Source organism: Netta rufina, assembly GCF_964035555.1.
Source record: "Netta rufina genome assembly, chromosome: 20".
NCBI classification, from domain to species: domain Eukaryota; kingdom Metazoa; phylum Chordata; class Aves; order Anseriformes; family Anatidae; genus Netta; species Netta rufina.
Genome location: NC_140144.1, coordinates 7,683,615 through 7,788,120, shown reverse-complemented (window position 1 = coordinate 7,788,120; position 104,506 = coordinate 7,683,615). Strand labels below are relative to the sequence as shown.

At 43.3% G+C, this 104,506-nt stretch overlaps 3 protein-coding genes across 4 annotated transcripts; 1 reads left to right on the top strand and 2 right to left on the bottom strand.

The window, feature by feature from the left end:
• Window positions 1-4,073: 4,073 nt before the first annotated feature.
• On the bottom strand, window positions 4,074-31,295 carry SETX (senataxin). The gene is made up of 26 exons (XM_084299140.1): window positions 31,251-31,295; window positions 30,625-30,769; window positions 29,613-29,793; window positions 28,066-28,276; window positions 27,767-27,876; window positions 27,017-27,236; window positions 26,608-26,727; window positions 25,029-25,200; window positions 24,490-24,580; window positions 19,555-24,084; window positions 18,645-18,744; window positions 17,818-17,994; window positions 16,949-17,178; window positions 16,250-16,417; window positions 15,527-15,683; window positions 14,584-14,685; window positions 13,992-14,104; window positions 13,364-13,435; window positions 12,346-12,495; window positions 11,723-11,830; window positions 10,621-10,808; window positions 10,175-10,267; window positions 9,357-9,521; window positions 8,772-8,870; window positions 6,268-6,355; window positions 4,074-5,705 (listed from the first exon to the last, which is right to left on the bottom strand). The coding sequence occupies exons 3-26, from the start codon at window positions 29,790-29,792 to the stop codon at window positions 4,911-4,913; spliced, it is 8,439 nt and encodes a 2,812-aa protein (XP_084155266.1). The 5' UTR covers window position 29,793; window positions 30,625-30,769; window positions 31,251-31,295; the 3' UTR covers window positions 4,074-4,910.
• A 1,388-nt stretch (window positions 31,296-32,683) lies between these two features.
• On the bottom strand, window positions 32,684-42,095 carry TTF1 (transcription termination factor 1). 2 transcript variants are annotated; one of them, XM_084299073.1, is made up of 12 exons: window positions 42,048-42,095; window positions 41,369-41,469; window positions 40,326-41,224; window positions 39,069-39,313; window positions 38,436-38,621; window positions 36,951-37,029; window positions 36,537-36,667; window positions 35,768-35,996; window positions 35,368-35,457; window positions 35,102-35,167; window positions 34,330-34,415; window positions 32,684-33,846 (listed from the first exon to the last, which is right to left on the bottom strand). In XM_084299073.1, the coding sequence occupies exons 3-12, from the start codon at window positions 41,210-41,212 to the stop codon at window positions 33,668-33,670; spliced, it is 2,178 nt and encodes a 725-aa protein (XP_084155199.1). In that variant the 5' UTR covers window positions 41,213-41,224; window positions 41,369-41,469; window positions 42,048-42,095; the 3' UTR covers window positions 32,684-33,667. The 2 variants fall into 2 exon arrangements, with proteins under 2 accessions (XP_084155199.1, XP_084155200.1); XM_084299074.1 differs by lacking the exons at window positions 41,369-41,469; window positions 42,048-42,095 and having other exon boundaries at window positions 39,069-39,185; window positions 40,326-40,486.
• Window positions 42,096-42,418: 323 nt separating this feature from the next.
• CFAP77 (cilia and flagella associated protein 77) lies at window positions 42,419-102,897 on the top strand (the record flags this gene model as incomplete). Its single annotated transcript, XM_084298813.1, has 6 exons — window positions 42,419-42,565; window positions 78,264-78,363; window positions 78,912-79,140; window positions 91,154-91,256; window positions 92,819-92,914; window positions 102,775-102,897. The coding sequence occupies 6 exons, from the start codon at window positions 42,419-42,421 to the stop codon at window positions 102,895-102,897; spliced, it is 798 nt and encodes a 265-aa protein (XP_084154939.1).
• Window positions 102,898-104,506: the final 1,609 nt, after the last annotated feature.

Below are 104,506 nucleotides of genomic sequence, written 5' to 3'. Positions count from 1 at the left end.
TGTGAGGAACGCGTAAGAATATCCATTTTTTCCCCAGTGCTATGTTTTCTCCCGGCCAGCAGCACTACAAAGCTCCAAAAGCTCCGTCCCCACCCTGCTCTGTGCTATTTCAGGGATTACAGAGAAGGGAAACCTCCTTTGTAGCAAAGGAAGGAGATCTGGCTTGATAAAACAGCGCAGGCAAGACAAAATGGGACAGTCACATCAGTGAAACCTGTCAGGATGATAAAACAAGTTTTCTACTTTTTCACAGTATCGAATGTACTCGAGCTACCTTTGTTTTCATTCCTATCACTGTTTGCCTGGGAGTTCGTGGCAAATTAGTCGAGGCCTTAGCAGACAGGTACGTATGGCTGGAAGGTCTCGTGTCAGCAATATTCAATGCACAAGACTGCTTAGCTTACATTTATTTGTATTAAAGAATAACGCATTGGGCTCCTTTCCAAGCATTTTAAAGACAAGAAAGGAGACCTAATACACGAGTTGGGAACGAACCCGTTGTGGCAAGAGACTGTATTATATTGTTAACATTATAAATTCCATTTACAATACAGCAGCCATTTCATCCATCATTTATTCATGTAGACTAGAGGGAACATCTCGCATTTCTAGGACCACAGTTCTGCTTATCCTCGGTATTGCCACAGTCCATAGGCCACGAATAAAGAGCCCATCTCCAGTCGTTGGCTGTTTCAGTCTCTCCTGTCTATATGGAAAAGTAAACCACGACATCTCACCACACTTCAGTAACTACAAAAAAAAAAAGTCAACTGAAATCCTGGGGTTTCCATGTTATATTTGGGTCTCACCTGGGACTGAGAACATTGTTTGCCCTCATCGGTATGTTTGGCCACTGCAATTCCTTCTTGCTCTAGGAGCACACACTGATGGGTGCTGCCATGGCAGGGAGTTATTTCGTTACACAGGAACAGACTGAGCTCCTTGCAGGGCACAACTCAGTCTCCCAGCCCCTGTGCCTTCACCCCCTGGAGCCAGCTGCCGATTAGTTTCTGCACACAGCTCATCTACAAACCAGTGCTGTAACACCTCATCGCCTCACCAGTGCTACCAGCACTGGAAGGGTGAATTTAGACAAGAGACTGGGAAGAGCTGCTGGTGTTCTTGGCGCTGCATAGGCCTCCCCCTCAGCAGCATCGCTCAGCTCCCGTGACTCCCACCCCCAGCGTGAGTGATCACCAGCTCCCAGCGTTACTCAGGCGCGGGTCCCGCTGCCACCAGCGCATCGTGAAGCAAAACCCTCCCAGCTGTTTTTCCCCAGAGCAGGTTAACGCCTCTGCAAGCGCTCAGCTCCTCTGGCAGGCTGGCAGACTTCTGCGGGTGTAACTGGCAGAGCCACCCTGCCCCGAGCCAGCACCCAGAGCACACTGCACGTACAGTGAAACAGGTAAGGAGAACTTCTTAAAGTACCTGTTTGGATGTTCTCATTAGAGATATGGCTCTGGTTTGGAGTAGTGGTACAGAAAACAATTGGAGTAAAGTTTAAAAGAGGAAGGAATAGACAGAATTACAGTACACCTTCACAGGTAAGCCTACTTCACATACAACCAAAGAATTAAAAAAAAATAATAATCACAAAATAGCCTAATACTTAGAAGAGATTTTCCCTTCCTAATGGTACCAGTAACCAACAGCACCACACAGGGAACTGGTTTTGCACTGAGAATTAAGATGCCAAGCTTGGAAGAAGAATGAAAGCCTCTGTGTAAGAATTTGAACATTTATTCCAAAGGTTTTTTTGGCACCGATTCCAATTAAACTATTTCCCATTAACTCGTGTTGAATATATTCTTTACTGATTTTTCCAACTTCTGCGCTCGGTGAAGGAGAATCACTGCACAACCTCCTCTGTCATCACTTCTGATATAACATTTAATGAATAAAGCAACCTACACTCACAGCTTACAGTCTGCCCGTAATACTAAGTATTTTAAACACACAATGGAAATAGCGGAGAAGTTATCAAAATTGTATCTGATCTGTTTGTCCCCCAGTGCAGATTTTATTTGTATCCCTAAGAAATGTGCTTTCAAATAGAGTTTGCCTGTTTGTAACACATTATGGATATTAAAGATGGTTTAAAAAAAGTTAATTCCAACTACAAACCTAATCTGAGTGATATGGGAAAAGTGTTCTGAGTGCAAAGCACTCCCACATTTTATTCCATAATACACCCGTAATGATACAGACTGATACAGTAGGATTAAGCTATTGCTGGAAGATCAACAACTTACATCAGACAAATAAATCTAGGATTACATGAAAAAAAAAGTTTGAGCCCCTGGCCATGCCTCACAGATGATTTATGGAAAAAGACAGGAATTATCAAGTTAGATGATTTACATGCTGTGTACATAATACAAGAAAAATGAAATGTTAAAATAAAATTCCTTCCAGCATGTACTAAGGACTGTTCTCAGAAGAACACATTCTGAAACACACCGTTTAAGCAGGAAGAAAACAAGAAGAAAGGTCTCAGAGAAAATTCCCTTGACCAAGTTCTGTTTAATGGCCAGAAAAGCATCTCCTCATTCACGCTGTTGGCAGCTTTACTTACACGAAGGCTGTCCACATGGCTTCCACAGCTATGGGATCTTACAGCAGCTTGCAGAACAGCAGCCTTTTAACATGCTAAGAAACAGCAGGCAGGACAACACGTCTCTGACAAGGTTTCAAAGACAGCAGTGTTTTAAAGTATTCCTATTAACATAAAGGGAGGTAACACCTAGGGATGGATTCTGTGAAGTGGGAGCAACGAAGTGCCCAATTCCTGGCACTCAGATTTGTTCAGGCAGCCTTCCTTCTCACACAAGGTGCCCAATATCAAGGAAGAGTCACGGCAGTTTCAGAGGCACGTATACTGCTGACAGAAGGTCAGGGTTCACTGAAGCAATTAAGATTGCAACACGGTGAATGACTCAAGCTGAACACTGCACACACATCCCCATTTCACTTCACAGGCATCTCAAAGGCCAGAATTCTCCCCTATTATCTTAAATGCTCAGCACAATGACCTGGACACACACAGACAGCAACTAAAGCCTCCCAACACACCTACAGCACAGTTGGTGCTGGTAAAGCACATTTCTTCTGAGCTCGGGTACGTCAAGCATGCAGGTTACACTGGCAGCAATCACCATCCACCTGCTATGTGGTTTTTTGTTCAGCAAGCCACCCGCCTATCACTGAACTGGACCACACAGACTGCTTTGGAGGGGGTTAAATAAAAGAACAAAGGTAACACTCATCATTGCAATGAATGTGTCAGGACAGAAGCATAAATAAGATTATGCTTAAACTCCAGCCTAAAAAATCTGGCAGCTCATTCCCTTAGGGAAAGCCACTTCTGTTACAGAACCAAAACCATCCTCACATATCGCTTAAACATTTTTCACCGTACCAGAACCTGCTCCCGTTACATGACAGGTCTTTATTTTCAGGCGCAAGATTCACTTACCAGAGCTCGTGCGCAAAGGTAAGATTGATGGTTTCTTTCTAGGTCTCATAGCATCAGGCCTCAGCACAAAAGTCAGGCACGGTACAACCATCCCTTCTCAAGCCACAGCTAGAAAGGGACAGCAGGATACTGCCGGCATGTAACATGCAGGATTTTGACCCAAATGCCAGGTAGCAGCCTTGCTTTGCATACAATGCACCCAACTTGTGTTAACGCAGCCTGGTGCCGCATCCTGAGGCAGAAGCACACGAGACCCTCTCCATGCACAGCTCTGCACACAGGAAATGTTGCTGTTCGCTCGCTCAGGACAGACGCACTGTATTCCAGAAAAGAAAAAACACTTAACTCTTACGAGAAATAATTCCACTTTTATTTGAAATGTTAATGATGAGAGGAAGACTTTCTTAAAAATAGTTTTTTTTCCCCCCACGCCCCATTTTACTGGTTTTATTTTTTGTTAAATCAATACTGTGGAAAGAATACAGCAATACCTAGAATAAACCGCTTGCCCTTTTTACCTGTGTAGATCTTCGAGAGCTCTATCCAAAGAAACTCAAGTGTCATCATCAATACGTGTTAACTAGATCTTGACTAAGATTCCACAGTCCTGTTGATTATTCATCACAAGGACTCACTGGGCCCAAACAAACCTCATAGGCTTTAATCTGCAGTTCGTGCTGCCGCCACAACAAGAAAAGGATTCCAGCTGATAGAGCAGCAGCAAGAGCAAAACTCAAGGCACATTTGTATAAATGAAAGCTCTTCTGTTCCTATAAAAACAGGCAATAAAATATACAAAATAAGTAGAATTATCTCCATTCAACCAATGTAAATCTGCCTTCAGTCTTCCCTGAGGCACTAGTGGAACATGAGGAAGACTCATTGTTACCACATTTTCAACATTCACTCTTCACTATTAAATAAATTAGACTTACTAGTGCAAAAGGGAAAAAAGAATTCTGGCTGTTTTCCTTTTTTTGTGTGGGGACTTTTTTCACTCGTTTTATCTTTATTTCTTATTTTTTGCTTTGCTTCAGTTCTTCATAAAAAAGAAGTTACGTCACTAAGAAATATGCATTTGCACAAGGAAACAAGAGGCTATATATTTGCCAAGTTAAATCTTAAAATATTTTTGTATGCTGTACAAATATACATCATTAAACATTTACAACCTTAACTTCCTAGCTGACAAAATCCACTGCCATTCCAAGCAATGCAGCTGCCCAACCTTCCTCTTCAACAGCTCAAAGCTATCAACTGACAGGTACAAAGTCCCCTTCACAATTAGGGACTGGATGTGAAAAAAGATGGATCTACTGACAGCAGTAGTATCACTGTAACAGAGCTGTACCAAATATTTTAAGATACGTTCTTTGCTAGATAGAAACTTGGGAATAGACTTTCAGTAATGAGCCATTATTGAAGGTACTAGAAGTCAGTGAAAGGTCTTTCTTCGCTTGGCAATGTTCGAGTGTATGTTCTCTGGTGGCAGCTCTGATGTTCTCCTCATTAAAGCACGAGGGTCTTTGTTCCCCTTACTGCTATTACATTGACCTCCTTCATTGATGGCTTTTGAATTGTCTTTTGGTAAAGGAGCTCTCCTGTCACCCTCTTGCTGAGCTGCATAAGGCAACCCGGAAGGCATGTCACATTGTCCCATTGTTTGCTGGGGCTTCTTAGAAGTTTCTGTTCTGGAAATCCGATCCCTGGAAGCTGAGGTCACATCCAGACACTGCTGTGACGTTGATCCCGGATGGCTCTGGGCTAACCGACTGCTGTCTTTTGGGACCTGTTCCTTCCCTTTTGCTTCAGTCCTACTGGCCAGACTTGCCAGCCTTGGGTCCCGTGGTTTCTCTTGATCGGCAGTGAGCGCTGCAGCCCCCATCGGTGAGGAGACGCTGGCTCGCCGGGAGTCTGCAGCCTGAGCCCCCTGCGGCTGCTGAGGCCCATGCAGCGCTGCATGGCTGGGACCAGCAGTGAGTTCCCGTGGGCTGCTGACCTCACTCGGGTTTGCAACCTCACCCCTCATACTGCTGGAAGAACAAGCCTGTGTTGGAGGAGCCTTCTTTGCAGCTACTTTGGTGGGTGGCTGTCCAGCAACCCTCTTCTGTGCTGTTGGTTTGAGCTTCAGAATCTTAACAGCATCTTTCTTGTAGGTTTGGTCTGACGTCTTGATAATAGCACCTCTTCTCTGAGCATCCTGAATCAACTCATTCCAGTCTTTGTTTTCCTTTAACATAAAGGAGAGAAAAAGACAACCCCACCCACACCAAAAGAAAATAATTATCAGAAGGAAATCAACACATATGGACAGAGATGTCAGAAGATGCACAACTCCTTTAATCAAGGTACCCAACAAATGTAATGGAAGTCACTTATGTCCCTTCTGGAATGGAAGGATCTAAAGTTTCTTGCCCAAAACAGCAATAGGTACTCTGGCTGCTGTAACACAAGGAAAGTACTTTCAGCAATCAGTGAACTAATGTTTAAGTGACAGTTTCTGTATTTATGCAGGCCAAGAGTTCCCTCAGAGCATGAAACATGGTTTTAATGCCCTCTAGTGGTGTAGCTAACACCCCTTGACTCAGAAAAAGAATAAAAATCAAGTACTGTAAGACATTAAGACATCAAGAGCACTCCTTGCACGTTTCATTTGGCTTTTATAGTCCCCCAAATATGTAGTTCTTTTTCAGAAACGTCTGTTTCAAAAAGTACAACTGAAGACACCTCAAAAACTGACTTGACCTAAATGGGTAGATCACAGAAGATTATTTGATTAACATTATGCCTACCATGAGTGTTTTCAGTCTTCCAAGGATGAAGAGGCTGAATCTAGCTCGGGTAATTGTGACATTCAGACGCTGAAGACTTGCCAGAAACCTAAAAGACAAAACAAAATCAAACTCCTAAAATAATTCTTGAAAGAGATTTGTAAGTTATAAGAAAGAGACAATATTCAGCTTAAGTGAAATGACTGTAACAGAAGCAGTTACAGAGAAAATAGTTCATAGCCAACTTCCAGATCCCATTGCAGCATCCCTGCTTCACATGAAGGGCTTTGCATGAATTGCATTTTCATTCTTTAACCACTCGGATTCCTTGCAGGGAATTCCAGTTCTTTTCAACTCTTCCTATCAATGTTTCCTTTCTCAGTGCAAATCCACTCAGTGCCAACTGCTGATTCCTTAAATGTTCCTCAAAGTACAAAAGACATCAACCTCATTTCACCTATCAAGATTTAAAGTTTCTTTTTGACTTGAACTGAAATAGATTAATAATATTTGGCATGATTAACGGCAAATTTTTTACTGAAATACCGAACACTGGACTTGAATATTTTATTTCAAAGGTGACCTGCACTGGAAAAACATGAAGGAAGACTTGCTTTGTCATGCTCCAAGATCTGAAAAGTACATTGCTTGCAGAAGAAAATTTTCATATTGTGAGTATCAGAGTACCTAGCCTGTTTCTGTGGGATCACCAACCAAGGTACTGAAACCTAAACAGCTAAATGTTTCACGTATTCTTAAACATTGATTCCTGTTATAGCTTATTTACCTAAAATCCCAACAAACCTTCAGAGGGAAAAAAAAAACACCAACAGTTTCACAAACATTTCTTCTCTAATGAAAAGGCTCTCAAAATACACAGCTTATTCTATCCTAACAAAGTTTACAATTGAAACTCAAGTTTTTGTACAGCTTGATTTAAATAGGTACAACATCAATACCTGATACTGTGGTCAAGGCACTAAGACCTGCCACTCAGGAAGTTCACAACCCCTACAATAAAGACTGCAAAAGTCCCAGAACCATCCCAGAGGATTTAGCCAGGGCATGAAAAAGGACAGAGGCAGGAAGAGGAGCAGATGAGTGAGTCCAGCAGTATGTATGATATAGTTCTATAGGTCTTCTGGTGGAGAAATAGTCTTAAAAGAACACTTAATATTCTTATAAGCTTTTAAAACTGAAAGATGACGAGATGATTGTCACAGGAAAGAAAAAAAAGAAAAAACTGTCATTTATTGAGTTTTCTACTCTCTTGCAAGTTACCTTCAGAGTAAATTTAAAGCTGGACTAGCAACCTTGGAGACCAAAATACTTTGCTCAGCTATGAGACGATCAGTAATGGTGATGCAAACTTTCCCATCGCACCTTTCCAATGACACCTGACCTTGTAACAGAGCTGTCCAAGTCATCAGCACGTACAGCTTCTAAGGCATTGTATTGCCAAAACTTTATTACATAAACCTTCAGGGCAGTAAGTTGTAAAGTTTTCTTCTGAAAGAACAGATAGAGGTTAAGTCCCAGGCCAGCCAAAAGCATTGGCAGATTTTAGCTGCCTTCAGTTTCCAAACTCAATCAACTAGATTAAGACATCTCCAAAAAGCATCATTGCTTACTATACAGTTTGGGTCCTTCTCCTTCGCAAAGCAGCGTGGGTCAGCACAATTACAAGCCCTTTATCTAGCAATTAGGAAATTACTACCAGGAAAGCTTAAGTGGCTTAGCAAAACCTGGTGTGGAAATAAACAAATTCTTTATGGGAACAGCTGTTGCATAGATTAACTTAAAAGCTAATGAACTATAGGGAGGTACATTTCTATTGCCTTTTTTAAACTAAAACAATCAGTGAGTTACAGAAATTATTATTAAAACAAAATAATAACTGCTGTAGCATTTTGGGGGATAAACAGCTTACTTGGTACCTAGATCCTTCTACTTCAGATTGGAAAATCCTATGTAAATGATCAAATCTGCAAGCTTGAATCGAGACTTTCTACAAATCTCAACTCAAGTCCATTAATCTGTGAATTAAAGATGTAGCTGCTCTGATCACATTCCTAACAGCCTATGTAACTAGTCAGCAGTACTTTTACAGACAGAATGCTACGTTATCAGTAAAGTAACAGCCACAAAAAAAAGGATTTAATTTTAAGAGAGCAGCATTCTGACAGTTACAATATAGAGCAAAAGATACAAAAAAACCTGCAGCAGTACTACACATAGAAGTTTCCAAGACCAATCCTGCCATAAAAAAACAGTCACAGGCTAAGACAGACAGGCAAATTCATCAGCACATAATGCAAAATAATGCTTAGCATTTTCCATGTCCCTTTTGTTTGGAGATCCCAATGCAGTAACATCAATTCACGCATTACAATAGCTTTTAATCTGCTGGCTGGAGCGACTTGTTCCCTACTAACTTTTCTACTAATCATATTTAAAAACAATGGCAATATAGATGTAGACTGTCATTAGATATGGGAGTTGCAAAGCACTGAAGAAAGACATACCCAATTGATCCTCTAGTGCTGTTTGCCCGGACACACGTCACTATGATGCAGTCTTTCTCTCGTCCCTGGAACGCATCCACTGTATCTACTTCTCCTGGGCTGTTGAAGAAAAAAATATCGAACAGTTAAATTGTTAGTTGGATTTTTAAGCAACACGCTGACGCAAATGCCATAAACTACTCTGAATGATCAACTGTCAAAATTATCCAGACCAAAGTTTCTGATTCTAAACTTAAAAAAAAGATTTAGTGTATGAACATAAAAGAAAGTTTGTTTTTCTGAGGCCAGGATCATTGCTGAAAAGCTTTTTGGTTCCACAGAGGTTGGAACTTTATATTTTCTTTCAAGTCTGCTTTACACAAAAAAGCAATATAATGAAAGCACAAACACAACCAATGACTAAGAAATGGTATGAAAAGGCCACGTCAATTTTAAGAGGAAATGCTTGGAACATCCCCATCTGAAGGCCTAACCATGTTCTGATTTTGGCAGAAGTTTGAGAGTTTTTGCCGTGGTATTAAGAGGGTGAGGAAAGGACTAACAGGCAAGAGCTAAGACTCATTTGAAACCTCATGGTTTCTTTACCTGTTATTCTTAAACACTCTGTCCAGTTCTTCTTGAATTTTCTTCTTCTGTGCGCTGTAAGGGGTAATTATTCCAATGCGACGAAGACCCAGATCCTTCCGCTTTTCTTTAATTGTTTTAATTAATTCTATCACCAGCTTCACTTCCTGGGGATTGCTAAAAGACCTAGACAAGAAAGAATGGAAACATTAAAGAATTACATTTGACAGCTTTCGAATTCAACTCTTCAGACCAACTGGAAGGCAAATTGTGAGACAAAAACACGATTGTGAACTTTAGGAACCCCCTTCATATACATACTCAAAAGACCTTTCCAACAGGCCCTGACAAGGGACTAACAATGAGAAATGCTAGCAGCAAAAGGCTACATTTCATGTTCCCTTAAAATTATACAGCTTTGCTTGCCTTACAGAATATACAAAGGGGAGGACTGAGCCTGCCATCTTCTGGCCTTACCAAGGCACGCAGCTGTAAAAAACAAATGACTGATAAAATAATCAGAAAGTCAAACTGTTACTAGAGTTAGCAGAGACTGTCTACTAGATGCAAGTGAATCCCAAGAGTCAAAGCAGGATTAAAACTAGTTTCATATTAAAAAATTAACACCTACTTTTAGTAAAAAAAAAAAAAAAAAAAAAAAAAAAAAAAAAAATTATATATATATATACACACACACACACATAAATGAAATTAAGTTGAAAATGCAGTTCTGGCTACTTGATGCATATTGGGAACAAGAGAGGAAAGACGACAACGCTTCTGCAGGCAACTGTTTCTCAGCAAGTCTACAATTTGGCAGAGTGGATTACAAGACTTACTCATTGTCTCGCTCCTCGCGACCATCTCCTACATCAAAAACAAGGTAGGGCTGGAACGGCCAGTCTGAAGAACATCTGTTCTCTTCTGTTGCTCTGTAAACAACAATCTTAATACTAAGTAACCACAAAAATACTAAAAACTGATACATCATTTATTTCTCATCAGCATTCTAAATTACCAGCAACCTTCAGCTTTCAGTGCTCTTAATTTTCACTGTTACCTGCACATACTGAGACCTAAAAATGAACTCTGTGTAGTAAGGAATATGCTCTATTTTAAGTGATTTAGTTAACTTAAGTATCTATCATTGAGACAAAATGCAGGTCATCTTCCTTTAAGCAACTTCCCCCACAACTCCAAGAGATTTTAGACTAAAAAAAAAATCCCGATTTGAAACTCTTCTCTGAAGTCCCCCCTGCTCAGAAATCAGAACAGAGCTACTCACTTGTCAGTCTTTAGAGCCTTGCCATAAACATAATTGGATGGGAAAAGGCAGATGTCAGGGTGCATCCTGTACTGCACAGTCAGCTGCACAACTGGCAGACTTCGTAAAACATTCTTCTGCACTTGCTCTTCCAGGTGTCTGTGCAGGCGTGCCATCAAGGACTGATCATAGCCATAATCTTGAGCTTTCTGCCAGAGGGAAAACATACGTGATTTCTGTGGAATTAGGTCCCAAATTAACAATAGGAATTTTCTTTCTGGACTTGAAACCATTCAATATTTTCTTTTGAAGTTCTAAATCGCTGATTAAATTACAACTATTTGCACTTCAGTTTTTTGGGTTTTTTGTTTTTTGTTTTTTTTTTTTTTTTGGTCTTACTTACTCACTAGATAGCACCAGCATAAATCTGAATTTTGTCAGTGTAGTCCTCAGTAAGACAACTTTCCTTTCTGAGTCACAACATACTAAAATTTTAAGCACAACAACAGTGAAAAGGAAGATCTTCCAGGTGGGATCTCTCTAAACAAGCACTCAGCATTCAGAAAATTTGTGCTTCTAGAAAAGGCAGACTGCTTTAACTCTTTTCTTTACCAGATGTTCAAAACACCTCCTTACTGTTGGATACAAGAAAGTGTTCCTGTGTTTTCATCCTTAGAAGGCATCTGTAGGGTGAGGAAGTCCCCACACAAACAGGTAGTCTTCATCCTCCACTGCTTAAGGAACGTGATGCTGGCTGAAGCTCACATAATGATATAACAGAGCCTGCAGCAACAAAATCCACCACAAAGCACTAAGCTGCACTGAAGTTTGTGTTGTCATAGCTGTTCTTACTGGTGTATGAAATTAGTTTGAAGCTATGCCAGGTAAGTTACAGAAGCTGCACCCACACTTATACATTAGCTTTACTCAAACATCTGAAGACAGCATTGATATGGTCTCCACATACCAGACTACACAAGAATTGCTTGGCAGGGTAAAATGCTGTAATCTGATATGTACTGGGACGTGCCACTGAAGTTGTCTTTTACCCTTTTACACATTTTTCATACTGTTCTTGTACTACACCCAATAGATAGCAAGAAAAAATAGTCTGAACACTTACTACTGATTTTACAGTAGGAGGGAGCTGTCTGGGATCTCCAACAAGGACGAGTTTACTACAGCGATGAATCAGTGGAATCAGCGTTTCAACCTCACAGGACTGCCCTGCCTTTTGTACACGTAAACAGGACAAGAAAGTAGAAGTTGTAACCAAAAGAGTGGAGGCAAGTATGATAAGTTTCCTGTAATACAGTCAGAATTAACTCTGGCATGCTTTTTAAAGTTTTGTAAAAAAAGAGAAAAATAAATAGAAGGATTTTTCCCTAATGAAAACTCCAAACAGATTTTTCTTTTATTATTAAATAGGCAGAGCTTTCCAAACATAAAAATATAACCCAACCACGTAGAAATCTCTATAGCAAGAACCACACTTCAGCCACAATTTTTAAAGTAAAAGATGTCTGCCATTAAAGCACCGAAGAAGTCAGCAAAAGAAGCAATAATAGTTACTTTTTCTTCTCATTGCTCTACATGGCAGGACAGGCTGGTTACCAGTTAAAATGTAGGAATGAAGCAGTCGACCCACAACATATTATAACAGCAGCCGGTCTCAAGTAACCTAAGCAAAGAACAAGGCAGACTTTAAACGTGGAACAAGCTGTAAGTCTAAAGAACTTTACTGACCTCATCCACGATGACACAGCTGAAAGGATCAAGTCCTTGTCGCCAAAACGCATGCTCCATGAGATTTCCTCCACTTGTGCTCAGCGTGCAGCAGATTATGTCGGACTCCAAGATGATATCTGCCTGTACTTTCTGAGAGTGTCCCCGAACCTTCAAGTACAACAGGACACCATGTCTCCTCTTTTCTTTTAGTGTTTTTGAATCAACTTACAGCAATCTCTAACTGCCTGGACAATTCTAACTGCCAAACAAATCATTTGTATATATCAACCCAGTGGAACTCATCTCCATGACTACAAACAAAAGTCACAAAAGTCAGCTTGACTGTGTACTCTCACTTCAAAATCACAGATTAGTGCTGTTGGGGTGGCAAACTAGGAAGAATTCCTTTACCTCTACCCTCTAGAGGCAACATCTGTGAGCAAAGTTTAGTTTGCCATCCCAGTCGTTGCTCTGAGCCTCCACAACCCTGAGGATCAGCATACTGCCAACCTTTGAACAACTTTTTCAGTTTTTGCTACTCAGCCTTAATGTCTGTTTTCTATCAGCACTGATTTCCACTTTCAAACCTATCTCTTTCCACACCCAGAAGTCTTCTTCAGCCACCACTTTTCTTAGAAAGGTTTAAACATCTCAGCTCCAGTAGGACCATAACGGACTTGAAAGCAGTGACGAAGATAGATCCTAGTACGTGAGGATAGTGGGTACATTTTTATCATCTCCTTCATGCAACATGCTGTGTTTCCTTTAAATTTACCCTCATCTGTTAAGAGTGAATTAACACATCCACATTTTTTCCCCTCCCCAAAACAGAGCCAGAGCGCACCTGTATCTCATACCAGACTAAACATAACTTACTCAGTTTATCTTCTTTATCTCTTTACTTACTACTTGATTTACAAAACGCTCCCAGCTACATCAAATCCAACTCTACGCCACACTACAATTAAAGGATACAGAGTATACAAATACATTAGCTGAGGTTTAATCAAGAGCTGCCCTGAAAATAAATTCCTACCTCCTTTAGTTGAGAAGCGAGCTGTTGTCTCTCCTTTGAAAGTCTGCCAATTTCTTCATCTATCATTTGATTCTGTGTAGGCAAAAAAAAAAAAAAAAAAACACATAAATATCAGGAATAATTAACACACATTTGCCATATACCTTTTTTCCTCCCATACTCAATACTACATTCTCACATTTCTGTGCAAACAGAAAAATGGTTTACCATTAAAAAAAAAAATCTACAATTTCAACATAAATGCCTATTTTTAAAGCAACTAAATTGAAAATTTCAAGTGCAAAACATATTCCAAAGTCTCAGATATTAGGTTGCCTTATTACTTACTTCCATGTGAACAAAAACAAAGCTTTGAAGTAAACAATGATTTTAAATCATTAAGCCTTATAAATATGGTTACACTGAAATCAAGCGGTGATAAAACCGTAAGATGACTACTCAGCCCTAGAGCCATAGGTTCCATGACTGAGCAGCTGAGAATACTAGGATAAACAGACAAAATTTGTGACATATAAGTTCCTCATTCCATTTCAGAGATGGCTTAAAGGAAGAGTTCTTTACTCTTTGGATACAATTTTAAATACAAAAACACAAACAGGATTAAAAATACCATCATCTTATATATTACCTCTCTCTTTTCACATCTGTGCATGGCACGCTGACGAGACAGCTCGTCCAGCTTTTGATCCAGAGCTGCTTTTTTCTTCTGAATATCCTGGTCACGGTCACCTGGCTTTCGTTCTATAAAAGATGAAGGAAAACACGTAGAGGAAATAGAACAACTGTTACAGTAACTGCGTTAAGTCATTAAGAATGAATGGACAAACTCATTTTCTGTTGCAGTTTCCCTATTATAACCTTATTTTGGGCAGTAAAATGTAGACAATACACTTTTCTTGATTCCAACTGTAGTTCTAAAAGGCTGCATAACTGGATTGTTTAAATGTGATGGCTTTAACTTTAAAAAAACATACAAGACTTAGCGTTGCTTAACTTCTATGCTTTTGCTTAAATTTTAGGCCGTATGTAAGCTGACACTTTTCCAATAAGACTGAGAAAAATAATGCTTATGAAGCACTGTGGTATGATGTGCCACGCTGCAGAAAAAAAAAAAATCTTTTACCCGGTCTACCTTCTTAAAGAGCACATGGTCCCAAGTACACCAGGTGCATAACATTATCCAGAAAACTGAAGGAAAGTCTGATTTGTATGTTACTTACTCATTCTGTGCTCAACTTGCTTATCCAGGCTAAAACCCCGGACTTCACTGTTGATCGATTTTTCGGCACCCAGTCGCACTAATTTGATATCACCACAGTTTCCTGTTTACAAAATCAGAGTCAAAAAGTGCTTAGATTTCTCTAAGTACCTTTTCACTTTGGTTTGAGAAGAAAAAATAAAATGTAATCATATCATGGATACCACATAAGGCTTTTCCTTTTCTGCTTTTCAGGGGACTGCAACAATTTGTACTAATTTAAACGCAGGAACAGAAAAATTCAGTAATTCCATACTGAGAAAAAGAGATGTTGCCTATGCTTTAGTTGTGCTTAACAGTTACTAATGTTATCTTGAATCAACAAAACTACCTCTTAATTCTCAGGCTTCTTTATCTGAAATGTACAGAATTCCTAAGCTAGAAAATATTAGAAAAGTACCATTTAGTAATGCAGTTGGTATGGAATTAACTTCTGGTTAGAAAGAAAGTTCCCACCACCACCATCACAGACGAGATGCCTTGCTCAGAACTCATCTGCTTTGTATTAGCCACAAACTAGAAGGAGAAAAAAGTGAAAGGTTCTGGCACATCAAAATTTTCAGATTGTTTAGGGTGATCAGTGAAGTCCAATTTTATTCAATACAATAGTAGTACTGTGTTCAAATCCTTAAGGGGTACTTAAAAGTGGTGACTTCATATTAACACTAAGAGGAAAGGGTCAATATCTATATAAAGACATAGTACAATTCATTCATTTTTAAACATATACCTATTTGAAAAACAAATTAAAATCAACAACAGTATGTGTGCCAGTCATGTTCTGCAAGAGAAAACAGCTGCCTAGAGCAACACAGAAGTATTATACCTAATCAATTGTTCCAGTTTCTCCTTCTGGTTTTGTCTGTCTAACAGAGAAACAGATATTTTTTTTAAATGAACCATACCCAAGGGCTCTTGTCTGTTTTGGCATTTTTCCTTAAATGCAACGATGATCTTTTTCATGAGTTCATCAACTGCAGCATTGGATGGTGCACAAACTAGAAAACGGTTTGGCTTGATCTTGGAACTTGTTTTTTGAGTTGTTTTCTCATTCCTAGTGTTCTGTAGATTAATTAACAATAAACCAGAATAGTCTCTTTAGATTGTATTCACTCCTATTTTAAAAGCCAGACTCTACACTCATCTTAATCAGCATGCAGGGAATAAGTACTATTGTAACTGAATGGCTCTTAAAGCATACCTGTTGTTATTCAGTGTAAGGCAAGTCAAACACATAAATACTATATGCACAAATTCCTTTCAACAATTATCTACTTGATGAATCCATTGAATGCTAATGTGACAACAACTAAATTGGACAGGTCAAATAACACTCTTAAAAACACCTTAGTATTTTGATATAATAATGAGTAAATGTTTACTACCAATTTACATGTTCTGCAAGTATGTTTTCTTCTAATTTTACCTTCTAAGTTCCATAAAACAAGCATTTTCCAAAATGTCCAAAAGGTGTTATTTCCACCATTACAGCTTATTCAGTGCTGGTTTTCATTCAGCTTAATGAATTACACCACTAGCAATTACCAGTGTTACACTTCCATTCAGCTATCACTGACTTCTGTTGGGAAACCAGACACCAGCACGACAACTGCATCATATTCACCTACCCCTCTCAAGACACGAGACAGAAGTCCAACTATGGTTTTTGATTTCCCGGTTCCAGGTGGTCCATGAATGAGGCAGATCTTGGGAAGCCCTGGATGTTGTTTTACCATGGCATACGCTGTCTCAATGGCTCTCTTTTGATCTTCATTGTATTCATTCATATAAAATGCCTGAAGGAACAGACAAGAAAGAAAAATAATGAATTACTTAATCATGACTAAACCCTCCACACTCATTTTATCTATCTTCAGAATGTTCCCCACCCCCTAGCTAAGACTCAAAAACGCAAAGGACAAAGCTTTTGATTCCACATTTCCTCTAGATGTATATCCGATTCTGACTCAAAAGCGGCAATGAAGATTTTGTCTCCTCTACAAGACTTTAATTTGCATTACCTTCCCCATACGAAGCCTTATTTCCTGAACAGACACCACTACCTCTAGCAAGGGAGGGGAAAAAAAAAAGAGAAAGCTGCTTACAGTGCAACAGAAACACCAGAATAAGTTCAGCCTCCTTCTGTATCCAACCAATCAACCAACTCTGAAAACCAGACTGACTCAGTGCTTTTTTAAACTGGACTATTTGTACTTGGTTGTCTCCAAAAATAGCATGCAAAACCAGTTTTGCCGAACTCTCAGAAGCCAAGTGCCCACTTGCCGTTTTTAACTACCGCTTCTCCTAGGTCCAGAACTAGAACTTACAGAACTTTCTGAAGCTACAGGCAAGTCTCTTGGACAGAAATCTTTGACTTCTGGCTCTATGATGGGTTTAGCCAAGGGACTCCTGCTCAATAGTAGTAGAGCTTTGAACATCCGTTGTGCAGTCACTAGGGAGCCAACCACTATGCACTTCACTTGTGTATTTATGAAGAAAGACAAATTGCCTCGAGTTTGCACAGAAAGATGACAGACAGTATGCTGCTCCTTTTGTCCTATTAAAAGTGGGGAAAAATGACAACACGTTAATTCAACAAATATTCAGAATGTTAACTGGAAGATATTCAAACAGGTTATACAGAGACCCAGGTGCTGCTTTCTATTAGATAGAAACAACTAATTGTTGGGGGGAAAATACTACTCTCTAAAACGGCTCTGATCATATCAGTCATTCCATTAAGCCAGACCATCACTGTTTTCATCAGGCAGCACTGATCATAATACTTAGGAAACTTGGTAGTTCATAATGCCAGTTAGAGAAGATTGTGAAGGTTTTACACAATTATGTCACAGCAATTCATGGCACTTTGTATCGTACAGTACTGCATTCCTGAAGATGCATACACAGCACTTACTCATTAGTTTCTGCTGTAAAATAAAGAATGAACATGTGCATTGAAGTCCACACAAAATGCATGAAGACCTGGTCTGCAGCCTCAGTTGCCTTTTTTTTTTTTCTTTTTAAAAAGCTTCTAGTACAAAATAGGCATGCTGCAGTGAAAAAAGAAAAAAAAAAACAAACAAACAAACAAAAAAAACAATCCATTTCCCCCAAGTATGTGCTATACAAGCCTCTTCAGCCAGATGTAACAAAAAAAAGAATTGTACCATGAAACACTAGCCTTTTTACTTACTAGTTAAACAGCCAGATGCACGGGAAAATCGCGTCACAAGACCAACGTGATTCACTAGATGGTCCTCCATCTCACCGTCTTCCCCAAAGGCGTCTTTGGTCTTTCGGACCACCAAAAAGATTACGTCATCCTCCTTTGGATGAAGCTGCTTTGCCAAATCACTTTCTCGAAAATGAGCTACCCAAAACACATTTAAAAGTTAGAACAGTGCCCGTTTTCCTTTTACAACTACTCCTTGACTAGTAAAAAGCTACAATTAACATGATATTATGTAATAATTATGTAATTATTATGTAATACCTACACCTGATAACTTCTAAAAGCTATAGGAAAATCCTTATTAACTTCATCCTGCACTCTTAAAGCTTGAACTGTGTAAAGACAGAGCAAGTCAAGGACTATTTTATTTACTAAAAGAAGTTACATGGTGAGGTGGGTATAAAACCAGGAGACAGTATCACCCAGATTCCTACTACAATGCTGCTCCAATTCTATGACTCAAGACACCACTTTCAGAGCTGAAGAACTGTGGCAGCAAACAAAATGTATCAGGTTAGCCAGGTAATGCACCTTAAATTCATCCAGTGAATCTATACCTGTATTTTAAAAAGAAAAATTAAATAGCAGGGCAAAAAAGCTGTCACCCAATCCTCCTAAAATTCTTCCAAATTCACATAAGAAAATTGCAAAAGGCACTCATGCTTATGTCATGTACTTATTTCTACCTATGTGTTCTGGCTCATTAATAGGCACTGTCTACTTGAAAACAAAAACAAGGTCTTAATTAAAATAATAATTAAAAAATAAAGAAAAAGTAAGACACTCACCTATAAAATCCGCTGTATTCATGTCCGCAGAGAAGTTCTGTAAGTGGAAGTAGTAACTCCTCTCCCTTGTCTTCTGGTTTTCTACCCACTCTTGTGCCAGCTGCATATTAGAAAGTAAAAGGCCATAAAATATTTAGAAAGGTTTAGCAATTCAGAAGCATAGCTTATCATGACTCCAAGTAAAAATACTAGGAAGAAATAAATTAAAGCTAACATACTGTTAAAGACATAGAAAAGTCTTACAGTTTCTTTTTAGCATATGCACACACATTACATATGAACACATACACAGCAAGAAAAATGATTTTATTTTTCCTGTCATTTTGAATATACCTTTCTTACAAATCCCTTCAAAACAAACATGGGTTTTCCCTGCCTTGCATTTTCACCTTAAATACCAGCATCATCCTGATACTGACTTCATTTTTTAACATATTTCTACTGGAAAAGTAATACGATGACTGAGCTTAAGAGCATACAGCTTTTAATTGAAGAAACGGTGCTTTCTATTAAACTATAAAATTAAATTGTTTCGAAAAACAATATTACTTAGATTAACCTACCCTCCCACTTAAGTTCTCAACATGAATCCAAACGTTAAATTCTTACTCTTTTACAGAAGCTGTAATTGAAAAACCTCTGTTTCTAAAACAAAAATTGCTGTTTCAAGCTTTAAATGCTATGAAGAGGAACAACTTTCTTTTCTCCTCCTTTCACACGTTACTGTGGATGAGTACAAAAAAAGCCCTTATTATTTGCCCTAAATCATTGCTCTATTCAGATCCGTATCTGAACCGACCAGGTGACATCATTTTCAGAACATAAAGAAATGTTTTACATTCTCTGTTTATCTCTTTCCAAATTTTACTAGGTTTAATAAAAAGAAATTAAGAACTAGATAACTACTTACTGTTTCAAAGGCATTTAGCATCATCAAGGGGAAAAATGTATTAAAGTAGTCATTGTATCCCTGAAATCTGACAGGAACAGAGGCCACTATGGATTGCACGAGATTACTTGGAGGTCCAAACTGGCTGGAGTTCACAAACATTTCGTAGGTCCACTTCAAGACTTCCGTAACAAAAATACTGTGATCACGCTGCTGAGCGCCAAGAAAGGAAGCACGTTCTTCTCGGACAGACCTTCTAGGTATGTTTGAAGCATTGTTGATAAGCACATTTCGTGACTGGAGAACGTTTCTAGAAACACAGGGTTGAGGAGTATTACTAGAACTTGGAGTTTTGTACGTTTGATTTCCTGTTGGTAGAGCCTTTCCATTTGGTGGTCTTACCACAGGTTTTGCTGTGTTCACTTTGTTTTTTGGTGTTGGTGGCTGTTTTTTAACATCTTCAAGATCCTTACTGAAGGCCGCATTCCGCGAAGAACTTACTGAACTGAAAATTTTGGTAGTGGAAGGCTTTCTTGTTTTAGAAGGTGGCAGGGCAGAAGGCTTGGCAAACAAGTGATCTGATTCCGAATTGGTGGATGAATGTTTACTACAGTACTCTCCTGTTTTTTCCACTTTTTCCATACAGTCTTTGTATTTACATTTCACAATAGTCAAGGGTTCATTTTGATGAAGCTGTTCAGCAGTTTCTACTTCCATTTCCTCTGTATTTTTACTAGCAATAGAAGTATCTTTGAAATCTTCCTCCTGGGAACACAACTCCATATCCACAGGATCTAACTGAGTTAAAAATAAATCATCCTCCTCCTCCTCACTGTTTTCACTTGGTTTACATCCATTTTCATTTGATGTTACCATCTCCAACTCAGGCTGGACAATGCAACCTCTTTCTGAAGAGCTATCTTTATCTCCAACAGCTGCAGCAGAACACAGACTTGAAGCCACAGGTACCAGAGGAACCATCACATTGCTATCCTTTGTTTTTCTGTTTGAGTCTGAAGAACCAGGCATTTTAGAGCCATGCGTGGTTTGCACAGCCTCCTTCTTCCCAGAGACACTTTTGATTTGTTCTTTCTCACTGACAGAGGCACAACAGGTCTGCTCCATTTTTTTCTCTCTTTGCTTGTCAACAGCTCCTTCGATAGATGCCCCATCAAAAAAATTAGCCTTTTGCTTCACAGACTTTGTATCCATTGAGCTAACTTTTTTGCTTTTACTCTCAGAACTTCTGGCAAAATTTTTCACTCTAACATTTTTGTTTGGCCTCGTCTGCCTTAAAAACTGAAGATCTTGGCAGGCCAGCATTTTTTTGTTATTCTTTATAGACAAACTCTGAGGTGCAATTAGTTTAGCCTTCTGTTTCATTGTAATTCCAACTTTCCCCGCAGCTTTACCATAGCTACGCAATTGAGCTAGACTCTCTAAGGAGCGCTGGGATAACTCAAACGCTTTGCGTGGTGCCTTTTTCAGCCCAAGTTTTTCTACAGTTGATGTTGGTGCAGGACACTGACGAACTTTCTTTGGAGGAACCACAGCTGGTGACGTCCTGCCAGGCTGAGCACTTTTTGATGCAATTTGAAGCAGTTTTTTAGTTTGTGCTGCTTTAAGAAACGTTGTTTTAGGACTTCTTTGAATGGTTCTTGCCACCTTAGATTTTGCTGTATTCTTACGTGGGCTCAGAGTATTTTTCTTAAGTGCCAATTTCGAAGCTAAAGTGATGTTAGAAGTAGATGCTCTGGGGTCAGTCAATTCTGCATTCAGACCAAAGCCTTTATCAACAGTGCTTTTGTCTGTAGAATTCTCCAGTTGATCTTTTGCATCTTCTTTACTAGAAGATTCTTGCAATGTTGAATTAGCTACTTCTTCTGTATTATCAGCTTCTTTCTGACAAGAAATATTTATCTGCTTTTCTGTTGAGTCTGCTTGTTCCATATCATCATCACTTACGTAATCTGTATCATAACCCCATTCATTTGTGTGATCCTTCGGTGAGCTATCTGAATGATTATTATCAACCGATGTTGAAGCACAGTCCTGTTTATACTCTTGAGTTTCTTCCATGCTATACGCTTGAGTATCCTGCCAAACTGAAAAGACATCAGCTTCTGTTTCAAACTCGAAGTACTGAGAGTCACAGTCTTCAAGGGGCAAGGGAGAGCTTTGCATCTTTGATTCTAACGTAGTATCTTTAACATCACACTGCACTTCTGATAAAGGCTGTTTTTCAGGACACACATTTTCATTCTTTGTTTCCTCTTGGGCAGTGACACCTTTTTCTTCATCAGAAGAGTCTGAAATTATAATGACTTCATTGTCGAGGCACTCTGCATAGCAGGGAGACTTGTTACTCTGGGCATTGTTGAAAGATCTTACAGCACCTTTCACTTTCCTTTTAATTTCACATACATTGTGATGTATTGAGCTTTCCTGACTTGAATCTAAGGGAAAATTGATACTTTTTGCATATGCAGCTAAAGATAATTTACTAAGATCTGTATCAAGCTGTGAGTCTGTTAAAGTATCCTCAGAAACCATCCTCGCAAAATCCTTCTCTTTCTTCCCCGCTGAATCGCTGTCTCTCTTGAAATATTTTGAAAATACTAACTTGTCACTTGATTCACTCTTTATCGCTAGTGGACTGATTAGAGCAGCGTTGGATACATCCCCCTTATTTTCAGAGCTAGATGGAACATGACCACTTGCTGAATTTTTACCTATACAGCATGTCTTTGAAATTTGACCATTGCAGTCATAGTTAACTAAGTCACCTAAGTTAGCCTGTCCCTGGTCTGAAGCTTGCATGGTAGGGTCTTTCTTAAACACAGATGTCAAAAATGAACTTGATTTTTCTTGAGTGGATACTTTTTGCATTAATTTGTCCCTAATCCCTGAAAGCAAAGCACTGACACTTTTGTTTTCTTGCAAGCCAGGCTCATTTTTAGAGGAGCTGAGGCAGTCTAATGGCATCTCTTTTGGTTCCTGTTTAACGGGAACCATTCTGTATTGAAAAGCACTTTTCTCCTGCATACTTCCAAAACTCCTTGAATTATCTGCTGATTTTCCATCTCCATACATGGTATTCACTCCCTGATGTTCAAAACAGTCTTTTCCTGTGCAACATACACGTTGGTCTGCTTCTGCTGCACTTGTCGCTGAACTGCAGCTTTTCAAATCATGTGATGGCTCTGGTGGCGCCTGTCCTGAAGGCCATTCAATTTTCTCTACCTTTATTTTCAAACTCTTGAGTTTATGTGCATCTACTTTAAACTTTGATGAGGAACCAGGAGACACATTTTTCTCCTTTACATCTGAACTGTAAACACATTCCGGAGAACCAAAACTAGTTTGAGCAGACAGATGCATTGGTGTTACAGGTTCTGCTTCACATTTGTTTTCCAATTCTCCACGTCTTCTGAAATCCGAACACTGGGCATTTGGATTAAAACACTGAATATCCATACCACAGTTCCCTGACACAAGATCATTGTTCCTATTTTCCTTATTTTTCCCATACATTTCTGCTGTGAAAGAGTTCTGTTTGCATTCCTGAGGCACCATGTCACTAGGTTCCTTTTTAATATTCACCGAGAGGCAGTTCACAGATGTCCAAGATCTTGAATTTTTAGGTGCATCTTTACATTCCTCTTCCCATGCACTAGTTCTTCTAGAGAAAGAGTTCTCTTGACAATCTGCATCCCCACCTTCCTTTGCCGTGAAGGCAAATGGTGAACAAAGGCCATCTCTGCCGTGTACACCCATCTTATATCCGTCACCGGGTACAGACTTCTCTTGCTTCACAGAAACAGTAGGCGAAGTTGTAGAGTTTATGTTGTTTTCCACAGGTACAGAGGCATTTAATGCTCTGCCCTTCATGCTTCTTATAACCTGCTTTAAACACATTTGCAATTCCTGAGTTTCTTGGATGTTCAGCTGCCAACCTAAAGATAGATTTCCTCGCAGAAGGAGATTGAGTTTGTCTAGGTATTTCTTGCAGAGAGCATGCTGACCGATTTGATAGCCTTCTCTAAGAAGGCTGCGTATCAACTGGACGCAAGCGTGCTGCACAGAGTTAGAAGCCTGTAAAGATGGACTTCTCGTGTGGTTTCCAGATGTTTTTTCAGAGCACCGCGTGAATGCTATTGCTGGAAGCTTAGCACATCTCACCACGGCTTCCACCCATTCTTGTGAGCTAATCCACAGCAAATGCAGGCACTTCTTATTTCTGTGCAGTTCAATAATTGACACCAGGATCAAGAGAAAAAATTCAGAGACTTTGTCGCACTGCCGGATTCTTTCATTGAGAATATCTTTGATTTCCGAGCAGAGGTAGTGAATGACCTCTACTATATATGCTACACCCAAGTCCTTGAGATCCATAAGTGACTGAACAAATGGGATGAACCACAGAAACGTGCTGTGATGAACACGCATATCTCTGCCAATATCAGACTGAAGCACGCTAGCCAGTGTTTGCATATCTTCATACATATTAGGGCAGTAGTCCGGACAAATGGCAGTTTTCCACCCAGTATCCTGAAAAAAAAATTTACCATGCATCATTATTCATATCTGCACAGTTTGATCTGCCTTTTTGTTTCCTAACCATGTTACTTTCTCTCAAACATGTTAACTGACAGCAGATCTCATATCATAAATCAAAATTAAATGAAAGACAAGAAAATAAGATGGAACACACTCAGATAACAGAAATCAGTTCTTACAGAGTAACCTATGAAGTAAGTGCAGTGTTGGATTTACTTTAAAAATAATTTAAAACCCTCCACAAAATCACACAATAATGATTCAATATTCTTGATTTGCAACATTATGAACATTACCAGTAGAAAGCGAACATTCTCCCTTCTATGTATTATAGATTAAATTGTCAGTGTCATTCAGTGATCAGAGTTAAAAGGAAGGCAATCAGATTTTTAATACCTTTTGAGGCTTTTCTGTGTTATAATTATATACGATCTGACTGCAAGTAACCATTTCATCATCGTAGTCCGGCTCCGGTTCAGTTTTTGTCCTAAGAAGAAATACCAAAAAAAAAATATAACTATATAATTTCACTGAAAATTCTGGAATTCTCATAATTCTGTCAAGAGTCTCATACATGGCCTCATACATGGCAGTCTTCTTTAAACGCAAGTGCAAGTTGGTTATAACATTAAGCACTAAACAGTTAGCAGCCCTCCTGATTCAGGAAAAAATCCTGAAAAGTATACCAGGCATCAAGCAGTCGAAAGGAAGTAAGCGTACTTGTTGAAGTAATCTCAAGAGTTTTATTGGCCCTACCTCAACTTTTCACAGCTTTTAGTTGGCATGACCTGATTTTCCTCCTTGCCACTTCCCTCCCCCCAGCATAAATTAAGGCAGCACCGACAAGGAAACCAAGACCAAGCTGCTATGCTACCCAATATTAAAATCATAAATCAAAATCATAAAATCTGTCCTAGTATCTTAATAAAACTGACCTCTTAAAGCTATTGCGTATATTTTTTATTTCGTTGTTGTAGCTCACACTGTTGATAATGGTTTGAAAGGCTTGGACAGGATCAATAAGCTGACCCCATACTTTAGATCCGAGCTGATCCAAAATAACCATGAAACAATGCAGCGCTGGCCAGAAGGGGTCAGTAGAATCATCTGAAACATACAAATATTGGTAAGAATTGAAATACAAGAGGCCTGCCCATTCTTGGACTAAGCTCAAGGTGAAATTAGTGGTTTTTCATTGGTTAGGTGTGTTTTTTTACTAAACACTAATATCTATATAAGTACGGAAGTTACAACTATGCTTTTTAACCCAGAGAAAGAAAAAGGAGGAAAAAAATCACTTATCCATACAGACACCGGTGCTTACGTCATATTTAATCAACAGGAACCTGGGTAGTTTATTAGGATTTCCCTACTCTATACAACAGATTGTAAAAGGGATTGTTCCTCACTATTTTTTTGCAGTGTTATTCTAAGAAGCGAGTACTACTTACATGCTGTGACAGTTTACGTTTCAAATTTAAGATAGAACCAATTCACTGTCCTTAATCTGTGTTATTCCTTCTTCACATAAGGTGAGATGATATCATACCCTCAGACATACTAAGCTTTTAAGACCTACTTATTTTCTCTGAGAGGCAGCGCCACTCTTGAGTTCATGTGCTGTTCTAAAGCTATGCTATGGCACACAGGCTACAAGGACAGCACAAGGGCTACCAGTCTGAATTCTGAAGTCTACATTCCCATCTGTAAAATTGGTTCCCTCAAACTCAGATGCCTATTCAACCTGGGCTTGCAGTAAAGCTCTGGAAGACTCATCCTCATCTGCCAACAAACAACTCTCAGAACTTTCCTGACACGTAAGGTACGTGGTAAATGTCTTGCAGTTCTTGTCACTATTAACATTTGCTAGGCAACTTATAGGATCATCCTCCTTTTGTTACCATCACTAATTATTTCTTAATTTAAAAGGCCTATGTTGCAAAAAAGATTATAAAAAATGCAAAAACAATCACAGCTTGAAATCAAGATATACATACAAAAATAAAATCTCCAAGTTTCTGAATAAGCTGTTAAAAACAAGTTTTCAGTTTTTCCATAATAAATTGCAAACATTTGGGGAGGGGGACACAACAAAATGGAAGGATGAACAAGATGGACAGAAAAGTCAGTTCTTTAAGCCAGTTCAAACAAGTCAAAAGAAGGTGTTTCTCTACTTTAGGGCTCAAAATTTAAACTTCGCACCACAGTGAAATGTTTGCTCCCACACAACCTGTATATTACATGAAAATGACGTGGTAGAAATGATTGATTTGTCCTCTCAAATTACTACCATCCTCTCTCCAACAAGGAGTTTGTTTTGAATGTAGCTTTACAGTATTTTTAAGGATTGTCCAAATATTCCAAAATATTAACCATCTCCCAGAAGAGAAATAAGCCTCATGGCTGAGATTTTTATCACATCAGCACTACACTACTAAAAATGTCCTCAATTAAATGATAAAGATGAAAAATAGACCAGGAACTGCCTTAATCTCAGCAGCCAGAATTAGTTACCATCTGCTTCTTTCTCCATGGTGTGAAGTATTGACTGCATGAAATCATTCTGTTTGTCTGGGCCCAGCAACAAGGAGTCCATAGCTTGTTCTTCCAGCACTGTGAGCAACATACAAATCCCTGAAAAACAAACAAACAACCTATTTCTGAAAATTTGTCCAACTTTCATCAAATCAAAGCACCGCTACTTTCCAAACATCACTACCAGCGTAACACTTGATCGAAGAGATCAGCAGCAGTGTGAAACTAAGTATCATCTCACTACTGAAGTTGTGCAATGTTCGGTTTTGCCATTTGACACTCCCCAAAATAAACAGCATCTACTTGAAATAGCAGAGCTCTGACTTGAAGTGCTTACCAGATAAGAGCGATTGCAGGTATGAGTTCGTTTCTGATCAGAAATACTCACCTAGCCAATAGTTCTTGTAGTTGGTAGTATCATATAAATGAGCAGGCAGAAGGATGAGTTTGCCCTTTTCAATCATTGAAGAGCTGTAAATATCTGGACTTTCAAAAAGCCCCAACTCAATGACCTTAAACAAGCAAGCCAACACTTCCTGTAAGTCATAGTAGTCATCCCTGTCAACCTTCCCTAAATTCCTTGCTGTTAGAATGGCCCATCGACGAATCTAAGAATTAAAACAAAAAATATAAATCAAGTACAAATTAAGATCACAATGCTGCACAATTAACAGTCACTGCTACTACAAACAGGACACCATATTTTTTAAACCAATATTTATTATCTGCATAACCATATACTACAACAACAGTCAAGTTGTGCAGTCAGAAGAGGATGCTTGCCACTTCTTGCCTATGTGGAATCATTCTCTGAGCTGAGAAACTCTAAGAAAATACTTGCTGAAACTGAAGTACAGTATTACTAAATCTTTTACCATTTCTAAGCGCAACCTGAAATTCTCTACTTCACATTGGTGTCCAGGATAATCTTATAAGCAGTACAAGAGTCTTCACTATTTCAGGAAGAGTAACTGCACTCCTACTGAAATCTCATTTTTGTTTATATTTTTTAAAAAAAAGGCAGATCGAGCACTTAACATTCTGAATGCAAACACTTTCTCATCTTTTTGTTAAAAATAAGAATTTGTTCTGATGTTATTTAAAACTAACTTTTAGTGGAACAGAAAATGTAACTTACCACTTCATTCGGGTGTACCAAGAAGAGATAAATTCCTGGATATTTTTCAAAGACCTGAAAGGAGTCATGACTATGTTCCATTCTACAGAGCACTTCTACACAAAGCTCACCTAAAAGGAGAAACACAGTTACAGTAAGAACTCATTTATAAGCTCACACAACAAAAAAGAAATTCAACTACTTGATTAAAAAAAAAAAAAAAAAAAAAGGTACTTTGATTTAGCCAATATTTGTTATTTTTTATCTCCTACAACACAAACAGCACCATGCCTTCCAACTATATGCTACAAGATACATACTGACTTTCTCATGCAGCAGCAGATACGGGTATTTCAGTATTTCTAGAAGGGGCACTCGCAGGTTATTCTCAAAATCTGGACCTATGTAACCAGACAGCTGTGTCTCTCCATTCTCATCCACTATAAATAACTCATCATCTTCTCCAGCTTCTTCTTCCATGGATTTTCCTATGTGGGCTATGAGACGGGAGGTTTCCAATTCCCACAAAACCTATTCAGAAGGAATTAAAAAAGAAGTATAACATTTTCTTTTTTAAGGAAAGTAATTAAGTACATTTATTATTATATGCAGAAACCCTGACTCAATTTTCAAAACGTACAATTTCATTTTGAAAAGTTTCTTTCCAAGCATGCTGTGAAAAAGTTTTGACACAGAATTCAGGTTGCATAAATCACAACATTCTCGCGTCAGAAATAAGATTATAAAGTGATTAAAGAAAAAGAGAGTGGCAGTCAAACTTCAAGCTTTTTTGTATCTCTTAAACAGCTTCAATAAATATTTCAGGCCATAGATTACACAAAAAAATTTTGTTCCATTGGCCAACATAAAGAAGCTCACAGTACAGAAAACAGTCATACTCCAAAACAGGGAAACGATGATTTTAAAATATTGTCCTCTCGTGTATTTTGCCATGTATCAGTGGAAAGGTGTAACCAATACAAGCAGACTGACTGACTTGCTGAATATTTGTACAGGATTCTTCTCGCACAGTATTAGCCATCTAAAGCAAGTGCTCCAATTGGAAATCAAGTTATTTCCTACAATCAATACAAACAAAAAGGCACCATCAGTGGTCCAGTTGCCCCATTTATTTCCAGTCTTTACTCAGGTGGGATTGCCCTTCAGAGATATGCATGATTGTGGACTTCAGAGAAATCTAGCTTAATCTGAAGAGCAGTTGTTTAGACACCTGCACTATGATTACTTAGCTATGAGCATTCATTTTACAGACATACATATACACACACCATACATATGAAAATAAGCTTTCCAAAATATGTAACTTAATGCTAATGAACAGCTTATAATAAAATAAGAATTTTTGAACGTTTTTGATTGTTTTTAAATTCAAGTCTCACATGCTTGCATGATCACAGCTCTGAAATTCATTGTCGTAACCATGAATGAGAAATGAAAACAAAACCAGAAAAGGAACAAATCTGAAACTGAACAGAAACTGAAAGCAGGAAGAAAGAGAACAACTCACAAGTAGAGCAGTTTGTTTGGCAGCTGGTCTCTTCTTTCAGACCTCAAATCACCACACCATGAAGTTCAAACTGTAATGTCTAGTCAGAAACTCGCCAATACTCTTTTAGTTATTGCTAATTTGAATATATGCAAAACAAGCAGGTCTTTTTTTTGGCCGGGTTACAAGAGAAGCACGGTTAAAATGCAAGATACCGTATTCCCCCAAACTAGTAAGACAACCCCTGCACAAACCTTCTCCGTACACTAATGCCAGGCCACAGAAGCCCCTCCTGAAATTCTCCTTCACTTCCAAGTTCCCCTTGCTCAGTCAAGTGCAGGAGTGAAAACACTTAATTACCTCATGCAAGCTTGGCAATTTCTCCCTTGCTTTGTGGTATTCAACCACACACTCCAAGCAGTAACAGAGGTCATCGTTGGATCCTTCAAGATCTTCCGGGGACAGCCGTCCAGAAGCATAGCTCCTCAGGTACTCAGTGGCGTCAGGACCACTCGGCGTACACCATCGACATGTGCTCATTCTTTAGATGAAAAGAAAAAGATCGATAGAAGACTTAAGACCGAGCAGCCAAGCATTTCCTTTCAGTCACAACAGAACCTCATTTCCAAACGTAATGAGTGATGGAGTGATTCATGCAACTCATTAGCTATGCACCTGCTTATGCTCTCAACTGCTTTTATATCACACAAGAAAATGCAATTAAACAAAGAAATAGAGACTAAAGCATTACACAAAAGTTGCCATCCTGCCGCATGGCAAACATTATCAACGCAGCACTGTGAAGAAGTTGCATTACATAACTTTCAAACTACTGAACAGCAACGCATGAAAATTTGCTTTACGTACCAGAAAGCCCTTGCTCAAACTTGTGCACTTTCAAGAAGCACAACGCTAAATTTCAATCTGTTGCTTTGCTGATACATATGAAACCTAGGTCTAATAAGTACCACATTTAATTGGCTTTTTTCTTAGTCTCCTGCTAAAAATTATAGGTCAACAAATCCCTATTGTCAAAAAGGAAAGGATATTTATGGAGGACTTTCCTATCTTTATTATTATGGTGAGAAAGCATCATAAAATCCTCACAACCTGCATTCTTCAAAAACGAAGTTTCTTCACCAGAAGCACTACGGAAATCCCAGGTCACACCAGTCTAAAAAACTCAATGGAATACTGTAAAAGTCTGACTGCTTGGAGTGACTGTAAAAACTGAACAGTGGCAACTCACTGGCATTTCACACAACAAGGAATGCAAAAGAGGAATCAAGATAAAGCTGAAAGACGCGTGTCCTCGTGTGGAACACACCCAAAGGAAAATAAAACAGCACAAAAAAGCCATGTGGTTGTTTACCTTTGGAAAATGATGGGACTTGCTGTGCAGGTGTTCCCCGGTCACATGATGGAAAAAAAACTACGCTGCCCTGCAGCTAGTGACGGGGGTTGACGCCTTCGGCCATCCGTGCCCCGGGTAACCGTAACAACTCTACTTCGGAGACCTCGAAGGGAACGGTAACCATCAGAAATCGGCTCAGCTCGTTGTGGTATAGATTTAATAGCTTTATCCTCGCGTTAAACCAACCTTTTGAGGCGCTGAGCGCCCTCCACGCCTCAGCCGCCCCCCCTCCCCCCCCCCCCCCGCTTTGTCCCAGCGGACCCGGGAAACAACAACCGCTGGGACACGGCCCGGAGGGGCAGCGGCGGCACCCGCGGGGCCAGGCGGAACCCCCGCCTCACGGACACGCCGTAACGGCCGCCCGCCGCAGCACCCGCCCGGCGCGGCCCTGACAGGAACCGGGGGCGGCCTCCCCCCGGCACGGCGCCGCCCGAAGCCCCTCACAGGCCTCAAGGGGGGTCCCCAGCGAGCGGTGCCTGAGGCCACGCCGGGCCCGGCTGCAGCTCCCCGGGAGCCGAGCGAGGCTCAGAGCCCGGCCCGCGGGGCCACCGAGGCCGGGCCCGGCCGCAGCTCCCCGCCCTCACCTCACCTCCGCTCCCCTCAGCCACCGCCGCCCCCCGCCATCTGCCGCCCGCCGCCGCCACCCCCCGGCACTTCCGGGCCGCGGCCGGAAGTGGGCGCTGGGAAACCAGGGCGCGCGGAGTAGGAGCGGGCTTCCCGCGAGGCCCCGCCCCCTTTTCCCATAGGCCACGCCCCCTTCTCCCTCAGCCCCCAGCACCAGGGAGGGCCAGGGAAGGAGCTGCAGGGCCCCCAGCAGCTGCTCAGGGGCTATAGGATTTTTTTCTTCAGCCTCCCCACGCCGCTTCTTTGGGTCTTGGCAGGTGGTTGGGTGAAGGCACGGCTCGCTTTGGTCTTCACCTGCGGCTGTGGTGATGCTTCTCAACTCCAAAGTGCAGCTGTGCTGCAGCCACAAGGCTGGTAGCCCAACTGTCTCTTATCACCCCCAGCATCAAGATGTTGTTTTTTTTTTTTACCCTACTCAGACCCTTATTACACAAGGGAAACACTGGCAGTGTTTTTAGAATCACCACTGTTTTTAGGGTGCTTTTTTGCAACCCATGGTGTTTTTTTGACTCAAAGGATGGGTCATGCTCCTGTAGCTCTGGGTCCCGGGCTGTTGCATAAGTGTCACTACTATTTTCCTTTTGCAGAGTTTTATTTTCTAAATCTCTCCCTGGAGTTACTCATTTTTTAGTAATATTCAGATATGCACGTGAAGCCACTCCCTTTCCCTCCTGTACACCCATGCTCCTTTGTAAGAGGAACACACACAGAAAAGATACTTCCCTTATGCTCTCACATGCCAGGACCCAGAGAATGTGAAATGATCCAGAAACCCTCTGCTTGCATTGTTTGTCCCTGCACCCAATGGTTACGACTAACAAATTACTGAAGACAACAGCGGTACAGAAGCGTTTCCTGTCTCTTTTCCCAATGCCCACAGGGAGGATGGACACAAGAGTCACCCCAGTGTGCTGTAAGGAGAGGTCTGGTCTTGTTTTTTCCCCCCAAGTTTACAGTTTTTGCCCTGGCTTACTCCCTTGTTAAGTGCAGTTGCTCTATGAAAGAATCGTTTAGAAGCTTCCCTTTAAAAACACAGGTGACAAAATCAAGTTTGTTATGGAGGTAGAAGTTTGTTTCTGTTAAAATCTACTCTGCAAAATCTGCAACTATACAGCATTTTGTGCTCTAACCTGCAGAAAAGTCAGAGGACCTCCAGCTTCCAGGATATTTTTAAAAATAAAGAAAAAAAAACAAACTGTTTATATTTAAAAACTCAAGTTCTTCAACTTTTAACCTTCAAACGCGTAAGGCAAGCTTAGCAGGAAAACTTAATTCTATAGAAGTGGCTGATCTCATGTGCTTCCTGCCTGTCCCACTCAATCACACCATTTTCTATCTTCAGAGAGACTACAGCCAACCCACGGTTAACACAGAACGTTCTCATACAACATCCTTCGCTACATCACAGTCAAGAAGAACCTCAAACACGGCCTTTATTTCAAAAGCCTTTTGAAATTCTGCGTTTTCAGTAACAGTTACTAATGAAGGAAATTCTTATCAAAATGAACAACAAAAAGTACCGTCAAAACCAACTCTTTTCTATTACTTTCTAATGCAGCATATGTGAAATATAAACAAGCCATACAAATACTTTACACAGTAAGATTATTTTACATTCGAGTCAATTTATAAATAGTAATTTTAGGCAAATTAATAAAACATCATACAAAGACAGAAGTACAACCTCCATCTTACCCCTCTATTTTCATATTAAAATGTAAAAAATTCTCCTTGGCACAATAAAAAAATATTTATGTGCATATATATACAGTCTTTTCTCTCTGTACTCCAAATATTAACAAAAACATTTTAAACACATTGTTCTGGTTTGCATGAAATGATAGTACAACTTATGAATATAATTGAGAAAACTCCCTTTTCTCTGAAAGAGTTAAAAAATCTACAACAAAAATAAAAATTAATTGCTTTTAAGAATACTGGTCAAAAAACCCTCAAGGTTGTACTGCTTCAATCAATGCAGATGTCTGAAGTTTTGTTTATGTTAGTGATTTAACAGTGCATTGAAAGTCTTCTTTTAAGGGATTTAATTTTTAAGTACTGAAAATCAAATTCTCACACAAAGAGTAAACAGCAGTTTCCAACTCCACAGAAACTTAAGCAATGGGAAAAAAAATAAATATTTTGAAGCTTTTAGAAAAACCTGGTTGCAATAAAAAAAGATTTATAAAATCAAAGCTAAGTTAAGGTAAGAAAAGGTGGCCCAAAAAAAAGTCTTTACCTCAGTCTTCAATATAAAACAGGGGAAGACAACATGCTTTTCTTTGCTTTTTCCATTATTTCATAGCTCATGTACCTGCAGTTGTTGATCTGTGCCCACTTTCAAACAGATCCCTTTCACAGTTAAATTTGCAGACTCTTAATTGTTTTTAAGGCTGTCATCACTCTCTTCACTGGAATCAAAAACATCACTGAATCGGAAAACCTTTTTCTGTTGATTGTCTGTTGAATCAGCAGAACTGAGCTGTCTTCCTTTTCTACTTTCTAACTTTTCTTCAAATTCAGGAAGCTTCTCTTCAAAAAGATAATCGATAATTTCTTTGAAAAAAAGAAAAAAAAGTTGTCTTAACTGGACCTGTAGGGGAACTGGATGCCATGAGGAAACAGGATCTCACAGGCAGAAATTATTCCATCAATTCTAACTACAAAGATCTTACTATTCCATGGTAATCATACTGATTGCAGAGTAGACCACACACATAAAAGTACATAAAAAGATACAATGAAAAAGCACAGGCAAAGCTTTTAAAGCCAAGGTACTAAAGAAAAGGGGTTGATAAATATTGTACGAAGATACAATTGAAAGTAAAGTGTTACAAAAAAAAGCACTTAGGAAAATAAGTATAAAAGTATAAGTATATACATATATATACTTATATATAAAGTATAAAGTATGTATTTTAGGCAATTTACTTAGGGAGAAAAATTAAGAAAGAAAAGAAAACTCCAAAGTAGAATATGTGTCCTCTTAGATTCTAACAAAAACATTAAGGAGTAGATAAAAACAGCTGGAATACTGACCAGAAAACGTCTTTTTTTGCCATAGAGGGACATAGGAGACTTTCAGCTTGTAAAATCTGGCTCGAACATAGTCTTTAGGAACACCTCTGAAAACAGAATTCAAAAGATTAGTGATGCAACAAACTAGTACAGCCTACTTGTAGCTGAGTTACTCATTCCTGAGAATGACGCCAGTCAAACAATACCTTGGTTTCAGGTAGAAAAGACAGATTGTGCAACCTAATTAAAACAGCTTTTTCAACATAGTAATTCCCCTTAAGGTGAGCACCAAAACCATATCATTACATGCATGTATTATACATTTAGTAAAAAAAAAGAAACAGAGCTGAGGAAATGTGGAAAAAGAAAAAAGCATTACACAGAAAGTCTAGAATTGGTAATTTCACATTCAGCACTAACTGCCTGGAAGAAGACTATAATACTGTATCACACATTGCAATAATTATCCCTTCCACTATTCGTTCATTAGCATTTGGAAAAATCCTTTTTTAAAGACTATAGCACAGATTATGTAACAGTTTTAATACATAGACAACTTTGGGAATACAAGGGTTGCCTGAAATAGTTAAAATAAAGTTTTAGTGCTGCTAGGCATGGTTTATCATGCCTAGCAGCACCAGGATATACAGTTGTATAATATCACACTAAATAGTGTTTTTTATGGTTGCAGAGACCTAAGAACGCTGATTCCTTTGGGGACTTTAAGACAGTCTGCTTCAACTTTTTTTTTTTTTTTTTTTTTTTTTAAATGAATAGAAAAGATAGTTTTTACCCAACAATGTCACTGAGTTCTTCCCAGTTTACTTCATCGGCATCCTCCACTTTCATTTCATACAACCTGTGAACGTAACACAGAGGCAGTTTGCAGGCAAAATTCAAGACATAATTTAATAACGTTCACAGCTTCCCTAGTCAAAAGTTACAGGATTTTTTCTCCAAAAAATGCGATTGCAAACCTATTCACAGCCAGCACGCTTTTATAAACACAGCTTGGAACAGTAAGAGACACAAAAACATTCCAGCAACTCTGAACTGTACCTTTTAATAAGATTGATCTTGGCCTGTAGTCCTCTGGTCCCCCTATATAACTGCTGCCCTTTGGTTATCTTGTTTGTTACAATCGAAGTCCTTTGAAAACAAACAAAAAAGACTGCTGTCATTTCACGAAATCCCAAGCACCAAAAGGAAGCAAATTCAAGGTGCCTTTGTTACAGCATTGATGCAGCAGCTATCAGGCTTCATGATTACAGCGTACAGAAAACTCACCACAGCTGGCAAAGAGTTATTTGTTTCAGACATATTTGCAATACCTCTTTTGTAGTCTACAACCTATTACCTATCCTGCCAAACAAACATCAAGTTTGAAACTGTTCTTCAGAAAGAAGTAAAATCTGTTGGGGAGAGTACTTAACTATCTCTATTTAGTATAAAACCTTACCATTTCTGTTTACATTGTCTCCAATACCTAGTTCCCACTTTAGCTTCAATTTCATTCCATGGCAATTTCTGGAGAAGTTTCTCACGTTCTATCAAGAAATTTCTACGTGACTTTTCAGATGATGAAACAGAATTTGCATCTTCCGACTCCATTCCTTTTAGAAACACCTCCTCCACTGCACGCATTAACTTCTGGGTCTCTTCCTTTGACCAGGGACCATAATTAATTGCTAAAATGGAAAAATATTCACAGTTAAGGTAAAATTCATCATAAATTACTAGGGAAAAAAAAAGCAAAACCGCAAATGCTTCACTTTGCCTTATTTTTATTTACAGGATCAGTTTCTTACATGCTCCCCGGAAACTCTTCTGCATACCAGATTTGAAAGGAAAATTCACTCTAATGATAGGAGTTCAGCCTAAATAATAGCACAAGCTCCTAGTTTCTTTCTTAAGACCTAGCTCTCAAATTCCTCTCACTCTCCCCACAAAAGCTTCTCTTTAGACAGCAGAAGTGTCGGTTCCATTTAAAAAAAGAATTGCATTAATCCCATGTCCTGTTCTCTAGACCCCACCCTGCTTTTTTTTTTTTTCCTAGTTGGAGACTGTTCTTATCCTTTGTCTGAAATCACAAACAACAGTTTACAAAAAAGGAACCACCACCACCACCAATCAGTTAAAGAATAAACAAACAAATAAACTCACTCCAGCGATTTTTCAAGAGTTTCTGTAATACACAGACTTAATTGCTTTTCTTAACAATTACGTACGGGACTTAATTTCAGAGTATTTCATAGCAACTGAGAGGTTGGAACGGGACATCATCTCAGAAATCTTCTTCCAATCATTGCCATGGAGAGCATGATACTTCTTTAGTTTTTCTTTTTCTTCTTTGGTATACCTAGTAGAAAAAATAGGCACTGCCTCAGACACAAATTCAAACCCCTGCAATGCCTTAAGAAAGCTGTACTCTTCACAGATGTTTCAATGTTACTCATGACTACAATTTCAATTTATATATCAGAGATTTACAAGAACTAGTCAGAAAAATAAATTGCCAATTAAGTCACAGGAACTAGCACAAACCCAAAAAATTATTTTCATTATTTGAACACTAAATATGGATACAAACACCAGAGAATTATATTAACCTTCTCTTAAACTCCTTAAAATTACTGGCTTACCTCCCTTTATAATTATTTGAGTCAAACATCTTCCTTGCTCGGTAATATATCAGCCGCCAGGCTCGTGGTATGCCCTCAGCTAGAAGGTAAATGATTCAATTTTAAGAGACATTTTTTACACTGGTGAGGCCACTTAAAAAAAAAAAAAAAAAAGAATTTTTCATAATCATGTTATAAATGATAAATTCTCTCCATTCAAGATAAAGCACTCTACAACTCAGGAACTGCACAGGAAAGTCTGGATAGGATCTCCTGAAGACTTGCAGAGAGATAATTCCTATGACCATGGTAAGATTGTGAACACTGACAGTTGGTAAATAATTCTGTGTACCTTTGTGCATGAATATCCAAAAGTGAACCTCTGAACTCTGAAGCACAAACCTACTACTCTATAGCTACAGTTTGCATGGACTGGGTGTAGGCTGTTTGTTTGGTGTTGTGTTTGTTTGTTTTTTTTTAATAACATTTGGATTAAGTGCAAGTAATGTACCGAATGCTCTCAGCAATAAAGAGACATAAGACAGCCAGCAATTAGGAGGCTGACGACATATTGTGCTCTTGCATGCAGAGTATTTCAGTTAGGAAAAGCACAGAATGGAGGCATCCAGTGAAAAGAAAGCAAAGATCTTGGCTGAAGAAAAGATCCTTGAAGTGGGGGAGTTTCCAGAACAGAAGTGACCTCACCGATGGGAAGGGAACCATGCAAACGTGACAATGCAAGTGGAATGCCTGAGCATGTAAAACTCAAAGAGGATCAAGTCTGCAGCCTCTCTGGACGTTAGTTAAATACGTATCCAAACCCATTACAGGTTGTCATTCACTGTCTTGACTGTAATAACAGTAAAGAACCAACACCAATTGGAGAGCCACTAAGCAGCTTCATCGCAGATGTTACAAGATGAACATAATTCTTGCATGAAGCAAGGAAGACTTCTAACCAAGAGAAGTCTAACAAGTAAAATGAGGAAGGAGGAAGACTGTACCTCCTGCAAACAGGATCTTAGTAGCTGCAATTTTATTTGCTTCCCTAGCATTTTGGAAAACTTAACTACTTCAGTTCATGATCTAATTCCTTCCAGTTTATGCCATCACTGGGTCTTGAATCTGCCCTCTATTTATGTGCTCGAGGAACAGTTAAATTAAAGACAATATTTAATCATGCCTGCCATTAATAAATCACTGAACTTAGTTACAGCCTAGCAAATAATGTACCTTAAGCCATAAAATTCAAATGCAAGTATAAGATTTCATCGTGACCAGCAGCACTTACAGGCTTTTTAATCTCTAACATTTTCATGACCTAGAACAAAAAATAACAGTATACTGTAGAGATTATCAACTACATAACCTCAGCAGCATGTTCCTTTTTTCTGCCAGCTTTACCAACATTTGTGCTCTTCAATTAAAAAAGATTTGTGAATATAGTGGTATCAGCAGTTTGTGGAATGTAAGATTCATCTATCCGAAACGGGACTTTATGCTTACCAAGTTTTTCACAGAAGAGATGCCGTGCTTTTAGGCGATTGATAGTGTGTTTCTCTTCTGGATACCTTGAAGTAAACAGGAGCTTTTCAGCACTGTCTATTCCAGTCATTGCCATGAACTCTTCAATGTTTTTCCTGATTTGATCGTTTTCCTTCTGGGAAAATCTGCCAAACTTGATAGGAATACCTAAAATATATGGAAAGTATTATTAAAAAATAATCTTTTATGTTTCACACATTATATTTCAGATTTACAGAGATGTTTTAGTAAATGTATAATGGAAGATCAACATATGCAAAAGGTAAAAAGGCAAATGAAGAGAAATTAAACAAGATCTGGGAGGAGGTAACCTACGCATGTACTTTGGACGATAATTTGACAATGAGGTTGTAGATGCTACAAAACAGAAACCACACTAACTGCAAATAAATATATTACAACAAAAGCCTACTAGAAAAATGCATGTTTTACGTATACAAGCCTGTCACTAAATAAATTCATGAACTGTTGCTGAATTGAAATTAATTGAGCTTGGATGTGACAAGACACAAAAGCAAGCTGTTTCCACGCTGTCAAAACATTAGCACAGCTCCACACTTCCTCCTCCCTGCAGCATTCTTTGGGGGGTCTCACCTTGTTTTTTAAACTCTTTAAATCTCATTAGATCTCTTCCAGCCATCTTCTTGATTGAATCTTCTGATATTTGCCTCACGTGAGGAATAAACTCCTCCAATTCTCGTTTTGCAGCATCTAAATCGAATAATGAAAATGATACAGAGTCCAGAGACTCATCGCCATCCAGGCTGACATCGCCAGAAGTTACGGTTTCAGTACACGTACTACTCCGGGCCTCCTTTGACACTTTGGGTTTTGGTGTCCTGATTAAAAAATAATTTTAAAAAGTAAACTAAAATACAAAAATAGAGCTTTAAAAACAGGGGTTTTCATCGCATCTCTACATGTTGAGCATCTACATGAACATGTTCGCTAATTAAATAACAAGGAATACTTCCCACATCCGTGCACCCCAGTCCAGCATAAGCCTTTAAACACATGTGAAATTTGGGATTTCAATATTCACAGTATTCAAAGTTTCTGAAGTCTAGAAAACCCCAGCTTTCCCAAGAACTCTCACACATGGATATGCGAAGAAACACTGTCCCTCACTACCCCAGTGGCAACACGGAACTTTTCCTTCTTTTTCTTATTAGCGAGAGCTAAAGGACACTTTTAACATAATTTTTTATTTTAACTGTCAGTTTCAGTCCATTAAGCTTGAAAATGGATTAACTTCACATTCTGGCTCTGATCCTACACCATATGATAGCATACCGACTAGTGGAGAGACTCATCTAGTTTTTACGTGGACAGAAACAATGCTTATAACTGAAATACTCAAGCATATTTAAAAAAAACAAACAAACAAAAAAACAAACTTCTATTACTCACAGTACTTAAAAACGTGGGTTCTAGACACTGTAAAAGTACCAACTGCTATTTACACAAGCATTTGCACAGACCTTTAAATTCTTTAGTTGATCTCTGTGAGGTTTTTTTTTTGGTAAAAACGCACAATATAAAGACCAAACTTAACAACTGGAATCTATTCCCCCTTCCCTCCCGCCCCCCCCCCCTTTTTTTTTTTGCACATAATTTATTTCCATACCTACATTTTTTAAACAGAAGGAATTTTATTTATTCTCACTCAATGCTAATAAACTTTCACTGTACATTCATAAAATAACTAAGCTCTAAAAGTCGGTCTGTAATATCTTAACATTTAAGATTTTTAAGCTGTTTTAAAAAGTACATATAAAACAAACTGAAAAAGGATCTGGGACTCAAATTATGTGATATGAACAGTGGGATAGAAAAAAAATCTAAACTTACATTGTGTCAGAGTCTGAAGAGCTTTCATCTGTGATATAAGCTTTGCTTTTAATCTTTACGGGCCTTGCTGGAGTTCTTGTGGAAGACTGATTAGTCTTTTCAGTAGGTTTTGAAAAATTAGCAGGTGCATTCACAGAAGCTTCACACGCAGCAGGAGAAGCATCACAGTCACCATCTTCATGGCATGGCTTGGACACTGCCACACCCCCCTCTCCTCTGGGCGATGGCAACACCGTGTCCTCTTGCCTATTTTGTTCTGGAGATGGCAAAAGTGACTGGTCAACAGATACAGCTGCATCCTCTTGTGTATCTTCGGTAATACTGGCTCTTCTTTTCTTCTTCTTTTTCTTCTTCTTTGCTGGCTTTTCATCATCACTCCAATCTTGTGTCTGTGAGGTAGGCTGCTCGCTTACTCCATCCTCTTCTGGATGTTTTTTTTTTCTTTTCTTCTTAGCAGACTTTTTTATATAAACGTAATCAGCTTCATCCTCCTGACAACTGCCAATGCAATGCTGATTTATTGAGATGCAAGTTACATCACTTTGGCCATCTGTGCTATCATCATGTTTATGCTTCTTTTTTTTCTTTTTCTTTTTGGGAACATCAATCACGGCTTCATCACTAACTTCAGGTTCCAGGACTACATGAGAATCATCTAATGAAAGCTGTTCCTCCTCCTCCTCTCTTTCTTTCTTTTTCTTTTTCTTCTTCTTTTTCTTTTTATAGACTTCACTGCCCTGTGCTGCTTCATCTTCAAAAAGCTCTGCATCTTGTATAGTTTCTTTTTCATCATCTTCCTGTCTCGTGTCGCGTTCTTTGCGTTTTTTCTTTTTCTTCTTGAGAGACTCCCGAACTTGAAAATCCTCTGCACTTGCTTCTTCTGTCATATTTTTTCTTACCTTAAAGAAAATATGAGTTTACTCAAGCACCGTAATATAAGTACCTTTATATACTATTGAACAGTAAAAAAAAAAAAAAGTTACTAGAAAACTACTGTAGAACAATTCAGTATTAACTTAGAAACATATAAAAAAGATACTTGCTTTTCAACACAGCAAATTGTGCGAAGTGACCGGACCGAAACGATGCCCTCTTCATCAAACAGATGTGCATCACAGCTGTATTCAGCTTTAAAAACGCCTTCCTGGAACGACAGAGACACACTTCAATAACTATTAACGTTAAGTTGAGCTACAATAACTACACAGTAACAGACTGCAGTATTCAATTCTTCTTCCAGCCTTGAAACAGCGACAAGTTAAATATAATAAAGCGTTAAACCCAGCAGTGCTGCAACCCAGCTCTGGTGGCAGAATCACAGCACCAGAAGCTTCTGACCGGGCTGTGACCCAGCGCCGGCTCTGCCTGTGCTCGAGCCGCTCCACACCGAGCCCGCACCGACCCCTTGACGGGAACCAACCCCGAAAACTCCAATTACTCAAAGCGGGCAGGCATGTTTTAGCACGTTTTAGCACCTTTTTCGCCACCAGCACGCGCAGACCCCCCCCACAAAGCTTCCTCCATCCCCAGCACGGCCCCGCCACCTCCCCACTTCCCCCCCTTCCCCCCCCCCCCCACAGCGGGGCCTCGCCCCACTCCACTACAGCCCCACCACCGCCCTCAGCCTCCCGGGAGGGGGCACCGGGAGGGGGAAGACCCCCCAAAAAACACCCCCGAGACCCCCTGAGGACCCCCTCAGAGCCCCCTCAACCCCTTAAATACCCCCGAAGGCCCCCGAGGCCCCTCAGCGCGTCCCGCCGGGCCTCAGCGCCCCACGCGGCCCCACCGCGTCCTCCCCTCAGCGGCTCCCCCCCGGCCCCCGCTCCCCGCCCGCTTCGTTCCCGTTGCCGGAAGCGTCCCCGGCCGGAGCCGCCCCGGCGCGGACCGCGGCGGTTGCTAGGAGACGGGGCCGCCGCCGCTCCGGTTCCCCCCCCCCCCCAAAATCCGCCCCTCCCCGGTACCCGCAGGGCGGGTGGCGGCCTCTTTTTTTATTATTTTTATGACTCTTTTCCCCTTTTTCGTTGCCTTTGGACGCGCCCTCGGTCCGCGAGAGTCTGGTTGACCGCGAACGGCGGCGGAATTCGTTCTCCGCTATGGCGGGAGGTGGAGGCGGAGGTGGAGGCGGAACGGGGGGGCCCCCGCGGAGGCCGCTGTGCTTGGCTGAGGTGGAGGCGGGCAGCGACAACGAGAGGCTGGGGGTGGCCCGGGACAGCATGCTGCGCAACCCCCGCATCCTCAAGGTGAGCCCCGGGACCCCCCCGGCACGGGCACGGGACCCCCAGGGGCTGATCCCGGGCCCGGGCCCTGCCCCGATCTCCTCCCTGCACCGGTACCCTCCCGGTCCCGGTCCTGATCCCGGCTCCCCCCTGCCCTGGTCCTGGTCCCGATCCCTACCCCGATCCGCCCCCCACCCTGCAACCCCCCCGGTCTCGGCTCCCCTCTGCTCTCCTCCCGGTCCCGGTCCCTGCCCTGATCCCCTCCCTGCACCAGAACCCCCCCCCTGCCCCGGTCCTGGTCCCAATCCCACCCCCGCCCTCATCCCGGTCCCGATTCCGCCTTCCCCCTACCCTGGTCCCGGTCCCGATCCCAGTCCCGGTCCCGATCCCATTCCCGGTCCCAATCCCTCCACCCCCCACACTCCCTGCTCCTGGTCCCGGTCCCGATTCCGGCTCCCCCCCGTCCCGGTCCCAGCCCCGGGGATCGCAGCCCCAAGCCCGGAGCCGCCTCCCCGGGTCAGAGCCGGCTGTAGCTCAGCTCCCGGCCCCTGGGTGGCAGCAGCCGAAAAGCTTCCACCGCTCCCGGCAGCTGCTGCCCCCCCTCGCCGGGCTGGGGCCGTGTTCTCAGGGCTGGGGGGCTCCGGGGTTGGGGAGGTCTAAGGGGGTCCCGGCCGCTGCCTCTTCTCCTTGGGAGGGCAGCCGCTTCTACTGAAAAACGCCTGGCTTGGGGGGTTTTGGGGGGGTTTCTTACCCCCTCGTGGGACAGTGGTGACATTTAAGCTGCTGCTGCCCAGCCTGCACTGTGGCTGTCTTGAGGTCTTGAGCTCCCATGGTTATCGCGCACACACACCCCTGGTACTGTCAGGCCTGGAAGTCAGCTGTAAAACTGTGGAATAGCACAGAAAATGGGAGTCCTGCAACACTTGCTCTCTGCTCTTTCTCATGAAACTTAAGAATTTAATTTGGAAATGATGGTAGGAAGGTAAAGAAAACAAGTGAGTTCTGTGCTATGACTCAAAAGGAAGCATCATGATTAATCCAAAGCTTCTACGTGGTTTATTCCCTCTGGATCCTGTAAATTTGACCGGGAGTGACTTTAACTTTGGTTAAAGTGAAATTAGGGCAGAATTTCCTCGCCTAGCTACCTGCCCCAGAAGGATGTGGCAGACCCAGGTGTGAGCAGGGCACCCAAACTCATTTTATGCTTGCGGTGATGTCCCTGGGGATGGAAGCAGCTCCTCTGGTGGCTGGGGAAGGAGAGGAGGCAGCGCAGCACCTTCCCAATCACTCCCAACCATCTCTGCCTTTCCTAGAAAAACAGGCTACTAAATACATTTTTAGATAATACATAAATATAAATCAGAAGTGGATATACTTATATGACAATTAAGGTAAGTTAAGGCATAATTGCAAGGGCTGATCCTGCTTGTCACAATGCATTCACATTCCTGAAGTTGAAATATGTATAACCACCAGTCAGCACCACAAAATTCTAGGTCTAAGAATTTATGACTGGGGTAATGCTGCTAGGAGTGGCTCTTCTTCTGTAGTGCATATAGGGCAGGTAAATTGTATGCAGTTGTGAAGATTAGGTCAGTTTGGGAGAGATTGGTCCACCTGGACTGGAGCACTCAGCCAAGCGCTGCCTGTCCGTAGGTTCACTGTTGCCTCCTCCCCTTGTTTGCAGCACTTTGCCCAACCCTAGCTCTAGGGCTTGAGTTCTTGTCCTGCACAACTGTTGCAGAGCACCTTGGCAATGAGACTGCTGAGCAGTTATAAACCGTGGGATGTTTTAAAAAGATTCAAACAGGATTTCAGCTATCTAGCCAGGTGAAATTAAAACTGGACCTAGTTTTGAAGAAAAGTTGTAATAAATTGTAGCATTCTGGACAACTTCTCTCAGAGCTTCCTTGCAAGGGAGTTTCCTTCACAGTAAGCCAGCTGGTAAGGATGTACAGAGATCTGCAGGCACCTGATGCAATCCTCCCTCATGCATGAAGTAACTGGGATGCTAACAGCAACACTTCTACACTTGGAATCTGCAGTAATTCCACATCACAGTAAATTACAAAAAGCGCAGGTAGCAAATTCTGCTGCGATGGGATGGCAGCTGTGGCAGATGCACTGGTGGTACATGCTCACAGCACCAGCCCTCTGCCACGTCTCCTCTTCGTGCTTCCAGCTGCAGGCCTGGATCCCTTCTTCCTCCAGGAGAGCCCTGCAGACTCGGCATTTTGGAAACAGCTGCCCAAAGGGTTGGCCAGCACGTCCCAACCCTCACGCTGTGTGCTGCCACCTGAAAACCAAAGACACAAAGATGGTGTAAAGGAAGGGACAAAAGCTTTTGAGACAACTGCTGCTTGGATGAGTGCTTCTAATAGCCAAGGGAGGGCCCTGAAGAATGCCCAGCCAGCATTGAGGTTCACCAAGCAGCAAATACAGAAGAACCTGAGGCCCAGGAGTCATGGATAGGATGCTTGCTCCCCAGCCTTCTTCCAAATTCAGTCCCTGACATCCTCGGTGCTCCGAGCAGTGAGCACAGGCAGTGGAAATGTGACAGTCCTCCTACTTTGCAGCAGCTAACTACAGGATCCCCATCCTTCTCTCCAATTCTCTCACATATCCTCCAAATGAGGCTCCACGTACCCAAACAGAGGCCGTGGCACATCTGACTGGCCGTGTTTCTGGCTGACCCTCCTGCCCCAGCGCTGCACAGCCCATCCTCCACCAGGACGTGTCCACACACGGCAGCTATCTCAGCACAAACACAGCATCTTTTCACATACAGCCTTCTAAGGAATGGAGACCGTATTATCCTCTCGTACAATATAGAGTAGCTTTTCGTTGGTCAAGGAATTAGTTTAGTTTAGCAACGCATGTTTTCTTGCAGCATAAAGCTGAGGGAAGTATTTCATCTAGTAGTGCCAGTAAAAATCTGAGCAAAGCACTTTTGGGTTCTTTGTTTTTACCGGTGAAAGCCTTAGCAAAGCACTTTTCTCAGTAAAAACTTACTGAAAACCCCTCTGTGGTACAAAAATAATTCAGCTCTGGGCAGGAAACAAGACTTCACCACGCTTAACACCCAGCAGACCATAATTAACCTCGACAGGGCTGCCAAAGTCATTGCATCGCCAGCCTGTAACAGGCCATACCCCCGGTACATGGAGGTAAATGTGAAATCACAGCTGCGGGACCAGCCATCAAAGCATGCTCTTACCTGCTCAGGTGTGTCCAGGGGGCATGCAGGGAGCAGGGGCTGGGAGCTGAAACAGCTTCAGAGCCAAGTAACACCCAACTTGCATTCAGAAGCCCAAACTGAGTCTCAGAAGAAGAAAAAGAAGAGCTGCTTCAGAACCAGCAGTTCCAAGGAGGAGGAAAGGGGCTTTGGATGCTAAGAAAGGCTGGCACCTGTGAGAAGGGCCAGGCTGTGGCCGGGAGGGCTCAGTCCCACTCATCAGCGCTGCAAGAGAACCCGATTTAACAAACAGAACAAAATATTTGTTTTAAAAGCTTGTTATTTACATAACAACTGCTGCCAGGCTCATTTTATTTTTCTAAATGCCAGACCATTTAGAGTTCGTTTTCCTAAGCTTTTCTCTTCAGTCCTAAGGGCTGGAAATTGGGTACCAAGTAAAGGCAGAAATCACTCCCCACATTTTACCTTTTCCTTTAATGCCCGTTCAACCTTATCATGAAATATTTGTCAGCCATCAGACTTCTTACAGAGCAAGGCACTGCTGAGAGTTGTTGCAAACTCATTTTGTTTTCTGGAGACATTCATAGAAAGGACAGCTAAGAAAAGGAACTGGTGGCATTTTATCAAACTAAAATTGTGTCACGTCATGAAAAAAAAAAAGCTCTACTGATGTGAGAGACAACCACGGACAGGTGCGGGGTATGAAAAAGGATATTTACTTCAAGTTGCAAACCGCCACTATCAAAAACATCTCTTGCAACAGTAATTATTGAAAGGGCAGGTTTTCCATCACTCCGGAGCTGAAGCTTTTATTAATAGACCTGCATTGTGGCAGTAACAGGGCTTTTATGTGCCTGAATGTTGTGCTCAATCTTTGAGCCTTTAACCTTCACCTTACTCTTTTTTTTTTTAAGCCTTCTCTCCCAGTCCATGCATCTTCTTAAGCTCTCCCCACACAGACGTACGATGAGGCAAGGTGAACCTGTGCTGCTGCTCCTAACTCATCAAACCCCGATGTGCCACTCACCTCTGTGATCCTCGTCCCCCTTTGCGCAAGGACGGCTAACCTGTGCAGGAAGAGGAGTTGATAAAATGAAGGCTTCCCTAAAAACACACCCACAGCTGGATGCTCAGAGCTGTACGAGCTGGCAGAAACCATGCAGGTGCACTGTCTGCAGGTGGGACTGACAGAAAGCAAAATCATTCCCTCTCCCCAGAAACACCGAGATGGTACAGGTCCCCACAACCTCCTCTGTCCCCACGGTGTGCCCCTGCTCTGCCCAGCTGATCCAGGGCTTCAGACAGCAGCAGAGACCCCAAAGCTGCAGCAGGGCTGGTCGAGAGCAGCCAGGGAGAGCCTCAGACGTGGCAAACACCGACAGCATCACCACCCAGCAAAACAGCTTCTGCAGGCATTCAGAGAACTTCTCTCAGGTGTTGGCTTTGTTGCTTTAAATAACCGTTCTCTTTCCTAACTCTCTCAGCTGTTTGGACTCGATGCATCTATTTAAAACTTGGTCAGGAACCAAATTTTAATTTGCCTGCCTCAGGTGAATAACCCCTGCAACACGGAGGAGAGTAGCCACAAGTGCTGGGAGCTGTGTTTGGAATAGGGCTGCCTTTTATTCGCTGTTAATTATACTATTTACCTCAAATCACTACATGTGCTGAGCGTTCTGCCTTCTGTGCTTGCTGCTCAGGGACGCTGAGGATTAATTAGTGTTTATGCAGCATTTTGTGTGCTTATTATTATTATTATACCACTAGTACTATGATATTTTTGCAATCTAAGGCCAGTATTGTGCTTTTAAAATGTATTCTGAAACGTCTACCCAGTACAGCTCAATAATTCATTAGAGAAATAAACTAATGAAGGGCTGGTTAGTCAAATAATCATTAGATTTGGTTCTGAGCTTTGTTTTGCCAATGCTCCGACTTCTAAGGGTTTTCTTCTCAGCATGAACTCATTTAAGATTTTAAATGAATTATTTGGTACACTAAAAATTAAACTCCTCGTGAGCTTTAGTACCCTCCCACATCCTGCACAGAAACCGCTGGAATAAATAAGGCATTTCCAAGAGGCAAGTAAACATTCTGCAGGAGTGAAAATAGTGGATTTTTTTTTTTGCATGGTTATTTGAAGACAGGATTTAGGCTCCAAAGTGACGGCGGTGATTCAGCGGGCAGAGGGGCGGCAGCAGCAGCACCAGGCGTTCAGAGCTGCTCGCCCCAAAGACAGGCATGCAGGATGCAAAGCAAGCAAAAGGGCATTTTGATCCTTTATGTGAACAAAACAATGCAAATTGGTGAGATTAATAGGCCCCAAAAACATTACAAGGTGAATGCCTTTTATGTTCGTGAAAATCTTCTATGTTTATTTGCCTAATACAATGGAAATAAAGCTTCAAAGGGCCTTTGATTTAAAAGTGCATTATTGAAGTCAGCCAGCACGATAATAACCATTAGACCGAATTGTTCCATTATGACCCTAAGAGCAGAGAATATCTGTACGGCCCCTCGTGTGAGTTGTTGGTGATATAAAATCAGAAATCAAGCTAAAGGAGGAAAGAATGTAGGCAGAAAAGGAAAAAAATAAAATGACAAAAAGGGTCACAAATGTGTCCACTCATAAAATGAGGCTGCCTTACTCGCAGAGCACCAAGAGCTGCGTCAGCTGTAATATTTTGTGATGAACTTAGAACTCAGACTTTACTGTCTGAGAGATTTAAGAAACTTTGGGGGAGAGCCAACGCCACTTTATGGTGCTGGCCCCAAACCATTAAGCCAAAAGATGATTTTCAGGCTAATTCAAATCCAAGACACCATGCAAAATGTCGGGGACATTTGAGTCCCTGTCAAACAGAGGGGAAACGTTTGTAATAATCCCCAAGGCTCAAACCACACATATCTCTCCGTTCTTTTCAGTGGTTATTCCATTCTGCCGTTTCAACCAAAAACCTGATAACGCGCCCTTCTTCACAAGCTGTTCCCCCGAGACACTGAACCCACCGGGCTGAGAACAGCACCGCAGACCCCACTGAAACTTTTAAGAGCACAGGAACATCTCTGCCTTATTTCCTTCCCACCCACAATAAATACCCCTCCTTTTCTGGAAGGGGCACAAGCAAATGTCCCGAGCATACAGGAGAAGCTGGAAGAGGCTCAGTAAGGACCCTGCTGGGCAGGGGGGCATTGGGCAGGCAACTGCCCAAAGGAAAGGCAAAAGCTTCTTCATTTTTAAACCTTTACTAAAATCATTTTCCCCTCTTTCTAAGTGCTGCATAGCAGAACGCAGAGCAAACAAAGCACATTCCCAGTGATCACAGGGACCAAGGTTTTCCGTTCCACATGTTTGCAAGTTTTTAGCCACACTTTCCCCAAGGGCAGATTGCTTTCCACACAAATTCTTAGCGATGCTCTTATGCTTAATTATCGAATTGGAGAAGCCTTTGTCATCTTGCAGGGATTGTTTTGTTCTTGCTTGTTGCTCACGTTGTGCAATTAGACAGAACCTGAATTTCTAAGGATATTTTCTTTTTTAACCATTTGTACTTAAAATAAATTAGAGTATAACTTTTCAACTTGCCTGCGTTTGAAGTGACACAGACAAGTGAAAGTGGGGCCCTATTACTAGGTTTCCTATAACAGAAAATCTCAGTATCAGGGAAATTGCTGCAGTTTGATTATATTATTTTTTTTAAGTAAATCTACGTGCTGATTTCTGCCTAAAAAACTTACAAGTCAAACCTGATTAAAAATGATAGTGTAATGCCCCAGCTAGGAGAAAAAAAAAAAAAAAAAAGAAAAAAAAAAAAAAAAAAAAAAAAAGGAAAAGCAAACACAGTGAGCCTTGTACTACTTAGTGAAGAGCAAGCTAGCCAGAGAAATAAAGATCATTTTCATCACAGGCTTCGGGCTGCTTGCCCAGGTAGAGGAGACCCTTTGTGTGCAGCGTGCTTTTTTAACTTCACAACGCCCTTTGCATTTGCTCCCTCAGATCACCTTCGTGGCTGCCGCGTGTCCCCCGTGGTGGTTCCCAGGAGACACCAATCAGCTGGTCAGGAGGCGACTGTAACGACGATAATTACCATGTATTACGGTGTGTTAAAGCACTAATACATGCTGAAACGCAAGTTTTCCTACACACCCACACCGGCACCACCGCATCCATCGCCAGGCTCTGCCCCTCTCCTCTTCCCACTCCGCGCGGTGCCACCGCGAGGGGCTTCCTTGCTCTCTCTGCCTCCATAATCAGGGAGATAAAATTGTTATCAGATTAGCCCCAGCAATGAAAAGCACAGTCCCGGATCACACTCGCAGTTAGTTAGCATTTAGATAGGCTGGGACAGGGGTCCGTACAATAGGCATCAAAGCTGAACTCTTGGTGCAGCAAGAGGGATTAATTTCTTTAACCAACATGCCTGATCTGGCCTATCTCATTACCCTGCCTTGTCAGTGTCGATGTTAGATTTGATTGAAGATTATACCATTTAGGCCTTTCCCCTGTTTTCCACAGAAATCAGGCCTATTGAATTGCACATTCTTCCATGGGCCCCTGTCAATACTCAGTGGCCTGAGCCTCTAATTCTGCTTCATTTAAACTTCATCAACTTTTCCAATCAAGTGGAAGGATCTGAAATAGGCTCCGTAAGCAGAAAGGCCCTTTTTCCTTTTGTCAGATAATTTATTCTGTTTTCTCCTTCTCTCCCCCTCACTTCCCCACCTCTTTCTCTTTTTCTTCTTTTCGCTCCCTTTCCCTGATGCTGAAAATGAGATTACAGTATTTAAATGACTATGATAATCAATCGGGGGACCTTGAGCCGAGATTGAGGTTAATTTTTCTTAGCAGAACAAAGAAGCGTGATGCCATCGGGGATTTGAAGGTGCAATCTGTGTTTCATGCCTGTATTCCTCCCTCCCAGTCCGAAACTGCAGTTTTAGTAGTCTTTTCTTGTTCCTAACTAGGCGGTTGTTGTGATTTTTAACAGAGACAACCCCTAGGAGAGGAGAAATGTAATTTTGGGCTGATAAATAGCTAACGGCCTTCAATCAACAATTTTAATAGGAAAAAAAAATTCACTTACATGATGTGACTGCAGATCTAATGAAAGCGCTATCATTGCCTTCTTTATTTTTAAATATACTAGGAATAATTCTCAGCAATGTTAGAAGTAGCCCTCCCAGCCTGCACAGCGGAGCTGTGAACTTTACACCGAACGCCCCTTTCATTCAGCCACCCTTTCTGCTTAGCAGCTCTCTTGGTTGCCTCGAAAAAGTCGAGACTTTCGTCATGATTTTACTAATCAGAAACGGAATCGCTTATGTTCCTCTTAAAACTTGCATTGAAATGGCTTGTTAAGCCTTTAGACAGTGTATTTTCCCTTGTAACACAGCAGCATTCACTCACCTGGATCTTTCCCTCACCCTTCTTAGGAAAAGAGAATGAAGAAAATATGTATTTCTTTGCTTCCATCCTAGCTGTCTTGTCAGTGCTGTTTTACATGCTGCCACCCAATGTTATCTTTTATTTGTGTCAGGAGAGAGGATTTGACAAGTTCAGTATACAATGTTCATTTGGCAAGGCAAATTTTTCATACCAATTTTGAGTAGAAAATGAAACCATCTTTCAACAGAATGAGCAACATCATTTTTAGACAGACTTATTATGAGAAGAAGAATTGCAAAACTTTATTTCCCTGCATGATCCCCCGAAAAAAAAGCCTGGAAATGAGACATTTAAACAAAAAAAAAATAAATACATGTATGAATGTTTGAGGCCATCAGTTTGTTTTAGAAATAAAAAATAACCACCAGCTGCTGTCAGGTAGCTGTGGCCTCCTTTTTGTTAATCAGATGCTGCTGAAATTGGTTGCATCATAATGTAGCTTTGTTTCAAATCTCTTAAGCTGTCAGAAGATTGGGAAAGGCAGACCGACTTTAGAAGTTTGTCAGCGTTCACCAAGCAAAACAGTCATTAGTCAACAGCAGCGTAGGCTGAGATTTTCAAAGACGCCCAGGGCCGAAGCAGGGTAGGGGGCTACATCTTGCTGAATTTCAAAGGGAGCTGGGTGCTTCGCCTCCCTCTAGAATCCCCGTTGTAACTTCTGGTCATACTAAAAACTCTGAACAATCCAATTAACGGAAAAAAATCTCATTAGAAATTCAGTTGTCTCCGTTTCCTGCTCTCTCTTGTCTGTGCATCCTGTGTTGCAAGGTACACAGGTACGGCAGCCTCCCTAGGAAGAGGCTCTTCTTTTTTTGTGGTTCTGTTCAGCCCCACCACAATGGGCTCCTGCTCCCTGACAAGGACTCTCTGGTGCAACTGCACAGCGAGGACCCCCAAAGGTTAAATAAGTATTTATTAAGGAAGGCCATATGTTAAAAAAGCACTGTAAAACCTTCAGTAGGCAATGGAGTTCATTTTAGCACCCAGGATCCCTGCAAGGTCAGGAGGTGCAGTATAAGCTGTGCAGGGTTGTATGTCTCCCGTGTTCTGCAAGTCCCCAGGAAATCACAGCCCACAACGGGGTCGGGATGCTCTCTCATGCCCCAGCTATGGCCTCCTGTGAATTTTACCAACAGCAAAAGCAGCAGCACCTCCAACGTGCCCGTTCAACCCCACAGACTTCAAGAAGCCATGTGTCTTGGGGCAGCGGTTTGCTGTGAGTCTCTCTTTAAGCAAATGTTGGCTCACCACGGGGAAATTAAAACTCCATTAGATGTTGCCACATTGTAGAGCAGACCCCATTACAGCAGTCGCGTTGCAATTAATTGGTTTCTTCTGATACCACTTAATTCTGGGAAGGCACAGATAGAAGGGAAGGACAAGGCTGATCTAAACAATAATTTCCTAAAAATGATACAATCTAAATAAACTAATGAAGTGATTACATAGTTATTAATCTAAATATAAAGAAAATATTGGGTATATAACAATTTAAAAAATATGATAGACTTAATACCGCGCTGGTTAAAGTCATCATGAGGCAATCAATGTTTGTGCTTGGAGATGGAGGGTGGTTTAAACAGATTAATTACATTTCTTGCAAAAAACTACCAAAGCATCCCATCTTCAGCTTTAGTTTGCTCCATTGTTCATGCTGCTTTCTCAACGTATAGACAGAAGGGGTTCTGCACGCATGGCACTGCAGGTTTATGGGGTGGGTTTTTAAGGTTACTGTTGGAGTAAGAAATGTAGAGCTAAGCAATCACAGAAAGTGACTTCCTTACGTGTAGACAGAATAATTAAATAATTAGTAATTTGGAGCTATTGTGGCCCAGGAAGGGCCCTCCATGCAGGCAGTCGCTCAGCAGAGAGGAAAAAGGGAACTGCACGCTTGGGCACCCACTGCACCAGCATCTTGGGTGCTGTGGGGCTCCTTAGAGCCATGCGATGTCCCCCGCCTGCTGCCCTGCTTCCATACAGCTCTTCTGTGCAAAGCTCATCTACTCACATTATGAGGGAGAAAAAGTATTTGGCTTCTGGAGAATAAATAACTAGGCCTTATAAGTCATTAAAAATGTATTATAAGAAAAATACAGTGAAGCTATAAATAGGAAACAAAGCAGCTCGTATATAAACTTTTACAAGGACTGTTACTCAGACTATCGTCACTGCCTGGTTTTAAGTGAGTTTAGCATCCGTGATCTCCAGACTGATATCCCTTGGAATTTCGGTTCTCCAGCTTGGGCACTGGCAGCACATCGGCCTTGAGAAGCCTCCCCCAGTTCTGACAGGAAGCATTCAGTGACAGAAGCTCCGCTCTGCGACCTGCTCAGCCTTTCTCCAGAGCCCACCACAGTGAGCGGAGATGAGCTGAGATGGGTTCAGCGAGGCTGAGCAGCCCCAAACTCAAACTTTTTTTTTTTTTTTTCATTTTTAAAAGTAGAAAGGTTTTACTTATTTCAGATTCACTTACAAAACTGCATTGGTGACTTGGTGGCAGTCTGGCACATAGCAGTTACTTCCATAAGAGACATCACCTCTCCCTGCAAACCTCCACAGGTACAGATCTTGACTTAACATGAAATGAACTCCATGTAGCAGCACATTGATCATTCAGTGACACATCAGTAGTCTTTTTCATTACTTAAACACTAATCGCTGTAGGTAAAGTCAAGTTTACCTAGTCATTTTTAAACCTTTCTTGAGGAGCATGCTTACTTTTACAAACAGTATCTCCACATTCTTCTTAATGCTCCAACTGAAGTCAAGACAACCTTGATTTCAGGAGGAGACAAACTGCACTTTGTGTTTTCAGACTTGAAGGTTGAGAGTTTTTGTCCTTTGGTCTGGCGTACCTTGGCACCCAGCAGCAAAGAGCTCAGAGCAGCAGAAAGCTCAGACTTTCAGATATCTTCAGCTGTCGGCTGTTATAACCAAAAAATAAAAATAAATACTAGCTGTGGCCCCAAGATATGGACATGGAAAACTCCACCGCAGAGTACCTGGAGTGCTTCAACTCCCACAAGTAGCTAATAGGTTGCTCTAAGGGAAAGACTGGGTTGACTTTGCTGAACAGTGATGAACAATTAGGGATCTCAGCACACAGGTGTGCTGAAGTGTCGCTATTTATACATTTAGGTCAGGAAAAGCAGGCCGCAGATCTAGATAGCAAATCCTAATAGTCTTAATTGTGGGGTCTTGGTAAGGAGGAGGTTTTGTGCAATTTATGTTTTAAGAAATGTGATGTTTCCATCACTACTCTGCAGAACACAAAATAAAAGAAGCTGCTACAGTCTGGTTCGGAGGAAGAACGATTGGTTTGCAAGAGAAAGAAACAGCCAGGGGCTGGAGGGCAGTTTTCAGATCACCCAGAGGGTTGGGGTACTTAGGACCTGGGGTCATGCTGTCCTGGTCGTTTCCATTAATGCGGCCCCCAGTACCCTACAAGAGTATGGGAGATCTCCACTTGCCTATAATTCTCAAAGATGTAGTGACTCAAAGTAGTTTCAAAATCAGCCTCTGTGCTGCCACTGGGGTCATTCTGCCCAACTCCAGCAGCAGAGCACATGCCGCAGGGCTGTGAGAGAGAGGAAATTTGCTCTTCTGCATAGGCACGTGTTCTGCTCTGCCCTGCCAGGTACGGAAACCCCTGGCTGTAAACTCTGGCTGGTGTGTTCCATTAGGAAAAAAAAAAAAAAATGGGTCTTGCTTCTGCAAAAAACATGAAATTCAGCAAGCAATGGTTGGAAAAAGCAGTTCTCTTTTCATGAAAGATGTGTGCTCATTTTCTTTTTAACCTAAATTCACAGGAACCTCTTTCTAAAACGCTCCACCGGCCTCCCGTGGGAGGGGTCTGGTCCCTTACCTCCCTCCTGCGAGGCTGTCAGCGTGCAGCAGTCCCTTAATTTGAGAATTTAACAACTAATTCCAAATTGGGACATCGGAAAACCTGTGATCCTATCTACCGTGTCTATCCTGTCAGATGCGACTCTGCTTTCATTGCCCTGAAAACAAAGGGGGATAAAGTTGAACACATGGTATCCTCGACTAGAAAGGACCTTGCTGTAAGAGGATATTGAGTTGTTTCATAAAGCCCAATATTACGCTTGAATTATGCCTGAATAAGGAGAAAAGACATTGTTAAAGAGCCCTAAACATTGACCATAGTGGATCTTCTTTCTTCCAAACCTTTCGGTGGTGGTGGTTTGGGCTGTTAATGATTTGGTATTGTATTTATAAGCTGGCAGGGTAATCCAGAGAGCAGCAGGAGGGGCAGTTGTCTTAAATAAAGCTTTACAATGCTGCTAATTAAAATGATCCTTCCTCTCCCTGTGATGACTAATGAGACAGAAAGAAGAACTGGGGAGGGTTAATGAAAATGTTGCCATGAGATTCCCTATTTTTAATTGGCCTTTTTAATGTTTTAATCTCCTTTATGGTGCGGGGGTGGAAATGGAGAAATTCTCTTTCAACCTCTCTTGTACCAAGCCCGATGAGATTGTAATGCATGGCTTTTGAAATGTGCTTTTCTTGATATATTGAGAAGCTAAGTCTGAGCCTGAGTGTGTGAATGTCTTGAGATGGAAGAACCAATTTTGGACTTAACCGAGAACAGAAACAAGAAATGTGAAATCTGTTTTTAAGCTCTGCTTCCAAAACTCCAAGGGAGCATTCGTACCCTGAGGACCGAGACTAAGATCTATTGTGAGGGATTGGCGCTGATGCTCAATAGTATTGAGAGCTTCGGGTCATGATGCTCTGTTAAATGCAATATTTATCCCATGAGCATGTCACAGTTCACCTCAGATGTCAAGAATTCAATTAATATTCTATTTAATAGAACACACCATGACCTAACCTTTTAATACTCTTAGTGAGTCTGAGCCCTCCTTATTAGTGTCACTCTCTAACTTTCCTTCTCAGCTGATGCATCAAACAACAACTGGGATGGGGAAATTGGGAGCAAAGAGAGAGGGGAAGAGATTTAAATTACTTTTGGACCTCACTGTGAGGATTCAGTAGCTTTATCCCTTGTAAAACTCAGTTCACAGGGGGTGAGCACACCCTGCTTTTCCCATTTTTATGGGGCTGACATCTTATGAGTTTCAACTTGCTATTGATGTAAAAACACAAAAGGCACCGCCAAATTTTTCATGGTTGGAGTTGGTCTGCTTTTTCATTGAAACAGCATTTGTCCTTCCTCACACCACATTATCCAACTTAGGGTCAGGGGGAAACTGTTCATGTGAGTAACACCTGCAGGATTAAATCTCTGGCTTGAAGCTTCATCTGTTCTGGGGCGGTGGGTTCTCTGTACACAGATTTTGGAACCACCACTGCAGAAATTTCCCTGTATTGCATCTGAAAAGAGTCTCTGAAAGTGGGGTCCCATGAATGCACTGTTTTTTCAGAACAGACTAGAAAATCATAGGACTCCTTCTGGCCTTAAGTCTATGAATAAACAGAACTGCCCTCTCTCACATGTCACTAGCAGCAATGCCACAGCAGCCCAGCTTGACAATTTTGTGCTGATTCAGATCAGAGATGTAGAACTGAACGTTTTGCCATCTTTTTGTCAGCTCTGAGGGCTATGGAAGAGAAAAACACAAAAAAAAGAAAAGCGCAAATTGTGTATTTCAGATTATGTGAAATAGAAGACAAGCTTAGCAAGCTGATGTTTTGTGTATAGCTCTTTTTTAAAGAACAGAAATCCTTTTAAAAAACTCCTAAACTGGATCTGCTTCAGCCCAATGCTCTTTTTGTGCAAGACTTCTGTGACACATCGGAAAGGGAAAGACAAAGCAAATAAGAATTTAAAATTCTTCTGTATCGTGTAGCCTTTACAGTTTGAGAAGCAGCTAAATAACACCGGATTTTTTTTTAAAGCAGCATCTCCATGACTTCTGTGTGGTTAGCACAGCTGAGAACACCTGCCCGCAGGTGGGAGGGGGCTACAATATTCCCAACAAATCTTCCTGAAGTCACAGGTGTGGTAAGATCAACCAATAAATACAGCCTCTGTACCACAGCTCCTTAGAGTGGGAGGAAGAACAGACATTGTGCCAGATATTTTCATGCAACTGTATTCATTACTTATGCAGAAGAAGAGATATTTCAGGGAAACAGAGCTGAACCATGAGTGACAAGGTATCTTTCCAGAGCGCAGGGTGCAGGAAAATTGCACTGAGGTTGACAGGTTTTTAATGTAGAGTCTCTATTTCACTGAATTACTGCATGTTGGCATTTCAAAAGTACAAGATGACCTATTTATTAGCTGTGAATCAAACAGAAATTACATGCTAGAAAATAAAAAAGTTGTATGTTTCTTCCAGCTGGTAAGATGCTTATCCTACGGAAATAACATATACATAAAAGAAAACCTGCAAACAAAGGATCATCAATCACAAGGCACTAAATTTAATGTTGGAGGACCTATATCCATCTTGTAATACTGCAATCATATGTGCTTGTTTCCTTACATGTGATGTACTATTAAATGTATGTATGTCATAATACTTTAAAATTCACTATCCTCGCCCCGCTTAGGCTCCTATCAGCTTCTTCCCTTTTGTAGGGGAAAACAGTGGCTTGGAAACTTGGTTTCAACAGTAATGAGCATCACAGAGCAACACAAAATGGCTTGCTGAGATGAAGCTTCCCTTATTCCTAGCTGACCTCTCCAAGCAAGTCCCCTCTCCGTGTACAGGCTGGGGTCAGACGTCCCCAGTCTGAGGATGCCAGATTGTCCAAGGCAGAGGCACTCCTGTCTCTCGGTACATGCAGCACACCTTTTAACTCTCAGAAATCCTAGCCAAGCTCAAACAAGAGCTGCCCAATATCACTGGTAGTGTGGAACACAGCAAATTAGGAAATAGGAATGTAATTGCTGTGACAAGCAGCAATGAGCTGTTTTATACTCTATGAAGCATCTGCCTTGCTGTGGCCCTTGATCTCCCAAATCCAGTCATCGTGGAAAACACAGCCACGATTCATTGATATAGAGGAGCCCCTACAGCACGTGGAAAAGGCAGGTGAATGTCACCCATCTGATGTCTCTCAGTCAAACATGGATATGATTTTACTGCCCAGGTAAATCTACACAACCCTCCTGGAAATGCAATCTGTTTTCATTTGATGATAATGCCGTATTTCACTATTTCAGCAGAGGTGGCATTATCCCATGGCTTCCAGTCAATCCTGTAGGTCAGCCATGACAAGTGGATCTCAGAGCCCCAGGGCAGCAAGTCTTTCACATTCCACCATCAGGAAAGCAGCTGTTGCTCAGAGAAAAGCGTTTGGTTTGCTGTTGTCTTAAAAATGTAACAGGCACAGCTGGTCCCAGGGCTTGTCTATGATCATGTAAAATAGTTGAAATTTACTCACAGCTTCCGATACAGGGAAACCACAGGTTTCTTTTATGAAAAAGCTGTAAATCAATATACCATAGGCACTAAGCACTGTATATTATGCCCAAGTCTGAGCTTGAAAGGTGGCGTCCTATCTTGGCCCCCCTTTTCCTTCCCACTTACAAGCACATAGTGCCAGAACTTCATGTAGAAGGTAACCGACTACTGAAATAAATGCTAGAAATTGCCCAGGCCACACAGAAGGAGCATTACCATGAGGCAGAGGCAAAAAGAAGAGGAAGAGGTGCCAAAAGAACCTAAGGAGCAACCATGCACTTGGCCAGAGAAGCAAATAGCCCATCTGAAGGAAAACCCTTACAAAGCACAGCTTATCATTTGAAAAGGAGTTCAGGTTTCACTGGGAGCTTCATGTATGATCTGAACAAACACCCGGGGAAAAAAGAAACAAGCTGCAGATCTTTGGATTTGGCAACTAACATTCAAGTGAAGGTGGGATGTGTTCCTGCCTTCTCTTCCCTCGTGTCGTTATGTAAACGCTCTAAGGAATAAGTTGCAGGAACATGCGTCCAAGCCCAAACCTGAAGCAATATTAAGTATCACTTTGTGAATGTATTTCATAGCTCTTTTAGCTCAAAGTAAATAATTCTATTCACTCTATGTATTACAACCTTCAACACAAGAGCTAATCTCTACACAAAGGCGGCCAACACATGGAATATGAAAGGATGGAGAATCATTCAAGACATAGAAATGCATGCAATTACTACAAGTATGCAAGAGTATAGAAGTAACAGTCTGAAGTAGAGATCGGTGCACATCACCAGCTGTCTGTGAAGACAGAAATCTGCAGTGTCACAGCAAGAAAGTGGCCTCATTTCCTTCCTTAGACAATCCCTCTCATTCCCCCACTCTCTGTAGCAGCAGCACAAAGTCTTGGTGTCTGACTGTGTGGCCTGGATGTTGTTTTCCCGATCAGAGCAGCAGGCTTTGCAGGGAAGATGAAATGATTGCTGACTCTTTTCTTCTCATTAAGTTTGTTTATGTTGTGGACCATTGAGGTTTTTCTGGCTTTGTCTCCTGTACTCTTGCTTTGAGAATCCCCAGCATTCATAAAAGCGAAGCCAGCTAAACCTCCACAATTCTTACATTGCTTAGGAAAGTCCAGTGTGATTTGTTATCACGTATGCATCATTGTCTTTTTAAAAACAAACTGGAAAGCACAAATTGGCTGTGTAGAAAGGAGATTACTGCTAGGTCTCTCCTTAGACCTGGCATTTACCATACCCAAAGCCATTCTGGTCCAGCAGCCTCCTTTCAGCCAGAATCAGGGGTCCAGTACACTTGGCCCAGAGCACCAAACATCCCAACTTTATCATAACCTAATAAACATTTGACTCCTGTCCTGAGAAGAGCAATGAGCAATAACCTCCCCATACAATTATTGTTTGTTATTCCATCCATCCAAGTAGCAAGGAAGGGGAGGATACCATTAAGAACTGCTGGTCCGGCTAAATACCCCAAGAGGAAATGAAGGGAAGGAAAAATATCACAAAATTCCAGCAGGCTTGTCTGAAACCCATTAGCAGAGGCACGCAGAGAACTTCATAACTGTATTTTTGGCTGCACCACTTTGCCCTTCTGGGACTGCAAAACAGCATCTTTCACCAACCTTAAATTCCCTTCAGCCCTGCAATTAACCATCACCACAAGGATAGATGTATTCTATCAATACAATTTTCACACTTGTCACTATAGTAGCTGCTTCCCCAGAATAGCTGGATAGAAAGTATTTAAAATGCACATTGATTCAAGTATATTTAAAATAGAAGCAGGGCAGTTATTTCACATCTACACATTCATTTGTTCAGAGTTAACGTATAGGATCTTCTGGAAGAAAAAAATTCAATACATTTAAAATATTTAATTGACCGCTTGATATTATTCCAGTCCCTCTGTGTTGAATCCTGAATGGCAAAACTTAACACGATTCTTTTTTCCTTGAATTATCCTCCTGCTCTTGCATATATACAAGCTATGTGCTGTAATGCAAGACTCATACATTCGTCTTTGTAATTTATCTCATTTCCTTTGGAATGGTGTCCCTCAGTGGCTCAGAGAAAGTGGAGCGGTTGTTTTAATAGATTTGAGTTTTATCTGCCTCTCTATTTGCAGCAGGGCATAATAATAATAAATTATGATACTAATAAGTAGGTTGTGCAGAATGGACTACAGTGGTACCACTTCCCTCCCCCTCCAAAAAAGTAATTTATGGGTACATTCTTGTGACTTTAGGGGTGTAATAAATTATCAGGGTTCGTTTTTCCATCCAATTTGAGGCAGTGCAGCTGTGTTTTGCAAGCAATAAACTCTCTTGTTGTATTTCTTAGCTAAGCACTGAAAAACACAGTGTGATTTTTTTTCCATCCCTTCCCAATTATGGTTGCAACGCCTGGTAGCTTCTCTGTAGTTAAGGGTTTGCCAGTGCTTCTCTATTATAAACCTCTATTTCCAAGAGCCTATAACTTTGCTCTTTTAAATCAGAGTGCTAGAACTTGGTGTACATCTCTGTCAATCTATACGATTTTTTTTAACTGAGGAAAAAAAAGACAAGATCTTTAAGGAGCCCATACTGGAGCCATGTACAAAAGTCAGAGGCACACAAATATGAGCGGCTGGTAATGCTTGGATACCTCTTCAGCTCCTGAAAAGCCCATGAGTGCCTCTTATTTTGGACACATCTCAGGGCTGTATTTTTGTCTGTAATCAATTATATTTTTGACTTCGGACAAGAAGGGTAGCACTGCGTGCCACTTTGCTGCTGGAGGTGATCAGCTATGAGTCAGCCACTTGCAGAATTTCCCTCCTGAAAGGTGATGCCCTCCACGTGTGCTGACCCACAGGCTCAGCATGCTGAAAATAGGGAAAGTTTAAAGAAACAGCACAGGGCCCCCTTCCCAAGCACCAGCTTGCAGTCTTTGCAAGTAGCCAACCACGTTGACCAAAACACAGTCACAGGGTCTCTGAATTCAGGCAAGGGTTAAGAGCCTTTGTAGACCAGGTTCCCTTTCCCAGTCCCTACCCTGTCTGCATTCAGCCTGATGTGAGCAAGGGTCAAACAATGCAGGGGAAAAAAAAAAAAAGTGAGAATATATAGCAACACTAGATCTGCACCATCTCTTTACAGCAACCTTGGAGACCCAGGGCTGGAAAGTAAAGTACATGTTCAGCTCTGCCAGAAAATAGAATTTTCATTCCCTTCTACAAAACTTTACTGAACAGAAAATTGATTTTCCAGTAAGACTTTTTAGAGGTACAGTTGCATCCTGTTTGCGTCGTGCAGGCACTGCTCTGCAATACGGCACCAAATGCCTTCCAGCACAAGTGAGCGAACCAAGACTGGAGTAGATATCTGGAGCAGATATTCTGGGTTTCTAAGGTGCTCTCCAGAGGGCATCACACCAGAAAAAGAGCAGCTTGCAGCCCCTTTGTGCAGCCTGCTGTTCCAGCCTGCCACATCAGGCCTTACCGCACTGCTAGGCTAATGCTTCTGCTAAAGCAGCCTTCTACGTGATCAGCAATTAAGCTGTGAAGTCAGCCCCTTAATATTATGTTAACATAGTTCAGTATATTAAATGTAAAACAAGTCATAATTTTTAAAGGTACCTTGGCTTACTGAGTTTAAATGAAGGCAGCAGTAGGACTATCACAGCCATATGCAAATCATCTGCATTTTAAAGCTAACAATAGATTTTGCTTTATTGTTTTGGCATTTAACGAGTGGGAAAATAATAAATTAAGCCACATGGGGAATCCCTGGTGCTTTTACAAACTGAAGCAGTGCCCATTTGGAGAAAGAAATTTCCCCATTTTTCTCCCTAGCTGCATTTCTCTTAACCCACAACCTTATTAAAGCTTATAGGGCAAAATTCTCCTCTCATATTCCTCTGGCAGCTCTTAGTCCACATTCAGCTCTCCCTACCTTCCTGGCTGTCTTTCATCTTGCGAGCTCTCTCTGCAGACAGGGAACAGAAGAAGAGTAAAGACTGGCTAGGCCATAGGGAGTCAGAAGAAAGATGTTGGCAGAGTTTTAGGATGGTTACAATGGCTGTTAGAGCACGGACAGCTTTTTCTGCCTGTTGTAACTGGGAATGCAGTCTGCAGCTACCAATGCAAGGTCTAGGGAAGATGCAGCTGCATTATAGACTCTGGTCACAGAAAGACAGGATCCAGGCAGTGAAAAAAAGACTTCAGCATCTGCCTGGTGTGCCACCATGCCAGGCACCAGCTACAACACCAGAATGGGCCTCACAGCTCAGTGAAGCATTTGCTTGCAGCTGCGTAGCCAAAAGGTGGAAGGGAACAAATGTCTTAATAAGATGACCTCTGGTTTGAAATATTTTTGAGGATGGTGTTAAATTGCATCACAGGGGGGTGTGAGAAAAAAAAAAAAAAAAATCAAGAGCAGTATTTTCGTGTTAACTCACTCAGCTTTTACCAATCAGAGCCTTGAGCCAAAAGTCAGTCTCAGCTGTGTGGATGTTGGTCATCTCATGCTGATTTAATGGGCCAGTGCTGAACTTGCAAATAGCAGCATTTAGCTCGCTTATCGGTAGTCATGAAGTGTAGCTGAAAGCAGATCACATCATGGATGTTCACTCCTGAACTCCATCCTAGGCATTTCTTCTCCAGGCCATGTTTTTGCAAGTCACCAAAAGGAAAATACACCACCTCATTGCCCATGCCATTCCTGGGTGAACAAGTGCAGTTTCCCTGTGCAGAGCAGTCACACTAGCACATTTAATATGTGCTTGCTTCCTCTTATCTGCGAGAAGTATCAATTATACATGGCCATGAACTTATCCTTGCAGCTGCTTTCCCCCAGGAACAGTTTTACCAGCACCAAAGGATACAACAGAAATCAGGAACCAAGATAAACCAGCCAGCCTAAAGTTACCATGATGCTGCAGCATTAACTGGCAACAGAAATTTGCCACAGAAGGTGAAAACAAAACAAACACTAGGAACATAGAGAAAATACTTTGAATGGAAACCTGCAAACCTCCTAAGTTTTGAGCATACCTAAGGACAATTCAGCAGCTTCCATCTCCTGGCTCTGTACAGCCTTTTACAAAAGCCTCTGCAGTCTTACCACACACGTCTGTTTTCCACCAAATCTGTTTTTTTGGCTTATTCAGTGCATTTCATCTACTGTGTGTAACGTTTTCACATATATGCATCATGTGCAGAAATTGTAGATATAAGGTTCGTGCAGCACTTCATATATTAAGTGCTGCACAAATACTAAGGATTATGGTTGTTTTCATAATAATTCTCCACCACTGCCAGTGTCTGAAGTCAGGGATGTCTGGTGGCTGAAGCAGACAAGCAGAACGCACGCAAAAGCCCAATTAGCCTCCTATCTCAAAAGCTCTTACAAACACTAATGCATTAATCATTGTAAAACTAGGATGAGCATGGGTCTGTACTCCTGGCTCAATTCAGACAGGATGCTACTTGACTGATACTGAGAATTACACTTGAAATCTCATCTGTTTATCCCCAGTGCACAGCAGAGGAAACCAAAACAAAGGCTGAGCACCTTACTGGCTGCCCCAGTCCCAGCCCATGATGTCCCTTTGTAAAACCCAGCTCAGGATCAAGCGCATCCCAGGCTGAGGTCCAGCCAAGCATCAATTCCCCAGGCGGTGCTTTCTAACCTCTTAGAAAATCCAGAGACTGATCAAAACATAGAAGGTCTAAAAATGACTAGACGTGGAAGGGCTAAACAGCAAGACGTGCTTGGTTCTGTAAGAGATGCACAAATACACAAAAGTAAGCTGGCTCCAGGAAGACCTAGTCAGATTACTTGAATGGCTCTTAAAAAAATGGATTAAAATACAGATTCCCCTATTATTTTTCAATAATAGAAGCACAGCACAGAACAACTCACCAGTGCCACAAACTAGTTTTTCATTTCTGTTTTTGTTTCATGCTTCAATATCTTCTTCCAGCTGCTCATGTCTCCTTTTCCTTCTCCTCACTTTGATCTATTAGTTTTCCACAGAAATGGGGTTTATAAATCATTGTAATGCAGCCCTGGGAAAGACGGTGCTTAGTGCAGGGAGAAATACATTGCAGCTAACAGCCACGGCAGGGAGGAAAACTCTCACCTCGTAGTGGGGCTTTGGCGACAGGTTACTGATGGCGCTGGGTTATTTTATGTCTGCATTCGTGCCATCAGGGGCAAGGCCGCAGGGAGCGCTGCCTGTACCCCCTCTGCAATATTTCAAGCTTCCTTCTGCAGGCAAAAACAAACTGCTCAGGGGCTCACAAGGGAAGGGGGGGGAGGAAAAATTGCCAGCAGAAGGGGAGGGAAGGCAGGACAGGTGGGATGGATCACTTATTTCCTGCTTTTGCACCACTGCATTTTTTTATTATTTTTTTTTAAGACACTAACACTCTGCAAAGATGCGGATTTCATGCAAGTCTCACCTATTGGCAGCAGCAGCAAGATCCATCTCTCCCATGAACATTTCCACCCCTCAGTGCCAAAGCTTTTGTGTTTCCAGTTTGCACTGGACAACTTTGTTGCTGGAGGCCCATGCTCATGGCCAACCCCAGCATCACCATGCATTGAGGACGAGTAACACCACAGGATCCCTTTCTGGTGCTGCCCCAACTTGAACCCCATGAGAACCAGTACGGCCACACCATCTTATGGCAAAGTCATTTTGTATTTGAGCCTTAAGGATTGGGCTTCATTTTCTAGACAGGCTTTTAAATGTTGGCTGTATCAATTAAAAAAAAAAAAAAAAAAAAATATCAAGTATAAAGCTGAGAGCAGTGCAAGGCTGGGCAGCAGATCATCGAGCAATCTCAAAACAGCCCTACCAGGTCATGTTGGTCGAAGGGCTGCTGTAGTATTTGTGGCACGACACCAAAGCCAGCCTGGGGTGAAAGCCTGAGCATCCCACCAGCAAGGGGAGGTGCCCTCCCAGGAACAAGCATTAGTCCTAAATGCAGAACATCCAACATTAACTATGGCCAGAGAGACTAACCTCTGCCAGCAGAGATTTAGGTACTTATCTCCTGCCCTGGGGTGCAGGATGGATTACAGGAACCTATTGCCAGCCCTGTTTGATTAGGGAGGAAATCTTCATAACCTCCTAAGAGCAGCACAATCACGCACAAGCTAGGAGCTCTTTTAAGCACTTGCTGTGTTTTTAGGATCACCAGCTCCTAATAAGACCACCCCAGGCAGACACACCATCCTTTAGTTTTGAAAGCACACAAAAGAGACACCATGCTGGAATCTTACCTATATCTTTAACAAAGCATTACCCCCTCCTCACCCTCTTCCCCATAATTGCCTTGTTATTGTCATTGGTGCCATTGTTCATTGGCTCGGCCGTAGAGAGGCCCGAGGGAGCAGTTCTGCCTTAGCTAAACCAATATCTCCTGCAATAACCCCCTGCAGTTTCCCCTTTGCTATCCCATGTTGAATAAATCCTCCATCTCTGTTTGCTGAATGATCATAAAGATATGATTGAAGTTTCAGATTTACGGTTTCCTCCGAATTGAGGAGCAACTCCAATAATGCCAGAGCCTGTTTGCTGACTGCTTCTGACAGGATATACGTAAAGGGAGATTTGTAAGAGCAGAAACACAAATGCAGATATTAAAGCAGGGCATTTTCTAGCCACACAGCAGACTCCTGCAGTCGCACGTGGGGGCTGAATTCTCACACACTTGCAGAGCATCCCCCCATGCAGGGACCTCGCCGCCACTCACAGGCACCCTGCAAGGCAGGGTGTGCGCACAATATTTTACTCTAACAGCAAATCTGTCTCCAGTAGCCACTCAAGGGACCCACAAGAATCGGTTGCCTAGTAAAGGAGCATCCTAACTAAACATCTAACACAGTTGTACTGGAAACTACTCTAAAGTTGTTCTCTCCCACCCTTCAGCAACTGTATATTAAGCCAGTCCTTACTGACAGCTTTCTAAATATCTCGAGTTCTCTCCTGACTGCGTTAGCACAATCATCTGGATGCTCTTTGGGGAGCACCAAAAAACCCTCTTGCTCCTCTGGGAGAACATTCCAGCCGTTTCTTCCAATTAAAGCACCAGCAACCAAAACAGCAGCCAAAGCGACATTCTGCTTTCAGGGAAAGACAACTGCCTAGTGAGGACAGTGCTGTCGGTTACCCTTTTTGGCAAAAGCCTCAAAGAACCAGGAATTCTGGTGCACGGTTGTCAGCCTTGAGGTGGGAATGGTTACTGCCTTCATCTTCTTCAAGGTGCTGTTGCTTTGGCTTAGTGTTGAAACCCTCCTTCTTCCCCACCACCCCTTCCCAGCAGCATTTCATGAGCCATCTCTGTCACACAGCTGTATGCCAAGAATTGCACATCATGGGGCACAGCAGTACTCAAATTCAGGTTAGTAGTTGTATTTATGACTAAAACACCACTAAAAAAAATTGAAGTTTGTGACTTTGGCACAGAAATCTGCACAGACCATCCCAAGTACATTCTCCATGGTCCTGTGGCCGTAGCAGATTTTCTTTTCCCTGATTCACAGCCATTTATGCTCATTCTCATTTCAATACAAACCTATAAAGCTTCCAGCGTGATGCAGTCCTAAATTAAATGCATTTTAACATCCCTATATAACAAGGGAGTCTTTGCTCTTTTAAATTAACATGTGTAGCTGGGAAGGGACCTTCCTTAGGAAATTTATTCCACTTTATTTGGAGACAGACAACCCCACCTCATTCCACCTTCTCTGAGAGCAAAGATTATTTTGTGTTATAATGAGGAATTTGTAATAACGAGAGCATTGTGCGTTACACTAGCTACGAAGCTAACAACAGAAAAGAAGAGAAGACTTCTGTGAACGGCAGTGTTTGTGTGATGTATGGTAATATTTTTCCTCAGTGCATTACAAAAGAAAAGCAAGATAAAAATATCTTCCATTTTCTCCCTAATTTGTAGTTTTCTGGTGTTAGCAAGGCTTATAAGACACATGCTCCCAATTAGCTGCTCCTCTTAATTTAAATGCTTCATAAATTATCTCCTGCGCTTGTGGATTATCACTTCATAATGCGAGTTAGCATTTAAATAAATAGCTGCGATGTAGGAAATTAGAGAGGTTTACAGTCTGAGGCAGCAGCATAATGAAGGGAAATACCACAGCAGCTGAACAGGGGTTGGGAGAGATGTGATGAGACAGATTTTTGCCTTTACCTTTTAGCAGCCAAATTTGGACTGCGGCAGTGAAAATATGGGTCAGAACTCCAGCAGAGCAGGATCCTTTTGTAATGGCTGAGTAAGAAGGGAACATAGAGAATTCTTAAGCACATAAAACATCTGATTTAGCAAATATGGTGCAATTATGAAGTGAATTTTCAGAGCCAACTCTTTCTTGCCTCACAAGAGTAGCCCCTTTGAAAGTAATTGGGCTACTTGTGTACATTGCCTGAGCCATATCTGACCCCTTATGTTGCAGCCTTGCAAAAAAGTACGGGATTGAGAACAACAGAGCAGAGCTGAGATCGTGTTGAGAAGATTTGGCGGGGAAAGCAGTCAAGGAATCAGATACAGAATTAAAGGGAATTTTGTGAAAATCCATATATATATATATGTATGTATTTCAAAGATGAACACTAATTTGTAAACCAAACAACTCTTGCCATATTTTCAGTGCCATTGATAAGACCAGCCCATGGGCAACAATAACTCCTTAACCAGCAGCAAGCTCCCAGTGCTGCCTGCTTCAGCCTAGCTTAACTATTATTGTCATAAATGGAGAAAATTAGGAATCTGGGCAAGAAAAAAAAACTCATGACAACTCCTTAGGGCACTAAGGCTCTCACCAGCATTTGCTGGTCTTGCCTTTGGTGTCACTGCTTTTCCTGCCACAAGAGAAAACTCTGGCCAAGATCCTACCAGCAGCCGATCACACTTGACTGCCATTGACTTCATTGGGAGCTGAAGACCTTGAGGCGCTTGTGGGCTCAGGACCCTCTGGTATTCGTCATGCAGAGAGCCCAAGGTTGAACGCTGCAGCTCTTGGGGAAGTTGAGCTATTACAGCTCCCTGCCTGCTCACACACAAGTCCCAATGTGTCAGAATCACGGGTATTTTTTCAAAAACACATGAAAATCATAGAAGCCTTGACAGCCTTGACCAAAGTCCAGCCTTAGGCAGGAGTAAAGTTATTAGCTACCTTATTTCCCAGAGAAAGAGTCTGACACATTAGAATTTCACAGTAACTGGCTGTAAGTGTAATGGGCAGGGTGTGATTTTGCTCACTAGGTTTTGCGGTTTAATTTCAGCATGTTGAATACATTTTGCTGTAGGACAGAGCAAATGACTTGGGCAGATTCTTGCAGTAGCACAAGACCCTCCGTGCTTAATAGGAGTTCTGTCTAACTGACAGCACAATTTGGGTCTTCATTGTATTTAATATACTTCAAGAGTGGGGGGTCAAATTGTCTCATCATCTACATCCGTACAACCCTGCTAATCCCAGGAGACCTGTGGAGCTGAAGCTCAGGACAACTTGTAACTGACTCAATTTTCTCTGCTGAGCACCTTTAAGCTAATTTTTTTCTAACAATCCGCCCAAAATGCTCTTGGTTACAATTCACATTCTTCCCAAGTCAACAGGACCGAACACGGGGAACTGAAAATTGTTTTAAGGAGATTTGTGCCAGGATCCCAGGGACATACTGGTCAAGTCTGCAGTCACCGCTCTGACAAGACACAGTTCACGCTGCAAAGAGTTTGGGTCAGCAGAACAACATCTGTTTGATCCTCTGATTTTCTATGTGAGCATGCAATGTTTAGAAAGTGAAGGGGCGCATCCCACTCCAACCAAAATCTGAAAGTTTACAGGAGCTCTTCTTGACTTTATGTTTCCAGGCAATAAAGGCAATGTGGGCCAAACTGTACCCATGCTCACAACAGCTCTGCCTTTGGGGCATATTTGCTTCTTTATTACCTTCACTGTCTTCTGCACTAAACAGTGGATGGGCACAAGTGCTACTGCTGTGCTTAGAGCCTGGTAAGTCCCTATTTTGCTGCAGAACGAGGACACAAGCCATCTCTTCACTCCCAGCTGCAAGTGCCTTTCAGGTCTCAGAAAAGCCAAGCAAATGTTTTGGGCACTGTAGACAGGAGATAGGGCTGGAAAAGCCAAGGACTCATCCCTTCAGTGAGATGGTGCCACTTTTTACTGAATCACCTTTTTTTCTAAAAGGCCATTTTAAATAATAAAATTGGAAGCTGCTGCATATATCTTTCCAACTGATCTACTAATCATATTTCTTCAAATTTTATATCCCTGACCCTTGTAAAGGGATTGCAAGGAAGGCGTTTTTTAAGCTGCATTTTAATAAGTCAATATGAAAGCTCAAAATTATTTAAAGCTTCTTAAATAGGATTATATTTGATTTCTTATGGGAATACTGGGGGATAGTCTAGTAAAGACATTCTGTCCTGCTGAGGTTTTATTACATTAAAGAAACAGCATCCTTTTTTTTTTAAACAGCAAGAACTTTTACCTATTCTCTAATGAAAATGGAGATTATTCTGTACATGAGGTGACAAGGTGGGAAGTTCCTGCATCTATGATCAGAGATTAGAGTTTCTCCTTCAGTGAAAGCAGATTCCTAAAACCAAGGGTTTGCCCAAATTTTACAAGTTGTCTGTTAGTCTGAAATACTTCAATATTTTGTCCTGGGTGGAACCACAAGTACATTAACTTCAGACAAATTCTGCTGTGAGGTGACAGGTAGCTCTCAAGGCAGCCAACATCTCATTTGCAGCCAGGGATTAAATTTGGTCCTAAGATCAGATATCTATGCCACAGAGGAACTATGCTGCTATACTTGGAATTTGGCCATGTTTGTTCTGCTACAGAAGGCCCAGAGTCAAACTCTCATTTGCATTCAACTCCTTTAATGTGGATGCTACGCTGGCAGCACTTTGCCTAATATGCTCAATAGAAACCAAAGAAATGCAGGAGAAAAAAAAAAAAATTAAAGCTACCTGTATGGAGTTGAAGGAACAGCTTCACTAAGTTGAGTTGTGCTGGACAAACTCAAACATCTGGCCTTGAGAACATAAAGGGATTTTTTCTCAGAGTAGCAGATGGGGAGGCTTATGGAATAGATATTACTAAGGAGAAAGCACAGAGAAAAGGTCGTAACTGATTGAAGGGGAAGGAAAGTTTTCATTTAACATGCCATCCCATCTCTTTAACATTTACAGGATGTTCTCTCAGCCAAATCACCCAAATGCTGTTCTCATCTAAACCCCAGTGCTCCCACTAAAGCCAACAGAACCTGAGCAAAAGCATTCTCTGCCAGAATTTGATCTCAGTTACCATACAAAGATCTCCAAGGCTGTGGTCCTGCAGGAAGAGACAACCCAGCTACATCCTTTCCATCCACTGTCTGGAGGCCCCACATCTCTCTGAAAAGTCAAATGCAAAGAGGGTAAAATAGGTTAATAAGAAAGAAAGAAAAAAAAAAAAAAAAAAAAAAAAAAGCTATGTGCCACTCACTGCTCTGCCCACATTCTCCCCAGAGCTCCCAGAACTGCTGCCATGCCGGAGACAAAATTACTCTGCTGGTTTTCCCACCCTGATCCATCTGTACACACCATCTTCATCATCTCAGACTTCTCTCACCATTCAGCTGCTGCAGGGCCAGCCCGTGCCAGGTGACAGAGCAAAACCTTTCCTGTACCAAACCTCTGTGCTGTGTTCCCCACAAATGCTCACATCCATCTCAGGCTCATTCCTCCTCATAGAGAGGAGTGGTAGCTGTAGCACAGGATATCAGATACAGGTAAAATCTCAATCTAGCAATAACCAGGAGCTGCACCCATCTTCACCTAGCCCAAATAATGCATCCTTCCTGCCAGCAGCTTTTGTCTTATGGCTACGGAGCACATTGCTTCTTTGGGGCTTGCGAGCAAGCAGAGGCTGATGTGAACTTCACAAGCGGTGACACCCACTGCAGAAACACATATGCTTCTTTGACCTTCAGCGCTGGCATGAAACCTTACACAGACACAAATTTGTCTTTAAGTCAGGAGCAGATTTAATAGAGCAGGAGAAGATCGTTTTCAATATTTCCATCTCAATTACAGTCAAACACCTCAGCAAGTCTCAGCCTTTGGGGCTGTACCTGGGCTGCCTGCTCCCAGCGTTGAGACTGTCAGCAGAATCAGCAGAAATAGCACAACTGGGCAAGGTGGCGGTGATTTATCAGTGCTGAAGTAATTCATACTGACACAGACGCACTGAGGAAGAGCTCAGGGTCCAGTAGGTGCCCCCAAAGACCCCAGAATTATATTGTGCCACACACCAAAAGTGGCAGACCTGGGATCTCACTCCCTAGCAAAGAGGATGCTTTTTTCCAGAACCATTTTCAAGTAGCAGAAAGAAGCAACCCTGTTACAGAGAAAGAAAATTTTAGCATTTTTCATACCCTACTGTTAAAACTATCCCCCTAACAGCACCTTGTATTCTAACTCAAGCAGCGACTAGTGCTCAGAGTCCCAGAATTGGGGGGCAAACAGCATTTTTCAGGGGGAAACCTAGAAGATGAATACGCCCATGGAGACAAGTGAAAGTATTGTGCACGCGAATACTTTTATATCTGTCTGGCCCTTTAAAACCAAAATGATAGAGTTCATTTGCATTTAGATCTCTTTGGCTCCCTCTTTTCATCTAAAGACAAATCCTCACAAAGGCTGCTTAATTAGACCAAATTAGATTTCCACCTAGTGGCTTGTCATTCATTAGGAAACGCTGTTCTTTTTTTCTATTTTGGTAATTATAGGCTGGTCTCACAGTGTTCACTTCAGGCTCAAAGTATGACTAGCATTCATGATTTTGTGCAGATGAGAGGAAAATTATTCAGTCGCATCAAGTCTGCCCATTTTACAAGTTGGATAAAGATCATCGCCGGAGTCTTTTATGTAATGGGGTATACTCTTTCTTAAGTCTTTAATGATTAATTGTAATAGCATATCTCATGGCAATTTTCAAGACAAAGCGAACTACAAACAGATCACATGTGAAGATACTGTACCAGAGAGCAGGTGTCTTTCCTCAGATCTGTTCTTCTGTATCAGGAACCCTCACGGACAACCCTTAGTTTTTGGTGATTCCACCCTGCTGGGCTGGGTCCTGCCCTCGAGCAGGGGAGCAAAAGAAGAGGGGATGGGGCCGGCTGGTGTTGTGTGGGTAAAACCCTGGGGTGGCAGTGCCCACTTCAGCCCCTTTGTGCCACTGGTGCCTAACCCAGCATGGGGACACCTGTGTCCCATCCGTCCTCGCAAGCTCCTGCTGCCAGCCTTGGGAAAAACAGTTTCTGGAGGGGAAAATCTTTCACATTTAGACCAGAGACAAGAAGGTTTCTGTCTAATAAGGCTGGTGCTCCCAGTGTGGATCGGTCAGGAGCACAGATTAATGCACACTGCATGTGTTCTGGATGTATTCTGGATTAGCAGCATCTCTACCCTATCTGGAGTACCTGTAGTGAAAGGAGTCTTGATATCAGATCCCTGAGCTTCACCCCCAGATGATTCCAATTAAAGCATTTTGCCCAAGCATTGCCCTTTTCTCTGAAAGGCCCACACACCATTGTGGGAGACTAATAATTTGGTCTCCCCCTCTGAACACAAGGCACCAGCCACAGTCCTGTTCTCCCCAGTCCAAGCTCCATCCCCTCTGCTGTCAGCCATGGGCACATTAATCCCCTGCCTCAGTTTCCCCAGCTACTACGGCAGGATTATTGCTCAGTAGCACATTCTGGAGTTTAATAAATCAGGGCCAGATCTTGTGGTCCTTCATCAATCACGACTTCCTTTGACTTTGACCTTTAATGTTTATGAAAAGCTTCGAAGATAAGTGCCAACTTATTATTAATAATCTTCTTGGGAGTGGAAGTTACAGGCGGTTAGCGGCATGCCACCCAGCAGCCACCAGCCCCTGCTAGGATTTCCTCTGCACTAACAAATGCAGATTTTCACATGTTTTTAATATTCTTATTTTCCCAACCATTTCTGAGAGAGATGGAAAATAAGTTTTTTTTCCCCTCCACCTTTAAAAAACTGATCAAATTTGCCTTTCTCAAAACACTGAACATTCCCTTTCTCATCTACCTAAACCTGATGTTGAGTTACTGTCCCCCAGAGGCTTTCAGTAGCTCAGTTCTGATGTATCCCTGCACTTTGTAGCTCACTGCCTTCTTAGAGTGTAATCAAACATCAAGCTAAGTAGCAAATAAATCTCCCGATCTCATAAGCTGCACAGCAAGATCATGTAAATGCAAATGAAGGGCTTGATTTCAAGCTGTCGCGGGGGGAAGGAGGGAAAAATGCTGGGCCTTGTCACCACAATCACTTCACTCTGCAAGTGCAGTAAATCTGCAATAATAATAGTAATGGCAGCGTGACGGGAGGCTTTACTGTACAAGGGGGTATAATGAAAAGTGGAACAGAAGGTAGGGAAGGAAGCAAGGCCTGGTGGGTTGAAAATGCACCGGTATAGGGTTTGCAGGCATCCGCAGGATAGAGCCATGGAGGAGGGACGGGGCAGCCCTGGATGAACTGGAGCAGAAGGGATTCATGGGTCTGCCCAGCATCCCCTCCCAGCAAAGGGCTGCGTGAGATGCAGGGATTAAAAATCCACGTCTGCATCTCTTGCTGTACCCCTCTGTACACAGACAGGTGTCTCACCCCTCTCAGAATCTCAGTCATCTGTAGAAAATTAATGAAGTGTGTTGACGATCATAAATACCAGAGGACAAAACACGAGGCTTGCAACAAAACCTGTAATCCTTAAAATTGTTGTCCTCTGCTGCACCTTTGCAACTCACCTGCCTTTTGCAAAGGGACTCATTTTCAAGCCCTCCTTTTCCTCTGCAGAAACGTTTTCCAATACCATTAAACACTCAAATCTGAGACTGCATTAATCAAAGCCTACACAAGAAGGGCCAGAGAGCTCGATGCACCCAGCACTGCTCTTCAGCCAAGCAGGGCATCCCAATGCCCAAACACCAGCACTGCACTGCAGCCAGGCTGGGAGCAGCACTCTCCAAGCACAAGACACACACACCTGGTTCAAAAATGAAAATTACCCGGCTCAAGGGGAAAGGAGGCACTAGCTGAGTCCTTAAAGACAGTTTTAGAGAGCAAACAAAGCCTCAGCACACATCTCTTGCAGCCCTGGGAGGTGGCGATCTCTGCAGGATATGCTGGGAATGCTCCAGGAGAAAGCCTGGAGTTGTCTTTTCTGAATGAGCTAGATAAACAGTATTTAAGATGCCTGGTTTTCCTCACTGAGGTCGTAAAGGGAGAAGACTTGCAGAAGGTACCCAGAGAAAATTAGGACCGCCTGGGATGCAGAGAGAGACGGTTTTAATTAGAGCCAAGAGGTGGGAAATAAGGCAGAGAAATGACATCTTAATGAGGTTTAATGAAGTTGTCTGCTGATGGGCACAGCTGTCAGACAGATCTGTATTCCAGCCAAGCAGCTTTGTGACAGTCTAAACCTGAACACAGCAAACAGTGCTGGAGCTGGGGAAGGAAAAAGGACCTTCTGCACCAACTTTGGCTGTCTCCCACCACTGCTCTGTGGCACAGCACACCGACACTGCCTGAGGACAAACAAATGGAACCAGCCTGTGAGGCTGCAGCAGCATTTTGCTAATTTATGAATGAGAGAGTAAGCTTTGATTACACTCAACAAGATTCATTCCTGCTACATCCTTCCCATTCTTTGCCTTTGTAGGTAAAAAAAAAAAAAAAAAAAAAATCTTGGCATCATCAGTCCTCTGAGCCTATTGGTTTGCTTCAGTCACAGGTTCCCTCCACGTTCAACATATTGGACCAGATTTTTTTCTTCTTTAATTAATTACCCAGCACCTTTGGCATTATTTATTCAGCACCACCCAATCATAAAAAAGAAACAGCATGCCTTAAATTTGCAATGGAGTAAATACCCAACTGTGTTAACTTCAGGTGCTGTGCAAAAGAGAACCTTTAAATGCTGTAATTTCTTCCGTTCTACACAGTTCTATGTTCAAAGGTCTGGAAGCCACTTCCCACAGATTACAAACCTCTCCTTTCCTGCAGTTTCTTAGAGATTTTCTCCCACCCTCAGCATAGTAGCAGATTTCTGGCCTCGCTTAGCTGATCCAGTATCAGAACATGACCCCTTGAAACAGCTTTTCCTCGTGCCTCTGAAGAACACTGTACGATTTCTCTGGTACATCAGCGACAACCCACCTAAAAATAGCTCCTGTACAAATGTCTGTAAAAACAGGAGAAATAGATCAACAGTGAAAGCTCCTTTATCATTTTTGGCACCAGTTTATGCATTTTGTGTGAGCTCCCTAACTCACACGCAGCATGCACATATGGTTTAGCGCTGCCGTGTGATATTTCAATTGCAGTAGCACTAAAAGCCCACTCATTCCCATTGTGCTCAGCGCTGGACACATCTGCAAGGGACGGTCCCCTTCCCCTGCTGGAGGTTTGCAGGAGGTAGCCGGGGAGAAGCAACCACTTTATGCACAGATTCTTTCAGGTAGCTCATTTGATTGCTTTCAAAAAGCTCGTTACTAGTCTCTGCTTACATCAAAAGATCTGTAGGCTCATGCAGGACAAGGAAGCTGATGGAGTTTAAGTCTATGCAAGTCCAGAAAACTCATTTTCTGGTGAACTTATGCTCCTGAAGTCACAGGGACACCACACCTAGTGGTGTCCCACTGCCTAGTATCACAGGCAGGTGGGTTTAACAGGACCAAGGTGAAGCACCTCCCTCGCAGACCTGGGAAGCAAACACCCAGATTTATCTGAAGGCCCTGGTATATGGCCTTGCAGGCACAGAGGATTTCATCCCAGTGATCTGAAACTGGCAAAGATGAAAGCCAATTTGCCAGGATCTGCAGCAGCAGAGCTGTTGCTGCAGCCTGGACAAGTCCCTGAAGCAGGCACCAGCTCACCCCTGGACACGCTGGTGAGGAGCCCAGTGCCCACAGCACGTTGTCTGCAGCCCCTGCGTGCTTTTAAGTCTTTGTGTAGCTGCACAGAGGTGGGAGCTGAGAAATACCAAACAGACAACATACAAAAAATGGCTCCAGGCTAAAATTTGGAGGAATTATGAGCAACTTCTGGAAACCTCAGCACAAAGCCCTCTAGACAGGTGCCTGTTTGGGCAGGCATTTAGCCCTTGCTATTCAGGCAAAACAAGCTCAGTGAGAGCTTCACCTGAGCTGAGGGTGATGCAGAAAGAGCTCAAGCTGCACTGCAGCATTGTGCACAGCCAGTGAGTGCCCTTTATGGCACACTGCAAAGGGGCCACCAGGCTGGCAGCAGCCAGGCGAACTGGGGATGGTCCAAGGCCCCAGCCAGGGTTTGTGCAAGGCTGGCTGGAAGCAGAATATAAATTTGGGTTTGGACAAAGTTCCTGTACAAGGAGCTCCAGTAGGCAGCTGCATCCCTTACCAGCTGTTGTCCAGCCTTGGCCTGCCATAGCGACGAGTTTGAAGTGTTTGAAGTGGATAATTTTCAGTTAAAATCTGTCCCTGCAGGAAGCGCTGCGTTTGATTCAACACCTCCTGATCCAGTGTTCACTCTGGAGCATAATAACAGTCACTTCAATGCCAGCGTTCAATGATGTAACCAGTGTGCAGCACTAGAGTAGTATTTCAACATTTCCATTTTCCCCAAAAGATCTGCCAACCCTGCTTCCGCAACCCTCCATCCTCCCCAACAGGCTTCCCATGGAAAATAACCTGTCCGAAGCACCCACGCCATGCCACATGGCTGCACAGAGCTTGTCATCTGACCCTGCTGCAGCCTCCCCAGCAGGAACACAGCCCCAAGCTGCCAGGCTCTCACCCCTTCCCTCCTCCACCGCCTCCCTTTCAAGCAGCAATAAGGTTTCAAGACACACACATCCTGCAGTGACTTCACCATGGAGATGGGAGGGTAAAGACAAAGGGGTGAAGGGAGGTCAGTTAATCCCACAGACAACACCAGGCTGGGGTACACATGGGCTGGGGAAGAGTTCATTTTAAAACTAAATAGAAATGAGGTTATTGAGCTCAAGTTCTCTTTTCTGTGCTATAAACCCTGGGATCTGCTCCCCCTTCATCTTCCTTATCCCACCCACAATATGCCTTGCGTCTTGATTATTCGCAGGCAGAAGTGGTTGTGTGACTGCATTTGGGGGAGTTTGTGCCAGCTTTCTAAGAAGATGAACAAGTTGGAAATGAAGCAACTTAAAGGAAAGTCAAGTCTAGCTGCAGTCTCCCCCTGTAGACATCACAGCTGGGCACCCAAGCCAAGGGAGAAATCAGCCAAACAAGGAGACTTCAAGTCCATGTATATTAAATCAAGATCCCTATTTCCAGTAGGGCTAGGTCACTTTCTAACAGTGGTATGAACCTGTGTGAACTTCAGCATCCCTCATGCTTCAGCTGTGGTGAAGCCTCATGGCTGTGAGTCCTCCTTGCACTGTGGCACTCCCTTGTGTCCAGGCAGTGAGATCCCAACCCATGCCAAGTGGAGCCAGAACCACTGCTGACACTCATGGTCACATTCTGTTACATATTTTTATTTTCAGGAGGTTTAGCTCATCAAACAAGGTCTTTATGCTTCTCCTTTAACTTCATTCTTCTGCAGGCAGAACTGGGAAAGCCCCAGAGAAACTGCTATACCCTGCCAGGCTTTGATTTTGCATACGGGCTGTACATCGAAAGGACAGATGGAGGAGTCCCTGAAGGTATGACAACGCCACTAAAACATAGACCTGCAACGATGCCCTAATGCTAATAGGGACTCTCCTTCCCAGTGCTCCTCATTACTTCTCGCCAAGCTGGAGGTGAAGAAATCCAACATTCACCCACTTTCATTAATATCACAACAAATGCTTGGTGACCACTAATGTTTCCCTAGCATCTTGGAAACTTTTATAGGATCACACAGAGCCCAAACAGAAAAGGGTATGGCATCTGCAAAGGGCAATACACATGGCTACATAACTCAGAAGAGCTCTTACACTCTCAGATTATTTCCCCCATGAAATCAGACTTGCTGAGCAAGTCAGGGTGGAGAGTGAGAAGACAACTAATTCAGATGGGGTAGGTCCCCAACTGAAAATAATTGGGGCAAGGTGTGTTGAAGGTCACAGCACAGTGAAGCTGTGGCAAAAATGCATACAAGCCACACAAGGCCCTCACGTGCAATGCATAAAGCTTGCATCAGCCTGCTTCCCCAAACAGAAGCTCACCCTAATCTTTTTCTTTGCTTCATGTCTTCTTCCATCTCCAGCAATAGGCCACTGGAACACAATAAAGCCCAGGACTGGTTTAACTCGGAATATGCCCCGGGACTTCATCACCATGAACCGCGGTGCTCTGAAGGCCGGTTATACCACAGCCCGTGAATTTAACTTGTACTACAAGGCCAAGGACATACGGCGCAAAGACGATGAATACAGTCGCTTCAAGAGATCTCCTCCCAAAGTACCTGCAGACATGACTTATGGCATGCCAGCACGGTAAGGGGCAAGAATTGGGGCCCTTCTCAGAACTATCCCTTTCTACTCTCTCATCTGCATCTTCCCCTGGCTCTCAGCCAGTACAGTCCCCAAAAGAGAAGTATCCTGAACCTGGACATGCAGCAAATGAATCATAGCATCACTTCTGTGTTTTGCCACCTGATTCCACCTACATGTCACAAACAGCTACCTGAATCTAGTCTGCATGCCACAGCACATCCCCATTTTACCTCTGGCACCGGGTGCTTGGAACCATTTAGAAATATTTTCAATGCCGGTCCTTTGACTTTAAAGGAGTGCAGAGATCTGCAAGGCAGAATAATTGCCTCCCCAGGTCAGAAAGTGATACTGAGTCAGAGCAAAAAGCATTTCTGTGTGTTCATACTCTGTTGCAATTAAGGATCAGTTCAAGTTCTTTATTCCGCTCTCTCCCATTTGTTTGTTCACCACCCTGCATCATCAGGCAGAAACTTCCAGTAAGTCAGAATGAACACAAAGCAGCTTTTCCCTGCTCTCCCTTCTGCTTCCAGGGGCTTTTTTTTGCACAGCCCAAGGGCTGCTCCCCCAGCAACCCCTCTAGCAGGGCAGAAGCCTACCCATTCCTGCTTTGCAGCACAGTGGGACGTTTAAAGCTTCACACTGAGTTGGGTTGCAGTGCAGTGTCTTAAAAGATTTTTAAGAAGCACCTAGCATACATGAGCCCCACCTGAGGTTCAAAGAGAGAGTATTTAGAAGTGGTAAAAGTGACCCATTTAACATATCCCTCACATACCAGCTCCCAGCTATCTGCCATGCTGATTTCTCCTGAGTAGTTGTGAACAGGGCAGTCTGCAGGGGAGAACATCAGCACCTTGCTTAGGCTGCCTGCCCGTCCTCTACAGCAGCACACGGGAGGCTGGAGGGCACATGGTGGTCTGGAAAAGCCAGCGTAAGCCCAATGCAAACAAGCACTAAAACCTCTGAAAAGAACTCCAAAGCAGCCCTGATGCTGCTGGAGCACAGTTTTCTTGCTCTGTACAGGTCTGGACTAGACATTAGGTTTCATTTTAAGAGCTGGATAATAATCACTACCAGAAAAATAACAGCTACAAATTCTAGAGAAAAGACATGATGAACGGCACTGTGTATTTTACATGATAGTAAATGGGCTTTGCATATGCAAATTGAATGGATTTTAAAATGGTATTTAATGACAATTTTCGTAGCAGACATTAACATTAATTGCATCAAAATGAAAATGCAGCATTAGCTTGCTGTTAGCTGCAAATGCCCCAGCTATAAAGCTTTATCTTTATCAGTATCAGCCCTCACCAATGTGACAGGGCTGCTCTGTAAATTGCAGGCAAAAGGGCTTTTATGTTGGAAAAGTATCCCCCAATGTAGACCAAAATCAACATCAATTTTGCTTTATTTCTTCATAAACGGAGGTTAAATGGCTGCCTACAAGAAGTCTAGGCACGTTTCAAAAGTTTTAAGGAAAATCTGCAGACCCCACAACAGCAGAAGTAGTGGGAAAGGGCTTTTAATTTAAAGTTATTATTGTACAACTTGTCTTCTCCTTAATAGCTACCTTTTATGCAGACTGATTGTATTTATCCCTTTACTTTAAAAGCACGTTATAGACAAAATCAAATTACTAGGATTACCAAGGAGTTGTTACAGCCATTTGGGTAAAAGTGGGGAATTTAACTCAGTTTTCATGACTGGCAAGTTAAAGACAGCCGCATGGGTGAGTGCTCTCCAGCCCGGGTCTGTTCCTCGTCACAGCAGACCAGTTTTAACACGATGCTCCCTGTTAAAAATGACATGCTTGTCAATGGATTTAAGTTGTTTCTGCTTTTGGACTCTAAGCCCTGCATAACTGGGTTCTTAGTGCTCCTAATTAGGAACGCATTTGCTGTAAGCTAAGTGCTTGTCTGGGGGCAGAAGGGGAGAGAACAGTGGCATGCAGTCCCTTTCTGTGACTCCAAGAACTTACTTGCCTCTAAAAGCATCCACTTTGCTGCAACTGAGATCTTTATCAAAGTTTTTTCTCTGAGAACAGAGCCTGCATGGTGTTCCCCTGATCAAGGCACAGCACAATTGGTACAGCCAAGGAGCTACAGTGCCTTCCCATTGCACTGAATTCATCTGTACTGATCACTGCAAAGCTCTGGGACAATCCCCAGAGCTCTGTGAGCCTCCCAAAGTGCCGATGCAAACCCTCCCCATCTGCACCCAGAGCCTCAGTGCAGCTTCTTTGGGCAGCTGGCATCATTTCTCTGGTCCCTTCCCAGGCCCTAGGCTGCAGTGCTAAAGGCACTTAAAGTGTCCTAAAGACACCAAGGTCAGGAGTTGTCCCCAGGCTCACAAGTACAAGCTCTCCTGGATCATCCCAAATAGAAAAGAACACAGATAAATGCTGGGTTTGCTATTAGTGCCTTATTAATCACGTCCTGGCCCTGCTGCTCCCTCTAGCACAGCAGATCACTTATGCCTTCATTTCCCGTTCATGGTGGATGTGTGCTGCACAGGGCATTTCACAAGGCAGCCTCACAGACACTGGTGTGAGTTTTCTGAAGCTCCAGGGCCTTTTTCCTTCCACAATATATTTACCTTCAAAGGTCACCTGTGCCCCCTCTCTATTAATTCCCCGGGGGCATCTTCCAGGGGAGAGAAGCAGCTCTGCTTTTTTGCTGATTCCCCCCATTCTCTCCCTCCCTCTTCCCAGAGAGGTGTTTGCTACGAATCATGTGGCCAGCTTTGTTGTGAGAGTCATAAAAAGGACATTTTTCATCTCTCCTTTTTCCTGCTCTCGCTTCCTCTCTCTCTCAGTATCAGACAAAGATTTATTCCCTCCCTGATGCCTGTGGCATGCGGAGCTGGGAGGGGTCAGGGGAGGCACTGATGGGACGATAATAGATAATACAGTGGTTCCCCAGGGTCTTGTCCAGCTCCGTAACCGATCCATCAGCAGGCAGCACTCGTGCCAAGGTCAACAGTAACGAGGATGTGGTAGGGTCCCAGCCTCCCCCATGGGGCACCCCCTGGTTGGGCTCCTCTGATTCATGCTCCAGCTTCTGATCTCTACAAGAGCTGCCTTGTGCAAGCCACAATTTGCAAGAGTGTGTGCCCACTGGGCCCAGGCACTGCAGTAATGACCACACTGCAGTGCGAGCACACTCAGCTTTACCTGCCTCAGTCCTCATCCCTGCTGCAAACAGGTCTACAGATTTTCTTTCAAGGAAAATACTCAGAGTTTGTAGTACCTCCCCCAGGCAGCCAACCCAACCCATCCCATCCACACAGGCTCTTTGTGCATGGCAAGTTACACAGCTGAAAGAAGTCTGCTATTTAGGGCTGCTGATCTCCGGGACCCAGGTCCTCTCTCCTTCCATTTAAAGTAACTCTACACAGTGCTACATGCAGGTGTGTTCAATCCCCATCCTCCTTGTGTAATGACCTTGTGCACAAAAGGGAGAATGCAAGGCACTGAGGGGCCTGAGTCTTGATGAGACTGGAACTAAGGACACAAAGGATCTGTGAAGACCTCCAGGATCATTGCTGGTGCCAATACAGCTTGGTATTTGGATACTCCCAAAAAGAGAGTCCCAAGCCCATATTTAGCCTCCTAGCCACCTTCTGTCATTGAAGTTTACCATGCACTGAAATTAGCAGGTATTAAATCATCGTTCTTGGAACTAGAAACAAGCACAAATATATGGACGCTGTCTACAGCTAGATTTTAGATTTTGATTTACACAAGGTCACACTAGGAGTCTGAAGGCAAAACCCACTAGCACACAGTTGGTAGCCCAAGCACAAGTTTTATCCCCAGGAGCTAAAGACATTACAGCAGCACAGAGTATGTCCTCAGTATGATCACAGACTAACGTTTCCAGGGCTGATCTTAATGAAAAGTTTTCATTTGCTTCTCTTTCACTAATGTAAGTTTGCTAATTCTACCTTCTACATCCCTGATCGTGTTCCTGGGCACAAGGACTGCACAGACGTGCCTTTCTCTGCCATCCCACACCTGTACCTCCTTCAAACCCTGCATGGCCATAACCCTGCCTCAGACATGCTGCCATCCACTTGGCAGTTGGCCTGTAGGTTGGGCTGACCTTGGGTGTGCTGGCAGGATTTCCCTGGCACTCTGTCATCCCCACGTCTCCTGCCGGGTCCCCCCTACTGCCTGCCTTCGCTTCAATCGTCCCTTTCCTGAATTTCACATTCCATTTTCCTTCTAACTTCATCTCCGCCCATCACTCTACCTCTCATTCTCTAACACTGGTCTTAGTCCTTGAGCAGCTGCTTTCACCATGCTTCTGCAGACTCACCTCTGAAGCATTTGTTCACTGCAGTCTCTCCTCTACGAACTGTTACAACTGGCCAAAGGCTTTGGTTTTCCAGCACCTCCTCTTTTCTTTGTATCGTTTGCAGTTGTCCTAATGCGCTGCTGACAATCGTCTCGCTGGCCTTTAACAGCTCAGCTGTTACATTGGCTTCTCCTGCAGCTTCCTGGCTTAACTGATTGCTCTGTCCTTATCTTTCACCTTCCCCAAAAAGGGAGCTTTCAGTGTTCATACTTGTGCTTTGCAAATGGCTTTTCCACCCAAAGCATCCATGATGTTTGAACACAGCCAAAATGAAGTGCAAAAGGCTGCCCAAATGCTGTTTTGATATTTCCAGCAACTCTTTGGCACAGAGAGTGCTTTAGTAAATTTATTTTTGAAACACTTAAAGAACATTTCAGGCCATTAGTATATGGCCCAGGAAGAAGGGAGAAGTAAAAAAAAAAAAAAAAAAAAAAAAAAAGTCCAACTGTAAAGAAACTATGCTGAAGAGTAGAGGGCGTTCCAGGAAAAAAAAAAAAAAAAAAAAGGGAAAGCTGGACAGGCAAGAAAGAAAGATTACAGGAAGCCCACACTTGATCCACAATCATTGGAAGCAGAACGAATGTGTGTAAAGCCACAAGGCCCCCAAAAGACTGGGGCAAACCAAAGTTTGAGAGAAAAAAAATCAGACACAAGAACTATAAAAATATTACATAGAGACTGGAACCACCATGAAGATAAAAACATACAGCCAAGTTAAAAAAAAAATAGGTCTCCCATCAGTTCGGATAATTGCACGTCCTATCCAGCTCCACAGCAAAAGACACTTTGTGCCTCTGCCACCATCCTCGTGTTGCTAAGATAAGAATTTCTATTTCAAGAATCATTCCCTTGTATTGGACACGCAGCAGGCTGGCTGTGTTCACGTCGCTGCACGTGTATCATTACTGCATAGCTCCCAACCATGTCTGCCTGGAGTGCACTGCCTTGTGCCAGGTGGGCAAAGCTCTGTTTGAAGGGGTAACAGGTCTGTACGCAATCTCGAGTGCACTGTGAAGATGCTGGTTCTCCATCAGCATAGTTATTTCCTGCAGTTGTAGCAGTCTGACTGCTTCAGGCTCTCACGAGAACAGAAAATAGACATGTTTTGGCATAAGGTTCAGGTCCTGAACATCAGCCACAAGATGGGGAAAAAAGGGATGATGATTTAGATCCTTTAGTACCCAATGCATTATACTGAATAGAAAGTTATTTCTGTGGATCAGAGCTGGCTAAAGAATTTCTACCAGAACTATTACCATTTAAAACTACTTCTTGCCACAAGTAGACTTTTCCCCCCCTGCAAACTTCTGCTTTTGCAATTTGTACAATGAAAACCTAGTTCGGAGGGAAATAACCACAGAATCTTTTTTTGTGTGTGTGTGTGAAAGCAAAGCTTTCTACCCCTTACTGTCATCTTTTCCTTTTAAATGAAATAATATCCCCACCTATCCAGAGATTTAAGCATGAACCGGAGGTCAAGGGGAAGACCTGACTCTTTGATTTGTTCTGTTCAGTGTTAGGTTTTTTTTTTTTTTTTTTTTTTTTTTTTTGAGGGGGGAAGGGGGCTTTTCTTCCAAATGAAAGCAGAGCAGCACACTGATCAGGACGGTTTGCATTTGTAGGTGTTGGTGGCTGCAGACTGTGCAGTGTTCAGTCTCAGTCATAGTTTGAGGCTGCCAGGCTAGAATAGCTCTGTCCCCTAACCACATCCCACCTGAGATTCCTGAGTTTCTCAGAGGATAAGAGGATTTCCAGTCAGTAGAAATAAATTTGTTGAAGACAAATTTAAATAACCTTCAACTAAGTAAGCCACATTGCATCTCCAACCCAAAAGACCAGCGTTAACATGCAGATTCCAGCTTGTGAAGCCAGTTATTGAATAGGTAAGAGCTGTCTTGGTATCTTTGCCGCAAGATACGAGTTTCCATGTGTGCATTTAGGATTGTTACAAGTGTACATCTCACTCTTGGCCTGGAAGGGAATAGTAAAGCAAATTGGTGTTCTTGTAACCATGTGTGCTCCTAAGTACAGCTATGAGCATCTGATAAATCTTTTAAAGTACATGTTTACAATGGATTTTATTCTTTTTACTGTTCCATACATACGAGCCCTCTGAGCAAAATAACAGATCCTCTGACACTTAGGAGAAGCCACTGCCTCATTGGCTGCCCACAGTGAAATAACTTATATTGTTATTTCCTCATCCAAATTACAAGGACTGTAAAGAAGCTTCAGAAATTCAGAGTAATCAGTGCTTCGACGGCACAGATCCTGAAGCTGCCACACGGGTGAAAGACCCACTATTTCAACTGGGAGTTTTGCCAGTGGAAAGACTGCAAAAAAAATTGGTCCCCGAGTGTTTTCTACCAATTTTTCTCTTGTTATTTTCTTCAGTGGTTAATGGAAAGTGAGGACAAGTGGAGATCATTTAAAAATGATCTTTCAGGCCTCTCCATGGGTTTATTGCCAGGACCTATTTAGAGGACCATAAAGCTGTAAGGGGCCTATAACTTTGCTGTATAGTCCACAAGCTTCCTAGGAAAGCAAAGAGCCTTTACATCCACGCTCTGCATGTTTTTCCATCTCTCCCTCTTACAAACACATGCACATGTGTGCAGGGACTTCTGGAGCCGCTAATTGAATTCACTTTTGTGAAAGTGTTAACAAATTGTAAGTGACCTTTTATACAAATTTCAAAGTCAAGAATCCGCCGCTAACTGAACATCCCTCTTCTGCCATTCACTGTTATGCAAAACCCACAAACAATTAGAAGAAATAACGAAGAGCCCAGCGGCCCTCTTTCCTAATTAGCTGCAGGAGGCAATGCTGGGGAGGGTGGCTAAGTGCTTCAATTACCTCGGCCCTCCTCACTGCCCTTGTTAGAGCAGACAGGTCCACTGGCCAAAGGGGAACAATTAAGGCAAGGCAGAGCCAGGCAGTTTGCAAGGGGATGCCGGGGCCGTGCCGGCTCTCACACAAGGGCCAGAGCTGTAATCATGCCCCAGATTCCTGCTGGGCTACACAGAGACAAATTAATGGTAGATAGATTGCTAGCTCTAGCCCATCAGTAACAAGGGAGGAAGGGAGACAATATAGCAGTACAAGGGAACTGTAATCAGAGTTTTCCTGTACTATAAACACCCTTTCAGGGCAGAGGGACCACAGCATTAATGCCTCAGTGCTGTGTGCATTGGTGGTACCCCAAGGCCCCAAGCAGAATCACAGACCCCAGCTTGTGCTTTATTTGCTGAAGATAATCTATGCCGGCTGCACCGAGGAGCCCCACACTGGATACCAAACTGGTTCCCAGCAAGAAACTGATCTGTGCTGGTGAGAGCGCCAGCTTGGCCATCCAAGCCCCAGCCACAAGACAGGACAGAGAGCTCTGTATGGACAGTACCACCATGGGATAAATCCTTCACACTACAATGGACGTGAGGAAGGGGTACAAAGGCTGTGCCTCTTACAGCTCTGTGGGCTGAAGACCCCAAATGTGGATCCTGGCTGTACACCAAGATGAAATGATCTCAGATTGAAAGACACTAGCAAGGGCTGACTCTAAGAAAATGAAGCCTCATTAACCTTTCAAGAAAGGGTTAAAGTTTCAGGATAGCTGTTGGTGTTGTAACACAGCTTTGATATCACAACTGTAAAAATATCAGTGATATGATTTATCTACTGTGTAGGCACCCATGCAGTGCCAGAGCCTGCTGCCACTAAGCTGCCCTTGAAATTAGAGGGTCACACGTGGGAGCAGGGCTTTTGGTGCAGCCCCAAAACCACGCAGCCACCAGAGAGTGGATGCCCATGCAAGTGTCCTCTGCTCCCCACCAGAGCCTGTCCTGACCATCAGCGGGCAGAGTAAGGCAGGAGCTGTGCTGCACTGGCTGGAGGGCTACCAGGAAAATCCAAGGGCTGTAGTTTGCATTAAAATATTTATGAGCCCTTGTGCTTTTGAATAATACAAGAAAAAAAAAAAGCAATCTCAAGTCAAGTTTTTACCCTTTTACAATACAGCAATAAAATTGATTGCATCTTTTAAGCCAGTATAAAAACCCTTCCTGAGCACAAGTCCTTTATATCCACTTTTGCCAAGTACCTTTTTTTTCCCCCGCTGATGTATAAACCTTTGAAAATAAGTTTGAGGGGAGACTGACAACCTTGAAACCTCAAGAGCAGCATGGCATTGACGGGTGCCGCTCTCAGAGCTGAGCATTATAGATAGATTTTAATTTCATTTTAACAAAATAGCTGTCTCCAGTGGAAGAAGCATCAAGAGCTAAATGAGGACCCGTCTTGAGCTGAATCACGTTGAACAGACCTCGGCACTGTCATTGATTTTCTGGGAAGAAAAAAAATGCCTCTGGCTACTAAACCAAATTAGTAGTCACTGATGACCAATTATTTTGCCCCACTGTGAACGGAGAGGCGTACTAAAATTCCAGTTTGTCAGACCCAAGGCTCTCTTCTCAAACACCTTTCAACAAGCGTGTACCAAAAGTCCCTCAGATGGTTCTGACGCCTTCCTGTTTTCGGCAACTTCTCCTTCTCCAAAGTTTTAATGAGCTGCTGCTCTGAGGATGGCCTGCCAGAAAGGGAGCCCTTCCCGGCTTGGTGGTACACTATTTGGCACGCCGCACAAATCACAGCTGTCAGAATTTATACACACATACACAAAAAAGTGTCAGCCTAATGTTTGCAAATTATAATTACCATTTCCCTTGCATGTCCCTGGTGCCTTCATTTTAGATAAATCCCAGCTCTGAGGTATCAGCTGCAAAGCACTGAAGGCTCATATTGAATAGAATAGATTTAACTAGTTTGTAGCTCATTTAAGGCCTACACTGTTTTATTTTAATATTGTTAATACTTTATTATACTTTTTAACATTGTTTTCACAGTAAAATAGCCTATTAGAACAGCTGCAGCTTCGTTTCCAGGAGATTTCTGGCAGACTAGCACACCACATTGTATAACCAAGTAAGCAGGCGCTTGTCATTTCAGTTGAAAATAGGTCTATAGCCTCACTCTTGAAAGTAAATTAGAGAGTCTATTAAAGAGACAGGGACTGTTTCAGGGATAATAGTTTTGAAAATGTGCATAGATAAATTCTAAAATATTTAGGAAATGTCAACATTAGAAGTGGCTCCAACTATTTGACTATAAAAGGAAGCAGCTGATTATTTTTTCCGACAATTATAAATAATTTGTTACATCCTATCAGAACTTTCTTTCCCTTCCCTTTCTGTGGCAGGATGCTTGTGCCAAAACAAGGAGATCTGAGTTGCTCTGAATGAGACAGGTTTTAATCCACAATAAGCGCTTTCAGCAGATGGCTCTCTGCCTACACCCCCACCCCCAAAAACCAGCAGCCCCAGACAGTAACAGCAAAATCCTCCCAGCTCAGAGCAGCGACATCTGGGCAGGGTGACAGAGGGAAATGGAGCATACAAGCAGTTCATTCCTGTCCTCAAGTAACATTAAGGTGAGAGGACATTTTCCCCTAGGCCAGCTGCAGTGAGCCACACCGCCAAACGACACCGATACCAGGGCCAAAACTCCCCGTCCACCCCAACGGTAGCAGCATTTGACCTACAAAGAAAAAGCTGCCTCGCTAAAATTTCTCCAGTAACCTTAGTCAAAGTGTTGCCTGATATCCCCTGCTCCCTGCCCCACTTTCTCAATGTTTCTCTCAAAGGAGGCAGGAAAAGCCAGATCAAGCACTGCATCTTACAGCCCACCAGAACCCGTACATATAACTAAGCACACGAGTCATCCCTACTAATTTCCCAGAGACAGTTCATGCATGTATTATTCCAGGCATGATTCTATACTTTGCTGGATCAGGATTTAAATGCGATTAATCACACGGCAGGGAAGAGTCTCTGAAGAGCATCAACCCAAATGTGTCCTTTCAAGCATTTACTTACAAGCCAGCTGTGGACTAATCAGTCACCAACTGGCTGGTCCACCAGAGATGGTAAAAGTCACCTCCATGGAGAGGTGAAAACACTCAGCCATCACAAAAATCAATAATCAAACACCACACACAAAGGCTCCGTGTTCTCCTGCATCCCTCCCTGCTATTCACACACACCAGGAAAGCTCCTGCCTTGGAAAGCGAAGGGTCAGACCAAGGAAACAAGCCCACAAGGCTCACCACAAGCATGTGCAAGGACTACCGAGTTTACACCATACAATGAGGTGCTCAACCACAGCTATGCCACATCTTTTAATCCTTTGTAGATATTTTAGCCCAGCTGTGATCAGCATGAAATACCAAACCATAAGGGAAGCCAAGGGTAAATGTCAGTGTCCCCTTTGGCACAAGGTGTCCCCAGATGATAGTCTGGAGCAATGCAGCTCTTTTGTAGGCAAAGCCTTGAAAAGCCCTGCAGCATGTGATCTATGAAACGGGCGGTCCGCAGAAGGATGTCTCCTCTGATATGAATGCCCCCTTGGGATGTATATTGCTGGATTGCACATCTAGTATCATTAGAAAACACGACCATAGATTAGGCTGTTTTGAAGCATGTGGTGTGCAATAATTAAGTAATAAAAGTCACCACAGGGGTGAAGGAACAAGAAGCAGAAGAGTTACTATTTGCATATGCCCTGCTGGCGCCTTCCGCTACTGTCAAGGATCCTCCAGACCGCTAAAAGCTGGCTGCTGATGATTTCAGGCCAATTGCTGACAAAAACATTGAAGCACCAGCTCACTTGTGGCCTGGTGCACGAGCTCTCTCCAGAAAGCCACTTTCTGGTGGCCCAGAACCACCCAGCGTTTAGCCCAGCTCAGATCCCTGCTCAGGCAGGGAAAGCCCTGCTGCCTTGCTGCTCCAGGAAAGCAGCTGAAGGCACAGCAAGCTACAAGTGTGAGCAAAGCTGGTGGCTCCACAATGTTGTTGGCTGCTGCTGAGATAGAAAAAGTCCCTCCCCAGCAGGGTGTGCAAGGACAAAGACCGATAAAATTTCAGCTGCAGGTCCTCCATCACTTTCTCCCTTGGGATTTCTAATGTTTGCTTCTGGGGGAGAGGAACAGCACCACAACCGCAGTGATAAGCGATATGCTGTCCTCAAGGCAAGAGCCCTGCTGTTCCACTGCTGCCACTGCCAATTCTACCTCCCACGGTGGCTGATGAAGTTAAAGCATCCTCCTTCCTTGGCAAAAGCAAGGCTCAGCAAGTCTGGGCCACAGCTTTGCTGCAACTTGGTCAGGTTAATGCCAGCTTAGTGTAGGTAAACTGACCCAAAATAAATTGACTTCTTAATTTTACCATTTATCTAGAGTTGTAGTCATCTGCAGTCCCCCTGCTGCTGCCCCCACTGGCTGGGACACTCGCTGGTGCCCTGTTTCAAGAGGCAAATAAATCTGCTCTGTGCAACTGGGGCACCAGAGGGGCTCAGTCATTCAGCTCCCCTTTGTGCTGCAGACACCTGACAATGTCCCAGTCCGTTTTAATTCCAGACTCAGATTGTCAGTTGTCCTCTCACCCAGTGCATCTGTTTGGGCTTCTTTGTACACCACAGCAGTCACATTTTCACATTCTCACCACTCACATTCTCCAGGAGCAGGGAAGGGAATCAGCACAGGGAGGTAGAGAGAGGCATTAACCCTGGAGATTATATGATTGTACTTTGAACACTTTTTCCAGGCCTTCCACTCCCTTTTTTGATGTCCTCCAACACAAATACAAGGAGCTGTGGATGGAGCAGCAGAGAGCACTGACAGCAGCCCTGCGAGTGGAAAAGAAAAAGGTAATAATACTCCAACAGCACTGCTGCTTGCTACCAGCCATGAACTCCCCCTGTCCCATCCCACAGTAGATGGGCTTCTTTCTCCCCATCACAGTGAGCAGTCCCAGCTGAGAAACCATTTTCCCTGACTGCTAGAAGGCTGGCAAAGCCTAATAAAAATCAGCTGCTTCTGAGCAAAGATGGGCCTGGCTCCAGCCAGAGCACATCCTGCAGAGTAATGCTGTGGGAGTGAGCACCAGATGTGAAAATTGCAGTGTGCATGCCTGAAAGTGCACTGGAGACAAAAGGAAAGGTTTATTTTAAAGTATTGTTGTATCTGAAGGTATACACAGGAGCTGAGCAAGCTCAGGGCAGTGGTGCTTTGGTCAAAGCCTTCCAAAAGGCTTAGGCACCTGTCCCACAGAGACACCATTTTAGCTATCATTAAGCATCTGTCTGCGTCAATATGTCCCTGGTCACAGGGTGCCCAGCTAAACTCCTGTTATCAATTAAAATGGAGGCTCTAGCTCTTTTTGCATCACAATACTAAAAGCTCTGCTGCAACAAAGCATTAGGTTTCAGGTTATCTTTGGTATTTAATGCCATCCTCTTGCCAGAAGCCTTGCAGATTGTCCTTGGACAGCATCAGCTCTGCTCAGGTTACCTGTAGCAGTGGACAAAAGGATGGAGCAGCCAAATGTTCGAAGGACCAGCACCAGCCTTGATCCTGGCATGTCACAGTGGATGCACGCACCCTGAGCAGTTGTTAGAACTGTTAAACATAGCAATATTGTAATAACATTTAAAAGCAGCCAATGACTGTTTTATTAGTTAATGACTCAAGGAAGAGTCGAGCTAATATGGTAATGACCAATTTCAATGGGCTTACTGCCATCACAAAGTATGCTTTATAGTGGAAGTGCAATACAGTGTTCTTAATTAGCAGCTATTTTATGAACGCACAAGCCCAGGATGTTGGAAAAATGCATCCCTAACTTATCTAGTAATGACTGATGTTTTAATCACTAAGTTCTCTCCATCAAGTTCCTGAAGATTGCAGCCCCCAATTACTGGGTTAAGTAACACATACCTACAAACCAGAGCACAAAGCAAACAGATTCCCCAGGGTTTTGTGCAGTTGCACAGAATATTTTTTGCCAAGACATTCACCAGGTACCTACACTGGCTTGTACTGGGACCATCAAGTACTGTACATTGCAATTAATCACGAGAGAAACACATCAGTCAGGAAATCTTCCCTGTGGTTGTAGTGGTGGAAACAACTCTCCCAGCTAGTGATGAGCCAGGGCTATAGCTCAGGGCTCCTAGCAGGCAGTGGTCACCTCACTGAGATGCCACATAAAGCTCAGAGTTGGCAGTTGCCCACATTTTCCTCAGTGTGCTGTAGATATCAGCATTAGCTGCATGGACACGAAAGACCACCCAGACCAGGAACTAGCGATCATCAGTCCAAAGTGACTTTTAGACTAGTTCATCCCAGCATCATTATGTTACAAGACACCAACCTGATGTATATAGCTGCGCAGCCATTTCAGCCTGTTCTGGTGTATCTTTGATTACAGAAAGACAAATTGCGTGAAACTCGTACCACAGTTCTCCGAAAACAGCCAGTACCTGTGAAGGAGGAGTCCTTCTGGCACCTGCCCCACCTGGAGAAGGTATGGAGTACTTGGTTGAACTCAGAGACACTTTCTAAACTTGCCTGTGTTCCCTGGTAATACCCTTATCACATGAGGGTAGACATGAAGCTCTTATTCCAGAGCTCCCTGAAACTCAAACCCTAAAGTGTTCCCACACTGGATGTGCTTAAACTCCAGCCCCTATCGGACTTCAGGGTAGGATGCTTGCTGCAGACAGCAGGCCTGGAAGAGAAGCAGCAGTTGACCAGACAAAGGGCTTAATGACTTATTTTCTAAAATGTGATCTTTACCAGATTAGAAGCATCTTGCTATACTTCCCCATTAGTGTTGGCATGGCCTTTGTTCCCTTCTGGTATTTCTGCAACTGCCCTACCTGAGTGAAACAATCAAACCTACTTTTAGGTAGTCTGACATTTTATCAGCTCTCAGCATAACTAATTCAAGCCACACCAGATTAATGTGTCTCAAGAAGCATTTTCACCCCAAGAACTACAAGTTTCCTGATACCTGCTCTCGATACCTATCTAAACTACCTGATTGACAATATTCACCCTGTGACCAAGCGGAGGGCCTAGCCAGGCTACAGATGTGCATGACACTTCCTTTAATTGATCCAAATAAGAGCCAGGGTGAAGATTTCTTGTTTTAGCAATGGGATCTGAACATCTCCCTGAACTCATCTCTGCATCTTGCTGTGCTCTGGGGTACTTGTTCAAATTCTGTTAGCTTTGTTTGTGGTGTAAATTACAGGGAAACTTCAAGTGAAGAGCTAGGGTTCATTTTACAAAGGAAGGGAGAAGAACTGGGCAGGGGAAATAGAAAGACACCAGAAAGTCTGAAAGCATCGAAGCCCTGGAGGGAGTTTACATGGCCAAAATCATATCTGGCATTGATAGATACCACTGCAAAGAGTCTCTCAGCCCTCTGCCCTAGCCCTTGTTCTGATAGTTCTGGGATTTTATTTTAATTTATTTTTTTGCTCTGCTGTTGATTTTTAACTGCAGTTTAAAACAATGAAGGAGCCTTGTGACTTCCTGAAGCTAATTTACTTGTACAAGTTGGAGAGTTTCAACCAAGAAATATGTTTTGCACCACCTTGATGTATTCCTTTTACAACCTGTCTAAGACTGTCCGATTAGCATATGTCAGTAATCATTTATCCCAGCTGCCTGTCAGCACAAAGCTGCTGCTGCGGCTAGTGTCAGGGAAAGAACATGACCGATCGCTGTTAAACAGATTGTGTAAGTCACACGAGATACTGGGGCAAGCCTCCTCTTTAGAGCTCCTCTCACCCCAGACCTTTCCATCACTATTCATTTTTCAGCTTCTGTTTTTCTTCATGCTTTCCCTTTTGTTTCATCCAGGACTGTGCTTGGGTTCTTCCACCAGCCACAGGTCTCAGACACCACTTGAGTCTTTCTCCTCTCTCCTCTTCCTTTCCTTCTGAGGAACAGCATCTAGGGGAGGAGGAGCAACTTGTTTTGCCTGGCATCTACAGATTTGCCTCATTCCTCCTTTCTCATTGCATTAACCTGGACGGTTTACCTTTCCCCAGCTGCAGATCTAACATGCACTATTCATGTTAGAACTTGGATTAGGAAATTCATTGCTCAGTTGAGTTTCAGTACATGGTTTTCTCCATGGGAAAATGATCTCAAACATCCATAAGAGTTCGCCCAGTCATGAGCAGCAACACCCCAAGGAAAGTTGATGGCTTCAAAAAACACTTGATAGTCTCCAAAGTGTGCCTTAACCATCTCTATAAAGTTGTTTTTTTACACGGGTGGTGGTGCAATAGCCTTGAAAGACAAGCTGGCCTAACCCTACATCCAAACTCAGCCAAGCCAAGGGACTCCAGCAGTCACTTGCTACCATCCCCTCCATTACAAGGATGACAATAAGGAACAGTGCTCCCAAGAGGCAAGGAAGTTTGTTCTTACACCAGTTCTGTTCTCATTAAATCTTTCTCAGGCCTTAACATGGTGGTGGATAACTAACTTATAGCTTTCCTAGAAGCAATTCAGTGACCTGGGGAAGACAGTTGGAAGCATCGGCTACTGTAGGTAATTTACCAAAACACTGTATTTAGTCTACACCACTAAAAAAAAAAAAAATCAATACAGTCAGTACAGGTCTCAGGTGCTCTTCCATCCTCCAATTTACAGAGGCCAAAGAAGTTTCTGAATAGGGTAAAGTTGTACATGAAATGGCAGAAAGCTCACCACAGGTATTTAAGGCAACTGCTTTGAATTACAAGGCCTCTTAGAGCTGCTCCCCTTTCTCAGACTCCCCGCCACCCCTACAAGGCCTCCTCAGGATCACCAAAAGCTGATAGCAATAAAGGCAAGGCTCCCATCTGACCAGGTGTCTTGCTTTCTCTACCAAGAAGCTGCACTGTGAAAGTCACTTTGATAGCTGAGGAGCTGCAGAACAAGTCAATTCACTGTCCAAGCAAAAACACCTGACTAAAACAGATCTTGTAGTTTTCAGAAGAACTAAGCTGAAGTCAAGCTCATTAGCAGACTCCATCTGCATATTTCCTACTGTCTGTCGGTGAGATTGTCCCGCTCTGGCCATTATACAAGGTGCTCATGGCCTGGGAAGAACTTAACTCTCAGCAAGAACATTGAAAGAATCCCTTGCCCCCATCCCCACAGCCATTATTTATGCTATTTTCCATGTGACCTGAGGCTGGTGCAAGGCACAGGGGTGCAACATGTCCTCAAGCTACTCATCCTTGTGCTCCCTCTAATATTGCCTATCAGCTACAAGATGCCTTTCACAGCCTGGCTTGCTCTGAGCCTGCAGAACAACCTGTTAGCGAGGTGGCTGTAATCCAAAGCAGGGTGCAACAGGAAAATGTTGTTCCTTCTAAACCCATAAAGATCATCAAGGAGGATTTTTCTGCTCCCATCGTCTCCCCTTGCAGACAGCCAAGTGCCTGTTAAGCTGGACTTACCACTAGGTCCATGCAAGACCTGGTATCGTGCTAGAGCTCAGAGCAAGCAGAAGAGAAAACAAAGGAGCTCTGCCCTCCCCGCTAATTGCCTCCGCCTGCTCCCTACATTGCCAGGGCTGCATGGCATTACCCAGCCATTCAGTCGCTAAAGTACAGACAAATTGACTATGTTTTCATTTGGATTTAGGTTTCAGCCCCACTGCTTTAGAATAATGGCCCAGGCTATTAAGCCAACCGTGTGGGTTACAGGCTCTCGCGCACCAGGGGCGCGCGCTCCTGCTCCGCGTCTCGCTCTGGAGGACTGACCTGCCGCCGGGTCTCCTGGGCCCCCAGCTCACTGAGACAAGCAGGTCGTGGGGAGCCAGTCACATCCTGGCGGGCACTTCATTAGGGAAAGGGTTTTTTAATTTATTACAAATCCCAGCAGAAGTTAACTCCTTATTCACCTCAGCAAGATGTTTCTACTCCCCTTCCTCAGTCACTCCCCAAGGCAAAGGCCTCTGCCTTGCTCTGCCTGCAGTGACCAGATTCCTGGGCTCAGGTTTTGTGATCACAGCTAGAACTGTGCACCAAGACTATTTTTTGTTGATGTAGGACTACATTCTTGTGGGACTATAAGAGCTCAGATACCCAGCACAGAGAAATCCGTCTGCCCCCAGCTCATGCCATGTGCCCTGTCCTCACATCACCCATCGCTAGCATTGTGTTGGTCTGAGCAGAACGGCATCCTCAGCATCAAATTCTGGAAAATATGTTGCTGCCAAAATACAGCATCCCCACAGCCTTGCCGTCTGCAGAGAGGCAGTCCAGGGTGAGCTTCAGCTGCCTCCATCTGAATTTTTAATAGTCATAATCCAAACCGGTGCTCAGCACTGGCCACTCGACAATAGATTTTCAGGGCCCTGTGAAGTCAGCTCAGAAGGGCATTTATTTTGGTAGCAACACCTCACGCAGCAGTGATGTAAAAGGACAGAATCTGCCCGTGTGTCAAAGCAGCTCTGCACACCATGTGTCAGTGACACACACGAGGTTTATTTTTTTCTTCGCTCATTAGAGAATTCCAACTTGCACAGACGTTCAAGGTGGCTTTCCAGGGAGAATATTCTTGTTTACTTGACCAGACAGAGGGAGGAAAGAAAAATGCAGCAACTTTGGACAACACTTTTGTCAACACGCATTGCCTTCCCCAGCAGATGAAACGAGCTGCGCTCGATGCGCGATATGAATAAGCGATAAGCAATTGACGAGCAAGTGTTCGGGTACCTTGGCAAAAGACTTAATTTGCAACCTGGCACAAAATCAAAGGCTCTGTCAACGGCTGAGCGGCTCTCCCGCGTATGCCTTGCATTACCTGGGAAAGCTCTGTCAGGTAAATTTCCAGTGAAAGTAATTAGAGGAATCCCCACTGTATAAACTTTGCAGCAAAATTCTGGGCTCCAGAATTTGATTCTCACCAGGGATCCGATATGTGCTCACAGCCTGATCCTTCATCAGGATTAACAGTTGAGGTTTAACACACACACAAAAAAATGTTGTGCATTTTTTTTTAATGCCTTACCTCTATTTTTGTCTGAAGAGCTGAACTGACAAGCACAGCTCATGTAATCCTGCAATTGTTGTCAGAAAAGCCACAGACTGTGCTACACTAACCTGTGCTTGATGCGCACAGCACACACTGGGCTGGCTTTTCCGAGGCACCATTTACCCTCCCAGGCTTGAGGAGGACAACAGGACTTCATGGAGTTGGAGTGTTAGAAAACTTGTCTCCTGTGGCCTTGATAGCACTTGAAGACCAGCGCAATGAGTTCAAGAGCTTGCTGTCACCATGGTACCAGATCAAGCCTCTCTTCAGCTGGGATTTTGGCTGACTAAAAATCTGTGGCACCAGATGGCTGATCAGTGGCCCAAGTGAAATGAATCAGTGGGTCCCAGTCCAACCCAGAGCAGCTCCATGGGCCTTCAGGGCTGCCCTGCCTGCAACAGGCACAACTCAAATTAAATACAAAACCCTACAAGGTCCCAAATAGGTCGAAATCTTGCTACCCAGGTCCTGATCCCTGCGCTTCTCCACTGGGGCAACAATGTAGGTGTCACCTAACACATTGTGGCCATCTGTAACTAAATGCACACTCCGGGCCCTGATAACCAGCTATAAATTATCTTGGTTTATGGAGATTCTTTGGGTTTTCTTGTTTTGCCCAACAGCTAGAACTACAATATAATCACTCAAGTCACAGCTAGGCATTCCTGTTGTCCAGTCTCTGCCACTATCGCTTCACGCTCAACCACCTCACTGCACCCTGCACTCCCCTCTCCCATGCTCGGTCCTTCCTTCCCCTCACAGATGCAGTAGCCCATCATTCTCTGCTCTCCAACATCTCCTGGTTGGCACCAGTAAACAGAACATAAACAACCACAAAAGCCCTTTAAAAAAAAAAATAAAAGGGGGGGAGATATTTAGATCTGGCCTCTAACTGAAACCCCACTCCAGAAGCCCCAGGACCACGATGAACCAAGCATCTCCGGCTCTGCAGCACAAGGCACGGCTCACACCACCACTCCCTACGCAGCCTTACAGCCTGGGCCATCTCCAGGACAGGCTCCACCTGCATCCAAGCCCCCGTGTCCAAAGGCAGCAACTGCTGGCAACCAGTGCCTGGTGCCGGTAGAGATATTCACCCATGAAGGAACAGATTTGGGGCACTTGCAGCCTCACATGCTGTGTTGTTTTCAGGTAAGCCCCTACTACCACTGCTACCACTCCATACAGATTCCCAGATTTGCTTTTTAAATGGCCTGGAGGTTTTTGTTCAGGGAATTCTGCCTTCTGTGGAGGCACCATTTGCCAACCAACAACTTTGCTTGGAGTAAAACTCTTGCCTGGCACAAAAGGGGGCTGAGTTACAAATCTCAAAAACCCGCAGTTGGTGTGAAAGCTGCCTGCTCTGCTCCAGCCCTGGGACATCTGCCGAGCAGGCGACACGCCAGGTTCCAGCTCGAGTGCCTGAATTCTCTTTTACTTGCACTATCACCCAGACCGAGTGACCAGTGGGGTCCAGCAAACACACATGGCCTCCATTTTCAGGAAGCAGAAAAAAAAAAAAGGAAAGTCTCAGTGGGGCATTAAACATAGCAGCCAAAAATTACTGCGCACAGTCTGAATCCTTCCCATTTTTGCTACACAAGGACCATTTAGCCCAGATCCCTTTGTCCTGGATTTCCTCGCTTTCTTGAAATTAGAAAGGTGGAGAGAAACCATCCAGCCCGTTCATTAAGCAGGTTAGGCACGCTACTGCCAGGAAAAGCCGCGGTATTTGTAACCCTAATAATCCAGCAGCCACCTCCCAGCGCAGCTCAGCTTGGACAGAATAACGTCTGTTTTAAAAATACCTGCCTCTCCCTAACTTGTCATGGCATTTGTTGACAACCCTATTGAAAGCCACTCTCGGTGCAGCTGTGAAGGATCTTTCAGCACCTCTTTCTCTTTCCTAGACAGTTTTTGAAAGGGAGGGGAAAAAAAAGCCATCAATACAGGGGGAAAAAGGCATCAGCAGCCAACATCAGCTGATGAAGCGCCTCACCTGGGCCCCCAGCGCACCGCCTCCAATTAAATCAAAATGGTTTGTTTTTAATGGTCTTTTACACTGACAAGTGGGCTATCATTCCAGGCCTAGAGAGCTGTCAGGGAGCCGAGGCAAATCCTCCGTTGATAATGCCCAATGCTTCCAATTAGGAGCCGAGGCCGCTCCTGGCGCACTAACGATTCCCCAGCCTCCCCCAAGGCCCCTTCGGCGCTGGCTGTTTCGTCTTCCCTCTTCCTCCGCCGCAAATTACTGACACAAAACGGAGGCGCCCCGGTGCCTCCTCACCACGCCGGGCCCCGGCCCTGTTGGATTTAATGAGGCGATGGAAGTTTTTGCGGATCTTTCGCTAAATTCTTTTCTTGTTTGACAGCTGCTTGAGTGTTGACCTTATAAAAGATTTAGTGTTTCTCATTATTTTCTGTCAAGCTTTACAAGTGATAGCTTCACGGAAATCATTTGCATCTCGATGCGCGCGCGCGTTTTTGTCTGCACGGGGATGCTCGGTGCAGTGCATGTACAGCACCCATCTCCCGTATTGTGTATTTTATTCCCTCCTCCCCACCGAAAAATCTACAAACGTGACGCTGTTGTTTTGTGTTGTTTTGGGAAAAAAACAGGAAAGGACTTAAAAGGCCCGGGATTTGTTAGACTCCTGTAAATGAGGGAGGTTTTGAAAAAGGAAGAGAGATTGGTTTCCTGTAAAGAGAGCTCAAGAAAGTGTTTTGTCACCCACTAAAAGGATTCAATCAAATGGATGATGGAAAAACCAGGCTGAGTCTAGGGGCGGCTTTGTTGTTAAAGTGAAAAATTGTACGAGGCTGGGAGGCTGCCTTTGAGCACGCAGAGCCAGGCAGGTGCCGGGAGAGGAGCGGGTGCCGCCGCGCACGGATCCTTCCCCAGCAGGAGGAGAGCCCAGCGCTGCTCCGGTCCTGTCCACGGGCTCCTTCTCAACACCTCCCACAAGTCACCTCAAACCATTTAATCCAGCTACCTCAATTAATCCCCCCAACCCCTTGCAAAGCCCATTTACTCCCCCCCAGAAGCTAACCTGGCCGAGTTCCCAAGGGTGCTCACAGTGCAGAGCTGCTGCCACGCACCCCAGCACCCACCTCAAGGTCCACAGGCCCCACTCCAACAGCACCCAAAAAAAAAAAACAGTCTCTGGGGCATGTACTGTGCTGCCTCAGGGGAGTTCTGCCTTCTCTGTACCAGCTGAGCTGCTTTTGTATCTCACCCAGAATTTATTAGCCCTCCTTTAACAGACTGATCTCTGCTTGTAGCATGCAAATGGTCGCACTAATGCTTGGCAAGTGGTCACCTGCAGTCCTCCAATTTAGAACATTAACTGAGAAACCCAAGTGAAAATGGTCCCCCAAATACATATTGAAGCTTTAGGAGGAATAAGTTTATTGCCCCTCTAATTCCTTGAAGCAAGGTGTTACAATATCCTAGCTGCAAGTGCCCCGCATGTTTTAATTTGTCAATAAAATACACAATGAAGGAGCAAAACATTGCTTCTAATGAGCAGAGGAAAACAGTTGCAGCTCTATCATCCTGCAGAGAACGCTGCCAAGCTGGTGCCTACAAACTTCATTCCTATTCTTCTACAGCCTATGCTCCAAATCTGTGATTCAGACAAAATCCTGGTGTAGCAGCCCATAACCACATCAGAGTAATGGTAAAGATCATCAACTGTCTCCAGAGAAAGTACCTTTGGGTTCATCATTTAAAATATGAATTAGAAGAATCAGATATGGGGATTCATCACTGACACTGACTTCTCACACCAGTCTGTCATAATAAGACCTTTGACCCAAGGACACCCTTATCTTGTCCCTAATTATTGGCCTGGGACTAATCCATACTTCTCAGGTATCCCTCATTATGAGGGGGTTTCTCATTTTTTAGAAACACTTGTCCCCTGTCTTACACCTGGTGCTTCCCACTTACTCATGCTGAGGGCAGAAGCTGGCATCACTCAACTTTGTCAAGGACTCTGCTAATTTTAATTACAGTCAGTAGTGGCTCAGCGTGACACTTCTCACCCAGGAGCTTTGTACCAAGACTGGAACAAACCGACTGCTTTTTCCTCCCCTATGGCTTCAACCCAGTCCCATGCAGAAATTTCACCCTGCCCCATTCCTGGTGGCACTGGGCAGGGAACACAGCTGGAAACATGGAGGCACCTTCAAGAGAAGCAGCTCAGCTTGTCCTCGCAGTGGATTTTCCTAACAATCCCAGCTGTCTCCATGCAGGTCAGAGGAAAATCTCCTGCATCTTTAATGGGAGGTCGGACTCAGCCTGGCTGGGGACCATCCCTGCCAGCTCCGGAGGGCTCCCAGGGGCCACCCGCCCCTTTCAGCAGCCTTGGTTCTGCCTCCCCACCCCGACAGGGGTTATGTCTCTGCTGCTACTTGTGGGAAAGCAAGAACATCCAGAGCAACTGTCTGAAGTTAGGCACTCAAATGCATATTTAAGCACCTGAACACCTTCCTCCAGTGAGGGGGAATAGCTAAATATGCTTTGTTTGTCTTGATTAATGAGATCACTAGCAAGCTTTTCAGGGCAGAGACTGCTGTGCATTATTACATATGCAAAACCTGACATCCATCCAGCCTGAGCAGGGTGGGGCAGGCAGGAGGAAGCTCTGCACATCCACACAAGGCAGATATATGGCACAAGGAACTGGGTCAGGGCAGGTGAAGCCCGTGGCCTTGCACAGTAAATCCACCCTGTACACGAAGACACGCTCACATCACAGTAAACCTAGTATCTGCTGCACACAACTGTGTAAATCACACCTCTGGTGCAGCTCAACCAGAAAGGGCCCTGGAACTTTACTCCACCAAGCGTCTTCCCCCTTGTCATGGTCATTTGTTCACCACATCCCCACCTCAAATGGGATTCCCAGGAGAAAACTGCTCATGTGTTTTGTTGGGCAGGTCACACGCAGGTCCCTGACCCCATTGGGAGCTCTGAACCCATCCCACCCCCCCTCAATGAGGCACCTACACCCTGTGTTATGGAAAATAAGTCGTGTTTCTTTCAGAGTCCATCTTAAGTCATCTGACATTTTCAGATGCTGGCATAACTGACAGTGGTAAGACTACAGGATTTTGTTACTGGAGCAGAGTAAAAATATCCTGAAGTTAAATCAGAAAATCAGCCCACATTTCAAACATGTTAAGTGGTTAACTGCAGCTGAAGCGATGTTTTCCCAAGCAGTCAAAAACCCTTGCACTGATCTGCAGTCTCTTCCCTGCTTGTGCTACACCCTGTTCTCCTTGGCCAGCTGCTCCCTGTAACCAATCCCCTATCTGCTCCTTTCCTTATAGGTTGGGCCTCATCTCAGTACTTTTCCAGACCGTGATGCTCGTGAAAAGGCGTTCAGTGCCGCCCATCGAGAAGTGCCAGCGAGATGCCGTCCCCTTCCCCAGGACATCCAAGCCGTGAGCTGAAGCCCAGAGCAGAGCCCTGTGCTGGGCACTGCAGCCCCCAGACTCCTGTTCTGGCCACAATGACTTTCTCTCAGGTTGTTAGAAGTTAAGATAATGCAGATATAGCCAAATAAACCATTAACATGTAAGGAAAATCCTGTCTCAGCCTGTTCTTTGCTTCACATCAGATGCACAACACTTCGCCCAGTCCGACCACCACCAATCTCATGCTCCAGTCTGCACCAGTATAACCCCACAGAGAAAGCAGAGGGGTCTATACATTAAATTCAACCATATCCTCACCAATATCAAGTCTACAATAACTCCATAATGCATCCGCCCTTCTCATCAGTCTTTCTCAAGCCAAGCAAGCTGCCCACGACTGTCCATTTCACAAAGTGCTTGTCTGCCTGCATGAAGGCATCCCAAAACCTGCCTTAAGCCCTCTGCCAAATTGAGGCCTTGCTGCATGAAGGCAGCCTCTGCCAGTCCCACGCTCACACCTGAATGCTGCTACTCCTCTCCAAGCAGTTGCAGAACAGACCCAAACCTCCCAGAACCAGCACAGCACCCAAACCCCAGCCTGGGCACCCACAGGCGATGGTAGAGGCCCAGCCCCACACGGCTCAGGCAGGTATTAGCGTGTTTAAAAGTGGTCTGCTCCCAAAAGGTCAGTACACCTTAAGAAAATACCAGCTGATATTAACCACAATTACTTCAAATGTGCATCTCCAAGATGGCTAGAGGAATAATTAGCTATCCCTATGCTTCTCACATCTGTTATCATGTTCCAGATTATACCAGGAGACATTTAAGTCTAACATTAGCTTTCAGCATTTGCATTCAGCACCCTGTTCTCACTCAGAGAGCTCAGCCATGGTCACCCCAGACCAGGCTGAGCACCTCAGGGCCATGCCACAAGGTGAGATCCCCTGTCCCAGACCACCCCAAGCACAGCACCAAGCACTGCAGGAGGAGGTGGACGTGACCTTGTGCTGCACACCTCACCCCAGCCTCCTACATGCTCCTACACAGACCCACAGCAGCCAGGGGGGCACAAAAGGCTCCAGAAACTTTCCTGAGCCCAGGGCTCTCCCCGCACCCAATCTCCAGTCAAACTTTCAGACCCAGACCTCAAGGAGCAGAACCCTTCATGACGTTAAATGGTGTTGCTTGAAACACAAGAACAAAGCAAGCTGCAGGAGCAGCTTTTCTTACCTTTCCCAGGACAAGCAGGGCTCCACACCAGCTGCTCAGGCATCCCCAGCACCCTCCTTAGGGCAGTTTGAGGCTCACCCTGCCCTTTTTAAGGGAGAGCAGCTGCAGCAAACTCCTCCCTGCCTGCACCTGAGCTGAGGGAGGACAGAAGTCACCTGCTCCACACAGGGAAACCCTGCTATGTGGTTCCCTCTTTTTAGCATAGGCATCTAAATAAAGCCCGTGTGAAATAACTAGGAGGGTAACAGCAGGGTTTGCCATGCTGGCAGAAGTGGATTATAACAGGAGACCTTTCTGTCCTCCCCAGGGAGAGAGAGACGGGCTTTAAACGCCGTGTCCTGCTAAAAATGGCACTGGTTAGGAGTGGGCGAGCAACCCAGGCACGAGGTCTCCCTTGCTGCCAGCTCAGCTC

Coding starts and splice junctions, on each gene's coding strand:
- TTF1 (XM_084299073.1), bottom strand. CDS start 41,212: ATGACAGAAGAAGCAAGTGCAGAGGATTTTCAAGTTCGGGAGTCTCTC. Junction 36,668..36,950: donor TCAAATAATTATAAAGGGAG/GTAAGCCAGTAA, acceptor TTTTTCTACTAG/GTATACCAAAGAAGAAAAAG. Junction 34,416..35,101: donor GAACTCAGTGACATTGTTGG/GTAAAAACTATC, acceptor TTCTGTTTTCAG/AGGTGTTCCTAAAGACTATG.
- SETX (XM_084299140.1), bottom strand. CDS start 29,792: ATGAGCACATGTCGATGGTGTACGCCGAGTGGTCCTGACGCCACTGAG. Junction 18,745..19,554: donor TGCTAAATGCCTTTGAAACA/GTAAGTAGTTAT, acceptor TCTAATATGCAG/CTGGCACAAGAGTGGGTAGA. Junction 12,496..13,363: donor TCGCTTCTCAACTAAAGGAG/GTAGGAATTTAT, acceptor TTGTACTTGAAG/GTTCGGGGACACTCTCAGAA.